This window comes from Bubalus kerabau, chromosome X, assembly GCF_029407905.1.
Source record: "Bubalus kerabau isolate K-KA32 ecotype Philippines breed swamp buffalo chromosome X, PCC_UOA_SB_1v2, whole genome shotgun sequence".
Lineage (NCBI taxonomy): Eukaryota > Metazoa > Chordata > Mammalia > Artiodactyla > Bovidae > Bubalus > Bubalus kerabau.
In genome coordinates this window covers 88,350,037-88,494,215 of record NC_073647.1, presented here as the reverse complement: position 1 = coordinate 88,494,215, position 144,179 = coordinate 88,350,037, and the positions used below count along the sequence as shown (strand labels likewise).

General features: G+C 39.0%; 1 protein-coding gene and 1 pseudogene across 1 annotated transcript; both read right to left on the bottom strand.

Moving 5' to 3' along the window:
* Window positions 1-74,193: 74,193 nt before the first annotated feature.
* Window positions 74,194-123,551, bottom strand: LOC129640090 (ubiquitin-conjugating enzyme E2 variant 1-like; annotated as a pseudogene).
* Window positions 123,552-123,581: 30 nt separating this feature from the next.
* Window positions 123,582-127,528, bottom strand: RTL3 (retrotransposon Gag like 3). Its single transcript, XM_055565332.1, is given in 4 exon segments — window positions 123,582-124,187; window positions 124,189-124,665; window positions 124,954-125,400; window positions 127,508-127,528. Coding segments are annotated over 4 exon segments (1,551 nt in total).
* Window positions 127,529-144,179: the final 16,651 nt, after the last annotated feature.

Sequence of the window (144,179 nt, the reverse complement as noted above, 5' to 3'; positions counted from 1 at the left end):
TGCACATGTGTTAATATACAATATTTGTCTTTCTCTTTCTGACTTACTTCACTCTGTACAATAGGCTCTAGGACCATCCACCTCATTAGGACTGACTCAAATGCCTTCCTTTTTAAAGCTGAGTAACATTCTATTGTATATATGTTCCACAATTTCTGTATCCATTCATCTGTCAGTGGACATCTAGGTTGTTTCCATGTCCTAGGTTTTGTAAAAAGTTTTGTAATGAACATTGGGGTACATGTATCGGTTTCAATTATGGTCTTCTCAGGGTATATGCCCAGTAGTAGGATTGTTGGATCTCCAAAATATAAGAGCAGCTCATGTAGCTCAATACCAGAATAAAAACAACCCAACCAAAAAGCGGGCAGAAGATCTAAACAGACATTTCTCCAAAGAAGACATACAGATGGCAAACAAAAACATAAAAAGATATTCAACATAGCTTATTATTCAGTTCAGTTTGGTGCAGTCGCTCAGTCGTGTCCGACTCTTTGTGACCCCATGAATCAACAGCACACCAGGCCTCCCTGTCCATCACCAACTCCCAGAGTTCACTCAGACTCACGTCCATCGAGTCAGTGATGCCATCCAGCCATCTCATCCCTTCTCGTTCCCTTCTCCTTCCACCCCCAGCCCCTCCCAGCATCAGAGTCTTTTCCAAAGAGTCAGCTCTTCGCATGAGGTGGCCAAAGTACTGGAGTTTCAGCTTTAGCATCATTCCTTCCAAAGAAATCCCAGGGCTGATCTCCTTCAGAATGGACTGGTTGGATCTCCTTGCAGTCCAAGGGACTCTCAAGAGCCTTCTCCATCACCACAGTTCAAAAGCATCAATTCTTTGGCCCTCAGCTTTCTTCACAGTCCAACTCTCACATCCATACATGACCACAGGAAAAACCATAGCCTTGACTAGACAGACTTTTGTTGGCAAAGTAATGTCTCTACTTTTCAATATGCTATCTAGGTTGGCCATAACTTTCCTTCCAAGGAGTAAGCGTCTTTTAATTGCATTGGTGCAGTCACCATCTGCAGTGATTTTGGAGTCCCCCAAAATAAAGTCTGACACTGTGTCCACTGTTTCCCCATCTATTTCCCATGAAGTGATGGGACCAGATGCCATGATCTTCGTTTTCTGAATGTTGGGCTTTAAGCCAACTTTTTCACTCTCCACTTTCACTTTCATCAAGAGGCTTTTTAGTTCCTCTTCACTTTCTGCCAAAAGGGTGGTGTCATCTGCATATCTGAAGTTAATGATATTTCTCCCGGCAATCTTGATTCCAGCTTGTGCTTCATCCAGCCCAGCGTTTCTCATGATGTACTCTGAATAGATGTTAAATAAGCAGGGTGACAATATAGAGCCTTGGCCTACTCCTTTTCCTATTTGGAACCAGTCTGTTGTTCCATGTCCAGTTCTAGCTGTTGCTTCCTGACCTGCATATAGGTTTCTCAAGTGGCAGGTCAGGTGGTCCAGTATTCCCATCTCTTTCAGAATTTTCCACAGTTTATTGTGATCCACACAGTCAAAGGCTTTGGCATAGTCAATAAAGCAGAAATAGATGTTTTTTTTTTTTTTTTACTGGAACTCTCTTGCTTTTTCCATGATCCAGTGGATGTTGGCAATTTGATCTCTAGTTCCTCTGCCTTTTCTCAAACCAGCTTGATCATCTGGATGTTCAAGGTTCACATATTGCTGAAGCCAGGCTTGGAGAATTTTGAGCATTACTTTACTAGCATGTGAGATGAGTGCAATTGTGCAGTAGTTTGAGCATTCTTTGGTGTTGCTTTTCTTTGGGATTGGAATGAAAACTGACCTTTTCCAGTCCCATGGCCACTGCTGAGTTTTCCAAATTTGCTGTCCTATTGAGTGCAGCACTTTCACAGCATCATCTTTCAGAATTTGAAATAGTTCAACTGGAATTCCATCACCTCCACTAGATTTGTTCGTAGTGATGCTTTCTAAGGCCCACTTGACTTCACATTCCAGGATGTCTGGCTCTAGGTGAGTGATCACATCATCGTGATTATCTTGGTCTTGAAGATCTTTTTTTGTACAGTTCTTCTGTATATTCCTGCCACCTCTTCTTAATATCTTCTTTTTCTCTTAGGTCCATACCACGTCTGTCCTTTATCGAGTCCATCTTTGCAGGAAATGTTCCCTTGGTATCTCTAATTTTCTTGAAGAGATCTCTAGTCTTTCCCATTCTGTTGTTTTCCTCTATTTCTTTGCATTGATCACTGAGGAAGGCTTTGTTACCTCTTCTTGGTATTCTTTGAAACTCTGAAATCAGATGCTTATATCTTCCTTTTCTCCTTTGCTTTTTACTTCTCTTCTTTTCACAGGGATTTGTAAGGCCTCCTCAGACAGCCATCTTGCATTTTTGCATTTCTTTTCCATGGGGATGATCTTGATCCCTGTCTCCTGTACAGTGTCACGAACCTCTGTCCATAGTTCATCAGGCATTCTATCTATCAGATCTAGTCCCTTAAGTCTATTTCTCACTTCCACTGTATAATCATAAGGGGTTTGATTTAGGTCATGCCTGAATGGTCTACTGGTTTTCCCTACTTTCTTCAATTTAAGTCTGAATTTGGCAATAAGGAGTTCATGATCTGAGCCACAGTCCACTCCTGGTCTTTTTGTTGTTGTTGTTGTTGTTGACTGTATAGAGCTTCTCCATCTTTGGCTGCAAAGAATATAATCAGTCTGATTTTGGTGTTGGCCATCTGGTGATGTCCATGTGTAGAGTCTTCTCTTGTGTTGTTGGAAGAAGGTGTTTGCTATGACCAGTGCATTTTCTTTGCAAAACTCTATTAGTCTTTGCCCTGCTTCATTCTGTATTCCAAGGCCAAATTTGCCTGTTACTGCAGGTGTTTCTTGACTTCCTACTTTTGCATTCCAGTCCCCTATAATGAAAAAGACATCTTTTTTGGGTGTTAGTTCTAAAAGGTCTTGTAGGTCTTCATAGAACCATTCAATTTCAGCTTCTTCAGCGTTACTGGTTGGGGCATGGGCTTGGATTACTGTGATATTGAATGGTTTGCCTTGGAAATGTAGTTTTTGAGATTGCATCCAAGTACTGCATTTCGGACTCTTTTGTTGACCATGATGGCTACTCCATTTCTTCTAAGGGATTCCTGCCCACAGGAATATAATGGTCATCTCAGTTAAACTCACCCATTCCAGCCCATTTTTGTTCGCTGATTCCTAGAATGTTGATGTTTCACTCTTACCATCTCCTGTTTGACCACTTCCAATTTGCCTTGGGTCTCCAGCACTGCAGGCAGACATTTTACTGTCTGAGCTACCAAGGAAGCCCTCACACTTATTATTAGAGAAATGCAAATCAGAACTATAATCAAGTGTCCTCTCACACCAGTCAGAATGGCTATCATCAAACAGTATACAAACAATAAACGCTGGAGAGGATATTGAGAAAAGGGAGCCATTTTGCACTGTTGATGGGAACTGATACAACCACTATGGAGAACATTATGGAGATTCCTTTAAAAATTAGAAATGGAACTACCACATTTATTTATTTTTAATTAGAGGATAATTATTTTACACTATTGCGATGGTCTCTGCCATACATCAACATGATTCAGCCATAGGTATACATATGTCCCTTCCCTCTAGATCCACCTCCCAACTCACTTCTCGTACCACCCCTTTAGGTTGTCACAGAGAATTGGCTTTGGTTTTCCCGTGTCATATAGCAGACTCCCACTGGCTATATATTTTACATATGGTAATGTATATGTTTCAATGATATTTTCTCAAGTAATCCTAACCTCTCTTTCCCCACTGTGTCCAAAAGTCTGTTCTTTATGTTTGTGTCTCATTTTCTGGCCTGCAAGTAGCATCATCAGTACTATCTTCCTAGATTAACTATAAATGCATTAATATACAATAGGTGTCTTTCTCTTTCTGACTTACTTCACTCTGTATAGTAGGGTCTAGTTTCATCCACTGCATTAGAACTGGCTCAAATGCATTACTCTTTATAGTTGAGTAATATTCCATTGTGTATATCTACCAAAACTTCCTTATCCATTCATCTGTCAATGGGTGTCTAGGTTGTTTCCATGTTCTAGCTATTGTAAATAGTGCTGCAATTAACACTGGGGTACATACATCTTTTTTTTTTTTTTTTAATTATGGTTTTCTCAGGGTATATGCCCAGTAGCAGGATTGCAAGGTCATATGGTAGTTTTACTGCTAGTTTTTAAAGGAATTTTCATACTGTTCTCCATAGTGGCTCTATCAATTTGCATTTCCACCAACAGTACAAGAGGGTTTCCTTTTCTCCACAACCTCTCCAGCATTCACTGTTAGTAGACATTTTAATGATGGCCATTCTAATCTGTGTGAGATCATACCTAATTGTAGTTTAGATTTGCATTTCTCTAATAATGAGTGAAGTCGAGAGTATCTTTTCATGTGTTTATTAGCCATCTGTGTGTCTTCTTTGGAGAAATGTCTGTTTAGGTCTTCTGTCCGCATTTTGATTGGGTTGTTTGTTTTTCTGGTATTGAGCTGCATGAGCAGCTTGTATATTTTGGAGGTTAATCCTTTGTCAGTTATTTCATTTTCTATTATTTTTTCCCATTCTGAGGGTAGTCTTTTCATCTTGCTTAGTTTCCTTTGTTGTGCAAAAGTTTTAAGTTTAATTAGGTCCCATTCTTCCCAGGTGGCACTAGTGGTAAAGAACCTGCCTGCCAATGCAGGAGATGCAAGAGTCGCTGGTTCGATCACTGGGTCAGGAAGATACCCTGGAGGAGGGCATGAAAACCCATGACAGTATTCTTGTCTGGAGAATCCCATGGACAGAGGAGCCTGATGGGCTACAGTCCATAGGGTCACAAAGCGTCAGACATGACTTAAGCGACATAGCACAGCAAGTTCCATTTGTTCGTGTTTGTTTTTATTTCCATTACTCTAGGAGGCGGGTCATAGAGGATCTTGCTGTGATTTATGTCATTCAGTGTTCTGCCTGTGTCTTCCTGTCAGAGTTTTATAGTTTCTGATATTTTAGGTCTTTAATCCAGATTGAGTTTATTTTTGTGTATGGTGTTAGGAAGCTTTCTAATTTCGTTCTTTTACATGTGGCAGGTAGTTTTCCCAGCACCACTTGTTGAAGAGAGTGTCTTTTCTCCATTGTAATTTTTGCCATTGTCAAAAATAAGGTGTCCATAGGTGTGTGGATTTATAGCTGGGTTTTCTATCTCATTCCATTGGTCTATATGTCTGTTTTTGTGGCAGTATCATACTGTCTTCGTAGAAGGCAACGGCACCCCACTCCAGTACTCTTGCTTGGAAAATCCCATGGATGGAAGAGCCTGGTGGACTGCAGTCCATGGGATCGCTAAGAGTTGGACACGACTGAGCGACTTCCCTTTCACTTTTCACTTTCATGCACTGGAGAAGGAAATGGCAACCCACTCCAGTGTTCTTGCCTGGAGAATCCCAGGGACGGGGGAGCTGGTGGCTGCCGTCTATGGGGTCACACAGAGTCGGACACGACTGAAGTGACTTAGCATAGCATAGCATACTGTCTTGATGATGTAGCTTTTAGTATACTGTGACATCAGAAATGAGGATTCCTCCAGCTCCATTCTTCTTTCTCAAGATTGTTTTGGCTATTCAGGGTCATTTGTGTTTCCATACAAATTGTGATATTTTTCTTTTGTTCCAGGTCTGTGGAAAATACCTTTGGTTGTTTCATAAGGATTGCACTGAATCTGTAAATTGCTCTGGGTTCAGTACCGTCCAGTTACTCAGTCGGGTCCGACGCTTTGTGACCCCATGGACTGGAGCATGCCAGCCTTCCCTGTCCATCACCAACTCCCGGAGCCTGCTCAAACTCATGTCCATCTAGTCGGTGATGCCATCCAACCATCTCATCCACTTTCATCCCCTTTTCCTCCTGCCTTCAATCTTTTCCAATATCAGGGTCTTTTCCAGTGACCCGGCTCTTCACATCAGATGGCCAAAGTATTGGAGTTTCAGCTTCAGCATCAGTTCTTGCAAGGAATATTCAGGAATGATTTCCTTTAGGATTGACAGGTTGGATCTCCTTGCAGTCCAAGGGATTCTCAAGAGTATTTTCCAACACCACAGTTCAAAAGCATAAATTCCTTTGTGCTCAGCTTTCTTTATAGTCCAACTCTGGCATCCATACACGACTACTGGAAAAACCATAACTTTGACTAGACTGACCTTTGTCGGCAAAGCAATCTCTCTGCTTTTTAATATGCTGTCTAGGTTTGTCCTAACTTTTCTTCCAAGGAACAAGCATCTTTTAATTTTGTGGCTGCAGTCACCATCTGCAGTGATTTTGGAGCTCAAGAAAATAAAGTCTCTCACTGTTTCCATTGTTTCCCCATCTATTTGCCATGAAGTGATGGGACAGGATGCCATGATCTTCATTTTTTGAATGTTGAGTTTTAAGCCAGCTTTTTCACCTCCTCTTTCACTTTCATCAAGAGGCTCTTTGGTGCTTCTTTGCTTTCTGCCATAAAGGGTGGTGTCATCTGCATACTGAGGTTATTGATATTTCCTCCAGCAATCTTGATTCCAGGCTTGTGTTTCATCCAGCTCGGCATTTCTCATGATGTAATCTGCATATACATTAAATAAGCAGGGTGACAATATACAGACTTGTACTCCTTTCCCAATTTGGAGCCAGTCCATTGTTCCATGTCCAGTTCTAACTTTTGCTTCGTGACCTGCATGCAGATTTTTCAGGAGGCAGGTAAGGTGGTCTGTTATTCCCATCTCTTTAAGAATTTTCCAGCTTGTGATCCGCATAGTCAAAGACTTTGGTGTAGTCAATAAAGCAGAATTAGGTATTTTTCTGGAACTCTCATGCTTTCTCGATGATCCAGCAGATGTTGGCAATTTGGTCTCTGTTTCCTCTGTCTTTTCTATATCCAGCTTGAGAAGTTCAAGGTTCATGTACTGTTGAAGCCTGGCTTGGATAATTTTGAGCATTACTTTGCTAGCATGTGAGATGAGTGCAATTGTGCGGTAGTTTGAGCATTCTTTGGCATTGCCTTTCCTTGGGATTGGAATGAAAACTGACATTTTCCAGTCTTGAGGCCACTGCTGAGTTTTCCAAATTTTCTGGTATATTGAGTGCAGCCCTTTCACAGCATCATCTTTTAGGATTTGAAGTAGCTCAGATGGAATTCCATCACCTTCACTAGCTTTGTTGATAGTGATGCTTCCTAAGGCATCACTTTGGTGCTATAGTCATTTTCACAATATTGATTTTTTCAATCCAAGGACACGGTATATCTCTCCATCCGTTTGTGTCATTTTGGTTTCTTTCATCAGTGTCTGATAGTTTTCTGCACACAGGTCTTTTGTCTCCTAAGGTAAATTTATTCCTAAGTATTTTATTCTTTTGGTTGCAATGGTTAATATTTCCTTAATTTCTCTTTCTGATTTTTCATTGCTAGTGTATAGGCACACTGTTCTCCATAGTGGCTGTACTAGTTTGCATTCCCACCAACAGTGTAAGAGGGTTCCCTTTTCTCCACACCCTCTCCAACATTTACTGCTTGTAGACTTTTGGATAGCAGCCATTCTGACTGGCGTGAGATGGTATCTCATTGTGGTTTTGATTTGCATTTCTCTGATAATGAGTGATGTTGAGCATCTTTTCATGTGTTTGTTAGCCATCTGTATGTCTTCTTTGGAGAAATGTCTATTTAGTTCTTTGGCCCATTTTTTGATTGGTCGGTTTATTTTTCTGGAATTGAGCTGCAGGAGTTGTCTATATTTTTGAAATTAGTTGTTTGTCAGTTGCTTCATTTGCTATTATTTTCTCCCATTCTGAAGGCTGTCTTTTCACCTTGCTTATAGTTTCTTTTATTGTGCAGAAGCTTTAATTTTAATTAGATCCCATTTGTTTATTTTTGCTTTTATTTCCAATATTCCTGGAGGTTGGTCATAGAGGATCCTGCTGTGATGTATGTCGGAGAGTGTTTTGCCTATGTTCTCCTCTAAGAGTTTTATAGTTTCTGGTCTTATGTTTAGATTTTTAATCCATTTTGAGTTTATTTTTGTGTATGGTGTTAGCAAGTGTTCTAGTTTCATTCTTTTACAAGTGGTTGGCCAGATGAATGGATAAGAAAGCCGTGGTAAATATACACAATAGAGTATTACTAAGCAATTAAAAAGAATACAGTTGAATCAGTTCTAATGAGATGGATGAAACTGGAGCCTATTATACAGAGTGAAGTAAGCCAGAAAGAAAAACACCAATACAGTATACTAACGCATATATATGGAATTTAGAAAGATGGTAACGACAACCCTGTATGTGAGACAGCAAAAGAGACACAGATGTATAGAACAGTCTTTTGGACTTTGTGGGGGCGGGGATGATTTGGGAAAATGGCATTAAAACATGTTTAATATCATATAAGAAACGAATCGCCAATCCAGGTTCAATGCAGGATACAGTAAGCTTGGGGCTGGTGCACTGGGATGACCCAGAGGGATGGTATGGGGAGGGAGGTGGGAGGGGGGGTTCAGGATGGGGAACACGTGTACACCCGTGGTGGATGCATGTTAATGTATGGCAAAACCAATACAATATTGTAAAGTAAAAATAAATAAATAAATAAATAGTATTTAAAAAGGTGGATTTAGATGTACTTGGTAACTTTGATACTGTCTTTATTATTACTTTTTAATTAGCTTTTATTGAAGTATAGTTGCTTTACAATGCTTTGTAAGTTTCTACTATACAGCAAAGTGAATCAGCTATCAGTTCAGTTCAGTCACTTAGTCGTGTCAGACTCTTTGCGACCCCATGGACTGCAACACGCCAGGCTTCCATGTCCATCACCAACTCCTGGAGCTTACTTAAATTCATATCCATCAAGTCAGTGATGCCATCCAAAGATCTCATCCTCTGTCATCCCCTTCTGCTTCCACCTCAATCTTTCCCAGCATCAGGTCAGTTCTTCACATCAGGTGGCCAAACTGTTGGAATTTCAGCCTCAACATCAGTCCTTGCAATGAATATTCAGGACTGATTTCCTTTAGGATGGACTAGTTGGATCTCCTTGCAGTCCAAGGGACTCTCAAGAGTCTCCTTCAACACCACATTTCAAAAGCATCAATTCTTCAGTACTCAGCTTTCTTTATAGTCCAACTCTCACATCCATACATGACTACTGGAAAAACCATAGTTTTGACTAGATGGACCTTTGTTGGCAAAGTAATGTCTCTGCTTTTCAATATGCTGTCTAGGTTTGTCATAGCTTTTCTTCCAAGGAGCAAGTGTCTTTTAATTTCATGGCTTCAGTCACCATCTGCAGTGATTTTGGCGCCCCCCCCCCCAAAATAAAATCTCTCACTGTTTCCATTGTTTCCGCATCTATTTACCATGAAGTGATGGAACCAGATGCCATGATCTTAGTTTCCTGAATGCTAAGTTTGAAGCCAACTTTTTCACTCTCCTCTTTCACTTTCATCAAGAGGCTCTTTAGTTCTTCACTTTCCGCCATAAGGGTGGTGGCACCTGCATATCTGAGTTTATTGATATTTCTCCTGGCAATCTTGATTCCAGCTTGTGCTTCATCCAGCCTGGCATTTCACATGATGTACTCTGCATATAAATTAAACAAGCAGGGTGACAATATACAGCCTTGACATACTCCTTTCCCAATTTGGAACCAGTCTGTTGTTCCATGTCCAGTACTAACTGTTGCTTCTTGACCTGCATACAGATTTCTCAGGAGGCAGATAAGATGGTCTGGTATTCTTATATCTTGAAGAATTTTCCACAGTTTGTTGTGATTCACACAGTCAAAGGGTTTGACATAGTCAATAAAGCAGAAGTAGATGTTCTTCTGGAACTCTTTTGCTTTTTCAATGATCCAACGGATATTGGCAATTAGATCTTTGTTTCTTCTGGCTTTTCTAAACCCTGCTTGAACACCTGGAATGTCACCGTTCACATACTGTTGAAGCCTGGCTTGGAGAATTTCATGTATACACATCTCTCTCTCTCTCTCTCTTTTTTTTTTTTTTGATTTCCTTCCCATTTATGTGACAACAGAGCATTGAATACTGTGTTATACAGTAGATTCTCATTCATTTTCCATTTTATACACAACAATGCATATATGTCAAGCCAAATCCCCCAATTTATTCCACCCTTAATTTCTCCCTTGGTAACCATAAGTTTGTTTTCTATGTCTGTGTCTCTATTTCTGCTTTGCAAATAAGGTCATGTATACCATTTTCCTAGATTTCACATATATGTATTCATATATACCTGTTTTTCTCTCTCTTACCTACTTCACTCCATATGACAGACTCTAGGTGCATTCACATCTCTACCAATGAGTCAGTTTTGTTCCTTTTTATGGTTGATTAATATTCCATTGTATATATGTACCACACCTTCTTTATCCATTCCTCTGTTGATGGACATTTAGGTTGCTTCCATGTCCTGGCTATTATTGACATATTGGGGTACACATACCTTTTTGAATTAAGGTTTTCTCTGGATATATGCCCAATAATGGGATTTCTGGGTCGTATGGTAGTTCTACTCTTAGTTTATAAAAGAACTTCCATACTGTTCTCCATAGTTGCTGTACCAACTTATATTCCCACCAACAATGTAAGAGGGCTCCCTTTTCTCCATACCCTCTACAGCATTTAATGTTTGTAGATTTTTAAATGGCAGCCATTCTGACTGGTGTGAGGTGACACCTCATTGCAGTTTTGATTTGCATTTCTCTAGCAATTAGTGGGGAGAAGGCGATGGCACCCTACTCCAGTACTCTTGCCTGGAATATCCCATGGATGGAGGAGCCTGGTAGGCTGCCGTCCATGGGGTCGCTAAGTCGGACATGACTGAGCGACTTCACTTTCACTTTTCACTTTCATGCATTGAAGAAGGAAATGGCAACCCACTCCAGTGTTCTTGCCTGGAGAATCCCAGGGACGGGGGAGCCTGGTGGTCTGCCATCTCTGGGGTCGCACAGAGTTGGACACGACTGAAGCGACTTAGCTTAGCAATTAGTGATGTTGTACATCTTTTCATGTATTTGTTGGCCATCTATATGTGTTTTTTAGAGAAATGCCTATTAAGGTATTTCACTCATTTTTTGACTAGGTTGTTTTCTGATATTGATTTGAATGAACTATGTGTATATTTTGGAGATAAATCCTTTGTCAGTTGCTTAATATTGTCTTTATTTTTTTGCATTGAAAAAAATTTATTATTCTTAAACTTTTTATATTTTATGAGAATATAGTTGATTAACAATTTTATGATAATATCAGGTAGAAAGCAAAGGGACTCAGTCATGCATATACAAGTACCCATTCTCTGCCAAACTTCTCTCCCATCCAGGCTGCTACATGACATTTGGCAGAGCTCCTTGTGCTATAGAGCAGGAAACTGCTGGCTACCCATTTTAAATATAGCAGTGTGTACATTTTGAACTCAAACTCTCTAACTACCTACCCCATATCCTTCTCCCTAGCAAAATTAAGTTCATTTTCTAAATCTGTGAGTCTGTTTCTATTTGGTAAATAAGTTCATTTATATGCATATAAGGAATATCATATAATATTTCTCTTTTTCTGTCTGACTTACTTCACTCAATATGACATTCCATGTTGTCATCCATGTTGCTGTGAATGGCATTACTTCATTCCTTTTAATGGCTGAGTAATATTCCATTGTATATCTCTGTACCATATCCTTTTTATCCATTCATCTCAATGGACATTTAAGTTGCTCCTATGTCTTGGCTATTGTAAACAGTGCTGTAATGAAAACTGGGGGCTGCATATATCTTTTTTGATTATGTTTTTCTCCAAATATGTGCCCCGATGTGAGATTGCAGGGTCATATAGTAGCTCTATTTCTAATTTTTAAAGGAACATTCATACAATTCTCCATAGTGGCTGTACCAATTTACATACCCACTAATAGTATAGGAGGGTTCACTTCTCTTTACATCCTCTCCAACATTTGTTGTTTGTGGATTTCTTGATGATGGCCATTTTAACTGGTGTGAGGTGATGTCTTGCTGTAGTTTTGGTTTGCATTTCTCTAATAATTAGCAATGTTGAATATCTTTTTACATGTTTCTTGCCCATCTGTATGTCTTCTAAGGAGAAATGTATGTTTAGGTCCTCTGATCATTTTTTGATTAAGGTCTTTGTTTTGCTAATCTCAAGCCTCATTAGCTGTTTGCAAATTTTGGAGATTAATCCCTTGTTGGTCACAACATTTGCAAATGTTATCTGACAATCTGTAGGTTATCTTTTCATTTTGTTTATTGTTTATTTTTGTTTTTATTTCCATTATTGTGGGAGATGAAACAGAAAAGATACTGCTCTTATCTATGTCAGAGAGTGTTCTGACTATACTTTCCTCTAGGAATTTTATTTTTATTTATTTTTAAATATAAATTTATTTATTTTAATTGGAGGCTAATTACTTTACAATATTGTATTGGTTTTGCCATACATCAACATGAATCCACCACGGGTGTACATGTGTTCCCCAACCTGAACCCCCCCTCCCACCTCCCTCACCATACCATCCAACTGGGTCATCCCAGTGCACCAGCCCCGAGCATCCTGTATCATGCTTCAAACCTGGGCTGGCAATTCATTTCACATATGATATTATACATGTTTCAATACCATTCTCCCAAATAATCCCACCCTCGCCCTCTCCCACAGAGTCCAAAAGAGAGTTCTATACATCTGTGTCTCTTTTGCTGTCTCGTATACAGGGTTATCATTACCTTCTTTCTAAATTCCATATATATGCGTTAGTATACTGTACTGGTGTTTTTCTTTCTGGCTTACTTCACTCTGTATAATAGGCTTCAGTTTCATCCACCTCATTAGAACTGATTCAAATGTATTCTTTTTAATGGCTGAGTAATACCCATTGCATATATGTACCACAGCTTTCTTATCCATTCGTCTGCTGATGGACATTTAGGTTGCTTCCATGCCCTGGCTATTATAAACAGTGCTGTGATGAACATTGGGGTGCATGTGTCTCTTTCAATTCTGGTTTCCTCGGTGTGTATGCCCAGCAGTGGTATTGCTGGCTTGTAAGGCAGTTCTATTTCCAGTTTTTTAAGGAATCTCCACACTGTTATCCATAGTGGCTGTACTAATTTGCATTCCCACCAACAGTGTAAGAGGGTTCGCTTTCTCCACACTCTCTGTGGCATTTATTGCTTGTAGACTTTTGGATAGCAGCCATTCCAACTGGCGTGAAATGGTACCTCATTGTGGTTTTGATTTGCATTTATCTGATAATGAGTGGTCCACTGGAGAAGGGAATGGCAAACCACTTCAGTATTCTTGCCTTGAGAACCCTATGAACATTATGAAAAGGCAAAATGATAGGATACTGAAAGGGGAACTCCCTGGGTCAGAAGGTGCCCAATATGATACTGGAGATCAGTGTAAAATAATTCCAGAAATAATGAAGGGAGGGACCAAAGCAAAAACAATACCCAGTTGTGGATGCGACTGGTGATAGAAGCAAGGTCCAATGCTGTAAAGAGCAATATTGCATAGCAACTTGGAATGTTAGGTCCATGAATCAAGGCAAATTGGAAGTGGTCAAGCAGGAGATGGCAAGAGTGAACGTTGACATTCTAGGAATCAGCAAACTAAAATGGACTGGAATGGGTGAATGTAACTCAGAGGGCCATTATATCTACTACTGTGGGCAGGAATCCCTTTCCAGAAATGGAGTAGCCATCATGGTCAACAAGAGTCCAAAATGCAGTACTTGGATGCAATCTCAAAAACGACAGAATCATCTCTGTTCCTTTCCAAGGCAAAGCATTCAATATCATGGTAATCCAAGCTTATGCTCCAACCAGTAATGCTGAAGAAGCTGAAGTTGTATGGTTCTATGAAGACCTACAAGACCTTTTAGAACTAACACCCCCAAAAGATGTCCTTTTCATTATAGGAGACTGGAATACAAAAGTAGGAAGTCAAGAAACATCTGGAGTAACAGGCAAATTTGGCCTAGGAGTATGGAATGAAGCAGGGCAAAGGCTAATAGAGTTCTGCCAAGAGAATGCACTAGTCATAGCAAACACCCTCTTCCAACAACACAAGAGAAGACTACACATGGACATCACCAGATGGTCAACACTGAAATCAGATTGATAATATTCTTTGCAGCCAAAGATGGAAAAGCTCTATACAGTCAACAAAAACAAGACCAGGAGCGGACTGTGGCTCAGATCATGAACTCCTTATTGCCAAATTCAGACTTAAATTGAAGAAAGTGGATAAAACCACTAGACCATTCAGGTATGACCTAAATCAAATCCCTTATGATTATACAAAGGAAGTCAGAAATAGATTTAAGGGACTAGATTTGATAGACACAGTGCCTGATGAACTATGGATGGAGGTTCGTGACATTGTACAGGAGACAGGGATCAAGACCATCCCCATGGAAAAGAAATGCAAAAAAGCAAAATGGCTGTCTGAGGAGGCCTTACAAATAGCTGTGAAAAGAAGAGAAGAGAAAAGCAAAGGAGAAAAGGAAAGATATAAGCATCTGAATGCAGAGTTCCAAAGAATAGCAAGGAGTGATAAGAAAGCCTTCTTCAGCGATGAATGCAAAGAAATAGAGGAAAACAACAGAATGGGAAAGACTAGAGATCTCTTCCAGAAAATGAGAGATACCAAGGGAACATTTCATGCAAAGATGGGCTCGATAAAGGATAGAAGTGGTATGGACCTAAGAGAAGTAGAAGATATTAAGAAGAAATGGCAAGAATACACAGAAAAACTATACAAAAAAGAGCTTCACGACCAAGATAATCACGATGGTGTGATCACTTACCTAGAACCAGACAACCTGGAATGTGAAGTCAAGTGGGCTTTAGAAAGCATCACTATGAACAAAGCTGGTGGAGGTGACGGAATTCCAGTTGAGCTATTTCAAATCCTGAAAGATGATCCTGTGAAAGTACTCCACTCAATAAGCCAACAAATTTGGAAGCCTCAGCAGAGGCCACAGGACTGGAGAAGGTCAGTTTTCATTCCAATCCAAGGAAAGGCAATGCCAAAGAATGCTCAAACTACCAGACAATTACACTCATCTCACACACTAGTAAAGTAATGCTCAAAATTCTCCAAGCCAGGCTTCAGCAATACGTGAACCATGAACCTCCTGATGTTCAAGCTGGTTTTAGAAAAGGCAGAGGAACAAGAGATCAAATTGCCAACATCCGCTGGATCATGGAAAAAGCAAGAGAGTTCCAGAAAAACATCTATTTCTGCTTTATTGACTATGCCAAAGCCTTTGACTGTGTGGATCACAATAAACTGTGGAAAATTCTGAAAGAGTTGGGAATACCAGACCATCTGACCTGCCTCTTGAGAAATCTGTATGCAGGTCAGGAAGTAACATTTAGAACTGAACGTGGAAGAATAGACTAGTTTCAAATAGGAAAATGAGTACATCAAGGCTGTATACTGTCACCCTGCTTATTTAACTTATAGCAGAGTACATCATGAGAAACGCTGGACTGGAAGAAGCACAAGCTGGAATCAAGATTGCTGGGAGAAATATCTATAACCTCATATATGCAGATGACACCACGCTTTTGGCAGAAAGTGAAGAGGAACTAAAAAGTCTGTTGATGAAAGTGAAAGAGGAGAGTGAAAACGTTGGCTTAAAGCTCAACATTCAGAAAACTAAGATCATAGCAACTGGTCCCATCACTTCATGAGAAGTAGATGGGGAAACAGTGGAAACAGTGTCAAACTTTATTTTTTGGGGGTCCAAAATCATTGCAGATGGTGATTGCAGCCATGAAATTAAAAGACGCTTACTCCTTGGAAGGAAAGTTATGACCAACCTAGATAGCATATTGAAAAGCAGAGATAATACTTTGCCAACAACGTTCCCTCTAGTCAAGGCTTTGGTTATTCCAGTGGTCATGTATGGATGTGAGAGTTGGACTGTGAAGAAAGCTGAGCGCCGAAGTATTGATGCTTTTGAACTGTGGTGTTGGAGAAGACTCTTGAGGGTCCCTTGGACTGCAAGGATATCCAACCAGTCCATCCTAAAGGAAATCAGTCCTGGGTGTTCATTGAAGAGCTGATGTTGAAGCTGAAACTCCAGTACTTTGGTCACCTCATGCGAAGAGTTGACTCACTGGAAAATACCCTGATTTTGGGAGGGATTGGGGGCCGTAGGAGAATGGGACGACAGAGTTTGCAATGGTTGGATGGCATCACTGACTTGAGGGACATGAGTTTGAATGAACTGCGGGAGTTGGTGATGGACAGGAGGCCTGAGGTGCTGTCATTCATGGTGTTGCAGAGAGTCGGACACGACTGAGGCACTGAACCGAATTGATAATGAGTTATGTTGAGCATCTTTTCATGTGGTTGTTAGCTATCTGTATGTCTTCTTTGGTGAAATGTCTGTTTAGTTCTTTGGCCCATTTTGGTTGGTTTATTTTTCTGGAATTGAGCTGTAGGGGTTGCTTGTATATTTTTGAGATTAATTCTTTGTCAGTTGCTTCATTTGTTATTATTTTCTCCCATTCTGAAGACTGTCTTTTCACCTTGCTTATAGTTTCCTTTGTTGTGCAGAAGCATTTAATTTTAATTAGGTCCCATTTGTTTATTTTTGCTTTTATTTCCAATATTCCGGGAGGTGGGTCATAGAGAATTGTGCTGTGATTCATGTCAGAGAGTGTTTTGCCTGTGTTCTCTAGGAGTTTTATAGTTTCTGGTCTTATGTTTAGATCTTTAATCCATTTTGAGTTTATTTTTGTATATGGTCTTAGAAAGTGTTCCAGTTTCATTCTTTTTCAAGTGGTTGACTAGTTTTCCCAGCAACAATTGTTAAAGAGATTGTCTTTTCTCCCTTGTATAGTCTTGCCTCCTTTGCCAAAGATAAGGTGTCCATAGGTGCGTGGATTTATCTCTGGGATTTCTATTTTTGTTCCATTAATCTATATTTCTGTCTTTGTGCCAGTAGCATACTGTCTTGATGACTGTAGTTTTGTAGTAGAGCCTGAAGTCAGGCAGGCTGATTCCTCCAGTTCCATTCTTCTTTCTCAAGATTGCTTTGGCTATTCGAGGTTTTTTGTATTTCCATACAAACTGTGAAATTATTTGTTCTAGTTCTGTGAAAAATACCGTTGGTAGCTTGATAGGGATTGCATTGAATCTATAAATTGCTTTGGGTAGTATACTCATTTTCACTATTTTGATTCTTCTGATCCATGAACACAGTATAGTTCTCCATCTATTCGTGTCGTCTTTGATTTGTTTCACCAATGTTTTATAGTTTTCTATATATAGGTCTTTCGGAGAAGGCAATGGCACCCCACTCCAGTACACTTGCCTGGAAAATCCCATAGATGGAGGAGCCTGGTGGGCTGCAGTCCATGGGCTCGCTAGGAGTCGGACATGACTGAGCGACTTCACTTTCTCTTTTCACTTTCATGCATTGGAGAAGGAAATGGCAACCCACTCCAGTGTTCTTGCCTGGAGAATCCGAAGGACGGGGGAGCCTGGTGTCCTGCCATCTCTGGGGTCACACAGAGTCAGACATGACTGAAGTGACTTAGCATAGCATAGCATAGCATATATAGGTCTTTAGTTTCTTCAGGTAGATATATTCCTAAGTATTTTATTCTTTTCGTTGCAATGGAGAATGGAATTGTTTCCTTAATTTCTCATTCTATTTTCTCATTATTAGTGTATAGGAATGCAAGGGATTTCTCTGTGTTGATTTTATATCCTGCAACTTTACTATATTCATTGATTAATGCTAGTAATTTTCTGGTGGAGTCTTTAGGGTTTTCTATGTAGAGGATCATGTCATCTGAAAACAGTGAGAGTTTTACCTCTTCTTTTCCAATTTGGATGTCTTTTATTTCTCTTTCTGCTCTGATTGCTGTGGCCAAAACTTCCAAAACTATGTTGAATAGTAGTGGTGAAAGTGGGCACCCTTGTCTTGTTCCTGAATTTAGGAGAAATGCTTTCAATTTTTCACCATTGAGGATAATGTTTCCTGTTGGTTTGTCATATATAGCTTTTATTATGTTGAGGTATGCTCCTTCTATTCCTGCTTTCTGGAGAGTTTTAATCATAAATGGATGTTGAATTTTGTCAAAGGCTCTCTCTGCATCTATTGAGATAATCATATGGCTTTTATTTTTCAATTTGTTAATGTGGTGTATTACACTGATTGATTTGCGGATATTGAAGAATCCTTGTGTCCCTGGATAAAGCCCACTTGGTCATGATGTATGATCTTTTTAATGTGTTGTTGGATTCTGATTGCTAGAATTTTGTTAAGAATTTTTGCATCTATGTTCATCAGTGGTCCTGGCCTGTAGTTTTCCTTTTTTGTGCCATCTTTGTCAGGTTTTGGTATTAGGGTGATGGTGGCCTCATAGAATGAGTTTGGAAGTTTACCTTCCTCTGCAATTTTCTGAAAGAGTTTGAGTAGGATAGATGTTAGCTCTTCTCTATATTTTTGTTAGAATTCAGCTGTGAAGCCGTCTGGACCTGGGCTTTTGTTTGCTGGAAAATTTGTGATTACTGCTTCAATTTCCTTTCTTGTGATAGGTATGTTAAGATTTTCTATTTCTTCCTGGTTCAGTATTGTAAAGTTGTACTTTTCTAAGAATTTGTCCATTTCTTCCACGTTGTCCATTTTATTGGCATATAATTGCTTATAGTAGTCTCTTATGATCCTTTGTATTTCTGTGTTTCTGTTGTGATCTCTCCATTTTGATTTCCAGTTTTGCTGATTTGATTTTTCTCCCTTTGTTTCTTGATGAGGATGGCTAATGGTTTGTCAATTTTATTTATCCTTTCAAAGAACCAGCTTTTGGCTTTGTTGATTTTTGATATGATCTGTTTTGTTTCTTTTGCATTTATTTCTGCCCTAATTTTTAAGATTTCTGTCCTTCTACTAACCCTGGGGTTCTTCATTTCTTCCTTTTCTAGTTGCTTTACATGTAGAGTTAGATTATTTATTTGACTATTTTCTTGTTTCTTGAGGTATGCCTGTATTGCTATGAACCTTCCCCTTAGCACTGCTTTTACAGTGTCCCACAGGTTTGGGGTTGTTGTGTTTTCATTTTTATTCGTTTCTATGTGTATTTTGATTTCTTTTTTGTTTTCTTCTGTGATTTGTTGGTTATTCAGCAGCATGTTGTTCAGCCTCCAAATGTTGGAATTTTTAATACTTTTTGTCCTGTAATTGAGATCTAATCTTACAGCATTGTGGTCAGAAAAGATGACTGAAATGATTTCAATTTTTTTGAATTTACCAAGGCTAGATTTTTGGCCCAGGATGTGATCTATCCTGGAGAAGGTTCCGTGTGCACTTGAGAAGAAGGTGAAATTCATTGTTTTGGGGTGAAATGTCCTATAGATATCAATTAGGTCTAACTGGTCTATTGTATCATTTAAAGTTTGTGTTTCCTTGTTAATTTTCTGTTTAGTTGATCTATCCATAGGTGTGAGTGGGGTATTAAAGACTCTCACTATTATTGTGTTATTGTTAATTTCCCCTTTCATACTTGTTAGCATTTGTCTAACTATTGCAGTGCCCCTATGTTGGATGCATCTATATTTATAATTGTTATATCTTCTTCTTGGATTGATCCTTTGATCATTATGTAGTGTCCTTCTTTGTCTCTTTTCACAGCCTTTGTTTAAAAGTCTATTTTACTGATATGAGTATTGCTACTCCTGCTTTCTTTTCATCTGTATTTGCGTGGAGTATCTTTTTCCAGCCTGTCACTTTTAGTCTGTATGTGTCCCTTGTTTTGAGGTGGGTCTCTTGTAGACAATATGTATAGGGGTCTTGTTTTTGTATCCATTCAGCCAGTCTTTGTCTTTTGGTTGGGGCATTCAACCCATTTCCGTTTAAGGTAATTATTGATAAGTATGATCCCGTTGCCATTTACTTTATTGTTTTGGGTTCGAGTTTATACACCCTTTTTGTGTTTCCTGTCCAAAGAAGATCCTTTAGCATTGTTGGAGATCTAGTTTGGTGGTGCTGAATTCTCTCAGCTTTTGCTTGTCTGTAAAGCTTTTGATTTCTCCTTCATATTTGAATGAGATCCTTGCTGGGTACAGTAATCTGGGCTGTAGCTTATTTTCTTTCATCACTTTAATATGTCTGCCATTCCCTCCTGGCCTGAAGAGTTTCAATTGAAAGATCAGCTGTTATCGTTATGGGAATCCCCTTGTGCGTTATTTGTTGTTTTTCTCTTACTGCTTTTAATATTTGTTCTTTGTGTTTGGTCTTCGTTAATTTGATTAATATGTGTCTTGGGGTGTTTTGCCTTGGGTTTATCCTGTTTGGGACTCTCTGGGTTTCTTAGACTTGGGTGATTATTTCCTTCCCCATTTTAGGGAAATTTTCAACTATTATCTCCTCAAGTATTTTCTCATGGTCTTTCTTTTTGTCTTCTTCTTCTGGGACTATGATTCGAATGTCGGGGCATTTAACATTGTTCCAGAAGTCTCTGAGGTTGTCCTCATTTCTTTTAATTCGTTTTTCTTTTTTCCTCTCTGTTTCATTTATTTCTACCATTCTATCGTCTACCTCACTAATCCTATCTTCTGTCTCCATTATTCTACTATTTGTTCCCTCCAGAATGTTTTTGATCTCATTTATTGCACTATGCATTATATATTAACTCTTTTGTATTTCTTCTAGGTCCTTGTTAAACCTTACTTACATCTTCTCATCCTTGTCTCCAGGCTATTTATCTGTGATTCCATTTTGTTTTCAAGATTTTGGATCATTTTCACTATAATTATTCGGAATTCTTTATCAGGTAGATTCCCTATCTCTCCCTCTTTTGTTTGGTTTGGTGGGCATTTATCTTGTTCCTCTACCTGCTAGGTATTCCTCTGGCTCTTCATCTTGTTTATACTGCTGAGTTTGGGGTGTCCTTTCTGTATTCTGGCAGTTTGTGGATTTCTCTTTATTGTGGAGTTTCCTCGCTGTTGGTGGGGTTGTATGGGTGGCTTGTGAAGGTTTCCTGGTTAGGGAAGCTTGTGTTGGTGTTCTGGTGGGTGGAGCTGGATTTCTTCTCTCTGGAGTGCAATGAAGTGTCCAGTAATGAGTTATGAGATGTCAGTGGGTTTGGTGTGACTTTGGGAAGCCTGTATATTGAACCTCAGGGCTGTGTTCCTGTGTTGCTGGAGAATTTGAGTGGTATGTCTTGCTCTGGAACTTGTTGGCCCTTGGATGGTGCTTATATTCAGTGTAGGTATGGAAGTGTTTGATGAGCTCCTGTGAATTAATGTTCCCTGGAGTCAGGAGTTCTCTGGTGTTCTCAGTATTTGGACTTAAGCCTCCTGCTTCTGGTTTTCAGTCTTATTTTTACAGTAGCCTCAAGACTTCTCCACCATGGAAGGCATCTCTGCAATCCCCTCCTTCCTCAGCCTCTTTTTCATCATCAATGATCACCTCAGAAGATCATCTCTCTCATCTTCATTCTGCAGTTTCTAGAGACCATTGTGGTGCTTCCCAAAGAACAAGAGAGTAGTAGTTTCTCATAATCCCTGTCTTCAGAAATTCACCTGCATTTTGTCCTTTGTGCTCAGTTCAGTTTCACTCCCTCCTAGGATGCTACATGCAGAGGCCTTTCAGCAGGAAGTTCAGATGAGAGCTTCTAGTGAAAACTGACTCTCTCCTCTAGGAATTGTAAACTTCTGGTCTCTTATTTAGTTATTTAATCCATTTTGAGCTCATTTTTGTGTACTGAGTTAAAGAATTATTTAATTGCATTTCTTTTACATGTAGCTGTACAGTTTTCACAGCACTATATTTTGAAGAGATTATCTTTCCAACATTGTATAGTCTTAATTCCTTTGTCATAGATTAATTGACCATAGGTTCATGGATTTATTTCTGGGCTTTTATCCTGTTCCATAGATCTATATTTCAGTTTTTGTGCCAGTACCATATTATTTTAATATTATAGCTTTGTTATTATAGTTTGAAATCAAGGAGGCTGATTCCTTATGCTCTGTTTTTCTTTCTCAAGATTGCTTTGGATATAATGGGTCTTTTGTGTCTCCATACAAATTTGAAAAGTTTTTTTGTTTGTTTTAGTTCTGTGAAAAATGCAATTGGAAATTTGATATGGATTGCATTGAATGTTTAGATTGTCTTGGGTAGCATATTCAGTTTTACAATATTTATTTTTCCAATCACCTAATATGGTATATCTTTCCTTCTATTTGTGTTTACTTTGATTTCTTTCATCAGCATCATATAGCTTTCAGAGAACTGTCTTTTGACTCCTTAAGTAGCTTTAAGCATAGGTATTTTATTCTTTTTAATGTGATGGAAAATGGTACTGTTTCTTGAATTTCTCTTTCTGATCATTAGTTTTTAGTATATAGAAATGCAACAATTTCTGTGTATTATTTTTATATCCTCAGTCAGTTCAGTTCAGTCGCTGATTTGTGTCTGACTCTTTGCGACCCCATGAATCACAGCATGCCAGGCCTCCCTGTCCATCACCAACTCCCGGAGTTCACCCAAACTCATGTCCATCGAGTCAGTGATGCCATCCACCCATCTCATCTTCTATTGTCCCCTTCTCCTCCTGCCCCCAATCCTTCCCAGCATCAGAGCCTTTTCCAATGAGTCAACTCTTCGCATGAGGTAGCCAAAGTATTGGAGTTTCAGCTTCAGCATCAGTCCTTCCAAAGAACACACAGGACAGATCTCCTGTAAAATGGACTGGTTGGATCTCCTTGCAGTCCAAGGGACTCTCAAGAGTCTTCTCCAATACCACAGTTCAAAAGCATCATAGAACTTTACAAAATTCGTTGATGAATTCTAGTAGTTTTCCAAGGGTGTCTTTAGGATCGTCCATGTATAGAATCATGTCATCTGCAAGCAGTGACAGTTTTATTTCTTTTCTAGTTTGTGTGCTTAGTTGCTCAGTTGTGTCTGACTCTTTGCAAACCCATGGACTGCAGCAGGCCAGGTTTCCCTGTCCTTCACCAACTGCTAGAGTTTACTCAAACTCATGTCCATTGAATCAGTGATGCTATCTAACCCTCTTAACCTCTGTTGTCCCCTTTTCTTCCTGCTTTCAATCTTTTTCAGCATCGGGGTCTTTTCCAATGAGTCACTTCTTTGCATCAGGTGGCCAAAGTATTGGAGCTTCAGCATCATTCCTTCCTATGAATATTCAGGACTGATTTCCTTTAGGATGATCAGGTTGGATCTCCTTGCAGTCCAAGTGATTCTCAAGAGTCTTCTCCAACACCACAGTTCAAAAGTGTCAGTTCTTTAGTGCTCAGCTTTCTTTATAGTTCAACTCTCACATCCATACATGACTACTGGAAAAACCATAGCTTTGACTAGATGGACCTTTATTGATAAAGCAATGTTTCTGCTTTTTAATATGCTGTCTAGGTTTGTCATAGCTTTTCTTCCAAGGAGCAAGTGTCTTTTAATTTCATGGCTACAGTCACCATCTGCAGTGATTTTGGAGCCCCCCCAAAAATAAAGTCTGCCAAAGTTTCCACTGTTTCCCCATCTATTTTTGATGAAGTGATGAGACAAGATGCCATGATCTTAGTTTTTTGAATGTTGAGTTTTAAGTCAGCTTTTTCACTCTCTTCTTTCACCTTCATTCAGAGGCTCTTTAGTTCCTCTTTGCTTTCTGCCATAAGGTTGGTGCCATCTGCTTATGTGAGGTTATTGATATTTGTCCCTGCAACCTTGATTCCAACTTTGGTTCTTTGCTTCATCCAACCCAGCATTTCACATGATGTACTCTGCATATAAGTTAAATAAGCAGGGTGAAAATATACAGCTTTGAAATATTCCTTTCCTGATTTGGAACCAGTCTATTGCTCCATGTCCAGGGCTAACTGTTGCTTCTTGATCTGCATACAGATTTTTCAGGAGGAGGTAAGGTGGTCAGTTAGTCCAATCTATTAAGAATTTTCCACAGTTTGTTGTGGTCCGCACAGTCAGAGCATAGTCAGTGAAGCAGAAGTAGATGTTTTCTGGAACTCTCTTGCTTTCTCTATGATCCAATGGATGTTGGCAATTTGATCTCTTTCTTTGCCTTTTCTAAATCCACCCTGAACATCTGAAAGTTTTTTTTTTTGATTTTATTTTATTTTTAAACTTTACAATATTGTATTGGTTTTGCCAAATATCGAAATGAATCCACCACAGGTATACATGTGCTCCCCATCCTGAACCCTCCTCCCTCCTCCTTCCCCATACCATCCCTCTGGGTTATCCCAGTGCACCAGCCCCAAGCATCCAGTATCGTGCATCGAACCTGGACTGTCGACTCGTTTCATACATGATAGTATGCATGTTTCAATGCCATTCTCCCAAATCTTCCCACCCTCTCCCTCTCCCACAGAGTCCATAAGACCGTTCTATACATCAGTGTCTCTTTTGCTGTCTCGTACACAGGGTTATTGTTACCATCTTTCTAAATTCCATATATATGTGTTAGTATACTGTATTGGTGTTTTTCTTTCTGGCTTACTTCACTCTGTATAATAGGCTCCAGTTTCATCCATCTCATTAGAACTGATTCAGATGAATTCTTTTTAATGGCTGAGTAATACTCCATTGTGTATATGTACCATAGCGTTCTTATCCATTCATCTGCTGATGGACATCTAGGTTGCTTCCATGTGCTTGCTACTATAAACAGTGCTGCGATGAACATTGGGATACACGTGTCTCTTTCCCTTCTGGTTTCCTCAGTGTGTATGCCCAGCAGTGGGATTGCTGGGTCATAAGGCAGTTCTATTTCCAGTTTTTTAAGGAATCTCCACACTGTTCTCCATAGTGGCTGTACTAGTTTGCATTCCCACCAACAGTGTAAGAGGGTTCCCTTTTCTCCACACCCTCTCCAGCATTTATTGCTTGTAGACTTTTGGATTGCAGCCATTCTGACTGGTGTGAAATGGTACCTCATAGTGCTTTTGATTTGCATATCTCTGATAATGAGTGATGTTGAGCATCTTTTCATGTGTTTGTTAGCCATCTCTATGTCTTCTTTGGAGAAATGTCTATTTAGTTCTTTGGCCCATTTTTGGATTGGGTCATTTATTTTACTGGAATTGAGCTGTAGGAGTTGCTTGTATATTTTTGAGATTAGTTGTTTGTCAGTTGCTTCATTTGTTATTATTTTCTCCCATTCGGAAGGCTGTCTTTTCACCTTGCTTATAGTTTCCTTTGTTGTGCAGAAGCTTTTAAGTTTAATTAGGTCCCATTTGTTTATTTTTGCTTTTATTTCCAATATTCTGGGAGGTGGGTCATAGAGGATCCTGCTGTGATGTATATCGGAGAGTGTTTTGCCTATGTTCTCCTCTAGGAGTTTAATAGTTTCTGGTCTTACGTTTAGATCTTTAATCCATTTTGAGTTTATTTTTGTGTATGGTGTTAGAAAGTGTTCTAGTTTCATTCTTTTACAAGTGGTTGACCAATTTTCCCAGCACCACTTGTTAAAGAGATTGTCTTTAATCCATTGTATATTCTTGCCTCCTTTGTCAAAGATAAGGTGTCCATAGGTGTGTGGATTTATCTCTGGGCTTTCTATTTTGTACCATTGATCTATGTTTCTATCTTTGTGCCAGTACCATACTGTCTTGATGACTGTGGCTTTTTAGTAGAGCCACCTGAAGTCAGGTAGGTTGATTCCTCCAGTTCCATTCTTCTTTCTCAAGATAGCTTTGGCTATTCGAGGTGTTTTGTATTTCCATACAAATTGTGAAATTATTTGTTCTAGCTCTGTGAAGAATACCGTTGGTAGCTTGATAGGGATTGCATTGAATCTATAAATTGCTTTGGGTAGTATACTCATTTTCACTATATTGATTCTTCCAATCCATGAACATGGTATATTTCTCCATCTATTAGTGTCCTCTTTGATTTCTTTCACCAGTGTTTTATAGTTTTCTATATATAGGTCTTTAGTTCCTTTAGGTAGATATATTCCTAAGTATTTTATTCTTTCCATTGCAATGGTGAATGGAATTGTTTCCTTAATTTCTCTTTCTGGTTTCTCATTATTAGTGTATAGGAATGCAAGGGATTTCTCTGTGTTGATTTTATATCCTGCAACTTTACTATAGTCATTGATTAGTTCTACTAATTTTCTTGTGGAGTCTTTAGGGTTTTCTATGTAGAGGATCATGTCATCTGCAAACAGTGAGAGTTTTACTTCTTCTGTTCCAATTTGGATTCCTTTTATTTCTTTTTCTGCTCTGATTGCTGTGGCCAAAACTTCCAAAACTATGTTGAATAGTAGTGGTGAAAGGGGGCACCCTTGTCTTGTTCCTGACTTTAGAGGAAATGCTTTCAATTTTTCACCATTGAGGATAATGTTTGCTGTGGGTTTGTCATATATAGCTTTTATTATGTTGAGGTATGTTCCTTGTATTCCTGCTTTCTGGAGAGTTTTGATCATAAATGGATGTTGAATTTTGTCAAAGGCTTTCTCTGCATCTATTGAGATAATCATATGGTTTTTATTTTTCAATTTGTTAATGTGGTGTATTACATTGATTGATTTGTGGATATTGAAGAATCCTTGCATCCCTGGGATAAAGCCCACTTGGTCATGGTGTATGATCTTTTTAATGTGTTATTGGATTCTGATTGCTAGAATTTTGTTAAGGATTTTTGCATCTATGTTTATCAGTGATATTGGCCTGTAGTTTTCTTTTTTTGTGGGATCTTTGTCAGGTTTTGGTATTAGGGTGATGGTGGCCTCATAGAATGAGTTTGCAAGTTTACCTTCCTCTGCAATTTTCTGGAAGAATTTGAGCAGGATAGGTATTAGCTCTTCTCTAAATTTTTGGTAGAATTCAGCCGTGAAGCCATCTGGACCTGGGCTTTTGTTTGCTGGAAGATTTTTGATTACAGTTTCAATTTCCGTGCTTGTGATGGGTCTGTTAAGATTTTCTATTTCTTCCTGGTCCAGTTTTGGAAAGTTGTACTTTTCTAAGAATTTGTCCATTTCTTCCACGTTGTCCATTTTATTGGCATATAATTGTTGATAGTAGTCTCTTATGATCCTTTGTATTTCTGTGTTGTCTGTTGTGATCTCTCCATTTTCATTTCTGATTTTATTGATTTGATTTTTCTCCCTTTGTTTCTTGATGAGGATGGCTAATGGTTTGTCACTTTTATTTATCCTTTCAAAGAACTATGTTTTGGCTTTGTTGATTTTTGATATGGTCTGTTTTGTTTCTTTTGCATTTATTTCTGCCCTAATTTTTAAGATTTCTGTCCTTCTACTAACCCTGGGGTTCTTAATCTCTTCCTTTTCTAGTTGCTTTAGGTGTAGAGTTAGGTTATTTATTTGACTTTTTTCTTGTTTCTTGAGGTATGCCTGTATTACTATGAACTTTCCCCTTAGCACTGCTTTTACAGTGTCCCACAGGTTTGGGGTTGTTGTGTTTTCATTTTCATTCATTTCTATGCAAATTTTGATTTATTTTTTGATTTATTCTGTGATTTGTTGGTTATTCAGCAGCGTGTTGTTCAGCCTCCAAATGTTGGAATTTTTAATACTTTTTCTCTTGTAATTGAGATCTAATCTTACTGCATTGTGGTCAGAAAAGATGCTTGGAATGATTTCTATTTTTTTGAATTTACCAAGGCTAGATTTATGGCCCAGGATGTGATCTATCTTAGAGAAGGTTACATGTGTGCTTCAGAAAAAGGTGAAATTCATTGTTTTGGGATGAAATGTCCTATAGATATCAATTAGGTCTAACTGGTCTATTTTATCGTTTAAAGTTTGTGTTTCCTTGTAAATTTTCTGTTTAATTGGTCTATCCATAGGTGTGAGTGGAGTATTAAAGTCTCCCACTATTATTGTGTTATTATTAATTTCCCTTTCATACTTGTTAGCATTTGTCTTACATACTGCGGTGGTCCTGTGTTGGGTGCATATATATTTATAATTGTTATATCTTCTTCTTGGATTGATCCTTTGATCATTATGTAGTGACCGTCTTTGTCTCTTTTCACAGCCTTTGTTTTAAAGTCTATTTTATCTGATATGAGTATTGCTACTCCTGCTTTCTTTTGGTCCCTATTTGCATGGAAAATCTTTTTCCAGCCCTTCACTTTCAGTCTGTATGTGTCCCCTGCTTTGAGGTGGGTCTCTTGTAGACAACATATGTAGGGGTCTTGTTTTTGTATCCATTCAGCCAGTCTGTCTTTTGGTTGGGGCATTCAACCCATTTACGTTTAAGATAATTACTGATAAGTATGATCCCGTTGCCATTTACTTTATTGTTTTGGGTTCAAATTTATACACCGTTTTTGTGTTTCCTGTTAAAAGAATATCCTTTAGTATTTGTTGGAGAGCTGGTTTGGTGGTGCTGAATTCTCTCAGCTTTTGCTTGTCTGTAAAGCTTTTGATTTCTCCTTCATACTTGAATGAGATCCTTGCTGGGTACAATAATCTGGGCTGTAGGTTATTTTCTTTCATCATTTTAAGTATGTCTTGCCATTCCCTCCTGGCTTGAAGAGTTTCTATTGAAAGATCAGCTGTTATCCTTATGGGAATTCCCTTGTGTGTTATTTGTTGTTTTTCCCTTGCTGCTTTTAATATTTGTTCTTTGTGTTTGATCTTTGTTAATTTGATTAATATGTGTCTTGGGGTGTTTCACCTTGGGTTTATCCTGTTTGGGACTCCCTGGGTTTCTTGGACTTGAGTGATTATTTCTTTCCCCATTTTAGGGAAGTTTTCAACTATTATGTCCACAAGTATTTTCTCATGGTCTTTCTTTTTGTCATCTTCTTCTGGGACCCCTATGATTCAAATGTTGTAGCGTTTAATATTGTCCTGGAGGTCTCTGAGATTGTCCTCATTTCTTTTAATTCGTTTTTCTTTTATCCTCTCTGATTCATTTATTTCTACCATTCTATCTTCTAATTCACTAATCCTATCTTCTGCCTTGGTTATTCTACTATTTGTTGCCTCCAGAGTGTTTTTGATATCATTTATTTCATTATTCATTATATATTGACTCTTTTTTATTTCTTCTAGGTCCTTGTTAAACCTTTCTTGCATCTTCTCAATCCTTGTCTCCAGGCTATTTATCTGTGATTCCATTTTGATTTCAAGATTTTGGATCAGTTTCACTATCATTATTTGGAATTCTTTATCAGGTAGATTCCCTATCTCTTCCTCTTTTGTTTGGTTTGATGGGCATTTATCCTGTTCCTTTATCTGCTGGTTATTCCTCTGTCTCTTCATCTTGTTTAAATTGCTGAGTTTGGGGTGTCCTTTCTGTATTCTGGCAGTTTGTGGAGTTCTCTTTATTGTGGCGTTTCCTCACTGTGTGTGGGTTTGTACAGGTGGCTTGTCAAGGTTTCTTGGTTAGGGAAGCTTGTGTCAGTGTTCTGGTGGGTGGAGCTGTATTTCTTCTCTCTGGAGTGCAATGAAGTGTCCAGTAATGAATTATGAGATGTCTATGGTTTTGGGGTGACTTTGGGCAGCCTGTATCTTGAAGCTCAGGGCTATGTTCCTTTGTTGCTGGAGAATTTGTTTGGTATGTCTTGCCCTGGAACTTTTTGGCCTTTGTGTGCTGCTTGGTTTCAGTGTAGGTATGAAGGCGTTTGATGAGCTCCTGTTAATTAATGTTCCCTGGAGTCAGGAGTTCCCTGGAGTCAGGGTTTGGACTTAAGCCTCCTGCTTCGAGTTATCGGTCTTATTTTTACAGTAGTTTCAAAACTTCTCCTTCTATACAGCACCATTGATAAAACATCTACATTAAAAATGAAGTTTCTCTGCCGTGAGGGTCACTCAGAGAGGTTCACAGCGTTACATGGAGAAGAGGGAGGAGGGAGTTAGAGGTGACCCGGATGAGATGAGGTGGAATCAATAGAGGAGAGAGTGGGCTCGCCAGTAATCATTTCCTTATGTGCACTCCACAACTGGACCGCTCAGAGATGTTCATGGAGTTATACAGAGAAGAGAAGAAGGAGGAAGGAGGCAGAGGTGGCCAGGAGGATAAAAGGGGGAAATGAAAAGGAGGGAGACAGATGAAGCCAGTACTCAGTTCCCTAAGTGTTCTCCACCATCTGGAACACACAGAAATTCACAAAGTTGGGTAGAGTAGATAGGGGTTAGGGAGGAGACACAGGCGACCTCTTGGAGAAAAAGGAGAGTCCAAAGGGAGAGAAAGCAGTCAAGCCAGTAATCTCGCTCCCTAGTGAAAAATGGGTACTGAAGATTGGGTTCTTAAAGGTACAAAATTGGTAACAAATTCATAAAAGCAAAAATTAAAAATCTAGAGTAGAGTTTGGAATTTCAAAAATACAGTGTTAAAGAAAAGAAGAAGGACAAGAAAGAGAGAGAGAAAAAAACAAACAAAAACAAAGTCACAAAAATTATAAAGAAAATATAGGTATAAAATTGATAACAAATACCAAAAAGCAAAAGTTAAAAATCTAGAGTAGAGTTTGGAATTTCAAAAATAGAATGTTAAAAAAAAAAGAAGAAAAAGAAAGAGAGCGAAAAAAAACAAAAACAAAAACAAACAAAGTTGCAAAAATTATAAAGAAAATATAGGTACAAAATTGATAACAAATACCAAAAAGTATAAATTAAAAATTTAGAGTTGAGTTTGGAACTTCAGGTATACAATGTTATATAAAAGAAGAAGAGAAAGAAAGAGAGAGAAAAAAAAGTCACAAAAATTATAAAAAGAAAAAAATATATAGGTACAAAATTGATAACAAATACCAAAAAGCTAAAATTAAAAATCTAGAGTAGAGTTTGGAATTTCAAAAATACAATGTTAAAGAAAAGAAGAAAAAAAAAAAGGTCAAAAAATTATAAAAAAAATATATATGAAGTTTGCTTTAAAAAAATAGGGTCTTTTTTTGCAAAGTAATAGTAGGTTATAAAAGTGAAAATTAAAGGAATAATAGAGGACTTAAATTATTTAAAAAATTAAAAAAAGAAAGAAAGAATGATCATTAAAATAGTAAAAATATATCTAGGACTTTCTCTGGTTTTGTTGTCAGTATTGTGGGTTCAGTTCATTTTCGGCTAGTTCCTTGGTCCGACTTATATTTCTCAAGATCTATAGGCCCCTTCCTATGTAGACGGTAATAACCACAGGGTTTTAATCTATTGCCTGGAGCTTCCAAGGCGGTTCCCTCTGTTATAGCTTCTTCTGTTTGCTGGTCTCTTCAGTGTCTGGTTTCTGCCCTGACACAAAGGGGACGGTGGACACTTTTTTTTCTTTTTCGGCTCACTTGTTCAGTCACGCTGTGGGGAGGGAGGGACGCTGCAAACAAATAACATTGGCGTGTGCTCACAGTGCCTCAGCCACACTGGGTCTGCCCCCGCTTACGGCGCCTGTAGCCTCCCTGCCCACACTGCTCAGGCTCTAGGTTGCTCCGCCAGGAACCATCCGTGGCCGGCCCTGGGCTGCTTGCACCTCCCAGGTCCAAGCCGGTCAGGTTCAGCACTCGGGTAGTCCTCAGACGCACATACTCGGTTGGGCCTGCATTTTGTGCCCTTCCCAGGTCCGAGCAGCTCAGGTGATGAGGTGTTTGGCGAGCGCGATTGCTGCGACTTATCACCTCCCTGCTGCTCAGTTATCTAGGTGTACAACCGGCACACCTTCTCAGGCGGATGTTGACCATCCAGACCCCCAAGAAATCTTAGTTAGCAAATAAGCCTGCTTACAGTTTTATAGATCATGTCTCTCTAGGGCTGCGTTTGCCCCCTTCTGGCTCTGGCTGCCTGTCACCGGAGGGGGATAGTCTGCAGCCGGCTATCTCTGTTCAGTCCTTTGTTCCGTGTGTGGGCCTGGTGGTGTCTTAGGTTAGGGCTGGCTTTTCGTGTGGTAGATATCCCACAGTCTGGTTTGCTAGCCCAAGTTATTTCGCTCAGATAGCGCTCGGGGTATTCAGGCCAGATCCTTACTCTAAGCGATGCAGCCTGCTCCGTGCCTCCCTGCCCAGCCCCCGCTTGCTAATAGCGTGTGCAGGCGTCTGTGCTGCTTCTCCGCTGGGGGAGTTACCATAGGGCTCGTAATCTGTGGGTTTTAATTGTTTATTTATTTTTCTTCCCTGTTATGTTGCCCTCTGTGCTTCCAAGGCTCCACACAGATTTGGCAGTGAGAAGGTTTCCTGGTGTTTGGAAACTTCTCTCTTTTTAAGACTCCCTTCCCGGGATGGAACTCCATCCCTCCCTCTTTTGTCTCTTTTTTTGTCTTTTATATTTTTTCCTACCTCCTTTCGAAGACTTGGGTTGCTTTTCTGGGTGCCTGATGTCTTCTGCCGGCATTCAGAAGTTGTTTTGTGGAATTTACTCAGCGTTTAAATGTTCTTTTGATGAATTTGTGGGGGAGAAAGTGTTCTCCCCGTCCTACTCCTCCGCCATCTTAGCTCCTCCCCTTGAACATCTGAAAGTTTTTGGTTCATGTACTGTTGAAGCTTCGCTTGGGTAATTTTGAGCATTATTCTGCTAGTGTGTGAGATGAGTGCAATTGTGCGGTAGTCTGAATGTTCTTTGGCATTGCCTTTCTTTGCGATTGAAGTGAAAACTGATTTTTGCCAGTCCTCTGGCCACTGGTGGGTTTTTCAACTTTGGTGGCTATTGAGTGCAGCATTTTCACAGCATAATCTTTTGGGATTTGAAATAGCTGAGATAAAATGCCATCACCTCCACCTCTTTGTTCATAGTGACGGTTCTTAAGGCCCACTTGAGTTTGCATTCCAGGATGTCTGTCTCTAGGTAAGTGATCACACCACTGTGGTTATCTGGGTCATGAAGGTCTTTTTTCATATAGTTCTGTGTATTCCTGCCACCTCTTCTTGATATCTTCTGCTTCTGTTATGTCCATCCCGTTTCTGTCCTTTATTGTGCCCATTTTTGCATGAAATGCTCCCTTGATATTTCTAATTTTCTTGAAGTCATCTCTAGTCTTTCCCATTCCATTGTTTTCCTCTATTTATTTGCATTGTTCACTTAGGAAGACCTTCTTAATCTTTCCTTGCTATTCTTTGGAACTTTGGATTCAGATGGATATATATTTCCTTTTCTCCTTTTCCTTTCACTTCTCTTCTTTTCACAGCTATTTTTAAGGCCTCCTCAGACAATCAGATTGCCTTTTTTGCACTTATTCTTCTCAGGGATGGTTTTGATCACTTCCTCCTGTACAATGTTATGAACCTTTGTTGATAGTGCTTCAGGCACTCTGTCTATCAGATCTAATCCCTTGAATCTATTTGTCACTTCCACTATATAATTGTAAGGGGTTTGATTTAGATCACACCTGAATGACCTAGTGGTTTTCCCTACTTTCCTGAATTTAAGTCTGAAGTTTGCAATAACAGATTCATGATCTGAGCCATAATCAATTCCCAGTCTTGTTTTTGCTGACTGCATAGAGCTCGTCCATCTTTGGCTGTAAAGAATATAATCAGCAAAAGAGACACTGATGTATACAACAGTCTTTTGGACTCTGTGGGAGAGGGAGAGGGTGGAATGATTTGGGAGAATGGCATTGAAACATGTATAATATCATATATGAAACGAGTCGCCAGTCTAGGTTCAATGCACGATACTGGATGCTTGGGGCTGGTGCACTGGGACAACCCAGAGGGATGGTACAGGGAGGGAGGAGGGAGGAGGGTTCAGGATGGGGAACACGTGTATACCTGTGGTGGATTCATGTTGATATATGGCAAAACCAATACACTATTGTAAAGTTAAAAAATAAAATAAAATAAAAATAAATAAATTTTGCACTAAAAAAAAAAAAAAAGAATATAATCAATCTGATTTTGGTATTGACCATCTGGTAATGTCCATGTATAGAGTCATCTATTGTGTTGTTGGAAGAGGGTGTTTGCTATGACCACTGCAGTCTGTTGGCAAAACTCTGTTAGCCTTTGCCCTTTTTCATTTTGTGCTCCAAAGCCAAACTTTCCTGTTACTCCAAGTATCCCTTGACTTTCTACTTTTGCATTCCAGTCCCCTATTATGAAATGGCATCTTTTTTCGTGCGTTAGTTCTAGAAGGTCATGTAGGTCTTCATAGAACTTTTCGACTTTGGCTTCTTTGGCATTTGCCGGGCCATAGACTTGGATTGCTGTGATATTGCATGGTTTGCCTTGGAAACGAACCAAGATCATTGTCATTTTTGAGATTGCACCCAATTATTCTCGTCTCTAGATATATGATATTTTATTTATTGATTCCTCAGTTGATAGACACTATTTCTAGTTTGTTGAGCTATTATTAATATGGTTATGAATATTTTTATATAAGTGTTTGTGTGGTATACGGTTTCATTTCTTTTAAGTAGATGCCTAGAATTTTAATTAAGTCAAGTGTTATGTGTATATTTAACTTTAAAAAGGTATACATTTAACTTTGAAGAGTGCCAAACATGCAAAAAATATAAAACTAAAGGAGGTAGTATTGATAGATGGCCCTATGAACTCCCTGCATTAAAAAGCCTCAAAATATCTGAAGGGTACAATGTGTGTATCACAGGAAAAATTTAGGAAATATATTGAGCCTATGAAGAATGTAAGCCTACGGCCTTCCCAGGCCTTCCCACTGTTCCAGTGGATAAGACTCTGCACTTCCAAGCAAAGAGACATGAGTTCAATCTCTGGTCAGGGAACTAGGATCCTATATGGTGTGCAGTGAGGGAAAAAACAAAAACAAAAAATAAAACCCCAGAAGGTTAGAATTACAAATTTTAAAAAGTGGTCAGCAGATGAATGGATAAGAAAGCTGTGGTACATATACACAATGGAGTATTAGTCAGCCATTAAAAAGAATACATTTGATTCAGTTCTAATGAGGTGGATGAAACTGGAGCCTATTATACAGAGTGAAGTAAGCCAGAAAGAATAACACCAATACAGTATACTAACGCATATATATGGAATTTAGGAAGATGGTAACGACAACCCTGTATGTGAGACAGCAAAAAAAGACACAGATGTATAGAACAGTCTTTTGGGCTCTGTGGGAGAGGGAGGGGGGGATGATTTGGGAGAATGGCATTAAAACATGTATAATATAATATAAGAAACGAATTGCCAGTCCAGGTTCTGAAAGGTTGTTGTTGAATCACACGAAAACACTGGGATTCTTGGCCCCTGGAGGAGAAGAATTCAATACAGGGCCAGAGACGAGGCTTGATCTCTCAGAGCTTTTGTGTAATAAAGTTTTATTAAAGTATAAAGGAGATAGAGAAAGCCTCTGACATAGGCATCAGAAGGGGACAGAAAGAGTACCCACTTGCTAGTGTTAACAATGAAGTTATATAATCCAAAGAACGTCTGGAGGTTGCAAAGACCTCATCAGACCTACTCCCATAATTTACATTTTAAGATAACACTGTCCTCAGGCAGGATACATCCTTGTAAAGACCAAGTCTACTCCCATAATTTACATTTTAAGATTACAGAATTAGCCAGGTTTAATCCAGAGACTGTCCTCAGGCAGGACACATTATTGTTATATAATCCTAAGGAATGTAGAGAAGGGAAAAAAAAAGTTTGTCCTTTCTTCCTCCTTGAGAATTCCAGACCCCTCTCTCCTTGGGGACCCCTAGACTCCTTATCAATCTGCCTAGGAAATGACTCTCTCATTCCCCCTTTTTCTTTTAGGAGAATTATGTTGCTTAGGAAAAAGGGGCGTCGTTCTCGTTCCATAACTTCTTCCGAGCTGACAAGGGGCGTTTTCCCTAAATTGATGAGGAAACATATTCTCCTAATCCTCATATTGAGGATATCTGATCCAGGGGCCCCAAATAGTAGTTGGAGGAAGCTGCAGCAGTAGCAGGAGTTTGAGCAACCATTTGTAACTTAAAAGCTTTCATGCGGCTAGAAACAAATCCAGTTATACAGTTACAGATGCAGGCAACATAGCCATTAAAATAAGTTAAAATCAAAATTAAAAGTCACATTATGTCCATAGTTAAAGTGCAACGTGTTGCACCAGTCCATTTTAGGGTTGGTAAATGTCATCAGATAAAGAAGAGGCATCACATGTGATTGTTGTCGAAGTTATTCACAGACTTGGAGAAAGTCTTTTACTTGAGGTGGAGATGTCCACCTCCGGAAGCCTTCCACTGATAAAGAGGGGAGTGCTCCACAGACCCAGCAGTTAGACTGATTGTGGAATGCAGCGTAGGAGTGAGCCCAGGACAGGAAGGCATTGTCTTGGGGCTCAAATGGCAGACTCAGGATTTTTGGAGTCAGCAGAAGTAGACTCACATCAGGCCCATCTGCTGCCCTTTGCTTAACTCTAGAGCTCGGGTCAGAGCCACAAGCTCCGCTAACTGAGCACTGGTTCCCTGGGGGAGAGATTTTGCTTCCAAAACATGTTTAGCAGTCACTACAGCGTAACCTGCTTTACGCTTTCCATCCCGAACAAAAGAACTGCCATCTGTAAATATTTCCATGTCAGGATTGTCTAATGGGGTATCCTTTAGATCCTCCTGAGCTGCATAGTTTAAAGTTAGGAATTGAGAACAATCATGATCAGGTGTTTCATTTTCCTTCTCAGGAAGGAAAGCAGCAGGATTTAGATTTCCACAAACTTTAAGCTTAGTTACTGGTCCTTCTAACAACAATGACTGATATTTAAGAAGCCTACTGTCTGTCATCCAAATATTAACCTTAGAATTTAATATTCCACTCACATCATGAGAAGTCAGTAAGGTAAGGTTTCATCCATTAATTATTTTTAAAGCTTCAGGTGCTAATAAAGCCACTGCCCCAATTACTCTTAGGCAGTGGGGCCACCCACGTGAAATTACATCTAATTTTCCGCTTAGATAAGCAATAGGTTGCTGGTGAGGCCCTTGGGGTTGTGTCAAAACTCCCAATGCCACACCTTTTCTTTCAGTGACAAACAAATTAAATTCTGACCCTGTGGGCAAGCTCAGAGCTGGAGCTTGCAGGAGAGCAGTCTGAAGAACCTTAAAAGCCTTTTGAGTTTCTGGAGACCAAACCAGTTTGTCAGTTTGGGCCTGCTGAGTTTCAGCTATAAGTTTATACAAAGGCTGGGCAAGTTCCTCGTAACCCGGAATCCAAATGTGACAGTAACCTGTGATTCCCCAAAATCCTCTCAATTGTCTTAAAGTCATAGGTAGGGGGTGATTTAGTATAGGTTTAATTCTCTCAGGGCCTATGGCCCTAGTCCCTTCTGATATGATTAGGCCCAGATATCTAACTGATTGTTGACAAAGCTGAGCCTTTTCTCTTGATGCCTTGTAACCACAGCCTGCCAGAAATTTTAAGAAATCTTCTGAGGCTCACGAACAAGCTTCCTCTGTCTCAGCACAGAGGAAAATATCATCTATATATTGTAACACCACTGCTTCAGAGCTATTAAAGTTTTGTAGATCCTGTGACAAACTTTGTCCAAATAAGTGAGGACTGTCACGAAATCCCTGGGGCAAAACTGTCCAGGTTAACTGAGAAGCTGGCTGCGTAGGGTCTTCAAAGGCAAATAGAAATTGGCTTTCTTCCACCAAAGGCACTGAATAGAAGGCATCCTTTAAATCAATTACTGAGAAATATTTGGCCCATTCAGGAATTTCAGACAATAGAGTATAAGGATTAGGCACCACGGGGTGTAAAGGAACTACAGCCTCATTTATTATTCGTAAATCTTGAACTAGTCTCCATTTACCATTCGATTTCTTTATACCCAAAATAGGAGTGTTGCAAGGACTGTTACAGGGAATTAATAGTCCCTGCTCCTTTAAATTTTCAATGATGGGCTTTAACCCTTCCTTAACTTCAGGTTTCAGTGTATACTGCTTCTTATGTGGAAATATGTGTGGGTCTTTGAGCTTAATAACTACAGGAATAGCATTTTGTGCTTGACCCACAGATTTTCCATCAGCCCATACTCTAGGATTTACATTTTTTTCAACTAAAGGGAGATAAAGGAAGGGCTCCATATTCATGAAAACAGAGGCATGGACCTTGCTCAGTATATCCCTTCCCAAAAGGGGTGAGGGAGATTCTGGCACGATCAGAAACTCGTGTGAAAACAGCACAGAATCCCAGTTGCAAGATAAAGAATAACTGAAATAATACCTTTTGGCTCATCCAGACAGTCCCATTACGGAAGCGGATCGGGAAGAAAGTGGGCCAGGTGCTTCAGTAAGCACAGAATAAGTTGCCCCAGTATCTAAAAGGAAATTGACGGATTGGCCCCCCACAATTATTAATACCTGGGGTTCCTCAGGTGTTATTAGAATGGGAGCTTGTGTGGGGACCCCCGGGCACCTTCAGTCCTGATTGTCTTGAGAGTCTGACCCCGGAGACCTACACCTCTGGGGGCAGTCTCTCTTCCAGTGTTGCAGACAGGACATGGAGCTGCGGGCGGCTTGGATGCCGGAGGGCAATCCCACTTGAGGTGCCACTCCTTTCCACAGTAATAGCAAGCCCATCCCTTTTCACCTGGGTCCCTCTGGGCATTTTTCTCAGGCTGTTTAAGAACATTTTTCATAGCCATGGCAAAGGCTTCCACCTTTTCCTTTGTCTTTTTTTGCCTCTCTTTCTTTTCCTCATATTCCCTACCATAATAGACTGTCTGAGCCAGTTGTAACAGAGTATCTAAAGACTAATTTGGTCCATATGCCCGTTTTAATAGCTTACAGAGGATATCTTTAAGATCACTTTTCCCACTTCACTTTCAGGATCAATCTCAGTGAATCTGCGAAGGGCTTCTCTCAGTCTATCTAGGAATTTACCAGGAGCTTCCTTCTCCTCCTGTTCTATGTCTGCCAATTTGCCATAGTTTAAAGGCTTAGAATGCACCTGCCTAAGTCCTTCAAGAATACATCTAACAAAATGACTCTGATCCCATCTTCCTTTAGCTGTGTTGTAGTCCCAGTCTGGTTCTACAGTTTGGACCGCCTGATTCCCAGTGGGGAGGGCCGCTATCTCGTTCTCCCTCTTCCCTACTGATTCATTACAAGCCATTCATCTCCATAAGCAACCGCTTTTCCCAAAACTCGAGTCTTTGACTCGGGAGTCAGCGTTTGTCCCAAGATATACATCACATCCTTCCAAGTGAGGTCATAAAGCAGAGTAACACCTTTAAAAGCTCTAATATATTTTTCTGGGTCCTCTAAATAGTCTCCCAGATCCTCCTTGATTCTTTGTATTTCTTGATAAGAGAAAGGCTTATTAACTCTCACAGACTGATTATTTCTCCTGGATGGGTGTTTCATAAAGAGGCAACAGCTTGTGTGGCTGTTCCTCAGTCTCTCTGGCTGCTCTGTGCATATGATCCCAGGGATAGATTGGAGAAACCTGTTTTCCTCTTCTCTTTGTCTCCTGTCCTCCATATCATCTCTTACTTCAATGGTCTGAGTTTCTACTGAAACCAGAGTAGTCTGAGGTCATACTGAGACAGGAGTTGTTTGGACCTCCATGTGGGCAGTTTGAATCTCAGTTTGGAGTCCCAGGTATGGGGGCAAAGTAAGAGGACAGGAGGGAGCTGAAGGTTTCACGCCCAAATCTATGCCCTTAGGACATAAGTCTGGCATATTTCGCAGAGACAAAAAGCGCAACACATATGCTACTTCTACCCATTTCCCTTGTTCCTTACAGAACCGGTCTAATTGTAGAACAGTATTATACTTAAGAGACCCTCCAACTGGCCACCATTCGCCATCCTCCAATGGATACCGTGGCCATGCAGTATCACATAGGAAGACCAGGTGTGTCTTCTTTAAGCCCTGGGGATCAAATCTATCCCAGTTTTTCAGGATACAGTTCAAAGGAGTGAGGCTGGAATTGTTAGCTCCCATCTGTAAGAGAGAAAAAAAGCGACCAGCGCCATTTTTCTACCAGAGGCATCACTCCCTGCTCTAGATGGGGGTGTAGACAGACGTTACACCAAAAGCTTTTCCTTCCTGGTTGGACTTAGTCTGTCCCTTACCAACACAGGCACTGTACTCGTCCCTCCCGGTTCTACCACCGAGATGGGGTGGGGATGTACCAGGGGTAGACTTGATAGCATCCCTACTTGACGTCCAGCTCTTCACCTTTAACCTTGCTTGCCTCTGATGTCACCCGGGGTGAATCAGAGTAACCTTCCAGAATGCCTCCCAAGCTAAGACTGCTGGGGAAAACATTTGTCACCTGAGTGCCTGTGCACGACCCTGAGTATTTCCTGACCACAATAAGACCGACACGAACATAAAACTGAGATGTTCTTTCCAAGCATCGCCACACCAGTATAATAGCCTCCTCTGATCCACTAAGAGCCAATGTTACCAAAGAAAAAACAACCATCGCAGTCCCAATCTGAGTAACCTTTAACCTCAGAGATGTTCTGGGAGCTAGAGCTTCATCTAGCTTCCGAACTTTCGATTCCTAGCGAGGCTAGGCCCTTTCTTGACTACCAATCCAAGTTTGGGACCTAAGCCACAGTACACAGTAACAGTATAGATCACAAGTCCCTTGAAAGTCTATGATCCAATAGATTAGGTTAGTACTTCTAATTCCCAAGGAGTTATGAAATGGTCAAAGAGAACAAAAAGTTTGACCGAGAAAGGAGAGTTCAGTCCACACGCTTTGCCCATATCTGGTCTGTTCCCGAAGGAGACATTGGGTGCCTCTTGGCATTGGCAGATCGGTATAACGCCCTGACAGGTTTCTGCCATAAGCCGTATGAGATCACTGTGGAACCGCAGGGCATGCCATTCATTCACACAAGCACACCGTAAAGTTAGTAAAGCACAGCAGAAAACGTGTTCGCTAAGAGAACAAAGAACTAAAGCTCCAAGCATCCTTACCTTGTCCTGAAGGATCCTGGATGAGCCCCCAAGATGAAAGTTTGTTGTTGAATCACACGAAGACACTGGGATTCTTGGCCCCCAGAGGAGAAGAATTCAATCCAGGGCCAGAGACGAGGCTTGAGTGCTCAGAGCTTTTGTGTAATAAAGTTTTATTGAAGTATAAAGGAGATAGAGAAAGCTTCTGACATAGGCATCAGAAGGGGGCAGAAAGAGTACCCACTTGCTAGTGTTAACAATGAAGTTATATAATCCAAAGAATGTCTGGAGGTTGCAAAGACCTCATCAGACCTACTCCCATAATTTACATTTTAAGATAACACTGTCCTCAGGCAGGATACATCCTTGTAAAGACCAGGTCTACTCCCATAATTTACATTTTAAGATTACAGAATTAGCCAGGTTTAATCCAGAGACTGTCCTCAGGCAGGATACATTATTGTTATATAATCCTAAGGAATGTAGAGAAGGAAAAAAAGTTTATTCTTTCTTCCTCCTTGAGAATTCCAGACCCCTCTCTCCTTGGGGACCCCTAGACTCCTTATCAATCTGCTTAGGAAATGACTCTCTCAGTTTGATGCAGGATACAGGAAGCTTGGGGCTGGTGCACTGGGATGACCCAGAGGGATAGTATGGGGAGGGAGGTGGGAGGGGGGGTCAGTATGGGGAACACGTGTACACCTGTGGCGGATGCATGTTGATGTATGGCAAAACCAATACAATATTGTAAAGTAAAAAAAAAAAAAAATTAAAAAAAAGTGGCACAAAATTAGAAGGTGACTCAGTTTTCCAATAAAAGTGGCAAGAATCTTGTACTTGAGTCACAACAATCTGGACTCTGGGCTATTATCCAGATCTTTAATCTCTATTTTTCTGTTCCTCTTCTGTTACTCCACTCCACAGCTATTCAGTGCCCAAAGAATTTCTGGTACTTTTTTCTGGAGTGGGGACAGAGGGGACTGCTTTTTTATATAACAAGATTAGGGGAATAGGGTAGACCCTATTTGGAGTTCAGAAGAATATTTAATAAAATATCTCATGTTTGTCTTGTTGGACAAATTGGTGAATTTTGCACTACAAGAGAGTACAGATGGGGTAGAGGGGGAGTGTTTATGGCTGATTAAGTAATTAGATCTAAAGAGTTGATTTTAATGAATCTATGTCTACTGAAATGGACCTCTAATGTTGTATTTCAGGAGGATCTGTCCTTGGCCCTATCCTAATTTAACATTTTCATTGTTGACTTAAATGAGGGCACAGATAATGTGATAATGTATACACATATAAGCTCAAAACTGAAAAGTAGAGTTAATAAATATAACGATAGAAACAGGATCTAAAAATTCATCTTCAATATGAATTTTTACCATGCTTGACTAACGTGTATTGTGGGGTAAGGAAGCAACTGAGAGTAGGAGTCAGAGGTTCCTTACCAATTAATCATTATTATTAGTGAATATTTTACATTCAGATAGATAGCTTAAGGTGAACAGCATCAGATTCGTGGCCTCTGGAGGAGAAAATTTTGATTTGGGGCCAGAGACGAGGCTTGATCACTCAGAGAGTTTGTGTAGCAGAGCTTTATTACAGTGAAATAGGGACAGAAAGTTTCTGATATAGACGTCAGGAGGAGGCAGAGAGTTCCCCACTCACTAATTTGGGCGGGGCTTTATATACTTTTTCAATTGGTTACTAACAATAGAAAGATCTTACCAGAGACACTCCCACAACATACATCTTAAGATAACAGGATTAATCAGAAGGTTCCTGTTAATAAGCAGAAACACTTCCTCAAGCAAGATACATTGTTGTTATATAATCATTAGTACAGAGCTTAAGGAAAAACGTACCCTTGAGCAAGATGAGTTGTTTTGTTGTGTAATCATTAGCTCTGCACTTAAAGAAAGTTAGTCTTAAAGATTGTTGTCATAACAATTCAGAGTTTAAGAAAAAGACTTATGTGACTTATCTTATGTGACTAAGTCAAATGGATGTAGAACAAATGTTTGTCTCGTTTCTCCTCCTCTAGAGCCCTGGACTTCTTATTAACCTATCTAAGAATTAGCTCTCTCTGTCTCTTGGCAACAAAATGTGTGTGTGTGTGTGTGTGTGTGTGTGTGTGTGTGTGTGTGTGTATGAGAGAGAGAGAGAGGGGGAGAGAGAGAGAGGGAGTTTCACTAGGTCTGGGTAATTTTACCAGATTGTAATTAATTTCCTAAATTAGAGAGTTATATAAGGTTAACACATGTTATTAGACTTTTTTTAAAATGGATTTCTTTCAGGGAATTGTGCATTGCTCAATGATTTTGGGGAAATAGAAAATATTTTCTCCAAAGCAGTGCCAGATAACGGGACTCTCTTTAACAACAACAATAAAATTCTGGCAATCTGTGTTTCTATTCCATTAATTCCTCAAGGTAAGAGCTTATTATGTTTGAAACATTATGCTGAGAGCTATAGAGAAACAAAACTTTTTCCTCTAAGAACTTCAAGAATGTTGTAGGGAAGATCAAGCATTTTCAAAAATTACTTTATGCTGTATGATGATGGATGATAAGAATCAAATGAGAGGCACTGAAAATATAACAAAAATGCTGGAAGAGGAGGGAGAAAAGTAGTGATGATAAATGATCTGCAAAGTCAGAAAAGGCCTTCTGGTAGAAGGGGGAACTTGGAAAGGCAAGATGGAGGAATAGGAAAGGGAGACCATTTTCTCCCTCATAAAATCATCAAAAGGTCACTTGAATGCTGAGCAACTTCCACAGAACAACTTACGAACACTGGTGGAGGACACCAGGCACCCAGAAAGGCAGTCCATTCTCTTTGAAAGGAGGTAGGACAAAAGATAAAACACAAAAAGAGAGTCAGAAGAGCTAGGGATGGAGACCCGTCCTGGGAAGGGAGTCATGAAGGAGGAGAAGTTTCCAAGCAGCAGAAAACCCTTTTACTGGTGGGTCTGTGGGAATTTTGGAATCTCAGAGGGCAATATAACTGGGAGGAAAAAGAAAAGAAACACAGAATACACGCCTAACCGCAATTCCCAGTGGAGAAGTAGCCCAGATGCTCACGTCCACCACCAGCGAGTGGGCTCTAGACAGGGAGGTATGGGCTGCATGCTTAGGGTAAGAACCAAGCCTGAATGCCCTGAAGACAATCTGAGGGAGCTAACATTAGATAGCAACCCAAACTGTGGGATAGCCAGAGAGAGAGAGAGAAAAAAAAAAAAAAAAAAAAAGAGAGAGAGAGAGAGAGAGAACTTTCCATGAAAGATTCTTAGCTGGCCCTCTCACAGAACAAAGGATTCAACAAATACCAAAGGAGAGCTAACCGGCTGTGTACAGGCCCCTCCCCACCACCAGAGCATGACAGAGCTGGAAGGCAAGGGGCAATCTCGGCCCCAGAGACTGGCATCCTCCACCAAACTGTGAGCAGGCTCCCAGTTGCTAACCATGTCTTCCTAGGATCCTGGATGATTGACATCTGCCAGGAGGGGAACAGCCTGAGATCAGCTCCCCAAAGGAGACACACAGCACACCTGAGATGGTGCTCTCACGGCACACCTGGGAAACTGAGTGATGGGGACTGGGGAGGTGATTAAGATGCACAGCCCACCTGGGACAGTGCACTTGCCAAGTACCTGGTCACATGAACTACTCGGACCTGGGAAGAATGCAAAACACATGCCCAACGGAGTCTGTGCCTTTGCAGAGTACCTGAGAACCTGAACCTAAGCAGCTTAGATATAGGCCTCTTAATGAAAGTGAAAGAGGAGAGTGAAAAAGTTGGCTTAAAGCTCAACTTTCAGAAAACTAAGATCATGGCATCTGGTCCAATCACTTCATGGGAAATAGATGGGGAAACAGTGGACACAGTGTCAGACTTTATTTTGGGGGGCTCCAAAATCACTGCAGATGGTGACTGCAGCCATGACATTAAAAGACGCTTACTCCTTGGAAGGAAAGTTATGAGCAACCTAGATAGCATATTCAAAAGGAGAGACATTACTTTGCCAACAAAGGTCTGTCTAGTCAAGGCTATGGTTTTTCCAGTGGTCATGTATGGATGTGAGAGTTGGACTGTGAAGAAAGCTGAGCACCGAAGAATTGATGCTTTTGAACTGTGGTGTTGGAGAAGACTCTTGAGAGTCCCTTGGACTGCAAGGAGATCCAACCAGTCCATTTTAAAGGATATCTGTCCTGTGTGTTCTTTGGAAGGACTGATGCTGAAGCTGAAACTCCAATACTTTGGCTACCTCATGCGAAGATTTGACTCATTGGAAAAGACTCTGATGCTGAGAAGGATTGGGGGCAGGAGGAGAAGGGGACGATGGAGGATGAGATGGGTGGATGACATCACTGACTCGATGGACATGAGTTTGGGTGGACTCCGGGAGTTGGTGATGGACAGGGAGGCCTGGCGTGCTGCGATTCATGGGGTCGCAAAGAGTCGGACACGACTGGATGCCATGATCTTAGTTTTCTGAATGTTGAGCTTTAAGCCAACTTTTTCACTCTCCTCTTTCACTTTCGTCAAGGGGCTCTTTAGTTCTTCTTCACTTTCTGCCATAAGGGTGGTGTCATCTGCATATTTGAGGTTATTGATATTTATCCTGAAATCTCGATTCCAGCTTGTGCTTCTTCCAGCCCAGCGTTAGCCTTGACATACTCCTTTTCCTATTTGGAACCAGTCTGTTGTTCCATGTCCAGTTCTTAGCAGAATAGATGCACCATATTCAACTTAGCTGATCACATTTCAAATTGCTTTTGATAAAAGTTAAACTTGCATATTTTTGCTTTGGTGTGATTGCCAGTGACTTGATTATATATTTTTCTCAGGTGACATGTGACTCAACTGTTGCATGTATTCACTCATGTAGAAGTCTTTGAAGTGGTATTCCTGGCCCAGATTAAGGAAGATTACTGTTTACAGGATACTGAATAGCAGTTGTCTGATTCAATTTCCTGTTTTAACCCATTCTCTCTGAGTATTATTAACTTCGGAATCCTCTTTCTGTTGTGCAAAGGCATAAGATGTTATGGCTTGACTAACATCTCAAATTTTTTTATTAGGGAGAAACTTCTGTTTTTTGTTTGTTTTATTTTTATTTTTGTCATAAAGAAAAGGAATCTAACCTCGCCTCAAAAGTGAACAAGGGAATGAATGGGAAGAAAGAAATATAAATATGGTCAATGAAAAGTATATCAGACATGACTGGGCCAGGATTGCCTATTGTGATCTAACTCCTTTTGAACAAAATGAGAAGTAAGGGATTTTTTTTTTTTTAATTTCTTGGGCACATATTTGTAATCATTTTAATTTTTATTTTTTAACCTTCCTATCTTTCAATATTTCATATTGTTCATAGTGCCCTCATCTTTATTACACTTGTATGGTCTTCCTTGGTGGCATAGATGATAAAGAATCTGTCTGCAATGCAGGAGACCTAGGTTTGGGTTTGATCCTTGGGTTGGGAAGATCCCCTGGAGGAGGAAATGGCTACCCACTCGAGTATTCTTGCCTGGATAATTCCATGGACAGAGGAGCCTGGCGGGCTGCAGTCCATGGGGTCACAAGAGTCAGACACAACTGAGTAACTAACACTTTCACTTTCTTCTTTAGAGTCCATGTTTTTTCATCTGTCTGTGCCCACTACCTAACATATTAATATTACTTTTCACATAAAGGCACATTGTACATGTTTGCTGATTTATATTGCACTGAAATCCTCTTTCCCATCCTCAGTACCAATGGAATTTATAAAATCAGTTAGAGTATTTTTTTTTTTTCAAGGTAAAACTTGTGCTGTAACATAGATCTTTACTGCTTTCACTCAAATTAGATACTGATAGAATTTTGTGCACTGTTGTAGACTGAACACACAGAGAGAGATGTTTTAGGAAAGGAAAACCTTTTGAGCTACTTTTAAATCAAATCACAAGAGTTGTCACCAGAGCTATGAAATGCTTCTGAAACACCACTAAATGGAATGTCAGGTACTGTGATATTTAGGGAGCTTGTGAAGTAGCTTGAGTTATACAAGTAAGAGAAGCTTTTGGAGACTCTGATCATATTCCTTATCTGGTGCTTGCTGTTTACTAATAGGGCTGGCCTTGTTCTTGGGAGCTATAAAAGGAGCAACAACAATGGGACTGGAATTTAAAAAATTTGTAAGCAAATTAGACTCAGCACCTAGATAGTGTGCTACAGAAAGATAACATGGTTGCTGGAGCCTGAAGAGGCTTTAGTGGCTGGGAAGCAGCTTTGCAGAGATCACGGCAGAGATGGAGGCAGGAGCAGGGTAGTCACCAGCTCCCCCAGTTCCTAGTGTGGAGCAAGGACTGGAGGAGAGGAGAGACTAGGGCCAGAGCTTGGCAGTGGTGGGGTTGGCCCGAGGGCAGCTAGTGGCAGCAGAGAGACCAGCTAGTGGCAGCAGAGAGGCCAGGGTGCCCTCCGCTCATGGGAGTCTTTGAAAATCGCTCCAGCCTCTCCTAGACCCCCTTCTCAGTCACTCAAGCAGTGCCTTTGCCTGACTGGGACACATGTTGACCTACACAAGATGGCTAATGAAGGTTTACATGCTCAAAAAGGACCAGCAGTGGGAAAACCAGGGCATGACATCCAGCCATGTGGAGCAGCTGAAGGGCATGTCTCTGCTAGTTAGGGCTTGACAAAAGGTGGTCCACTGGAAAAGGGAATGGCAAACCACTTCAGTATTTTTGCCTTGGGAACCCCATGAGCAGTATGAAAAGGCAAAAAGACATGACACTGAAAGATGAGCCTTCCCTTCCCCTACAGGTTGCTGGGTGTCCAATATACTACTGTGGAAGAGTGAAGAAATAGCTGCAGAAAGAATGAAGAGGCTGAGCCAAAGTGGAAATAACAGGCAGTTGTGGATGTCTCTGGTGGTAAACGTAAAATCCAATGCTGTAAAGAACAATATTGCATAGGAACCTGGAGTTTTAGGTTCATAAATTGGATGTAGTCAAACAGATCGCAAGAGTGAACATCAAACATGAACACCAGTGAACAGGAAGGGACGAATATAATTCAGATGAACATTATATCCACTACTGTGGGCTAGAATCCCTTAGAAGGATTGGAGTAGTCCTCATAGTCAACAAAAGAGTCCAGGATGCAGTATTTGGTTGCAGTCTCAAAAATGACAGGATGATCTCAGTTCATTTCTACGACAAACATTGAGTATCACAGTAATCCAAGTCTATGACCCAATCACTAATGTTGAAGAAGATAAAAGTTCTATGAATACCTATAAGACCTGCAAGAACTAAGACACAAAAAAGATGTATTTTTCATCATAGGAGCTGGAATGCAAAAGTAGGAAGTCAAGAGATACCTGGAGTAACAGGCAAGTTTGGCCTTGGAGTACACAATGAGGCAAGGCAAAGGCTAACAGACTTTTGCCAGAGAACACACTAGTCATCATCTTTATCTTTTCAGTTCAGTTCAGATGATGCTGTTAAAGTGCTGGACTCAATATGCCAGCAAATTTGGAAAACTCAGCAGTGGCCATAGGACTGGAAAAGGTCAGTTTTCATTTCAGTCCCAAAGAAAGGCAGTGCCAAGAATGTTAAAAGTACCACACAATTGCACTCATCTCACATGCTAGCAAAGCAATGCTCAAAATTCCTCAAGTGAAGCTTTAACAGTGCATGAACTGAGAAGTTCCAGATGTTCAAGCTGGATTTAGGAAAGGCAGAGGAACCAGACATCAAATTGCCAACATCCACTGGATCATCAAAAAAGCAAGAGAATTCCCAAAAAAATCTGCTTCTGCTTTATTGACTACATCAAAGCCTTTGACTGTATGGATCACAACAAACTGTGGAAAATTCTTCAAGAGATGGGAATACCAGACCACCTTACCTGCCTCTTGAGAAATCTGTATGCAGGTCAAGAAGCAAGAGTTAGAAATGGACATGGAACAACAGACTGGTTCCAAATAGGGAAAGGAGTACGTTAAGGCTGTATATTGTCACCCTGCTTATTTAACTTATATGAAGAGTACATCATACGAAATGCCACGCTGGATGAAGCAAAAGCTGGAATCAAGATTGCCAGGAGAAAGATCAATAACCTCAGATATGCAGATGATACCACCCTTATGGCAGAAAGCAAAGAGGAACTAAAGAGCCTCTTGATGGATGCAAAAGAGGAGCGTGAAAAAGTTGGCTTAAAACTCAATATTTAAAAAACTAAGTTCATGGGTTCCAGTCCCATCATTTCATGGCAAATAGATGGCAAACAATGGAAACATTGACAGACTGACTTTTCTTGGGCTCCAAAATCACTGCTGGTGGTAACTTCAGCCATGATTAAAAGACACTTGCTCCTTGTAAGAAAATCTATGACAAACCTAGACAGCATATTAAAAAGCAGAGACATTACTTTGACGACAAAAGTCCATCTAGCCAGAGCTATGATTTTTCTAGTAGTCATGTATGAATGTGAGAGTTGGACTATAAAGATAGGTGAGCATCAAAAAACTGATGCTTTTAACCTCATGATGGAGAAGACTCTTGAGAATCCCTTGGACTGCAAGGAGATCAATCCAGTCAATCTTAAATGAAACCAGTCCTGATTATTTATTGCAAGGACTGATGTTGAAGCTGAAACTCCAATAGTTTTGCCACCTGATGCCAAGAGTTGACTCATTGGAAAAGACCTGATGCTGGGAAAGATTGAATGCAGGAGGAGAAGGGGATGAGAAAGGATAAGGTGGTTGGATGGCATCATCGACTCAATGGACATGAGTTGGAACAAGCTCTGGGAGTTGGTGATGAACAGGGAAGCCTGGCATGCTGCAGTCCACGGGGTCTCAAAGAGTTGGACATGACTGAGTGACAGAACTTAACAGTAGTCATAGCAAATAACTTTTCCAGCAACACAAGAGACGACTCTACACAGGAACATCACCAGATGGTCAACAACAAAATCAGATTGATTATATTCTTTGCAGCTGAATATCGAGACTCTCTATACAGTGAACAAAAACAAGACCTGGAACTGACAGTGGCTCAGATCATCAGCTCCATATTGCAAAATTCAGGTTCAAATTGAAGAAAGTAGGGAAACATCTAGGCCATTCAGGTATGACCTAAATCAAATCCTGTATAGTTATACAGTGGAAATGACAAATAGATTCAAGGGTTAGATCTGATAGACAGAATGCCTGAAGAACTATGGATGGAGCTTCATAACATTGTACAGGAGGTGGTGACCAAAACCATCCCCAAGAAAAAGGGATGTAAGAAAGCAAAGTGAGTATCTGAGGAGGCCTTACAAATAGATGAGAAAAGAGGAGAAGTGAATGGAAAAGGAGAAAAGGAAAGATATGCCCAAATGAATGCAGAGTTTCAGAGAATAACAAGGAGAGATAAGAAAACCTTCTTAAATGAACAATGCAAAGGAATAGAGGAAAATGATAGAATGGAAAAGACTAGCAATCTCTTTAAGAAAATTAGAGATACCAAGGGAATATTTCATGCAAAGATGGAGAAAATAGGGGGCAAAAATGGCAAGGACCTAACCGAAGCAGAAGATATTAAGAAGAGGTGGCAAGAATACACAGAAGAACTGGGAAGAACTGTACAAAAAAGATCTCAATGGCCCAGATAACCACGGTGTTGTGGTTACTCAGAGCCAGACATCCTAGAGTGTGAAGTCAAGTGGGCCTTAGGAAGCATTACTACAAACCAAGCTGGTGGAGGTGATGGAATTCCAGCTGAGCTATTTCAAACCCTAAAAGATGACACTGAAAGTGCTGCACTCAATAGCCAGCATCTGCTGGATCATAGAAAAAGCAAAGGAATTCCCCCAAAACATCAACTTCTGCTTCATTGACTACACTAAAACCTTTGATTGCATGGATCACAACAAACTGTGGAAAATTCTCAAAGAGATTGGAATATCAGACCTGTCTCTTACCTGTCTCTTGAGAAACCTATATGCAGGACAAGAAGCAACAGTTAGAACTGTACATGGAACAACAGACTGGTTCAAAACTGGGAAAGGAATATGTCAAGTTTGTATGATGTCACCCTGTTTATTTAACTTATATGCAGAGTACATCATACAAAATAATGGGCTGGGTGACTCACAAGCTGGAATAAAGATTGTTGGGAGAAATAACAACCTCAGATATGCATGTGATACCACTTTAATTAATTCAAGGTTGCATAGAGTTAGAAGGTGGAGTAGAAGGACATGCGCGCATCTTCTCGTATGAGAACTTCAAAATTGCAACTAACTGCTGAACAACCATTGACAGGAGAATGCTGGATCCCACCAGAAAAAGATACCCCATGTCCAAGGGCAAAGGAGAAGCCCCAACAAAGCAGAAGGGGGGAAATTGCATTTAGAATCTAACTCCATACCACCAGAGACACTTGGAGGGCTGAAACAAAACCCTGTGTGCACCAGGACACAGAGACCCTGCAAGAGACTGAGCCAGACCTGTTTTTGGGTGTTTGAGTGTCTCCTGAAGAGGTGTGGGTCAGCTGTGACCTGATGCAGGGACAGGGGTTCTGGCTGTAGCAGACCTGGGAGACATGGTATGTGAGCCCCACCATAGAGACACCAAGCAGACAACCCACAAACTGAAGAACAATTATATCAAGGAAGTTCTCATACTGTTGCAAAAGTTCTAAGGCCCACACAAGATTTCCCAACCTGGAGATCCAGCAAAGGGACTGAGAACCCCAGGGGAATTTGAAGGCCAGTGGAATTGGATAACACAACTTCCACAGGACTAGGGAAACAGACTCTTGGAGGGCACAAAAAAAACCTTGTGTGCACCAGAACCCAGGAGAAAGGAGCAGTGACCCCATCAGATACTGATCCAGACTTGCCTGTCAGTGTCCAGGAGTATCCAGCAGAGGCGTGGGTCGACAGTGGCCTGGAGAGGGATCAGTGGCACTGAATACAACAGTCCTGGCACAAGTCCTTTTGAAGGAGGTTTCCATTACAGCCAATACCCCTACCATAGTTTGCCTCAGGCTAACAACAGGGAGGGAACACAGCCCTGCCCACCAGAGCAAGACATAGATTCCCCCACTGTCAGTCCCTCCCATCAGGAAGCTTCAAGAACCCTCTTATACTTATCCATCAAAGGGCAGAAAGAATGGAAACCACAATTACAGAAAACTAACCAAATTGATCACTTGGATCACAGCCTTGCCATGTAGAGCCACCCAAGATGAACAGATCATGGTGGAGAGTTCTGACAAAAAGTGGTCCACTGGAAAAGGGAATGGCAAACCACTTCAGTATTCTTGCCTTGAGAGCCTATGAACAGTATGAAAAGGCAAAAGGATATGACACTGAAAGATGAACTCCTCAGGTTGGTAGGTGCCCAATAAGGTATTGGAGAACAGTGGAGAAATAGCTCAATATAGAATGAAGAGGCTGAGCCAAAGCAAAAACAACACCAAGTGTTGGATATGATGGTGATGGAAGTAAAATCCAATGCTGTAAAGAACAATATTGTGTAGGAACCTGGAATGTCAGGTCCATGAATCAAGGCAAATTGGAAGTGGTCAAACAGGAGATAGCAAGAGTGAACATCGACATTTTAGGAATCAGTGAACCAAAATGGACCAGAATGGGTGATTTTAATTCAGATGACCATTATATCTACTAGTGTGGGCAAGAATCCCTTAGAAGAAATGGCATAGCCCTCATAGTCAACAAAAGAGTCCAAAATGCAGTACCTGAGTGCAGTCTCAAAAATTACAGAATTATCTCTGTTCCTTTCCAAGGCAAACCATGCAATATCACAGCAACCCAAGTCTATGCTTCAACCACTAATGCCAGAGAAGCTGACATTGAACAGTTCTATGACGACCAACAAGACCTTCTAAAACTAACACCAAGAAAGATGTCCTTTTCATTATAGGGGACTGGAATGCAAAAGTAGGAAGTCAAGAAATACCTGGAGTAATAGACAAGTTTGACCTCTAAATACAAAATGAAGCAGGGCAAAGCTAACAGAGTTTTGCCAAGAGAATGCATTGGTCATAGCAAATACCCTCTTCCAACAACACAAGAGACGACTCTACACATGGACATCACCAGGTAGTCAATACTGAAATCAGATTGATTATATTCTTTGCAGCTAAAGATGGAGAAAGTCTATATAGCCAGCAAAAACAAGATGAGGATCTGACTGTGGCTCAGATCACGAACTACTTATTGAAAAATTTAGAATTAAATTGAAGAAAGTGGGGAAAACCACTAGACCATGCAGGTATGACCTAAATCAAATCCCTTACAATTATACAGTAGAAGTGACAAACAGATTCAAGGGATTATTCTGACAGAGTGCCTGAAGAACTATGGATGGAGGTTTATAACATTGTACAAGAGGCAGTGATCAAAACCATCCCCAAGAAGAAGAAAAGCAAAAAGGCAAAATGATGGTCTGAGGAGGCCTTACAAATACTTGAGAAAACAAGAGATGCTAACAGCAAAGGAGAAAAGGAAAGACATATCCATCTGAAAGCAGAGTTCCAAATTATAGGAAGGAGAGGTAAGAAAGCCTTCCTAAGTGACTAATGCAAAGAATCTGTGCAATGGTGTGAATCAGGTGTTGTGTTACTGTTGACTTCCCTTTTAAAAGCTGTTAGCATTTATCTTATATATTGTGTGTGTGTGCACGCTCAACTCATTTGGTCGTGTCTGACTCTTTGTGACCCTATGCACTGTAGCCCGCCAAACTCCTCTGTCCATGGGGATTCTCCAGGCAAGAATACTGGAGTAGGTTGCCATGCCCTCTTCCATGTTATCTTCCCGACTCAGGGATCCAACTCATGTCTCTATGTCTCCTGCATTGGCAGCAGGTTTTTTGTCTTTTCTTTTCTTTTACCACTAGCACCACCTGGAAAGACCATGTTATATATTGAGGCACTTCTATTTGCTGCACTGTATTTATAATTGTTACATCTTCTTCCTGAATTGATCCTTTGATCATTATGTAATGTCCTTCCTTGTATCTTGTAATGGTCTTTGCTTTAAAATCTATTTTATCTGATATGAGTATTACTACTCCCACTTTCTTTTGAATTCCTTTTGCTTAGAATAATTTTTTACATCCTTTCACTTTCAGTCTGTGTGTGTCCCTAGGTCTGAATTGTTTCTCTTGTAGACAGTGTAAAGAGTGATCTTGTTTTTGTATCTATTCAGCCAGGTTGCATCTTTTGGTTGGAGTATTTAGTCTATTTACATTTAAGGTAATTATTGATATGTATGATCCTATGCCTGGTGGACATGACTGAAGTGACTTAGCATGCATGCATGATCCTATAACATTTACTTTATTGTTTTGGTTTTGTTTCTGTAGGTCTTTTCCTTTCCTCTTGTGCTTCTTATCTAGAGAAGTACCTTTAGCGTTTGTTGTAAATCTGGTTTGGTGGTGTTGAATTCTCTTAACTTTTGTTTATTTGTAAAGTTTTTGATTACTCCATCAAATCTGAATGATATACTTGTTGAGTAATCTTGGTTGTAGGTTTTGTCCTTTAATATACTTTAAGTATGGAGAAGGCAATGGCATCCCACTCCAGTACTCTTGCCTGGAAAATCCCATGGACAGAGGAGCCTGGTAGGCTGCAGTCCATGGGGTCGCTAAGAGTCGGACATGACCGAGCGACTTCACTTTCATTTTTCACTTGCATGCTTTGGAGAAGGAAATGGCAACCCACTCCAGTGTTCTTGCCTGGAGAATCCCAGGGACGGGGGAGCCTGGTGGGCTGCCGTCTACAGGGTTGCACAGAGTCAGACACGACTGAAGCAACTTAGCAGCAGTAGCAGCAGCATACTTTAAGTGTATCCTGCCACTCCATTCTGGCCTGCAAAGTTGCTGTTGAAAGGCCAAATGTGGCATTATGAGGATCCCCTTATACCTTATTTGTTCATTTTCCCTGGCTGCTTTTAATATTTTTGTTTAATTTTCATTAGTTTGATTATTAGGTGTCTTGTGCTTCTATTTGGGTTTATTGTGTATAAGAATCTCTGGGCTTCCTGGACTTGGGAATCTATTTCCTTTCCCATGTTAAGGAAGTTTTTGACTATAATCACCTCAAATATTTTCTCATACCTTTTCTTTTTTCTTTCCTCTTCTGGGACCTCTATAATTTGAATGTTGGTGTGCTCAATATTCTCTCAGAGGTCTCTGAGACTGTCATCATTTTTTTCATTCTTTTTTCTTTATTGCTCTCTGCTTCAGTTCTCTTCCAGCTCAGTTATCTCTTCTCTGCCTCAGTTATTCTTTTTTTTTTTTTTTACCATTAAAAAAATTTTATTGGGGTATAGTTGATTTACAATGTGTTAGTTTCAAGTATACAGTAAACTGAATCAGTTATACATACACTTTGGGATCCTCTTCTCTTATAGACTACTACAGAGCACTGAATTTCCTGTGCTATACAGGTCTTTATTAGTTATCTATTTTATACTTTGTGGTGTGTATGTATCAATTCCGATCTTCCAATTTATCCCTCCCCAAATCTTTCCCACTTCTAGGCATACAGTTCAGTGGTAATAACTATGTTCATAACATTGACCAATTATCACCACCATCCATCCCCATCAACTCTTTCACCTTGTAAAAGTGAAACAATACCCATTAAATACTTCTTCACTTCCTCATTCCCAGCTCCTGACAATCAGCAGGATTATTCTTCTAAGAATATATCCAGACAACCTATGTTTTCACCAATTCATCAAAAAGAAAACTGGATGATTGTGTTAATAGTATAATTAAAACCTCAAATATTAAAAATATTATGGTACTCCATCTAGAAATCCTCAACACTGGTGTCAATATATGACAAACCTAATTTTAGTTTTTTGTAATGTAGCTGGAAAGAGGTACATACAGCTAGATGTCAACTGATGCTCATTCACTTTCACATCCCTAAACCTTTCTGTACCCTCTTGTTTTTACTCAGACCCACCTATTTTTATTTGCTTTAAAACATTTTACTGCAATCTTTCTAATAAAGATCACCTAATTGATTTTGGTCCCCAAACTTCTAATCAGCCCATCCCCTCTGCACTGGAGTTTGACAGCTGCTCACACAGGTTCATGCAGGAAACATGTGAAGTTCCAAGGATCTGACCAACACCAGGTAGGACATCCTCTGCATCAGCAAAATCCTAAAACACAGTACCAGGCAGAAGGCATGCTGCTCTCCACTTCTTGTCACAGCCTGTTGCTGAAGTGGCAGGAACCACCACCTGGACATCCCAGCCACCCCTAAAGTGCTTCTCCAAGAGAATTCTAAACCTTAGGCCTTCAGTCACCAGGTTAGCCTGGAATCTCTGTGAAGGGGTACTGCCCTGGCTGGGCTTCCAAAGCTCTCAGGCCTTCTTTTAAAAATAACACACCGGTGGACGTTTTAACTCCCTCGTGGTGCCTCGGACCCTCCTTCGAGAATCAGGAGCCTGCACGCGGTAGCTGTGCAAAGACGGCGCAGGCGGCAGCCTCCCCCTGGTTTGGCGAAGGTTCCGCAGCAGACTACTGGGGAACCGCCAGAGAACCATTTCTAATCTCCCCGTGTTCGCCGAACCTGCCTCAGTTATTCTGCTATTGGTTCCCTCTAGTGTATTTTTAAAATCTGTTATTATGCTGTTCATTGATGATTGTCTATTCTTTCTTTCTTCTAGGTCCTTGTTAAACATTCTTGTATCTTATCAATCCATGCCTCAGTTCTATTTTTCTGTCCCTGTATTTTATTTTCAAGGTTTTGGATAAAATTTACTGTCATTATTCTGAATTCTTTTTCCGATAGATTGTCTACTTCCTCTTCATTTCTTTGGTCTTGTGCATTTTATCATATTCCTTAATCTGCTACATGTTTCTGTGTTTTAATTAATTTAATTTGCTATGATTGATGGTCTCCTTCCTGCAGGTTACAAGGTCATAGTTCCTTTTATTTGTTAATTCAGCCCCCTAGTGTGTGGGGATGGATCAGTGCCTTGTGAAGGTTTCCTGGTTGGGAGAACTGGTGCCTGTGTTCTGGTTGGTGGAGTTGAGTCTTGTTTTTCTGAAGGTTAGTGTCAAATCCAGTAGTACGTTTTGGGGCATCTGTGGGCTTGGTATGGCTTTGCTATCTGCTAACTGTCAGGTTTGTGTTCTTGTTTTGCTGATGGTTTGATGTGAGATGTCTGGCACTGGAGTTTGCAGCCCTTTAAGTGGACTCTAGTCAGTGTTGTGATGGTGGCCTTTGGGAGAGTTCTTGCCAATTAATGTTCCATTGGGTCTACAGTTCTCTGGTGGTCCAATGTTCTTATCTTGGGTCTCCCACCTCAGAGGTTCAGCACTTGTAGCACTTAGTGCTGAACCGTAGCACCAAGACTCCTCGAGCTACACAGCACAGAAGAGAAAAAGAAGAAAAGAAATAGAGGAAAGATTAAAAAAGGAAGTCAAAAAAGCACACAAACAATGAAAGAATGGACAGACAAAACCCCAAGACAAATGTTATAAACAAACATTCCGCAGATAAGAACACCCAGAGAAACTCACACACTCACAAAGAGAAAAGAGAAAAAATGAATAAAAATAGGAAGCATAAATGAAGAGAGGAATCAAGCCAATAAATAAACCCATATAAGAAAATGAATACTAAAAATGACTAGAGAGTTCAGTCGCTCAGTCGTGTCTGACTCTTTGTGACCCCATGGACTGCAGTATGCCAGGCTTCCCTGTCCTTCACCAAAACTCCCAGAGCTTGCTCAAACTCATGTCCATCGAGTCGGTGATGCCATCCAACCACCTTATCCTCTGTCATCCCCTTTTCCTCTTGCCTTCAATCTTTCCCAGAATCAGGGTCTTTTCCAATGAGTCAGCTCTTTGCATCAGGTGGCCAAAATATTGCAGTTTCAACATCAGTCCTTGCAATGAATATTCAGGACTGATTTCCTTTAGGATGGACTGGTTGGATCTCCTTGCAGTCCAAGGGACTCTCAAGAGTCTTCTCCAACACCACAGTTCAAAAGCATCAATTCTTTGGCACTCAGCTTTCTTTACGATCCAACTCTCACATCCATACATGACTACTGGAAAAGCCATAGCTTTGACTAGATGGACCTTTGCTGGCCATGTAATGCCAATTTAATATGTTGTCTAGAGTGGTCATTGCCTTTCTTCAATAAAAAATATGGAAAAAATGGAATTTAACTAAAGAGTATTGTAAAAAGAAAAAGTAGAATAAAATATTTATTGAAAAATAAAATCTTTTAAAAATGAAAAAGTAAGTTAAAAATACAAAACAAAGGAATAATAAAAAATAACAATATGACAATATATAAAAGAAAAATGACTATATATATATATATATATATAAGAATTTGGTAGTAAGAAGAAATTCCCTCCTGTGTCCTTCATTGTCCTTGCCACACTGCACCAGCCAATCTGATTACTCATGAAGTCCTCCAGTGTTTCTAGGAAGGTCTCTGAAGCTGCGTGGACACTATGGGGAGGCTGAGACTCAAATCTGGCCTTATTCCAGCTTGTACTTTCTTTCAAAGTCCACAGTTGCCCCATAGTGCACTGTCTCAGGCTAATTTCCGGGATTTAATCCATTGTATCTGCTGCTGCAGGACTCAATTCCTTTCCACTTCTTTGGTCACACAGTGCCTGGTGCTCAACTTTTGTTTTATCCCACCTCTGTCTGTAGGGTGCCCTCCAGTCTTATCCCACCTCTGTCTGTAGGGTGCCCTCCAGTCTAGACAAGAGGAGGTGAAAGTAGCAGCTTATTAGGGCTCACTTGCTTAGTTAGGTTATGGAGATGAAAGGGTATGGTAGACACATTTGGGTGATGTGGGAGTGCCCACACTAGCTAAGTCCTGCAGGAAGTTGCTACAGTTTGAGTTGGGTGGTGTGCTTTCCCAGGTCGTGGGTCCCTGGGCAGAGCTAAAATGCACAAGGTCCCAAGAAGGTGTGGGCAGTGACATGTACCCACTCACAACTTGGTGACAGCTGTGACCCCTGGGCTTGGGACTTCAGTGTCCTCCTGTCCTTCAGCTCTGGTACCAATGTCCACCATGGTGGTAGCCAAGTGGCCCACATTACTGCTTTCTGGGATCACAAACTACACTCACCAGTAGTCCCATCTCTGGCACTCGTGCTGGCTTGGGTGTATCTTCCTTGGGAGTTACAGTCCACAGCTACAGCTCATTCCATTTATGGCACTGGTGAATGTGAGGTCCTAAAGGAGCACAGAGTTTGAGGGTCCAAGTGGCAATGGTCTCTTGCCTCTCTGGTGAGCCCATGCTTTTCTCTGAGCTCCCTCAGCAGTGTTGTACTAGCCCCCACAGAGTATTTTCATGTCAGCTAACCCTGGTCCTCTCCCTGGAGTCTGATCTCCAAAGCCTGAGCCTCAGCACCCAGCCCCCACTCACCACTGCAGGCTGCAAAGAAACAGTGTCTCGGCTGGAAAGTATTGGTTGGCAATGATCCTTCCATTTCACCTTCTGAGCACCTGTTGCTGAATTCCCCTCAGAGGTTCCGAAGCTCCTCCAGTCCACACCTGAGAGGGGGTTTCCGAGTGTGAAAAAACTTTTCCTCCTTCATGGCTCCCTCCCTGAGGCACAAGTCCCTGCCCTGAAATCCTTTGTCTCTTTATTTTCTTATATCTTTTGTCCTACCTCATTCAGAGGAGATTGACTTGTCTTTTTGGCAGTCTGGATTCTCCTGCCAGCATTCAGAAGGTGTTCTGTAAGAACTGTTTCACATGTAGATGATTTGTGGGGAGGAGGGTGATTTCCTCCTCTTACTCCTCTGCCATCTTGGAAGTCCTCATCTTCCTCTTATTTTTGAAAGTTTGATGATGATGTCTTGCTGTGTTACTTTGTGTTTATTTTACTTAGAGTTTGTAAAGTTTCCTGGGGTTCTATATTCATGCCTTTTCTCAAATTTGAGAATTTTTGTTATTATTTCCTCAAATAATTGGTGTTCCTCTTTCTGTTCACCTTTTTCTCAGAGTCTTATAAAACACGTATTAGTCTCCCTAATTGTTTGCACAAATACCTCAGGCTCTGGTCACTTTTTTTTTCTGTCCTCTAAATAAAATAATTTCAAATATTTATATTATTAATGAGTTTATTGATTCTTTCTTTATTTTGCTTGCTCAAATCTATTTAACCTGTCTAGTAAAATTCTAAATTTAGTTATTACAATTTTAGCCCCAACATTTCTCTTTTTTTTTGCCTGATTTTTATCTATATCTTCATTGATTTTTTTTTTGGTTTGTATACAGTTTTTCAAATTTCCTTTAGCCCTTTGTGTTTTATCTATTTGAGCTATCAAGATAGTTTTCAGTATAAAGTATACTTCAAACGATGGTGTGATCACTCACCTAGAGCCAGACTTCCTGGAATGTGAAGTCAAGTGGGCCTTAGAAAGCATGACTACGAACAAAGTTAGTGGAGGTGATGGAATTCCAGCTGAGCTATTTCAAATCCTGAAAGATGATGCTGTGAAAGTGCTGCACTCAATATGCCAGCAAATTTGAAAAACTCAGCAGTGGCCACAGGACTGGAAAAGGTCAGTTTTCACTCCAATCCCAAAGAAAGGCAATGCCAAAGAATGTTAAGACTACCACACATTGCACTCATCTCACACGCTAGCAAAGTAATGCTCAAAATTCTCCAAGCCAGGCTTCAACAATACGTGAACCGTGAACTTCCAGATGTTCAAGCTGGTTTTAGAAAAGGCAGAGGAACCAGAGATCAAATTGCCAACATCTGCTGGATCATCGAAAAAGCAAGAGAGTTCCAGAAAAACATCTATTTCTGCTTTATTGACTATACCAAAGACTTTGACTGTGTGGATCACAATAAACTGTGGAAAATTCTGAAAGAGATGGGAATACCAGACCACCTGATCTGTCTCTTGAGAAACCTGTATGCAGGTGAGGAAGCAACAGTTAGAACTGGACATGGAACAACAGACTGGTTCCAAATAGGAAAAGGATTACGTCAAGGCTGTGTATTGTCACCCTGCTTATTTGACTTATATGCAGAGTACATCATGAGAAACTCTGGGCTGGAAGAAGCACGAGCTGGAATCAAGATTGCCGGGAGAAATCTTAATAACCTCAGATATGCAGATGACATCACCTTTATGGCAGAAAGTGAAGAGGAACTAAAAAGCCTCTTGATGAAAGTGAAAGAGGCGAGTGAAAAAGTTGGCTTAAAGCTCAACATTTAGAAAACAAAGATCATGGCATCTGGTCCCATCACTTCATCAAAAATAGATGGGGAAACAGTGGAAAGTGTCAAACTTTATTTGTTGGGGCTCCAAAATCACTGCAGATGGTGATTGCAGCCATGAAATTAAAAGATGCTTACTCCTTGGAAGGAAAGTTATGAGCAATCCAGATAGCATATTAAAAAGCAGAGACATTACTTTGGCAACAAAGGTCCGTCTAGTCAAGGCTATGGTTTTTCCAGTGGTCATGTATGGATTTGAGAGTTGGACTGTGAAGAAAGCTGAGTGCTGAAGAATTGATGCTTTTGAACTGTGGTGTTGGAGAAGACTGTTGAGAGTCCCTTGGACTGCAAGGAGATCCAACCAGTCCATCCTAAAGGAGATAAGTCCTGGGTGTTCATGGGAAGGACTGATGCTGAAGCTGAAACTCCAGTACTTTGGCCACCTCATGGGAAGAGTTGATTCATTGGCAAAGTGCTGGGAGGGAGGGATGTGCTGATGCTGGGAGGGATTGGGGGCAGGAGGAGAAGGGGACAAAAGAGGATGAGATGGCCAGATGGCATCACTGACTCGATAGACATGAGTTTGGGTTAACTCTGGGAGTTGGTGATGGACAGGGAGGCCTGGCGTGCTGTGATTCATGGGGTTGCAAAGAGTCGGACACGACTGAGTGACTGAAGTAATCTAATACTTTAAAATTTGTCTAATAAGTCATAATCCTGTGTTTTTTTTTAGTTGTGGTTGCTTCACTTTAGTTTCTTCTTTTAAATGGGTGTGTTTTATTGTTAATTTTGTTTTTTTTTTAATTTTTTATTTAAAAAATAATTTATTTTAATTGGAGGCTAATTACTTTACAATATTTTATTGGTTTTGCCATACATCAACATGAATCCACGACGGGTGTACAAGTGTTCCCCATTTGAACGCCCCTCCCACCTCCCTCCCCATACCATCCCTCTGGGTCATCCCAATGCACCAGCCCCAAGCATCCTGTATCCTGCATGGAACCTGGACTGGTGATTCATTTATTATATGATATTATATATGTTTCAATGCCATTCTCCCAAATCATCCCCCCCCCCCCACAAAGTCCAAAAGACTGTTCTATACATCTGTGTCTCTTTTGCTGTCTCGCATACAGGGCTATCATTACCATCTTTCTAAATTCCGTATATATGTGTTGGTATACTGTATTGGAGTTTTTTTTTTTTTTTTCCTGGCTTACTTCACTCTATATAATAGGCTACAGTTTCATCCAGCTCATAATTTTATAAAAAAGATTTTTTATAGGTTTTGTTGTCATTACTGCTGAAAATTCGACTTTTAAAAACACAGCCATCTCCCCTAGTGTTTGCATGCTGGCAGGGGGTTAAGTAAGTTTTTCATTAATTGACTCATCCTTGGTTCTGAGTTTTGTAATCAGCCTGAGGGAAAAGCTAAAATCCTCTAAAGTCTTTTTGGAACATGCATTATGCTTTGTCCTCTTTGTGGTTTTTCCCATTTTCCATTATACACAGGCACTTTTATATTCCTATAATTTGCTGAAGACTTACCCCAAATGTACCCTGGGGCCTTTGATGATCTATTTTATGTCTACACCCATAATGTCTTTTCCCTGACATCTGCGGTGATCTCTGCAGCTTTCCTCGGCAATTTATTCACTAGTTAGCCCAGCCTAAAATCTAAGGCAGAAGAGAAAACAATTCTTCAAACAACTTCCAATAGGTTAGAATATTATATGTAACTCAACCCAGCTCGCTACGATTTCATGGAGGAATTGGATGGATACCTTTTTATATATAACATAGTAGTACAACTCATCAACTCTTGTCCCAGGTATCTAAGTATCTTAGTCTTTATGCAGTACATTCCTCCTTCAGTCTCTGTGAGGATTTGGTTTCAGGACACCCATAGATAGCAAAACCTGTGGATGCTCAAATTTCTTATATAAAATAGCATATTATTTGCATATAATGTATGCAATTGTTTTCTAAACTTAAATCATCTCTAGATTACTGTAATAGCTAATACAATGTAAATACTCTGTAAATAGTTATAGATATAATGTAAATGCTATGCAAATATTTGCCTACATGTGACAACTTCAAGCTTTGTTTTTTGGAATTTTTGTGAATATTTTCAATTTATGACTGGTTAATTTGTGGATGTAGAATCTGTGGACATGAAAGGCTGATTGCTTGCAAGAAGTCTGTGCTGCTCTGGCTACCTGAGATTTGAATAATACTACTCTTTCCCTTGCCTGATATTTCAGGTAGGCAAACAAAACCGTCATTTACACATCACTTAGCCAGCGTAGAATATTGCAGATTGGGTCTGCTATGCTCCTCTTAGGTTGAGGTGAAAAATTGGGAACTGGGCTACCACCTCCTCCAGATGAAGACTTTGCTGTGAAGATGAGGTAGTAGGCAAGGGCAAACAAAAGTGCTACAAAATTTCCTATGATTTTGATTGTGGCTTTTTCTTGATTGGCCATATGCTTGGTTGCTGTAAACATTTTGCTGTTTTCAGTGTTCTTATAAGGTGGTGTTAGCCATTTTTTTTTATTACTTTTTATTGGTTCTATGGGGAAACAAGATGAAGTCTGTAATTTGTTGATATTAATATCATCAATTTTTCCAGGTTTATTGAAATATAACTGATATGTAATATTGTGTAAGTTTAAGGTGTACAGTGTGATGATTTGATACATGTAAATATTGTAAAATGTTAACTACAATATAGTTAACTCATCCATCACCTTGTATAATTACCATTTTTTATTATGCTAAGTACATTTAAGATATATTCTCATAGTAACTTTCAAGTGTACAATACAATATTGTCAACTATAGTCAACATGTACATTAGTAACTTGAAATTCATTCATCTTATAGCTGAAAGTTTGTACTCTTTGAAAAATATTTCCCTATTTGTTCCACCTCTATCTCCTGGTAACTATCAATGTACTCTGTTAAAATGAGTTCCGTGTTTCTAGATATCAATTATAAGTGAAAACATATAGGGATGGCTATGGAGGTGCTGGCTGCATGGGTCAGTCTTCAGGGAAAGGGCTGGGGTTGAATGCCTTGAAGACTCTCTGAGGGGGCTAATGTGACACAGCACAGACAGGAAAGGGGGAAACCCTGGAACTATGAGAAACAAAAGATCACTCGCTCAGGAAACCTCTAACACTGCACTCTAACTCCTAGTGTGCTCACAGAACAAAGGACTGTGCCTTAGCAAATACCAAAGCCGGGCGAGCCTGCTGCTGTCTATGGTTCCAGAGGCGGAGAAGCAGGTGTACGACTGCCAGAGGTGGAAGGCAAGGGGCCTCTACAATCTTGACTCCAGAGACTGCATCTGCCATCAAGCTGTGAGGCTTCCAGTTACTACTCATGTCTTCCTGAGATCCTGGACACTTGGATCTTCCAGGAGTGTCACAGCCTGATACCAGCTCCCCTGCGGAAGCACATGTCCCTCCTGGGACTGTGCCCTTACAGCTCAGCTGGGAGCCCGAATGACTTGGCTCTGTCAAGAGTCTTATGGGAGGTGCATGCCCACCTTGGGCTGTGGTGACCCCTGTGTGGTCTAGCTGCAGTGAGTGATCCTGACACACACACCAGTAATGTTTGCAGTGTCCTTCCCTCTCCACAGCACAGTTGAGCAAGTGAGCCTGAATAAGTGCCCACTTTTGCCCCCTCATGTCAGGGCAGAGATCAGACACTGAAGACAGATTTGCAAGCAGAGGCAACTACCCTCCAAAAAAAAAAAAAAAAAAAAAAAAAAAAAGCAGAAGTGTGACGAAAGCAAAGAAGGATGAACCACTTTAGAAATGGCAGGTGCAGGAGATTAAAACCCTGCTGTTAAACTGAGACTGTGCACTTTAGGGGAAACTGTAGAATTTGAGAGCAAGTACAAGTCAGAACAACAGAAGATCTGAGACTGAACTGAAACCAACCACTCTGATCACAACAGTTCCAAAGACCTTCCTAGATATACTGGAGGACTTTCTCAGTGGGCAATTTGACAGGAGCAGGAAAATGGAGGAACCACATGAACACTCCTCTCAAAACCACTGTGTATATAGTTCCCACCTCCTATAATATTTTAAAATTTTTTATTAGTTTTAATTTTCATTTTATTAGTTTTTAGACTTGCAAAATATTTATTCTGATTTTTTAATCTTTCTTTCCTTTCTTCCCCCAACTTTTTTCTTGTTTTCCCCTAATACTGTCCTAACAAGGTTTTTATTACTTTTCTATTTTCCAGTTGAGTTCAGTTCAGTCACTCAGTCGTGTCCAACTCTTTGTGACTCCAGGGACTGCAGCATGCCAGGCTTCCCTGTCCAACACCAGCTCCTGGAGCTTGCTCAGACTTATGTCCATCGAGTTGGTGACGCCATCCAACCATCTAATCCTCTGACTTCCAGCTTTTTTATTTCATTCCCCTATGATTAAAAGGACACCTTTTTTGGGTGTTAGTTCTAGAAGGTCTTGTAGGTCTTCATAGAACTGTTTCTATTTTTATAGCCTACTTTTTCCTTTCTTGAAAAAAACACCTTATTTTCTAAATAAATTGCATATTTTTTTTGTTTTTGTGTTCAATATTTTGTTTTTTATTGTATTTTGGGGAATCTAATTTTTATTTTAGTTTTTGGTTTTCAATATCCATTTTTCACTTAGTGATTTGATTATTAACTTGATTGCTCTCTTCTCTTTTTACTCTCCCTTTTCTCCTTGTCACCTATTTCTCCTTTCTCTCTTTTCTGTTCTCTATATAACTCTGGGAATCTCTTTGGGTATTCCTGGCTGTGGAGAGTTGCTTCATCATAAACCTAGGGAATTTGTCTTCTGTGTTGTATGGCTTGAGTTTTGTTGCTACTGTAAGAGATTGGAACTGAAACCCAGAGGCAGGAGACTCAACTTCAGGACATTGGATGATCAGAGAACTCCTGACACCAGGGAACATTAATAGAGGAGAGCCCACCCAAAAGCCTCCATACCTACACTGAGACTGAGCTCAACTCAAGAACCAGCAAGTTTTGTGCAGGACATCTCACTCCAATCTTCCAACAAAACAGGAACACAACACTTCACAATATGACTGGCTGCCCAAAGACATATCAAACCCATCAGTTCAGGTCAGTTCAGTTCAGTTGCTCAATCGTGTCTGAATCTTTGTGACCCCATGAACTGCAGCACGCCAGGCCTCCCTGTCCATCACCAACTCCTGGAGCTCACCCAAACTCATGTACATTGAGTCAGTGATGCCATACAACCATCTCATCCTCTGTTGTCCCCTTCTCCTCCTGCCTTCAATCTTTTCCAGCATCAGGGTCTTTTCAAATGAGACAGCTCTTTACATCAGGTGGCCAAGGTATTGGAGCTTCAGCTTCAACATCAGTCCTTCCGATGAAAACCCAGGACTGATCTCCTTTAGGATAGACTGGTTGGATCTCCTTGCAGTCCAAGGGACTCTCAACAGTCTTCTCTAACACCACAGTTTAAAAGCATCAATTCTTCTGTGCTCAGCTTTCTCTATAGTGCATTTTTCACATCCATACATGACTACTGAAAAAACCATAGCCTTGACTAGATGGACCTTTGTTGACAAAGTAACATCTCTGCTTTTTAATATGCTGTCTAGGTTGCTCATAACTTTCCTTCCAAGGAGTAAGCGTCTTTTAATTTTATGTCTGCAATAACCATCTGCAGTGATTTTGGAGCCCCCAAAATAAAGTCAGCCACAGTTTCCCCATCTATTTTTGATGAAATGATGGGACCAGATGCTATGATCTTAGTTTTCTGAATGTTGAGCTTTAAGCCAACTTTTTCACTCTCCTCTTTCACTTTCGTCAAGAGGCTCTTTAGTTCTTCTTCACTTCATGCCATAAGGGTGATGTCATCTGCATATCTGAGCTTATTGATATTTCTCCTGGCAATCTTGATTCCAGCTTGTATTTCCTCCAGCCCAGCGTTTCTCATGGTGTACTCTGCATATAAGTTAAATAAGCAGGGTGACAATATACAGCCTTGGCCTACTCCTTTTCCTATTTGGAACCAGTCTGTTGTTCCATGTCCAGTTCTATCTGTTGCTTCCTGACCTGTGTACAGGTTTCTCAAGAGGCAAGTAAGGTGGTAGACAACTGAAAACTTACTACTGGACACTGCACAGCCCTCCAGGAAGACAAGATTCAGCTCCATCCACCAGGACACATGCACAAGTCCCTCCAGCCAGGAAACCTCCACTAAGCACTAGTCCAACACCACCCAGAGAGAGCAGACTCCACAATTGAGAGGAACTAGAGTTCACTCCAGCTTGCATAAAGGGGACCTCAAACACAACAAACTAAACAAAATGAAAATACAGAGAAATATCCAGCAGGTGATGGAATATAGTAAAAACCCACCAGACCAAACAAAAGAGGAGATAGGGAGTCTACCTGAATAAGAATTCAGAATACTAATAGTAAAGATAATCCAAAAGCTTGAAAACAAAATGGAGGCTTGAATAAATTGATTGGAGGCATGGACTGAGGGAATGCAAGAAATGCATAACAAGGACTGAGAAGATATAAAGAATAGTCAATCAGCAATGAGGAACACAGTAATTGAGACTGAAACCACTCTGGAGGGAACCAACTGTAGAGTAACTGAGGCAGAAGAAAGGATATGTGAGCCAGAAGATAGAATGGTGGAATTAACTGAAACAAAGCAGAATAAACAAAAAGAAATGAGACCTCTGGGAAAATGTTAAGCACCTTAACATTCTAATCATAGGTACACCAGAAGAAGAAGACAAAAGGAAAGGGCATGATAAAATATTTGAGGAGATAATAGTCAAAAACTTCCCTAAAACAGGGAAGGAAACAGCCACTCAAGTCCATGAAGGGCTGAGAATCCCATAGAGGATAAACCCAAAGAGAAACACACCAAGACACATATTAATCAACTAACAAAAATTAAACACAAAGAACAAATATGAAAGGCAGCAAGGGGAAAACAACAAATAACATACAAGGGGATCCCCATAAGGATAACAGCTGATCTTTCAATAGAAACTCTTCAGGGCAGAAGGGAATGGTAGGATATACTTAAAGTGACGAAAGGGAAAAGCCTTCAATCAAGAATACTCTACCCATCAAGGATTTCATTCAGATTTGAAGGAGAAATCAAATGCTTTACAGATAAGCTAAAGCTTAGAGAATTCAACACCACCAAACCAGCTCTTCAACAGATGGTAAATAAAAACAAACTCAAAACAATAAAGTAAATGGTAAGTGGATCATACTTTTCAATGATTACCATAAATGTAAATGGGTTAAATGCTCCAACCAATAGAAAGAGACTGGTTGAATGGATATAGAAGCAAGATCCCCATATATGTTGTCTATAAGAGACCCACTTAAAACCTAGGGACACATACAGACTGAAAGTGAGGGGCCGGAAAAAGATATTTCATGCAAACTGAAGCCAAAAGAAAGGGGGATGGTGATACTCATATCAGATAAAAGAGACTTTAAATACAGAATGTTATAAGATACAAAGAAGGACACTACATAATGATCAAACAATCAATCTAAGAAGGCAAAATAAGTAATATATATGCACCCAACATAGGAGCACCTCAATACATAAGGCAAATGCTAACAACTATTGAAGGGGAAATCAACAGTAATACAATAATAATGGGAGACTTTAATACCCCACTCAAACAAATGAACAGATCATACAGAGAGAAAATTAATAAGGAAACACAAGCTTTAATGATACATTGAGCCAGCTGGACCTAATTGATATCTACAGAGAATTTCATTCAAAAACAAAGGGTTTCACCTTTTTCTCATGCACGCACAGAACATTCTCCAGAATATATCACATTTTATGGTACAAATCAAGCCTGGGTAAATTTTAAAATATTGAAATAATTTCAAGCAGCTTTTCTGATCACAATGCTGTAAGATTACAGATCAACTACAGGAAAAAACCTATAAAAAACACAAATACATGAAGGGTAAACAACATGCTTCTGAACAACAAACAGATCACTGAAGAAGTAAAAAAGGAAATCAAAGTATGCCTGGAAACAAATTACAATGAAAACACAGCAACCCAAAGCCTATGGGATGCAATAAAAGCAATCCTAAAGAGGATAGTTCATACCAATACAAGCCTACCTTAATAAACTATGCTATGCTATGCTAAGTTGCTTCAGTCGTGTCCGACTCTGTGCGACCCCATAGACGGCAGCCCACCAGGCTCTGCCGTCCCTGGGAGTCTCCAGGCAAGAATACTGGAGTGGGTTGCCATTTCCTTCTTCAGTGCATGATAGTGAAAAGTGAAAGTGAAGTCACTCAGTTGTGTCCGACCCTCAGCGACCCCATGGACTGCAGCCTTCCAGGCTCTTCTGTCCATGGGATTTTCCAGGCAAGAGTACTGGAGTGGGGTGCCATTGCCTTCTCCGTAAGAAACTAAGAGAAATCAAATAAACAACCTAATCTAACATATAAAGCAACAAGAAGAGCAGAAAAATCCCCAAAGTTAGTAGAAGGAAAGAAATTATAAAGATCAGAAGAGAAATAAATGAAATAGAAATGAAGGAGACTATAGCAAAGATCAGGAAAACTAAAAGCTAGTTCTTTAGAAGATAAAAAAAAAAATGACAAAATGTTAGCCAGACTCAAGAAAAAAAAAACAAAAAAGGAGAAGCATCTTATCAATAAAATTAGAAATAAAAAAGTGAAGTAACAACAGACAACACAGAAATACAAAATATCATAAGAGACTACTATGAGAAGCTCTATGCCAATAAAAAGGACAACTTGGAAGAAATCGACAAATTGTTAGAAAAGTGTAACCTTCCAAAATGGAACCAGGAAGAAATAGGAAATATGAACCAACCAATCACAAGCATGGAAATTGAAGCTGTAATAAAAATTTTTCCAACAGACAAAAGTCCAGGACCAGAAGGCTTCACAGGTGAATTCTACCAAAAATTTACAGAAGAGCTAATGCCTCTCCTACTCAAACTCTTCCAGAAAATTGCAGAGGAAGGACAGCTCCCAAACTCATTCTACGAGGCCACCATCACACTGATACCAAAACCAGACACAGATGCCACAAAAAAAGAAAGAAAGAAAGAAAGAAAATTGCAAGCCAAATATCATTGACAAACATAGAAACATAGATGCAAAAATGTTCAACAAAATTCTAGCAAACAAAATCCAACAACATTTTAGAAAGGTCATATATCATAATCAAGTGGGCTTTATTCCAGGGATGCAAGGATGCTTCAACATATGCAAATCAATCAATGTGATACAGCATATCAAAAAATTGAAAGATAAAAACCATATGATAATTTCAACAGATTGAGAGAAAATCTTTGACAAAATTCAACACACATTTATGATAAAACCTCTCCAGAAAGCAAACACAGAAGGAACATACCTCAACATAATAAAGGCCATATATAACAGACAGACGGAAAATATTATCTTCAACAGCAAAAAACTGAAAGCATTCCCTTTAAGATCAGAAACAAGACAAGGGTGCCCATTCTCACCATTATTATTCAAAATAGTTTTGGAAATGTTACCACAGAAATCAGAGAAGAAAAAAAAGTAGAAGGAATCCAGATTGTAAAAGAAGTAAAACTCTCACTGTTTGCAGATGACATGATTCTCTACATAGAAAACCCTAAAGATACCACAAGAAAATTAATAGAGCTAATCAATGAATATAGTAAAGTCACAGGATATAAAATTAACACATAGAAATCCTTTACATTCCTATACACTAACAATGAAAGATCATAAAGAGAAATTAAGGAAAAAAGTCCTCTCATGACTGTGAAAAATGAATAAAATGCTTAAGAATAAACCTACCTAAAGAGGCAAAAGACTTGTGTGCAGAAAACTATGACACAGATGAAAGAAATCAGACAACACAGATGGAGCAATATACCATGTTCAGGAATGGAAAAATCAATATTGTGAAAATGACTATACTACCCAAAGCAATTTATAGATTCAATGCAATCCTTATCAAACTGCCAATGGTATTTTTCACAGAACTAGAACAAATAATTTCTCAATTTGTATGGAAACACAAAAGACCCTGAATAGCCAAAGCAATCTTGAGAAAGAAGAATGAAACAGGAGAAATCAACTTTCCTGGCTTCAGCCTATACGACATACAGCCTACACTATACTGAATAGCCGAATACTGTCCTGCACTCAATATACCAGCAAATTTGGAAAACTCAGCAGTGGCCACAGGACTGGAAAAGGTCAGTTTTTATTCCAATCCCAAAGAAAGGCAATGTCAAAGAATGCCCAAACTACTGCACAATTACACTCATCTCACACGCTAGTAAAGTAATGCTCAAAATTCTCCAAGCCAAGCTTCAGCAATATGTGAACCGTGAATTTCCAGATGTTCAAGCTGGTTTTAGAAAAGGCAGAGGAACCAGAGATCAAATTGCCAACATCCGCTGGATCAAAAAAGCAAGAGATCTCCAGAAAAACAACTATTTCTACTTTATTGATTATGCCAAAGCCTTTGACTGTGTGGATCACAATAAACTGGAAAATTCTGAAAGAGATGGGAAAACCAGACCACCTGACCTGCCTCCTGAGAAACCTGCATGAAGGTCAGGAAGCAACAGTTAGAACTGGACATGGGACAACAGACTGGTTCCAAATAGGAAAAGGAGTATGTCAAGACTGTATATTGTCACCCTGCTTATTTAATTTATATGCAGACTACATTATGAGAAATTCTGGGCTGGAAGAAGCACAAGCTGGAATCAAGATTGCCGGGAGAAATATCAATAAGCTCAGATATGCAGATGACACCACCCTTATGGCAGAAAGTGAAGAGGAACTAAAAAGCCTCTTGATGAAAGAGGAGAGTGAAAAAGTTGGCTTAAAGCTCAACATTCAGAAAACGAAGATCATGGCATCTGGTCCCATCACTTCATCAAAAATGGATGGAGAAACATTGGACAGTGTCAGACTTTATTCATTTTTGACTCCAAAATCACCGCAGATGGTGATTGTAGCCATGAAATTAAAAGATGCTTACTCCTTGGATGGAAAGTTATGAGCAACCTAGATAGCATATTCAAAAGCAGAGACATTACTTTGCCAACAAAGGTCCATCTAGTCAAGGCTATGGTTTTTCCAGTGGTCATGTATGGCTGTGAGAGTTGGACTGTTAAGAAAGCTGAGTGCTGAAGAATTGATGCTTTTGAACTGTGGTGTTGGAGAAGACTCTTGAGAGTCCCTTGGAGTGCAAGGAGATCCAACCAGTCCATCCTAAAGGAGATCAGTCCCGGGTGTTCATTGGAAGGACTGATGCTGAAGCTGAAACTCCAGTATTTTGGCCACCTCATGCGAAGAGTTGACATCAGGGTCTTGGATGATGCTGGGAGTGATTGGGGGCAGGAGGAGAAGGGGACGACAGAGGATGAGATGGCTGGATGGCATCACCAACTCGACGGGCATGAGTTTGGGTAAACTCGGGGAGTTGTTGATGGACAGGGAGGCCTGGCATGCTGCGATTCATGGAGTCTCAGAGTCAGACACGAATGAGTGACTGAACTGAACTGAACTGATATACAAATACACAATACTGAATAGCTGAATAACCAAAGCATTCTTGAGAAAGAATGACACAGGAGGAATCAGCTTTCCTGACTTCAGTCTATACTATATACAGCCTGAGTTCAATTCAGATCAGTTCAGTTCAGTCCCTCAGTCGTGTCTGACTCTTTGCAACCCCATGAATCACAGCACGTCAGGCCTCCCTGTCGATCACCAACTCCCGGAGTTCACCCATACCCATGTCCATTGAATTGGTGATGCCATCCAGCCATCTCATCCTCTGTCATCCCCTTCTCCTCCTGGCCCCAGTCGTCCCAGCATCAGTCTTTTCCAATGAGTCAACTCTTCACGTGAGGTGGCCAAAGTATTGGAGTTTCAGCTTTACCATCAGTCCTTCCAATGAACACCCGGGACTGATCTCCTTTAGAATGGACTGGTTGGATCTCCTTGCACTCCAAGGGACTCTTAACAGTCTTCTCCAACACCACAGTTCAAAAGCATCAATTCTTCAGCACTCAGCTTTCTTCACAGTCCAACTCTCACATCCATACATGACCACTGGAAAAACCATAGCCTTGACTAGATGGACCTTTGTTGGCAAAGTCATGTCTCTGCTTTTTAATATGCTATCTAGATTGCTCATAACTTTCCTTCCAAGAAGTAAGTGTCTTTTAATTTCATGGCTACAATCACCATCTGCAGTGATTTTGAAGCCCCCCAAAATAAAGTCTGACACCGTTTCCAGTGTTTCCCCATCTATTTTTGATGAAGTAATGGGGCCAGATGCTATGATCTTAGTTTTCTGAACGTTGAGCTTTAAGCCAACTTTTTCACTTGCTTCTTTCACTTTCATCAAGAGGCTTTTTAGTTCCTCTTCACTTTCTGCCATAAGGGTGGTGTCATTTGCATATCTGAGCTTATTGAGATTTCTCCCGGCAATCTTGATTCCAGCTCGTGCTTCTTCCAGCCCAGTGTTTCTCATGATGTACTCTGCATATAAGTTAAATATGCAGGGTGACAATATACAGCCTTGATGTACTCCTTTTCCTATTTGGAACCAGTCTGTTGTTCCATGTCCAGTTCTAACTGTTCCTTCTTGACCTGCATACAGGTTTCTCAAGAGGCAGGTCAGATCTATACTATGGTATAACCATCAAGACAGTATGGTACTTGCACAAAAATAGAAATATAGATCAATGAAACAATAAATAAAGCCTGGAGATAAATCCATACACCTATGGACAGCTATCTTTAACAAATGAGGTAAAGTATATAATAGAGAAAAGGCAGTCTCTTCAACAAGTGGTGCTGAGAAAACTGGTCAACCATGTGTAAAAGAATGAAACTAGAACACACAATTGCCTTTGAATGAGAACTTTCTTTCCAGTATTTTGAGGTCTACAAGGCATATCATTAAAAATTATGATTGTGGAAAATAAAGACAGTTTAAATATAACTGAGGGGTGAGGCTGTGGTTTTTCTTTTTGATTAGTTGCTGTAACATTATCCTTCAGGTGGCTGCGGAGTTATTATATTTTCTTTAGACATCACTGAAGTCTTAAAAGTGAAAGTGTTAGTCACTCAATCATGTCCAATTCTTTGCAACCCCATGAACTGTAGACCACCAGGCTCTTCTGTCCATGGAATTCTGCAGGCAAGAATACTGGACTGGGTTGCCATTCCCTTTTCCAGGGGATCTTCCCAACCCAGGGATCAAACCTGGGTCTCCTGCATTGCAGGCAGATTCTTCACCATCTGAGCCACCAGGGAAGCCCCTTTAAGCTCTTTGACATCAATAAAGCTTTTGCAAGACCACTTTGATGCAAAAGGAATTCTGCCATTTGCTAGCACCAAGGTGGTTCTTTGACTCACCACTCCATTAGAACTATTAATTACATTCATACTATTTTTGTTACAAATCTTACAAAAGAGAGTGATTCTGGATATTTGGGTCCACGTTCTGTTTTAAGGCTATATTTCCATTTTTTCATAAACAGTTACTATCCCTTTCCATCTTCTGTCATATGTTCATCATTTTCTAGACCACAGCTAACTGTGAAGTCTCCTCTTTCTTTCTGGCCTTCTTCAGGTTCTTCTAACAGTCAAAAATTACAAGGGACTTTGGCACAGGGGGGAAGGGAGGGCACTAGCAGAGTCAACTTAAACAAGCCATTATATCCAGCTTTTAGTCCTCACAACTTTTCAACTCCTAGATATGCCCCTTTACAGAGATTCAAAATCCTGAATCTTGAAGCTAATGGGTGGAGGAGGGAAGATTAAAATACAAGCTTCTTATCTGCAATGCTCACAAATGTCTGCTATTTGCAGAGATTCCTCAATTCCTGGAGGGATTCCCTGATAGCTCAGATGGTAAAAAGTCTGCCTGAAGTGCTGGAGACCCAGGTTCGATCCCTGGGTCGGGAAGATCCCCTGGAGAAGGAAATGGCAACCCACTCCAGTATTTTGCCTGGGAAATTCCATGGATGGAGAAATCTGACAAGCTACAGTCCATGGGGTCACAAAGAGTCAGACATGACTGAGCGACTTCATTTCACTCGGTTCTTGGAGGAATTTCTTAAAAGCAAAGTGTACAAAGTGAATTGCTGTACATTGAGTCTTTCAGTAGTGTCACCACATTTTTTCTTGCTACTTCATCATAAGGATACTCTTAAGTAGAAAAAGCTTTTGGTTTTCCTTAAATGCATAGCAATGAAGAATATAATTTGGGATCATTGCCATGATTCATGCTAAAGTGTCCATAGTTTTACTCACTATTTGCATCAGTACAAATCCAACACATTGAAAAAGGCAAATGACATATTAGTATTATTATGAAATTAGCTGGACTCCCTGAATATGTCTTAAGTATCACCAGGGGTCCACGAACCACACTTTGAGAACCACTGACTGAGCAGTCACCTAAAGACATGCATGAATTTCAACTATATTCCACAAGATGGTGCTATTATAATGCATATCAGTAATTAAATGTTGCATCAAGATTAATTTAAAAAATTTGGTTGGTTTCATAACCCAGCGTATAATGTATATACTGAGAAAGTTTACTTAGTGGGCTCTTGGTAGCACCAGTCTACCTTTTTATCTGAACCCTCACTTCCAGTGCATAACCTTGTTCCCTGAATACTGCTTTGTCCATGGTTCCTCCCATATAAACCCTTTCCTTAGGGACATACAACACTTCATGTTAATTTGGATGGTGATAAGTTGGCAATCATGCACTCTCAAAGCTATATCAAATTTAATGCTATTATTAAGAACACTGTATGCTTTAAAATAGTATTTTCATCCTTTATAATTCTCATGCCTCTAGATTATAAGCATACAAATTTAATGTCCCCACCAGAATTTTGATATGGCTTTTTGGTAAGGGAAACATTGCTCTCTGGGCTTCCTTAGCAGCTCAGTGGTAAAGAGTCTGCCTGCCGATGTAGGAGATGCAGGTTTGACCCCTTAGTCAAGAAGATTCCCTGGAGAAGGAAATGGCAGCCCATTCCAGTATTCTTGCCTGGGAAATTCCATGGACAGAGGAGCCTGGTGGTCTACAGTCCATGGGGTTGCAAAAGAGTCAGACATGACTTAGCTACAACAATGTTGCTCTCTTTAATAATTATGTCCTATCATTTTCATATACCCCACTAGCCAGGAAGCTTTTGCCAGGCTTTATTTTGTATTCTATACTATAAAACAATAGGGTCCATTTCATTTTTTAGATATAAAATTATAATATTTAGTATGATATTTATTTTCAAATCATCTGCCACCCGCACTACCCTCAGTGCTTTGACATTTTTAAAGAGGTTCTACTGTCTGCAATTTCTCTGTTAAACATTTATTCATTCACTTCTTAAAGACCTTTCTTTGGAGTTCTTTATTAAATGGTGAATTACTTTTTCTCCTTGGAAGAAAAGCTATGACAAACCTAGACAGCATATTAAAAGGCAGAGACATTACTTTGGCAACAAAGTTCTATATAGTCAAAGCTATGGTTTTTCCAGTGGTCATGTACCAATGTGAGAGTTGGACCATAAAGAAGGCTGAGTGCCAAAGAATTTATGCTTTTGAACTGTGGTGCTACAGAACTCTCTGGAGTCCCTTGGACTGCAAGAATATCAAACTAGTCAGTTCTAAAGGAAATCAACCCTGAATTTTCATTGGAAGGACTGATGCTGAAACTGAAGCTCCAATACTTAGCCACCTGATGCGAAGAGCCAGGTCACTGGAAAAGACCCTGATGCTGGGAAAGATTAAAGGTAGGAGGAGAAGGGGATGACAGAGGATGAGATAGTGGATGGGATATCCAACTCAACGGACATTGCTATGCTATGCTAAGTCACTTCAGTCATGTCCGACTCTGTATGACCCCATAGTCGGCAGCCCACCAGGCTCCCCCGTCCCTGGGATTCTCCAGGCAAGAACACTGGAGTGGGTTGCCATTTCCTTCTTCAATGCATGAAAGTGAAAAGTGAAAGTGAAGTCGCTCAGTCGTGTCCGACGCTCAGTGACCCCATGGACTGCAGCCTTCCAGGCTCTTCCGTCCATGGGATTTTCCAGGCAAGAGTACTGGAGTGGGGTGCCATTGCCTACTCTGCAACAGACATTAGTTTGAGCAAACTCCGGGTGATGGTGAAGGACAGGAAAGCCTGGCATGCTGCAGTCCATGGGGTTGCATAGAGTTGGACAATGCTGAGTGACTGAACAGCAACAACAACAACCCAAGGAAAAGACATGTGTTAAGCTGGTGGTTTAATGTACGTCCTGTGGATTCTTGGGTCTCATAACAATGATCTAGAAAGCCCGAAAATGTTTTGTTTGCAGTTTTAAAATTGTGTAAATTTTAGTTGAACAAAACCCTCAAATACAGGTGTTATTTAACTTTTGATAATTTTGATTAATTTTGTAATATGAATTAAATAAAATTGTATTTTATAGATTAATGTTAATAAAATACACTTTTTTAAAAAAAATTCTTTATTGGAAGAGGCTCAGCATACAATTTGTTTGGTAATAAGATTCTTCTGAGAATCATTGCCATCAGCTCTTAGTTACATTACTCCCATACATTTCTCTAAACCTAATTGTGTTCTTCATATTTTCTCATCTGAAATCATTATCCTATCATTCCTCTCTTCAAACTCCTTCATACTTTCTTAGATATGTTTTACCAGGCATTCATTTACTCCCTTATATCCTGTCTGATAGGGACTCCAAGAGCTCCTCTTTTACTCAGTCCTCTCAGTAACCTGATTTCCTCAAGATCCCAACATTTTGGCCTTCTGTCCACAGTGCTGCTTCCTCAGGATCTTTCCATGTACCACCTGTTCTGATAGCTGGGGACTAAGTTTAACTAAGGAGAATATAGTGTTGCTGGAAGAGGCTGAGGACGTGCAATTCTGACTACAACTTAATAAACAGGGCTGGATATACTTAGATGCTACCAACCCAACACCGTGCTGCCTAAAGTTTGCTCAGAGGTAACAGCTTGAGGACATGGCAGTGTAATCCAGAGGGAGGAACATTGTGATGATCTTAATTCCTTAAGTCTGTTTTCCTCCAGCTTCCTTTTAGACCCAAACTCTACACACAGCTTTGGGCAGGTCACTTTCCTCTCTGAGTTTCCTCATCATGGTGTACAGAATTAAAAAAAAAAAAAAAGGAACAAGAAAACTAGAGTCAAATAGCCTAGAGTCAAGTTAGATTGGTTGTGTTATCTTGAGCTCTAACACCCTATGATTATGTGCTGAAAACATAAAGCAATACCCAGGAGTACTGGGACTGAAGATAGGCCCTGAGGTTGAGAATAGATCAGTTCCAGGAGAGGGAGAGAAAACTTGAATAGAATTCACTAGATGCTATACAGTGAGATGACAATACATATAGAGGAGTAGAGGCCTGGGAATGGTGATGAACTAGAGCACACTCAAACCTTTCTTGTTGCAGTGTTGTTCTGCCCAAATTATTATCATCCAGGCCCTTGCAATGTCTCATTTGATGTCTCATTGTTATCTGCCCTGCCTTCTACCACTCAGCTCTATAATTCCTTTGGTACATGACCTTAAGACACAATTCCCCAAAGTGCAACCTCTTTCATGTCAGTCCCTTTCTTTAAAAATATCAGCCAGTGATTTCCCATTGCTCATAGAATAAAATATAAACTATTCTTGCCTTCAAGGTCCCTCTTGATCTGTCCTCAACTGGTTTCCAAGTCTTTCTTACTCCTCTCCTGCAGGTACTCAAGGTACAGGTCACCCTGGATTCCTGTTTCTTCCAACATGTAATGCTTATACCCACCTTAGTGAAAAATCCTATCCATACTCCATGGTCCATCTCAAATGAAACTGTGTCTCTCAACCCTCCTGTACATGTTTGGAGTGCTCTGATGATTACTTTGCCAACAAAGGTCCGTCTAGTCAAGGCTATGGTTTTTCCTGTGGTCATGTATGGATGTGAGAGTTGGACTGTGAAGAAGGCTGAGTGCCGAAGAATTGATGCTTTTGAACTGTGGTGTTGGAGAAGACTCTTGAGAGTCCCTTGTATTGCAAGGAGATCCAACCAGTCCATTCTGAAGGAGGATTTCTTTGGAAGGACTGATGCTAAAGCTGAAACTCCAGTAATTTGGCCACCTCATGCGAAGAGTTGACTCATTGGAATATACTCTGATGCTGGGAGGGATTGGGGGCAGGAGGAGAAGGGGACGACAGAGGATGAGATGGCTGGATGGCATCACTGACTCGATGGACATGAGTCTGAGTGAACTCCGGGAGTTGGTGATGGACAGGGAGGCCTGGTGTGCTGTGATTCATGGGGTCGCAGAGTCGGACACAACTGAGCGACTGAACTGAACTGAACTGATGGTACCTTTCATAGGTACTTCCCACATTTTACCTTGTGTGTGGTTTTTGGTGTTACATTTCCCTTTCTTAGATGTAAGTTCCCAGAGGGTAGAGACTCAATGTCATTTCATCTGTATCTATTTCTTTCATCTAAGCCCCACAATTGTGCCTAGTATGTTTCTGTGTATATTGAGCCTCAATAAACATTTATTGAAACAAATTTAATATATTAAAAATTGTTCTCCAACTCAATACTTATTGCTCTGTTTAAGTAATAAAAAAGGTTTTTAGCTATAAGACTTTTAGGGAACTATTCTGGCAGAGCATTTTGGTGGTTATCCTAGTACTATTTTCCAGATTTAACTTGACTTTGAACCCTATTGAAGTCAACAAATCTCTTAATATATTGTGCACAGCTAACAGAAAGTATATGACTGACTAGTGAGTTACAATAATGAATACTGAGATTAGAATGAGGGCAGTACATGTTATGATATACTTTCAACTGCTTTATATACTGTGACCTTTTTTCTTTCTACTCTAGGAGTCTAAAACATACACAAAGCAAACCTGAGTATCTGAAACTGCCATTGTTCTAGGAATTCATGTTACACTCTCCCTTTCACCAATATCCCAAGGAAAAGGCAGTACAAATTATCTCTAACCTTCCACTTCAAAGCAGATTAAATAACCTTCACTTGGGACTGGTTGATGGTATTTCCTAAAATGGAAAGGTGTAAATTGCATCTGTAGTCATTGTGGGGCACCATTATTTTTTAAAAATTATTCATTTTGATATTTGGCAAAACTAATACAGTTATGTAAAGTTTAAAAATAAAATAAAATAAAAAATATTTATTTTAATTGGAGATTAATTACTTTACAATGTTGTGGTGGTTTTTGCCATACGTTGACATGAATCAGCCATGGGTGTACATGTGTCCCCCTGTCCTGAACCCCCCTCCCACCTCCCTCCCCATCCCATCCCTCTGGATGTCCCAGTGCACTGGCTTTGATTGCCCTGTTAATGCATCAAACTTGGACTGGTCATCTATTTCACACATGGTAATATACATATTTCAATGCTATTCTCTCAAATCATCCCACCCTTGCCTTCTCCCACAGAGTCCAAATGTCTGTTCTTTATATTTGTGTCTCTTTTGCTGTATCTGCCTATAGGATTATGGTTATCATCTTTCTAAATTCCATATATATACATTAATATACTGTATTGGTGTTTTCCTTTCAGACTTATTTCACTCTGTATAATAGGCTCCAGTTTCATCCATCTCATTAGAACTGACTCAAATGTTCTTTTAAATAGCTGAGTAACATTCCATTGTGTGTATGTACCACAACTTTCTTACCCATTCATCTGCTAATGGACATCTAGGTTGCTTCCATGTCCTAGCTATTGTAAACAGTGCTGCAATGAACATTGAGGTACACGTGTCTCTTTCAGTTCTGGTTTGTGGGGCAATATTGTTTACTTAATGCAGAATTCTGCTATATATTCTGATGCCCAAGGCATTGTGGAGTAAGAAAAATTAAATGAAAGTACTTAGAATTGAGTATCTACTATAGGAACTTAATTTTTAATCCTGTTAAAGGCAGGGATTTTTGCAGATGGGAAAGCTGAAAATAAATTGGAGAAGCACTAATTTAATACTCTGAAATAAAGTGAGATACGTTTGTGAAAAATATTTTATTATTAATGGTAAATACAGGGAGAAAACAAACATTTGCCAAACTTAAAAATAGAAGAGATTAAATTTTATTCTTGTGCCAGAAATTCATCTTAGATATAGATTTTGATAGTATACAAAAATGAAAGGCTATAAAAAATCAAAAGTATTCATTTACTTTTTGAGAACTGCTACTTAATGAGAAGGAAATGACTACCCACCCCAGTATTCTTGCCTGGAGAATCTCATGGACAGAGAAGCCTGGTGGGCTGCATTCCATGGGGCTGCAAAGAGTTGGACATGACTGAGTGACTAACAGACACTTGATTTGTATCATTTTATAGTATAATTTTATCAAAATGTGTCTTTCAACAGGAATTATTCATGCATTTACTGCTTTTATAATTCCAGATCAAATTTAGCACACTTTGTTGTTCAGTTGCTAAGTTGTGTTTACTTCTTTGTGAACCCATGGACTTCAGCAAACAAGGCTTCTGTATCTCCCAGAGTTTCCTCAAATTCATGTCCATTGAGTTAGTGATGCTTTCTAACCATTTCATCCTGTTTCACCCATTCTCTTTCTGCCTTTAAACTTTTCCAGCATAAGGATCTTATACAATGAGTTGGCTATTTGCATTAAGTGGCCAAAGCTTTACCTTCAGTATTAGTCCTTCCATTGAATATTCAGTGTTGATTTCCTTTAGGATTTACTGGTTTGATTTCCTTGTATTCCAAGGGACTCTCAAGAGTGAAGACTCCGGCACAATGATTCAAAAGCATCAAATATGCAGTGCTCAGTATTCTTTATGGTCCAACTCTCACATCTGTACAAGACTACTGGAAAAACCATAGCTTCGATTATATGGACTTTTGTGAGAAAAGTGCTGTCTTTGCTTTTTAATATTCTGTCTAGGTTTGTCTTAGCTTTCCTTCCAAGGAGCAAATGTCTCTTAATTTCATGGCTGCAGTCATGATCTGCAGTGATTTTGGAGCCCAAGAAAATAAAATCTGTACTGCTTCCACTTTTCACCCTTCTGTTTGTCATGAAGTGATAGGACCAGATGTCACGATCTTAGTTTTTTGAATGTTGATTTTTAAGCCAACTTTTTCACTCTCCTCTTTCACTTTCATCAAGAAACTATTTAGTTCCTCTTCACTTTCTGTTGTTAGAGTAGTATCATCTACATATGTGAGGTTGTTGATATTTCTCCTGGAAACCTTGATTCCGGCTTGAGATTCATTCAGCCCGGCACTTCCCATGATGTATTCTGCATAGAAGTTAGATAAACAGGCTGACAATATATACAGATTTATATTCCTTTCCCAATTTTAACCAGTCAGTTGTTTCATGTAATATTCTAATGGTTACTTCTTGACCCACACACAGGTTTCTCAGGAGATAGATAAGGTGGTCTGGTATACCCATCTCTTTAAGTACGTTCCATAGTTTGTTGTGATTCACAGAGTTAAAGGGACTTCCTTGGTGGCTCAGACAGTAAAGCGTCTGCCTACAGTGCAGGAGACCTGGGTTCGATCCCTGGGTTGGGAAGGTCCTCTGGAGAAGGAAATGGCAACCCACTCCAGTACTCTTGCCTGGAGAATGCCGTGGACAGAGGAGCCTTGTAGGCTACAGTCTGTGGGGTCGCAAAGAGTCAGACACGACTGAGTGACTTCACTTCTTTTCACTTCCACAGAGTTGAAGGCTTTAGGGTAGTCAATGAAGCAGAAGTAGATGTTTTTCTGGAACTCCCTTGATTTACCTATGATCCAAAGAAGATTGGCAATTTGATCTCTTGTTCCTCTGCCTTTTGTAAACTCTTGTACATCCTGAAGTTCTCAGTTCACGTACTGCTGTAGCCTAGTTTGAAGGATTTTGAGCTTGACCTTAATAGATTGCAAAATGAGCACAATTGTCTGGTAGTCTGAACATTCTTTGGCATTGTCCTTCTTTGAAATTTGAATGAAAACTGACTTTTCCCAGTCTTGTGGCCCCTGCTGAGTTTTCCAAATTTGGTGACATATTGAGTACAGCACTTTGGCAGCATAATCTTTTAGGATTTTAAATAGTTCAGCTGGAATTCTGTCACCTCTACCAGCTTTCTTTTTAATAATGCTTGCTAAGGCCCACTTGACTTCACATTCCAGGATGTCTGGCTCTAGGTGAGTGACTATTATTATGTTTATACCAGTGATTAAGACCTTTACTTTGTGTAGTTTTTGGTGTATTCTTGCCACCTCTTCTTAATATCTTCTGCTTCTGTTACGTCCATACCATTTCTGTCCTTTATTATGCCCATCTTTGCATGAAATGTTCCCTTAGTATCTCTAGTTTTCTTGAAGAGATGTCTAGTCTTAACCATTCTGTTTTTTCCTTTATTTCTTCACATTGATCACTGAAGAAGGCTTTCTTATCTCTCCTTGCTATTCTTTGGAACTTTTATTCAGATGGGTATATCTTTTCTTGGCTCCTTTGTTTTAGTTTCTCTTCTTTTCTCAGCTATTTGCAAGGCCTTCTCAGACAACCATTTTGCTTTTATTTTTCTTGGAGATGGTCTTGATCACTGCCTCCTGTACAATGTCACGAACTTCCATCCATTGTTCTTCAGGTACTCTGTCTATCATCTTTAATCCCTTGAATTTTTTTGTTGCTTCCACTGTATAATCATAAGGGATTTGATTTAGATCATACTTGGATAGTGTAGTGGTTTTTCCCTACTTTCTTCAATTTAAGTCTGAATTTGTCAATAAGGAGCTCATGATCTAAGCCACATTCATCTCCTGGTCTTGTTTTTGCTGACTGTATAGAGTTTCTCCATCTTTGGCTGCAAAGAATATAATCAATCTGATTTTGATATTGCCCATCTGGTGATGTGCATGTGTAGAGTCTTCTCTTGTGTTGTTGGAAGAGGGTGTTTGCTATGACCAATGTATTCTCTTGACAAAACTCTGTTAGCCTTTGCCTTGTTTCATTTTGTACTCCAAGGCCAAACTTGCCTGTCACTCCAGGTATCTCTTGACTTCCTCCTTTTGTATTCCAATCCCCTATAATGAAAAGGACACCTTTTTTAGTGTTAGTTCTAGAAGGTCTTATAAGTCTTCATAGAACTGGTCAGTTTCAGATTCCTTGGTATCAGTTGTTGGGACATAGACTTGGGTTACTGTGATGTTGAAAGGTTTACCTTGGAAACGAACTAAGATCATTCTTTAATTTTTGAGACTGCTTCCAAGTACTGCATTTCAGACTCTTCTGTTGACTATGAGGGCTACTCCATTTCTTCTAGGGGATTTTTGTCCATAGTAGTAGATAAATTTTCCTCCAAATTAAAATCACCTATTCCCATCCATTTTACTTCACCTGTTCCTAAGATGTTGATGTTCATGCTTGCCATCTCCTGCTTGACCATGTCCAATTTACCTTGATTCATGGACCTAACATTCCAGATTCCTACGTAATATTGTTCTTTACAGCATTATACTTTATTTTCACCACCAGACATATCCACAACTGAACATCTTTACTACTTTGTCCCAGCCACCTCATTCTTTATGGAGCTGGTAGTAACTGCCCTCTGCTCTTCTCTAGTAATATATTGGACACTTTCCAACCTGGGGGCTCATCTTCTGGTGTCATATTTTTTGCCTTTTCATACCTTTCATGAGGTTCTCAAGGCAAGAATACTGGAGTGGTTTGCCATCCCCTTCGCCAGTGGCCATAACTTGGGTGGCCCCACATGGCATGGCTCATAGCTTCACTGAGTTATGCAAGCCTCTTGACCATGACAAGGCTGTGATCCACGAAGGGGTTAGCACAATTAACTATGTTTAAAATGTAAGCAAGGTAACATTGCTGAAAATGGCAGAGTAAGGTCCTCTGAAAATTCTTTACTCCATAAAATCAATGGAGAACACTAATTTTTAAAAAGTCAGAATCAGCTTTTTCAGAACTCTTGAAATTAATAAAAATTTTGAAGCAATTAGGAAAGTCAAGAGACTCGAGGAAAAAAACAGCTGAATCACAGTAAGAATAGTGTTTATTGTCATTAATTGCCATATTCCCCCCCTCTACTTCCACCTCTATAGTATTCTTGAACTCGAAGACATCTAACTTATGGTAAAAACTATCAGCCTGGTGGCCACTAGGGGTGGAAGAATGGGAAGCAAATTCTTTCAAAGCTTCCTCCCCAGATAGTTTTCACTATTTGACTTCTCTGGTGGTTTGCTGGTAGGCTTTCCTTGCTAAGTTGTCTTTATTTGACTTGACTCAGAGTTTGTCCAGTGGAAAAGACTTTTTCCCTCAGAGACATTTGTCAGAAACAGTCAAAGGCAATAATTTAACTTCACAGGTGCCTGAGATGGTGCATAACAAATTGCACAAATATTAGACTAACTAAAAATCTTAAAATGAATAGCTGTAAAATGAGATGTCCACAGGGGTTTTGAAAAGCTTTAAAGTATCCCCGAGGATTTGGAAACCACAAGCATGCATTGGGCTGTGTGCATTCACAGAATGGGGTGCATGCTCAGAAAAGACTCGAGAAGGTATTAACTTGATACTTATGACTTCTGTAGAGGCTCTGAGGAAGCAGAAATTGAAATAGGCCATAACACATATACCCAAATAACCTCCAGACAAAGGCTGAGAGATGTAACAGATCCAGGTGTTTGAAAATCTTTGTCCAATCATTAGCTGACCTATATATTAACAGAGCAGAGGCTTCAGTGAACACATGGCTAATGGTTTGTCAATTTTATTTATCCTTTCAAAGAACCAGCTCTTAGCTTTGTTGATTTTTGCTATGGTCTCTTTTGTTTCTTTTGCATTTTAGAAATTAGAATCCAACAACACATTAAAAAGATCATACACCATGACCAAGTGGGCTTTATCCCAGGGATGCAAGGATTCTTCAATATCCACAAATCAATAAATGTAATACACCACATTAACAAATTGAAAAATAAAAGCCATATGGTTATCTCAATAGATGTAGAGAAAGCCTTTGACAAATTTGAACATCCATTTATGATAAAAAAAAACAACTCTCCAGAAAGCAGGAATAGAAGGAATATACCTCAACATAATAAAAACTATATATGACAAACCCACAGCAAACATTATCCTCAATGGTGAAAAATGGAAAGCATTTCCCCTAAAGTCAGGAATAAGACAAGGGTGCCCACTTTCACCAATACTATTCAACATAGTTTTGGAAGTTTTGGACACAGCAATCAGAGCAGAAAAAGAAATAAAAGGAATCCAAATTGGAAAAGAAGAAGTAAAACTCTCACTGCAGATGACATATCCTCTACATAGAAAACCCTAAAGACTCTGCCAGAAAATTACTAGAACTAATCAATGACTATAGTAAAGTTGCAGGATATAAAATCAACACACAGAAATCCCTTGCATTCCTATACACTAATAATGAGAAAATAGAAAGAGAAATTAAGGAAACAATTCCATTTACCATTGCAACAAAAAGAATAAAATACTTAGGAGTATATCTACCTAAAGAAACTAAAGAACTATATATAGAAAACTATAAAACACTGGTGAAAGAAATCAAAGAGGACGCTAATAGATGGAGAAATATACCATGTTCATGGATCAGAAGAATCAATATAGTGAAAATGAGTATACTACCCAAAGCAATCTATAGATTCAATGCAATCCCTATCAAGCTACCAATGGTATTTGTCACAGAGCTAGAACAAATAATTTCACAATTTGTATGGAAATACAAAAAACCTCGAATAGCCAAAGCAATCTTGAGAAAGAAGAATGGAACTGGAGGAAGCAACCTGCCTGACTTCAGGCTCTACTATAAAGCTACAGTCATCAAGACAGCATGGTACTGGCACAAAGACAGAAATATAGATCAATGGAACAAAATAGAAAGCCCAGAGATAAATCCACGCACATATGGACACCTTATCTTTGACAAAGGAGGCAAGAATATACAATGGATTAAAGACAATTTCTTTAACAAGTAGTGCTCGGAAAACTGGTCAACCATTTGTAAAAGAATGAAACTAGAACACTTTCTAACACCATACACAAAAATAAACTCAAAATGGATTAAAGATCTAAACGTAAGACCAGAAACTATTAAACTCCTAGAGGAGAACATAGGCAAAACACTCTCCGACATAAATCACAGCAGGATCCTCTATGACCCACCTCCCAGAATATTGGAAATAAAAGCAAAAATAAACAAATGAGACCTAATTAAACTTAAAAGCTTCTGCACAACAAAGGAAACTATAAGGAAGGTGAAAAGACAGCCTTCAGAATGGGAGAAAATAATAGCAAATGAAGCAACTGACAAACAACTAATCTCAAAAATATACAAGCAACTCCTACAGCTCAATTCCAGAAAAATAAACGACCCAATCAAAAAACAGCCCAAAGAACTAAACAGACATTTCTCCAAAGAAGACATACAGATGGCTAACAAACACATGAAAAGATGCTCAACATCACTCATTATCAGAGAAATGCAAATCAAAACCACAATGAGGTACCATTTCATGCCAGTCAAAATGGCTGTGATCCAAAAGTCTACAAGCAATAAGTGCTGGAAAGGATGTGGAGAAAAGGGAACCCTCTTACATTGTTGGTAGGAATGCAAACTAGTACAGCTACTATGGAGAAGAGTGTGGAGATTCCTTAAAACCTGGAAATAGAACTGCCTTATGATCCAGCAATCCCACTGCTGGGCATACACACTGAGGAAACCAGGATTGAAAGAGACACTTGTACCCCAATGTTCATCGCAGGACTGTTTATAATAGCCAGGACATGGAAGCAACTTAGATGTCCATCAGCAGATGAATGGATAAGAGATGTGTGGTACATATACACAATGGAGTATTACTCAGGCATTAAAAAGAATACGTTTGAATCAGTTCTAATGAGGTGGATGAAACTGGAGCCTATTATACAGAATGAAGTAAGCCAGAAAGTAAAACACCAATACAGTATACTAATGCATATATATGGAATTTAGAAAGATGGTAACGATAACCCTGTATGTGAGACAGGAAAAGAGACACAGATATATAGAACAGTCTTTTGGACTCTGTGGGAGAATGAGAGGGTGGCATGATTTGGGAGAATGGCTTGAAACATGTATAATATCATATATGAAACGAATCTCCAGTCCAAGTTCGATGCATGATACTAGTGTCTTGGGGCTGGTGCACTGGAATGACCCAGAGGGATGGTAGGGGGAGGGAGGAGGGAGGGGTGTTCGGGATGGGGAACACATGTATACCTGTGGCAGGTTCATCTTGATGTATGGAAAAACCAATACAATATTGTAAAGTAATTAACCTCCAATTAAAATAAAAAATTTCTATTAAAAAATTAAAAAAAGACATAGAATACAGACTTTACAAAATTAGTTTCAAAACATAAGTAAATAAACAACAAAAAATGAAAAAAACAATCAACTCTGGAGGACAGAATGGAAAAAATGGGGGAAATAATAGAGTTTTATAGAAGCAAGGTTTTTGCATACTATCGAATTAAGTTGGTATCAATTTGAACTAGATTTTTATAATATATAAAATATCATTCCTAGGGTTATTGCTGAGACAAAAAATAGAAAAAATATAGTAAAAGAACAATAAGGGAATTAAACTAATACTGTAGAAAATATCTATTTAACACAAAAGAAAAATGGAATGGAGGAGCTGAGGGGAAAATAAAGCATATAAAGCTCAAAATTGCAGACATAAATCCTAGCTTATTAATAACAAAAGTAAATGTAAATACATTAAAATTGCAATTAAAATGCTGAGATAGGCAGAATGGATTAAAAATATCACCCAACTGTATGCTGTCAAAAGAAAAAAAAAATTCAGATTTAAATAATAAATATATTAAAAATAAAATGATGAAAAATATACTAAATAGTATATATTAAAATAATAACCAATTGTGAGCTGGAGTGGCTATACTGGTATCAGACAAAATACATTTCAAGACAAGAATTGTTATAAGAGACTAAAAAGGTACATTTCACAATGATAAAAAGTGAATCCATCAACAAGAAGTAAGAATTATAAGCATATATGAACCTAACAAAAAATCCTAAAAGAAAAATAAAGCAAATAAAACTGAAAGGAGAAATAGACAATTCAATAATAATAATTGAAGACTTCAGTACCTCACTTTTAATAATAGATCAAAGATGGCTCAGCAGTAAAGAATCCACATACAATGCAGGAGATGCAGAAGGTGCAGGTTTGATTCCTGGACCAGGAAGACCCCATGGAGAAGGGCATGGTGACCCACTTCAGCATTCTTGCTTGGAAAATTTCATGGACAGTGGAGCCTGGAGGGTTACAATCCATAGGGTCAGTAAAAGTTGGACCCTAATGAAGTGAATGAGCACACAAGCATAAAATGAGCACACAACTTGGCATAAAATCAACAACAACAAAAAAATAAGACTTGAATAACATTATAAATCAGCTAGTCTTAACAGATATATATCCAATAACAGCAAAATACAAATTCTTCTCAGGTGACAAGGAGCAGTCTCCAGAACAGATCATATGTTAAACCATGAAATGTCTCAATATATTTAAGAAGATTAAAATCACATAAAGTATATTTTCCAACCATATCGAATTAAATTAGGAAAAAAAAAAGAAATCAATCACAGGAGGAAATATGGGAAATTCACAGGTAAGTGAAAATTAAACAACAGACTCAAATAATCAATGGATCAAATAATAAATCACATGAAATTACAAACTACTTTGAGAAGAATAAAAATGAATAAACAACATACCAGAAATTATAGGATGCAGCAAAAGCAGCTCCTCAGAGGGACAATTTTAACTGTAAATGTCTACATTTAAAGAGAAGAAAGATTACCAGTCAATAACCTAAATTTCTACCTGAAGAAACTAGAAAAGTAAGAGCAGACTAAGCCCCAAACAAATATTAATTAACAAAATTAATGAGACTACAGTGGGAAAAATGAAATGGAGAACAGAAAAACAACAGAGAAAGTCAACAAAATCAAATATTGGTTCTCTGGAAAGACGAAATTTACAAACTATTGCCTATACTGGCATAGCAAAAAAAGAACGTAGGCTCAAATTACTAAAATCATGTGAAAGAGAGACCATTACTATTCAACTTATAGAAATAAAAAGAGTATAAGGGAATACTATGAACAGTTATTGGAGAAGGAAATGGCAACCCACTCCAGTATTCTTGCCTGGAGAATCCAAGGGATGGAGGAGCCTGGTGGGCTGCTGTCTATGGGGTCTCACATGGTTGGACACATCTGAAGTGACTTAGCAGCAGCAACAGCAGCAACATGAACAGTTACACACCAATAAATTATATTACAGACAAAATGGAAAAATTCCTAGAAAGACACAAAAACTACTGACTCTTAATCAAGAAGAAATAGAAAATCTGCCTAGACATATCACAAGTAAACAGATTCAATTAGTCAAAAGTAGACTTCCTACAAAGAAAAGCCCAAGACCAATTGACCTGTAAATTCTACCAAATTTTAAACAGTAATTAACTCCAATTCTTCATAAATCCTTCAAAAAATAGAAGAGTAAAGAATACTTTCCAATTCAGTCCATGAAACCAGTTAATGTATCCTGTTATCTAAATCTTACAATGACGTCACAAGAAACTATAATCCAATGTCCTTTGTGAATATACATGTAAAAATCCCCAACACAACACTAACAGATGGAATTCAACAACACATAAATAAGATCACACACTATAACCAAGTGAGATTAATTCTAGGAATGCGAAGTTGGTTCACCTTCTGAATATCAATCAATGTAGTACACCATACTCATAGAATAGACAGCAAAAACATCTTGATCATCTCACTAAATGTCAAAAAAATCACCTGAAAATAATCCAACACTCTTTTGTGATAAAATTTTTCAAGAACTTAAGAAGATAAGGCAACTCTCTCAACATGATAAAGGGCATCTATGTAAAATTCACAGATAACATCATATTTAATGATGAAAGACTGAATGTTTTTTTCCTAAGATGAGGAACAAGATAAAAATGTCTTTTGTCACCATTTCTATTTAACATTGCACTGGAAGTTCTTGCCAAGGTAATTAAGCAAGAAAAAAATTATGTCATCCAGACTGGAGAGGAAAAAATACAACTGTCTCTAGTTGCATGTGACATGATCTTTTATATAGAAAACCCTAAAGAATTGACTAAAAAAACTATTAAAGCTAATGAGTGAGTTGATAAAGGTTGCAGGATATAAGACTGATATGCAAAAATCAATTGTATGTATATAATTTTTCATTTTAGCAATGAACACTCCAAAAATAAAATTAAGGGAATAACCTCATCTATGATAGTATTTAAAAGAATAAAATACCTATGAATAAATTTAATGGAATAAGTGTAATGCATGTGCACCAAAACTACAAAATTACTAAACAAAATTAAAGAAGGCCTGAATAAATGAAAGCTATCCATGTTCAAAGATTTGGAAGACAATATTGTTAAGATGGTAATATTTCCAAAATTGATGTATAGGTTCATTTCAATCCTTATTAAGTTTCTAGCCTGGCATCTTTGCAGAAATTAAAAAGCTGATTTAAAAACTTATATGGAAATGTAAGGGACCAAGAATAGCCAAAACCATCTTAAACAAGGAGAACAAAGATAAAAGAGTCAAACTTCCATATTCCAAAAATTATAAAGAAAGCTACTGCAAAGAAGACTATGTAGTATGGGCATAAGAGTAAACAAGATTAATGAAAACAAATTGAGAGTCAAGATAAATTCTTGTATTTATGGTCAATTAATATTCAATAAACAAGCTATGACAATTGAATGAAGGAAAGAACAGTCTTTTAAATTAATGGTAAAGGGTTAATTGGCTATTGAAATGCAAAGCACTCCTACTTCATACTGTATACAAAATTTAACTCAAAATGCATCAAAGATTTATATGTAAGAGCCAAATTTATAAAACTCTGAGAAAAAAACCTAGAGGCTCATCTTTGTGACTTTGTATTTAACAATGAATTCTTTGTGATGACGCCAAAAGCACAAACAACAGAAGGAATAATAAATAAACTTAACATTCGGTTCAATTCAGTTCAGTCGCTCAGTCTTGTCTGACTCTGCAACCCCATGAATCACAGCGTGCCAGGCCTCCCTGTTCATCACCAACTCCCGGAGTACATTCAAACTCATGTCCCTCGAGTTGGTGATGCCATCCAACAATCTCATCCTCTGACGTCCTCTTCTCCTCCTGCCCCCAATCCCTCCCAGCATCAGAGTCTTTTCAAATAAGTCAACTCTTCACATGAGGTGGCCAAAGTACTGGAGTTTCAGCTTTAGCATCATTCCTTCCAAAGAAATACCAGGGCTGATCTCCTTCCGAATGGACTGGTTGGATCTCCATGCAGTCCAAGGGACTCTCAAGAGTCTTCTCCAACACCATAGTTCAAAAGCATCAATTCTTCGGCGCTCAGCTTTCTTCACAGTCCAACTCTCACATCCATACATGACCACTGGAAAAACCATAGCCTTGACTAGACGGACCTTTGTTGGCAAAGTAATGTCTCTGCTTTTGAATATGCTATCTAGGTTGGTCATAACTTTCCTTCCAAGGAGTAAGCGTCTTTTAATTTCATGGCTGCAGTCACCATCTGCAGTGATTTTGGAGCCCAGAAAAATAAAGTCTGACACTGTTTCCACTGTTTCCCCATCTATTTCCCATGAAGTGATGGGACCGGATGCCATGATCTTCGTTTTCTGAGTGTTGAGCTTTAAGCCAACTTTTTCACTCTCCTCTTTCACTTTCATCAAGAGGCTCTTTAATTCCTCTTCACTTTCTGCCATAAGGGTGGTGTCATCTGCATATCTGAGGTTATTGATATTTCTCCCAGCAATCTTGATTCCAGCTTGTGCTTCTTCCAGCCCAGCGTTTCTCATGATGTACTCGCATATAAGTTAAATAAGCAGGGTGACAATATACAGCCTTGACGGACTCCTTTCCCTATTTGGAACCAGTCTGTTGTTCCATGGCCAGTTCTAACTGTTGCTTCCTCACCTGCATACAGGTTTCTCAAGAGGCAGATCAGGTGGTCTGGTATTCCCATCTCTTTCAGAATTTTCCACAGTTTATTGTGATCCACACAGTCAAAGGCTTTGGCATATAGATGTTTTCCTGGAACTTTCTTGCTTTTTTGATGGTTAGTGAGTTTCTTTTTGGATTGATGTAAATGTTCTGCATTTAGGTAGTGGTAATAGTTGCTTAGTATTATGAATATACTAAAAATAACTGAACTGTATAATTTAAAATGAATTTTATGGTGTACAAATTATGTCTCAATTATAAAATAGAAAAATATGAACATTTAGCACATTATCTCAAGAACAATTAAAGCAATCACAAATTACATTGAAATTTAGCTTTCTGGAAGTCCTAAATGTTTGTTATTTTGTATTAATTTATGCTATAGTTTCATTATGGTTCATTTTTCAAAAAATAATTCATTATTTTACTAATCATATTTTAAAAATTTAATAATAATTTCCATGTAATGTGTAAATAATTTCATAGATAGTGATATAGACATAACAATTTGACCCTCTAAAGTTTGTACCATCAAAGATAAAATTTTTATGTTTATTATTAACTTTGTATATTTTCATAGTGTAGTTTAAATAGGAAGTACCCTTCAAAAACATTTGCATTTTTACCAGTTTTAGAATTCCTGGTTGTTTTCATAAAGGTAATTTGTTTAAGATATTAAAAGTTATGTATTTCAATTTTAATTTTCTTATTTTACAATTTTTAGAGTGTACTTTCATTAGGATATACCTTTCTACAAAAACCAATCATAACTTTTAGTGCTTACTTCTTTTTTCATAACTTTCAATATGCAATTTAAATATTTGTATATATGTCAGTGCTACTTTCTCAATTCACCTCACCCTCTCATTCCTCCATGTCCATAAGTCCATCCTCTACCTCTGTGTCTTTATTCCTGCCCTGCAAATAAGTTCATCAATACCATTTTTTCTAGATTCCATGTATATGTGTTAATATATGATATTTATTTTTCTCTTTCTGACTTCTTTAACTCTGTATGACAGGCTCCAGTTTCATCCACATCACTACAAGTGGGTAAAGCTATTATATTCCAAAGAAAACAATAACTGTAAAAATATTTGTTATTAATATAATTTCTCTAATATAACTTCATTATGTGTACTTCAAGGAAAGGCATTCCAGTGTTTACTGGCATTGGAATTCCTAATGATTATAACATAATTATCAAAGTTTAAGATGTAAACAATAATATATTCAGTTGTTACACTAGTCCTCCAAAAGTTGTCACTACCCAGGTAAATTTTATTATTCCTTATTTAATTTAGATTTCATTTTCAATACAAGCTAGACAAATGTTTTCTTGGCTTTATCATTCCTATTCATTTTAGTATATTTCTGAGAAATAAATGCTTTGTCCCAGAAATTTTACTGCTAAGGGTTTATCATAAAAATAAGTTCACCCACATGTACAAACATAACAAGGATACACAAGGATAGGTTTTGAGCATTCATTGCAATGCCATTTCTAACAGCCAAAAAAAAGAAAAAAAAATCAAATAACACCAGAAAAATAAAACAAAATTAAATGAATACATAGCTCCAAGAAAGGGAAATTGTTTAAATGATATGTTTTTATGTAGCCATATTAAAAATACATCATTTTTACATATGTGTATAATATCAAATAAAATATGGCAAATTTAAGTGATAAAAGCAACATAAACTGGTGTACCTTATTTTCCTTAAACAATATTATGTATACATTTTATATATTAAAACTGCATGATTCAAAGTAAATATCCATGAGTTCATACTGATTTAAGTAAATAACTGATCTAACTCTGTACTGATTTAAGTAAATAATTGTATAAATACATACATATATACATACATAAATACATAATGAGAAAGAGGAGACAGGTTTTCCTTATGGAAAAATTCCAATTAACAAGTGTAGAAGGAAAGAGAAAAAATAATTTCCATTAAGCAATCACCATAATAATTCACAATTACTGCAGACAGTATCCCCCAATGGATGCCAAAGTTAGCAGGCAAAATTTGGAGTCTCCCCCTAAATATCTGTGAATAACAAAGGATGAAATAGTAACTTTACAGTGAAGAAACCCAGAAGATAATACCTTAACCATATGATGAGAGTTAAAGAAAGTGAAAGTGAAGTCACTCAGTCATGTCCGACTCTTTGTGACCCCATGGACTGTAGCCTATCAGGCTCCTCCGTCTATGGGATTTTCCAGGCAAGAGTGCTGGAGTGGATTGCCATTTCCTTCTCCAGGGGATCTTCCCGACCCAGGAAATGAACCCCAGTCTCCCACATTACAGGCAGAATTGATGCTTTTGAACTGTGGTGTTGGAGAAAACTCTTGAGAGTCCTTTGGACTGCAAGGAGATCCAACCAGTCCATCCTAAAGGAAATCAATCCTGAATATTCATTGGAAGGACTGATGCTGAAGGAGAAGGGGACCACAGAGGATGAGATGGTTGGATGGCATCATTGACTCAATGGACCTGAGTTTGAGTAAACTCTGGGAGTTGATGCTGCACAGGGAGGCCTGGTGTGCTACAGTCCATGTAGTCACAAGGAGTCAGACACGACTGAGCGACTGAAGTGAACTGCACTGAGGATCTGATTGCAGAACTTCCATGGGACTGGAGGAAACAGAGACTCCACTGTTGGAAGGAAACACACAAACTCTTGTGTGCACCAGGACCCAGGGAAAAGAAACAGACTCCATGGGAGACTGAATCAAGCCTATCTGCTAGTATTATTTAAGAGTCTCCTGCAGAGGTGAGGGATGTTTGTTGCTTACCACAGGGATGAGGGAACTCTCAGCAGCAGTTCTGGGAAGTATCCACTGGTGTGAGCCCCCTTGGAAGTTACCATTAGCCCTATCATACAGCCTGTAGATTCCAAGTCTTGGTTGCCTCAGGCTAAACAACTAGCAGGAAGAGATCAAAGACCCACCGGTCAGCAAAAAGATTAAAGTTTTACTCATTATGGTCCTGCCCACCAGGGCAAGACCCAATTCTACCCACCACCAGTACCTCTCATCAGGAAGCTTACACAACCTCTTAGACAACATCATCCACCAGAGAGTAAGAAAGAAGAACTACATTCTTGGAGATTCCAGAATGAAAATCACAATCACAGAAAATTAATCACAATAAAAAGGCAGAAAATTATGTCTCAGATGAAGGAACAAGATAAAAACCCAGAAAAACAGCCAAATGACCTGGGGATAGGCAACTTTCCAGGAAAAAAAAAAAAAACTCAGAATAAAAATAGCGAAGATGATCCAGTATCTCATGAAAAGAATTAAAGCAAAGGTTGAGAAGAGGCAAGAAATGTTTAACAAAGACCTAGAAGATTTAAAGAACAAAGAGAGATGAACAGTATAATAACTGAAGTGAAAAATGCACTAGAAGGAATCAATAGTGGAAAACCTGGACAGAAGAATGGATACATGATCTGGAAAACAAAGTAGTGGGCATCACTGCCATGGAACAGAATAAGGAAAAAAGAATGAAAAGAAATGAAGAGAGCTTAGGAGACCTCTGGGACAGCATTAAATGTACCAACATTCACATTATAGGGTGGTCTCAGAAGGAGAAAGAATCCTAAAATATTTGAAGAGATAATAGCTGAAAACTTCTCTAATATGGGAAAGGAAGCAGTCAACCACATCCAGGAGGTGCAGAGAGCCCCAGACAAGATAAACCGAGCAGGAAAACTCCAAGATGTATAGAAATCAAATTGACAAAAATTAAAGACAGATTAAATATTGAAAGCGACAAGAGAAAAATGACAAATACAATGTAAGGGAACTTTCATAAGTTTATCAGCTGATTTCTCAGCAGAAACTGTACAAGCCAGAACTGAGTGGCACAATATATTTATAGTGATGAAAGGGAAGAACCTACAGCTGAGAATACTTTACCCAGTGAGGCTCTCATTCACATTTGATTGAGAAATCAAAAACTTTACTGAATAGCTAAAGCTAAGAGTGAATGTCAACATTCTAGGAATCAGTGAACTCAAATGGACTGGAATGGGTGAATTTAACTCAGATGGCCATTATATCTACTACTTCAGACAGGAATCCCTCAGAAGAAATGGAGTAGCCATCATGATCAACAAAGGAGTCCATAATGCAATCAGATCAGATCAGTCACTCAGTTGTGTCCGACTCTTTGCCACCCCATGAATCACAGCACAGCAGGCCGGCCTGTCCATCACCAACTCCCGGAGTTCACACAGACTCACGTCCATCGAGTCAGTGATGCCATCCAGCCATCTCATCCTCTGTCGTCCTCTTCTCCTCCTGCCCCCAATCCCTCTCAGCATCAGAGACTTTTCCAATGAGTCAACTCTTCACATGAGGTGGCCAAAGTACTGGAGTTTCAGCTTTAGCATCAGTCCTTCCAAGGAAATCCCAGAGTTGATCTCCTTTAGAATGGACTGGTTGGATCTCCTTGCAGTCCTAGGGACTCTCAAGAGACTTCTCCAACACCACAGTCCAAAAGCATCAATTCTTCGGCGCTCAGCCTTCTTGACAGTCCAACTCTCACATCCATATATGACCACAGGAAAAACCATAGCCTTGACTAGACGAACCTTTGTTGGCAAAGTAATGTCTCTGCTTTTGAACATGCTATTTATGTTGGTCATAACTTTCCTTCCAAGGAGTAAGTGTGTTTTAATTTCATGGCTGCAGTCACCATCTGCAGTGATTTTGGAGCCCAGAAAAATAAAGTCTGAGACTGTTTCCACTGTTTCCCCATCTATTTCCCATGAAGTGATGGGACCGGATGCCATGATCTTCGTTTTCTGAATGTTGAGCTTTAAGCCAACTTTTTCACTCTCCACTTTCACTTTCATCAAGAGGCTTTTTAGTTCCTCTCCACTTTCTGCCATAAGGCTGGTGTCATCTGCATATCTGAGCTTATTGATATTTCTCCTGGCAATCTTGATTCCAGCTTGTGTTTCTTCCAGTCCAGTGTTTCTCATGATGTACTATGCATATAAGTTAAATAAGCAGGGTGACAATATACAGCCTTGACGGACTCCTTTTCCTATTTGGAACCAGTCTGTGGTTCCATGTCCAGTTCTAACTGTTGCTTCCTGACCTGCATACAAATTTCTCAAGAGGCAGATCAGGTGGTCTGGTATTCCCATCTCTTTCAGAATTTTCCACAGTTTATTGTGATCCACACAGTCAAAGGCTTTGGCATAATCAATAAAGCAGAAATAGATGTTTTTCTGGAACTCTCTTGCTTTTTCTATGATCCAGGGGATGTTGGCAATTTGATCTCTGGTTCCTCTGCCCTTTCTAAAACCAGCTTGAGCATCAGGAAGTTCATGGTTCACATATTGCTGAAGCCTGGCTTGGAGAATTTTGAGCATTACTTTACTAGCATGTGAGATGAGTGCAATTGTGCGGTAGTTTGAGCATTCTTTGACATTGCCTTTCTTTGGGATTGGAATGAAAACTGACCTTTTCCAGTCCTGTGGCCACTGCTGAGTTTTCCAAATTTGCTGTCCTATTGAGTGCAGCATGTTCACAGCATCATCTTTCAGGATTTGGAATAGCTCAACAGGAATGCCATCACCTCCACTAGCTTTGTTCGTAGTGATGCTTTCTAAGGCCCACTTGACTTCCCATTCCAGGGTGTCTGGCTCTAGGTCAGTGATCACACCATCGTGATTATCTGGGCCGTGAAGATCTTTTGTGTACAGTTCTTCTGTGTATTCTTGCCATCTCTTCTTAATATCTTCTGCTTCTCTTAGGTCCATACCATTTCTGTCCTTTATCGAGCTCATCTTTGCATGAAATGTTTCTTTGGTATCTCTGATTTTCTTGAAGACATCCCTAGTCTTTCCCATTCTGTTGTTTTCCTCTATTTCTTTGCATTGATCGCTGAAGAAGGCTTTCTTATGTCTTCTTGCTATTCTTTGGAACTTTATATTCAGATCTTTATATCTTTCCTTTTCTCCTTTGCTTTTCACTTCTCTTCTTTTCACAGCTATTTGTAGGGCCTCCCCAGACAGCCATTTTGCTTTTTTGTATTTCTTTTCTATGGGAATGGTCTTGATCCCTGTCTCCATTTGGATACAATCTCAAAAATGACAGAATGATCTCTGTTCATTTCCAAGGCAAACCATTAAATATCACGGTAATTCAAGTCTATGCTCTGACCAGTAATGCTGAAGAAGCTGAAGTTGAATGGTTCTATGAAGGCCTACAAGACCTTTTAGAACTAACACCCAAAAAAGATGTCCTTTTCATTATAGGGGACTGGAATGCAAAAGTAGGAAGTCAAGAAACACTTGGAGTAACAGGCAAATTTGGCCTTGGGATATAGAATGAAGCAGGGCAAAGACTAATAGAGTTTTGCCAAGAAAATGTACTGGTCATAGCAAACACCCTCTTCCAACAACACTAGCGAAGACTCTACACATGGATATCACCATATGGTCAACACCGAAATTAGATTGATTATGTTCTTTACAGGCAAAGATGGAGAAGCTCTATACACTCAACAAAAACAAGACTGGGAGCTGACTGTGGCTCAGATCATGAACTTCTTATTACCAAATTCAGACTTAAATTGAAGAAAGTAGGGAAAACCACTAGACCATTCAGGTATGACCTAAATCAAATCCCTTATGATTATACAGTGGAAGTGAGAAATAGATTTAAGGGCCTAGATCTGATAGATAGAGTGCCTGATGAACTATGGAATGAGGTTCGTGACATTGTACAGGAGACAGGGATCAAGACCATCCCCATGAAAAAAACAATGCAAAAAAGCAAAATGGCTGTCTGGGGAGGCCTTACAAATAGCTGTGAAAAGAAGAGAAGTGAAAAGCAAAGGAAAAAAGGAAAGATATAAGCATCTGAATGCAGAGTTCCAGAGAATAGCAAGAAGAGAAAAGAAAGCTTTCCTCAGTGATTGATGCAAAGAAATAGAGGAAAACAACAGAATGGGAAAGACTAGAGATCTCTTCAAGAAAATTAGAGATACCAAAGGAACATTTCCTGAAAACATGGACTCGATAAAGGACAGAAATGGTATGGGCCTAACAGAAGCAGAAGATATTAAGAAGAGTGGCAAGAATACACAGAAGAACTGTACAAGAAAGATCTTCATGACCCAAATAATCACGATGATGTGATCACTGACCTAGAGCCAGACATCTTGGAATGTGAAGTAAAGTGGGCCTTAGGAAGAATCCCTACAAACAAAGCTAGTGGAGGTGATGGAATTCCAGTTGAGTTATTTCAAATCCTGAAAGATGATGCTGTGAACGTGCTGCACTCAATATGCCAGCAAATTTGGAAAACCCAGCAGTGGCCACAGGACTGGAAAAGGTCAGTTTTCATTCCAATCCCAAAGAAAGGCAATGCCAAAGAATGCTCAAACTACTGCACAGTTACTCTCATCTCACATGGTAGTAAAGTAATGCTCAAAATTCTCCAAGCCAGGCTTCAGCAATACATGAACCATGAACTTCCTGATGTTCAAGCTGGTTTTAGAAAAGGCAGAAGAAGCAGAGATCAAATTGCCAACATCCGCTGGATCATAGAAAAAGCAAGGGAGTTCCAGAAAAACATCTATTTCTGCTTTATTGATTATGCCAAAGCCTTTGACTGTGTGGATCACAATAAACTGTGGAAAATTCTGAAAGAGATGGGAATACCAGACCACCTGACCTGCCTCTTGAGAAATCTGTATGCAGGTCAAGAAGCAACAGTGAGAACTGGACATGGAACCACAGACTTGTTCCAAATAGGAAAAGGAGTCCGTCAAGGCTGTATATTGTCACCCTGCTTATTTAACTTATATGCATAGCACATCATGAGAAACACTGGACTGGAAGAAGCACAAGCTGGAATCAAGATTTCAGGATAAATATCAATAACCTCAGATATGCAGATGACACCAGCCTTATGGCAGAAAGTGGAGAGGAACTAAAAAGCCTCTTGATGAAAGTGAAAGTGGAGAGTGAAAAAGTTGGCTTAAAGATCAACATTCAGAAAACAAAGATCATGGTATCTGGTCCCATCACTTCATGGGAAATAGATGGGGAATCAGTGGAAACAGTGGCTGACTTTATTTTCTGGGGCTCCAAAATCACTGCAGATGGTGACTGCAGCCATGAAATTAAAAGATGCTTACTCCTTGGAAGGAAATTTATGACCAACCTTGATAGCATATTCAAAAGTAGAGACATTACTTTGCCAACAAAGGTCCGTCTAGTCGAGGCTATTGTTTTTCCTGTGGTCATGTATGGATGTGAGAGTTGAATGTGAAGAAGGCTGAGCGCCGAAGAATTGATGCTTTTGAACTGTGGCATTGGAGAAGACTCTTGAGAGTCCCTTGGCCTGCAAGGAGATCCAACCAGTCCATTCTGAAGGAGATCAGCCCTGGGATTTCTTTGGAAGGACTGATGCTAAAGCTGAAACTCCAGTACTTTGGCCACCTCATGCAAAGAGTTGGCTCAGTTGAAAAGACTCTGATGCTGGGAGGGATTGGGGGCAGAAGGAGAAGGGGACAACAGAGGATGAGATGGCTGGATGGCATCACTGACTCGATGGACGTGAGTCTGAGTGATCTCCGCAAGTTGGTGATGGACAGCGAGGCGTGGCGTGCTGCGATTCATGGGGTTGCAGAGTCAGACAAGACTGAGCGACTGAACTGAAGTGAAGAGCGTTCAGCATCGCCAGTCATCTTTGCGACAAATGCCAGAAGAACTCCTCTAGGCGGTAAATAGACTAGCAACATTAAAAAAAAAAAAAAAAAAAAAAAAAAGCAAAAGAAAACAAAACAAAAACAAAAAACAAACAAAAAAAAACCCTTGTACAGATATAGATTGTTATATCAAATCTCATGGGAGCATCAAACCCAACTACAATAGATACATACATACAAAAGAAAAAGCAACCCAAACATGAGGCTAAAGATGAAATCAAACCAGTAGAGGAGAGAACAAAAGAGCAAGGGCAGAAAAAAGACCTACAAAATTAAATTCAAAACAATGAAGAAAATGGCAATAAGAATAAACATACTGATGATTACATTAAAGGTAAATTGATTAAATGGTATCAACCAAAAGCTGGGTGGTTACAAAATCAAGATTCATATATAAGCTGTCTACAAGATACCCACCTCAGACCTATGGACCCATACAGGTTGAAAGTGATGAGATGGAAAAAGATGCTATATGTGAATGGAAATAAAAAGACAGCTGCAGTTGCAATACTCATATCAGATAAGACAGATATAAAATAAAGACCATTAAAAGAGAAGAAGGACAGTACATAATGATCATGGGATCAGTCCAAGAAGAAGATATAATAATTGTAAATATTGATGCACTCAACATAGGATCACCTCAATATACAAGGAAAATACACTGATCAGTTCTATGAAGACCTACAAAATCTTCTAGAACTGACATCATAAAATATGTCCTTTTCATCATAGGGAACTGGAATGCAAGAATAGGAAGTCAAGAGATACCTGGAGGAACAGGCAAGTTTGGCCTTGGAGTACAAAATGAAGCAGGGCAAAGGTTAATATAGTTTTTTCATGAGAACACATTGGTCATAGCAATCACCCTTTTCCAGCAACACTAGGGATGACTACATATGGACATCACAAGATGGTCAGTACAAAAATCAGATTGATTATATTCTTTGCAGCTGAAGATGGATAAGCTCTATACAGTCAGCAAAAACAAGACTGGGACCTGACTGTGGCTCAGATAATGAGCTCCTTATTGCAAAATTCAGGTGTACATTGAAGAAAGTAGGGAAAACCACTACACTATCCAGGTATGACCTAAATAAAATCCTTGATGATTCTATAGTGGAAGTGACAAATAGATTCAAGGGGTTAGATCTGATAGACAAAGTGCCTAAAAAACCATTTTGGACGGAGGTCGGTGATGTTGTACAGGATGCAGTGGCCAAAATCATGCTAAAGATAAAAAAAAAAAAATATCAGCAGGCAAAGTGGTTGTGTGGAGAGGCTTTACAAATAGCTGAGGGAAGAAGAGAAGCAAAAGGAATGGAGAAAGGGTAAAAGACTCGGCTGAATGCAGAGTTCCAGAGAATAAGAAGGTCTTCTTTAATGAACAATGAAACAAAATAGAGAAATAGAATGGGGAAGACTAGAGATCTCTTCAAGAAAACTGGAGCTATCAGGGGAATATTTCATGAAAGAATGGGCATAATAAAGGACCTAAAAGAAGTAGAAGAGATTAAGAAGAGGTGACAAGCACACACAGTACTGTACAAAAAAGATCTTAATGACCTGGATAACCATGATGGTATGATCATTCACCTAGAGTCAGACATCCTGGAGTATGAAGTCAAGTGGGTCTCAGGAAGCATTACTACAAAAAAAGCTAGTGGAGGTGATTGAATTCCAGCTGAGCAATTTAAAATCTAAAAGATGGTGCTGTTAAAGTGCTGCATCAATATGTCAGCAAATATGGAAAACTCAGCAGTGGCCACAAGACTGGAAAAAGTCAGCTTTCATTCCAATCTCAAAGAAGGGCATTGCCAAAGAATGTACGGACTACCATACAATTTTACTCATTTCACATGCCAGAAAAATTATGGTCAAAATCCTTCAAGCTAGGCTTCAGCAGTAAGTGAACCAAGAACTCCGAGATGTACAAGCTGGATTTACAAAAGGCTAGATATCAAATTGCCAGCATTCATTGAATCATAAAGAAATAAAGGGAATTCCAGAAAAAAAAAAATCTACTTCTGCTTCATTGACTATGTTTCATTGACACCGCCTTTGATGGTGTGTATCACAACAATCTGTGGAACATTCTTAAAGAGATTGAAATACCAGACCACCTTACCTGTTTCCTAAGAAACTTATATGCAGGTCAAAAAACAACAGTTAGAACCAAACATGGAACAATGGATTGGCATAAAATTGGGAAAGGAGTATGAAAATCTCTATATTTTCACTCTGCTTTGTTCTCCAGTCCCCAAGTCATGTCCGCCTGTTTGCTACTCATAAACTGCAGCATGTCAGACTTCCCTGTCTTTCACTATCTCCCTGAGTTTGCTCAAACACATGTTCATTGAGTCAGTGATGTTATTTAACCATCTCATCCTCTGTCACCCCTCTCTCCTCTTACTCTCAATCTTTCTCAGTAACAGGGTCTTTTACAATGGGTTGGCTGTTTGCATCAGGTGGCCAAAGTATTGGAACTTCAGCTTCAACATCAGTCCTTCCAATGAATATTTAGGGTTGATTTCCTTTAGGATTGTCTGTTTTAATCTTCTTGCTGTCTAAGGGAATCTCTAGAGTCTTCTCCAGCATCACAGTTTGAAAGCATCAATTCTTTGGTGCTCAGCCTTCTTTATGGTCCAATTCTCACATCCATACAGGGCTAATGGAAAAACCATAGCTTTGACAATATGGACCTTTGTTGGCAATGGCAAAGGAGAAAAAGAAAGATATAACCAACTGGATACACAGTTGCAGAGAAGACGAGAGATAAGAAAGACTAATTTAGTGAACAATGCAAAGAAATAGAGGAAAACAACATAATGGTTAAGACTAGAGATCTCTTAAAGAAAATTAGAGATACCAAGGGAATATTTCCTGCAAAGATGGGCACAAGAAAGGACAGAAATGGCAAGGATTTAACAGATTCAGAAGAGATTAAGAAGAGGTGGCAGGACTACACAGAAGAACTGTACAAAATAGGTCTTAAAGGGCTGGATAACCATGTTTGTGTAGTCACTCACCTAGAGCCAGATATCCTGGAGTGTGAAGTCAAATGAGACTTGGGAAGCTTTACTACGGAAAAAAGCTACTGGAGGTGATGGAATTCCAGCTGAGCTATTTGCCATCACTTCCTGGCAAACAGATGGGGAAAAAGTGTAAACAGTGACATACTTTATTTTCATGGGCTCCAAAATCACTGTGGATGGTGACTGCAGTCATGAAATTAAAAGACTCCTTCCCCTTGGAATGAAAGCTATGACAAAGCTAGACAGTGTATTAAAAAGCAGAGACATCACTTTACTGACAAAGGTCCGTATAGTCAAAGCTATTGTTTTTCCAGTAGTCATGTATGGATGTGAGAGTTGGACCATAAACAAGTCTGAGCACTGAAGAATTGATGTTTTTGAATTGTGGTGCTGGAGAAGACTCTTGAGCATCCCTTGGACTGAAAGGAGATCAAACCAGTCAATCCTAAAGGAAATCAGTCCTGAATATTCATTCGAAGGACTGATGCTGAAGCTTCAATAATTTGGTCACCTGATACGAAGACTGGGCTCATTGGAAATGATCCTGATTCTGGGCAAGACTGAAGGCTAAAGGAGAAGGGGCGGCAGAGGATGAGATAGTTAGATATCATCACTGATTCAATGAATATGATTTTGGGTAAATGGCTGGAGATAGTGTAGAATAGTGGAACCTGACATGCTGCAATATCTTGGGTTGCAAAAAATCGACCATAACTTAATGACTGAACAACATCAACAACAACAGTCACAAAAGAAGATACCAACAGTATGTGCTATGAGATTAGTAATAAACTGCAAGTAAAAACTATAGAAAACACGAACAAGTGGAGGCTAAGTAACATGCTACTATGGATCACTGGACAATGTCAAGGTGGAAATAAAAATATACTTAAAGACAAATGAAAATAAAGCACTATGAACTAAAACTTATGGGACAGCAAAAGTAGTTCTAAAAGTGAAGTTTATAGCAATACAGTCTTATCTCAGGAAACAAAAATCTCAAGAGGACTTTTGCATCTATGTTCATCTATTTTTGCATCTATAGGATATTGGCCTATAATTTTCTTTTGTGGTATCTTTGTACAGTGACAGGTTTTGTTATGAAGGTGATAGAGACCTCATAAAATGAGTTTGAGAGTTTCCATTCCAAACTTTTGGAACAGTTTTAGAAGGATAGGTGTTATCTCTTCTCTAAAATTTTGATAAAATCACCCTGTGAAGCCATCAGGCCCTGGACTTTTGTTTGTTGGGAAGTTTTTAATCATGATTTCAATTTTAGTGCTTGTGATTGCTCTGTTCATAGTTTGTACTAAACCTTTTTCCAAGTTGTCCATTTTATTGGCATGTATTTACTTGGAGTAGTCGCTTATGATCCTTTGTATTTCTGTGGTATCAGTTGTAGGTTCTCCTTCTTCATTTCTGATTTTATTGATTTTAGCCTTCTCCTTTTTTTCCTTGATGAGTGCCTCTAAAAGTTCATCAATTTTGTTCATTTTTTCAAAGAACCAGCTTTCAGTTTCTTTGATCTTTTTTGTTGTTTTCTTTTTATTTCATTTATTTCTGCTCTGACCTTTGTGATTTCTTTCCTTTTACTATCTTTAGGTTTTATTTCTTCTTCTTTCTCTAGTCATTTTAAGTTTAAGGTTAGGTTGTTTACTTGGTGAGGGGTGGGCTTCCCTGGTGGTTCAGGTGGTTAAGAATCTGCCTGCAATGCAGGAGACCAGGGTTCAATCACTGGGTCAGGAAGATTCCCTGGAGAAGGCAATGGCAACCCACTCCAGTATTCTTGCCTGGAGAATCCATCTGAATCCAATAATATATTAAAAAGATTATACACCACTATCAAGTGAGATTAATCCCAGGGATGTAAGGATTTTTCAATATCCACAAGTCAATCAGTGTGATACACCACATCAACAAATTGAACAAACGAACTCAAATAGTCATTCTATTAGATGGAGGAAAACTTTTGACAAAATCAGCACCCATTTATGATTAAAATTTTCCAGAAAGTGGGCATATAGGGAACATAACTTTAACATAATAAGGCCATATATAACAAACCTATAGCAAACATCATACTCAATGGTGGAAAGCGGAAAACATTTCCTCTAAGATCAGGCACAAGACAAGGATGTTCACTCTTGTCACTTTTATTTAACAGATTTTTGAAAGTCCTAGCTATGGCAATCAGAGAATAAAAAAAGTAAATGCAATTCAAATTGGAAAAGAGGAAATTAAACTGTCACTGTTTGCACATGACATAATACTATACATAAAAAACCCTAAAGATTGGAAAACTACTAGAGCTCATCAATGAATTTGTTAAATTGCAGGTTACAAAATTAATACACAGAACTCTGCTGCATTTCTAGATGGTAACAAAGAAAGTTAAAAAGCAGAAATTAAGGAAAATGTCCTATTTCCATTTGCAACAAAAATAATTAAACACCTAGGAAAAAAAATCTAACTAAGGAGATAAAATCACTGCAGATGGTGACTGCAGCCATGAAATTAAAAGACGCTTACTCCTTGGAAGGAAAGTTATGCCCAACCTAGATAGCATATTCAAAAGTAGAGACATTACTTTGCCAACAAAGGTCCGTCTAGTCAAGGCTATGGTTTTCCCAGTGGTCATGTATGAATGTGAGAGTTGGACTGTGAAGAAGGCCGAGCACCGAAGAATTGATGCTTTTGAACTGTGGTGTTGGAGAAGACTCTTGAGAGTCCCTTGGCCTGCAAGGAGATCCAACCAGTCCATTCTAAAGGAGATCAACCCTGGGTGTTCTTTGGAAGGACTGATGCTAAAGCTGAAACTCCAGTACTTTGGCCACCTCACGCGAAGAGTTGACTCATTGGAAAAGACTCTGATGCTGGGAGGGATTGGGGGCAGGAGGACAAGGGGACGTCAGAGAATGAGATGGCTGGATGGCATCACTGACTCGATGGACGTGAGTCTGAGTGAACTCCGGGAGCTGGTGATGGACAGGGAGGCCTGGTGTGCTGTGATTCATGGGGTCACAAAGAGTCAGATATGACTGAGTGACTGAACTGAACTGAACTGAAGGAGATAAAAGACCTGTACTCTGAAAATATAAGAAACGTGTGAAAGAAATTAAATAGTTCACAAACAGAACTGGATGAGAAAGATATATATATATATATATATATATATATATATATAATATACCATGTTCATGGATTGAAAAAGTCAATATTGTCAAAGTGACTATGATGCACAAGGCAATATATCAATTCAATGTGATATCTATCAAATTATCAATGACATTTTTCACAGAACTAGAAGAAAAAAAATCTCAAAATTTGTATGAAGATGCAAAAGACACCAAATAGTCAAAGCAATCCTGTGAAAAAAAGGGTTGTAGGAATAAGGATCACTTACTTCAGGCTATACTACAAAGCTATAGTCATCAAAACAGTATAATACTTCCACAAAAACATGAATATAGATCAATGGAACAGGATAAATAGCACAGAAGTAAACCCATATGCTTTTGGTCAATTGTTATTGTGTTATTGTTCAGTCGCCAAGTCCTGTCTGACTCTTTGTGACCCCATGGGCTGCAGCATGCCAGGCCTCCCTGTGTTTCACCATCTCCAGTAGTTTGCCCAAGTTCATGTCCATTGAAATGGTGATGCCATCCAACCATGTCGTCCCCTTCTCCTACTGCATTCAGTCTTTCCCAGAATCAGGATCTTTTCCAATGAGTTGGCTGTTTACATCAGGTGGCCCAAGTATTGGAGCTTCAACTTCAGCATCAGTCCTTCCAATGACCACCCAGTACTGATCTCCTTTAGGATGGACTGGTTGGATCTCCTTGCAGTCCAAGGGACTCTCAAGAGTGTTTCCCAGCATCACAGTTCAAAAGCATCAATTCTTCAGTGCTTTGCCTTCTTTATGGTCCAACTTTCACATCCATAGATAGCTACTGGATAAACTACAGCCTTGGAGAAGTAAATGGCAACCAACTCCAGTATTCTTGCCTGGAGAATCCCATGGATGGAGGAGCCTGGTGGGCTGCAGTCCACGGGGTTGCAAAGAGTCAGACACGACTGAGCGACTTCACTTTCACTTCATTTTGACTATATACTAATGCATATATATATATGGAATTTATAAAGATGGTAATGATAACCCTGTATGTGAGACAGCAAAAGAGACAGATGTATAGAACAGTCTTTTGGACTCTGTGGGAGAGGGAGAGGGTGGGATGATTTGGGAGAATGGCATTGAAACATGTGTAATATCATATATGAAATGAATCGCCAGCCCAAGTTCAATGCATGATACTGGTAGCTTGGGGCTGGTGTACTGGGACGACCCAGAGGGATGGTATGGGGAGGGAGGAGGGAAGCAGGTTCGGGATGGGGAACATGTGTATACCTGTGGTGGATTCATGTTGATGTATGGCAAAACCAATACAATATTGTAAAGTAAAAAAAAAAAAATAAAGAAAGCATAAATTTATATTAAAAAATAAAACAAAATATTAAATGGCAAAAATAAATAAATTTAAATTAAAAAAATAAAAATAGTTTAAAAGGTAAAAAAAAAAAAATAAAATAAAACTTAGCCTAATCCCTATAGATTCATCCAAGTTATTGCCTTTTTCAATAGCTCATTCCTTTTTATTGCTGACTGGTATACCATAGTATGGGTGTACCACAGTGTGTTTAACCATTCACATGATGAAGAGCATGTAGTCTGTTTTCATCCTTTGGTTATTACAAATAAGGATGTTGTGAATATACGTTTCCATTTTTCTGTAATTGCCCAAGAATGTAATTGCTGGATTGTAAGATAAGTGTGCTTGTTCAATTTTCTGGAAAACTATTTTCCAAGATGGCTGCATAATTCTGCCTTTCCAATATCAATGTACAAATGATCTAGTTTCTCTGTATCTTTGAAGCATTTGATGTTGTCATTTCCTCTTTGCCATTCTGATGGATGTGGTTTTAATTTAATTTTGCTTGTGACTGAACAAATATCTGTATATCCTCTTTATTTTTTGTTTATGTCTTTTGCCTATTTTTTAATTGTGTTTTTTTTTTATATATTGTAATTAGTTTGCCAGATATGCCTTTTGCAAATATTGGAGCGGCCAAAAAGTTTATTCGGATTTTTCCATACGATCTTACAAACTTTTTGCCAACTCAATACTTTCTCCAAGTCTATACTGGTCTTTCCATCCTCTTACCATGAGCTTTCACAGAGGAAATGTTTTAAATTTTGATGAGATCCAATTTGTCAAGTTTTCCTTTTATATACTGTGCTTTTGCTTTCAACTCTAAGAATTATTTGCCTGGCCCCATACCCTGGAAATTTTCTCTTACAAATTTTTCTAAAAGTTTTATTGTTGTATGTGTTGTATTTAAATCTATGATTCGTTTTGAAATATATTTTTTAAAGGTTTGCTTTTCTACCTTCATATACGTCCAACTGCTCCAGCACCAATTTATCTGTCCAAAATTTCCAATTTTGTCAAAAATTAATTGGGCATATTTGTATAGGTCTCTTTCTGGGTCCAATTTTTGTGTGTTGATCTTATATCTTGTGACCTTGCTGAACTCACTTGTTAGTGCTGGAAATGTTCCATAGGTTCTCTGGGGCTTTCTTTGTAGACAATCATGTCTGCAACTTAAGGCAGTTTTATTTTTTCTCTTCCAAGTTGCATATTTTTAATTTATTTCCCTTGCCTTATTGCAGTGGCTAGAACTTCCAGTATTATGTCAAATAAGAGTGATGAAAGTGGATGTCCTCTACTTCTTCTTGATCTTAGAAGAAAAGCATTCAGCCTTTTACCATTAAGTATTATGTCACCTGGTAAAGAATCCACCTGCAATGCAGGCGACCCCTGTTCAATTCCTGGGTTGGGAAGATTCTCTGGAGAAGGGACAGGCTTCCCACTTAGGTATTCTTGGGCTTTCCTGGTGGCTCAGATCATAAAGAATCCACCTGCAATGCACGAGTCCTGAGTTGATCCCTGGGTTGGGAAGATCCCTTGGAGGAGGGCATGGTGTTCTTGCCTGGATATCTCCATGGACAGAAGAGCCTAACTGGTTACAGTCCATGTGGTCCCAAAGAGTTGGACATGACTGAGCAACTAAGTATTCACAGCACATTACATCACCTGTAGGGTTTCTTTTTTATTTTTTACTTTTCTGTAGAGTGAATGGAATAAAGATATTCTTTATTAATTTGAGGAAATTTTTGTCTATTCCTAATTTTCTGAAAATTTTTATCATGAATAGGTGTCACATATGTGAAGTAAAATTTTCTAAAAGTCCCATAAAAATTTTAAAGTAATATTAAGTTTAGTATAGTATATCCAAAGTATTATTGTTTTGGTATATGCTGCTCCTGCTGCTGTTTAGTCACTAAGTCATGTCTGACTCTTTGTGACCCCATGAACTATAGCTTGCCAGGCTCCTCTGTCTATGGGATTTCTGAAACAAGACTATTGCAGTTGGTTGCTATTTCCTTCTCCATTTTTGGTATATAATCAATATAAAATTATTAATGAGATATTTTACCTCCTTTGTGTACTCAACATTAGAAATCTGGTTTATATTTTACACTCACAGAACATCTTAATTCAGACTAGCCAGTTGTGGCTAGTTGCTAATATATTGGACAGCATGGGTCTAAAATGATAAAATCTCAAAATGGAAGCAGTTCAACATATTGTAACCACAGAATTTGAGTTGATCTATTTTGTTTTTCTCTCTTCAGTCTTTATTAAGATCCCATGGTGAGCAGGATGGCATAGTTCATCTGAACACTGTGAGTTCTCAAGCCAAATGAGTAGTACAGTATAACAATTTTTATGCTTTTTAAAAATTAAAAAAAATTAACTATTTATGCTTTTCATTTTTTCCTTTTTTAAAAAAATTATTTTATTTTATTTTTTAACTTTACAATATTGTATTGGTTTTGCCATATATCAACTTGAATCTGCCACAGGTATACACGTGTTCCCCATCCTGAACCCTCCTCCCTCCCCATACCATCCCTCTGGGTCGTCCCAGTGCACCAGCCCCAAGCATCCAGTATTGTTCACCAAGCTTTAAAACTATACTTTTTTTTTTTTAAAGTATAGTTGAACATGTAGATTTTATTAGTCTGCTATAAGGGAATCAATAAATATAGAAATTATAGCCATATTTTATCCAATTTAGTCACTAGTATAGCTAGAGCTCCTGGATTAAGTATATGAGCATAAACTAAAATTGTAGGATATTAGTGGAGTGGGTGGGATGACAAAATCTAAAATTATAAGCCTCTCAGCAAACAGCTGTATAATTTGGGATAAATCCCTTGACCTTCTCAGTCCTCAGTTAACCCATATGGAAAATAAAGGTCTTAAGGACCCTTCCAATTCTAAGACTATAACAAAGTTCTTTGATCAAACTTCTTTGATCATGCATTCTATCAATAAATATATTTGAGGACTCTAATATGTGCCAGGCACCTGCATATAGACAAACATTATTATTTACTATTTCTTTATTGGAGCTAGGTCACAAAGATTCGGACACAACTGAGCAACTGAACTGAACTGAACTGATACTCTAGTGAGAGAGAGATAGAATTAAACAAATAATTACAAAACTAAGTTCAGTGATGAAACTGCTACAGGGTGAAAAATTCAAAGTCATTTAACCTACTGGGCAGAGGGAGGAGATCAGGAAAAGATTTCCTGACATTTAAGCAGAACATATTAGCTTTTTATCCCATTGTTAATTTATGCTGAAAGCTAAAATGTCAGCATAAATTTAAACATATTAAAAGTGATATTCTCACTGCCTGTAAAGTAAACATGGTACTCAAAGACAGAAGACTTTTCTCTTTGTGGACAGAAAGTATATAATGTTAATAATGGTAAAATTATTCTGAGAAAAGTAACCAGAATGTTTGTTGTCAGGTTTTGAAATATGGCATGTAACAGTCAAAGGCACTGGGTTTTTTTTTTTTTAATCTGGAGATGGATTGGGTTTTGGTGGAATGATAGAAAGGTAAGCTTATTAAGATAGATGAAATGTTGTCACAGGGCAATGGCAACAATTTTGTTCTGTGTGATCCCAAGGAGGAAACTATAGAAAGAAACATATCAGAACAATCTAAGAATAGTCAAAGGGGTTCATAGTTAGGGTACAGAGATTGGGGGAACTGAAGGAGATTAAAATTCGAACAAGTGTTCTGAATTTGATTATCTTCATAGTTCCTTTGAACTTTGAAATTCCAGTAAATTCAATATCATTTAGGGAGATGAAAAACCAATGAAATCCATTAGATTGCTTTCTTTAATTTTGAAAGTGGAACATTGACAAAATTTGGACATTGAGTAGGAAAAAACCTAGGAGGTAGAATTTTAAAAGTCAATAACTCAGAGAAAGCCTGGAAACTATCTAAAAACTCAGGATACATAAGGCTAGAGATCAAAAATACCAAGAACTTGGAAAAATGCAAACAACCACAGCATAACTACCTGGTCAAATCAAAGAGGCGATTGCAGGGAGAGAAAGCATTTCTTAAACACTGGAAAGAAGGTCCTAATTTGGAGAACAGGGAAGCACACAAATTGTAGGGCTTGAGGGGTAAGGAATTTCCGGGAATCCAGAATGGGATAGGAGTGTGACCAGGGAGACTTCCAGATGAGGCAGAGAATTTAGAGGTTTGGGGATCTGTTTCAGAGTGGGACAGATGGGTGTATGTCTCTGTCCTTCATTTTATCGTTCTAATTTTTACTGTTTTACCACTCCTCAGTCCTGGCATCTCCCCAGTGAAGTATCTCTCTTTCATTTTCAAAGTATATTATTATTTTTACACTTATTTTAAGAAAACTTCATTTCATTTTCTAAAGTTAAGTAACAGAGAAATTGGTTAAACCTTTGTCCACTACTCTTCAAAAATCTTGAATTATTAAAGGTAGTTTTGACTTGTGTGTTGATTCTTGATTGAATTTTCCCCCTTTTAAGTCAATAGCACTTGATATAAAAAAAGGTTCTGTTTTTAGTGCTACTGCCAGGCTGTGCTTATAGTTGATGGGTTTAAGAATGGGGAAGGCAGATAATCAAAGATCTCTGTTTCTCTGGTCTATTTACAGCTGTGGTGTCCATTGCCTTCATAGTTCCTAAAATGCGAAGGTTGTCTAGGAAATCAGAGTATCTGCTTTGGTGTGATAGTAGGGATAAAAAGGTGTTTGAAGAAGAACACCAAGAAACCCTTTGCTTGACTGAAATGAAAAGAGTGGATTGTCAGGTGAATACTTTAAGGACCTGTAATAGTCTTAATGAAGATTTATTGCAAACCTAAGAGGAATCATTCTTGACTCCTTCCCCGCACCCAGCTCCCTCCTTAGTGGCACCCTGGATCTGAGTTGCTTCTTTATTTAAGACTTCATATGAACCATCAACCTTTATAATTAATAGTTAATGAAAAAATTAAAGAAGCTAGTATCAACAAATATTATCAAAAATCTATTAGAGGAATATCTTACGTACTCATTTCATAAAATGTCAAGATGATGGATATCAATAATTAAGTTTTAAGTAGACATCAACATTCAAAAAACTAAGATCATGGCATCAGGACCCATCACTTCATGGCAAATAGATGGGGAAACAAAGGAAACAGTGACAGACTTTGTTTTCTTGGGCTCCAAAATCACTGCAGATGGTGACTGCAGCCATGAAATTAAATGAGGTTTGCTGCTTGGAAGAAAAGCTATGACCAACCTAGATAGCATATTAAAAAGCAGAGACATTACTTAGGCAACAAATGTCCATATAGTCAAAGCTATGGTTTTTCTAGTAGTCATGTATGGATGTGAGTTGGACCTTAAAGAAAGCTGAGCACTGAAGAATTGATATTTTTAACTGTGCTGTTGGAGGAGACTCTTGAGAGTCCCTTGGACTATAAGGAGTTGAAACCAGTTAATCCTAAAGGAAATCAATCCTGAATATTCATTGGAAGGACTGATGCTGAAACTGAAGCTCCAATACTTTGGCAACCTGATGCAAAGAGCTGACTCATTGGAAAAGACCCTGATACTGGGAAAGATTGAAGGCAGGAGGAGAAGGGGATGACAGAGGATGAGGTGGTTGGATGGCATCACCGACTCAATGGACCTGAGTTTGTGCAAGCTTCAGGAGATGGTGGACAGGGAAGCCTGGCGTGCTACAGTCCGTGGGGTTGCAAAGAGTCAGACACGACTGAGTGACTGATCAACAACAACAGACATTCTCTAATTCATTTATCAAATCTCTTCCTGGCATGCCTGGTATTTCACTGATAAATGGCTCACCCAGATGTTGGCAGCTTGTAGTATATTAGAGAGTAAGTCCCATCATTTGAGATTTCCCTACTTGATTTGTTTTTTAGTAATTCATTCTTAAAAGAAAATAATGAGCAACTAGTATTGGGCTTGTTACTGCCAGTCTTGGGCACTTGTAGGCCCTCCAGGTCAAAGGGAGGCCATTGTATACTATCCAGCTGATGACAAGAAGGGATGAAAGCTATTCTGTGCTTTCTAGCTGTTTCAAGAGGCAGAAATTTGTAATTTTTTTTTGAAGCCTTAGAATATCAGCCCTGGTGAAGTGAGGAAACATACTTCTCAGTAAGTATAAAATGACCTAATTCAAATTTGGCATCATTGTACTTAAGATGAATTAAAACAATTTCTTTATTGCCATCTCTCAATTAAGAAATGGTATTTTCCCCTGCCTTCCAATTATAAAAAATAATCTCATATTTGGATGATAATTTATAAATTCTAAGATATTCTCACTTTTTTTGGCCTTATTTGGTATTCTCAACAGCCCCATGAGGGAGGTCTAAATCATCATTTTGTAAATGGGGAAATAGATTTGGAGAGATTAAGGAAATTGATTGAGATTTCACAGTTGTAAAAAGACAAAGCTGAAGTTTATTAAAACCCAAGTATATTGGCTAAAAACCTAGTGTTCTTTTGAGGTATTGATCTTCTTCTCTGTCAAGGGCAAAGAAACTCTGAAACTGAAATAGTCAAGTCACACAATAAGTAAATGTCAAAGCTAGCATACTCAAATTTTTAAATTTAACTCAAGATAAGGACTTGAGCATTGGCAGTTTATCAAGGAGATGAGAAGCAGGAGTAAGGGAGCAGGGAGTACAAGACAGTATATCTAAGAATCTTTCTAAAAAAAAATAAACTTTGAATTCATTGATTTTTTTTTCTATTATTTTTCTGTACTTTGTTTCATTAGTTTCTGCTCTAAATGTCATTATTTCCTTCCTTTTGCCTTATTTGAGTTTAGTTTGTGGAGTTTTTTTGTTTGTTTCTTAAGGTAGAAGGTTGAGTTACTGATTTGAGATCTTTCTTCTTTTTCTTCCATTAAAGATTATTACTAGATATTGAATATAGTTCCTTATGCTATATAATAGGTCCTTGTTAGCTTTCTTCTTTATTAAAATCTGTCCTCATGATGATAAATTTCCTTCCACTGGTTTTTCTGCATCCCATAAGTTTTATTATGTTTTCCTTTTCATTTATCTCAAAGGGTTTTCTCATTTCCTTTGTGATTTCTTCTTCTAACCATTGGTTATTTAGCAATGTGTTTAATTTTCACATACTTATGAATTTCTCTAATATTCTTCTGTTATTGATTTCTAGTTTTATTCCATTAAGAGAACAAACTTTGTAAGATTTCAATCCTTTTAAATTTGTTGATGGCTACTTTATGGCCTAGCATATGGCCCATTCTGAAGAATATTCCATGTTCGCTTGAAATAAACATATTCTACTGTGGTTGGAATCAGTGTTCCAGAAGTCTAGATGTGATATCTAGTGGTTTATAGTGTTGGGTAGTATGTTTTTATTTGCAGTTTTTAACAGTGTTTTCTCTTTTACTTGAAAAAACCAGTAAACAGGAAACAAGTTGATAAAACTTTAAAAAGGCAGGAAACTACTAGCCAAAGCAACATATAAAATGAAAATGAAAAAATATTTCCAACTTGAGTTCATATATTAAAATTCTTTTTCTTTTAAAATATAGTTCTTGTGAAAAATAGTGTTTAATAAATTATAAACATTAAGAATAATTCTGCTTAACTTCTTATTCAATTAATTAATCATATTTATTGAATATAGTTAAATTGACACCATATACATTAGTAAAATATAAAGGAAAAATACATTAAAGCAGAAAACAGAAGATATGCATTTTAGATCTGGCTCTGTCACTAACTTGTTCTATGGCCTCCATGGAGAATCTGACTTCTCTGGACAGCAGTATCTGTATCAGTAAATATGGACTATTCCAGCTCTAGAATTCTATCTATAGGTCTGAAAAAGCATGAGGTTTGAGACTGAGAATTGAGTTTCTTTTAGAACTTCACCAGTTTCTCCAAGTAACTTTTTCCTCTCTAGGACTTGGTTATTGGATCTATAAAATAGGTATAATAATATACACCTTGCTAGGTATTTGTTAAGTTTAAATGAGATTTCATAGGTAAAGTAGCTAGCACAGAGTGTGGTGAACAATAGATGATTGCTTGTTAAATGTTTACTTTTCATTATGAGTAATAGAAAAAATAGTAGTGATAATAGTGATAGTTGCTGTGCATGTCTGTACTCTTTTAAATGATAATCAGAGTTTTCACATCTCATAGAGAGGAAAAGTATTAATTCTTATGTAATTTTGGTAATTTTTATAGGCTAGAAAGTGCGAGGTAATAGTGGAAACTTTCTAGAATACAAAATACAAAAGAAAGTTTCAAGCTGGTGTACCTTTTAATTTTTAATTTATTCTTTGTGCAAAACTATATCCCTTTGGAGTTAGGCAGCTTTTAGAGCAATGATAACACTCTAACTTATATCTGGGCTTACAGTCTTGATATTTATTGTCTCATTTCATTCTAATTCAGTATCTGATACATAGTAGAAGTTAATCATAGAGTTTATTGAATAACTAAATTCCTCTTGCAATATTTTACTAAGTAAGGCAGCAAAGATAACTTCATCATAATCTTTCCTATGAAGCAACTGAGCCTCAAAAGAGAGGCTAATTAACTTACCCAGTGCCACAGGGCAAGTTATAAATTAAATCTGATATTTAGATATCCTGACTACTCCTTGCTTCTCACTTAACCTCATCATATGTGCAAATTAAAGTTTCTTAGCCCTTGCCTGTCTATACATTCTCCATATATAAAACAATATATTTATTGTTTTAAAAAGGCTTTCACAAAGTTATTATATTAGTGTGAAGACTATTTCTGATCTGCCTTTCTTTTCCATATGGAAAGGCAGTGAGGAAAAAGGCTTATTATTGCAAGCTATTAATGATTAATTATGTGTGAGTATTTGGTTATTTAGATTTCCAACAGGTTAGCAGAAAGAAAAAAGTCCAGAAAGAGAGGAGAGCTGGAGAGAAGACAGAGAGTAATAGAAGGTGGCCGGGACTGCCAATTTCTGGTGCTTTCCATGTCAGGCTTCTTGTTTTCTACATTTTATTTTAGCTTAATTATTTCAAAACTTTTGGAGCATAATAACATTTCCCACTAAATATTGTTAATTCTTAAGTGTTATTTTATTTTGCCTTGTGCCTAATTGATCTCTCCTTCATTGCTACAAATACATGTTCAATTTTACAACGGGAGGCAGAGTTGTAAAAGTAGAAGTTGAAATATGGAAATTCCCTTCAGTATTCACCTTTTTAGTGCCTTTAATGATATTGGCTTTCAACGTTATTTTCTTCCAATAATCAGAAGAGTTTCTCTAGTAATGCAGCTGGTTCACTTGTTGTCTATTATGTGGTATCTGTGGTATAACTGACAGGAAAAAAGCAATATGAAAAGGCTAAGAAAAACAGTGAGCTCAGCTGTAGAGTTTCAGACATTCTGTTCCGTGTGGTTGTAAAATTTCATGCTTTCTTTTTCTCATGTGAATTCTGTTACCAGATATCCTGTACACATATGACTATCCTGTGTTTCTGTCCCATATCCTATTTTTCTGTCCCATATCCCATTTTTATCTGTATCAGAAGATATAATGGTCCTCCCATTTGAGCCAAGACACTTCGTACTTGACTACCATTGGCATGTGTTACTTCTCCCCTCTCCAACTAACCTAGTTAGAACACATCCCATATTCTCCAAACTAAAAACACTTCATCAAACTTTCTCACATATTAGAATCACTGTGAAGCAGATAATACGTGAAATGAGAGTCTTGTTAGTCATATTAAATGATGCTAGCAATTGTTTCCTAAGTTTGACCTTTTAACTTTCAATTATTTTTTACTTAGAAATCATATAAATTGGAAATGGAGTGATAGCAGTCGCCTGAGTTTTAATTTAACTTTCTTTTGGTGTGGGCATAAATATTAACCTTGTTCTGACTTGTTTTCTTTAGGTTGAGCTAAGTAGATGAAGAAAAAAGCTCAGACCAATTATATTATAATTTAGTTGATATGCCCTGGGAAGGAAGTGGCATTTTAAATAATATAATATTCTGGTAAATAGAGTGCTGGTACATATGACAAGAATTATTATTACTATTTCAAATACTTTAATTATAATAATACCAAAAATTACTTAATGAAATATTTATATTAAACATAACTGAATCTTGCTTTTTGACAATATAGAGTGCCCGGCATGTAGAAAATATTTACTAGAGGTGTGTAAAATTGAAATTAAATTAGACCTGTGTTTTCATACAATGAAGGGGTCTTTGGGGTCATTATTACAAACATAAGTTACTCTAATACCATTTATTTATACAGCATTTTCAACTTTTTAATGCTTTTTAAATTTTTTCTCCTTCATCACATGGTAAACCTCTCATGTTATACTTTATACGCACTGTCCATAGTACCTAGCTCAGTCCAGGCCACGTATTTGAGTTTTAACTACGGGGTTAGAACTGTGGCTTCTGGTGAAAAGAACGCTGGATATGGAGTCAGGAGATCCAGATAGCAGTAAGTTATCTCGATTAAGTATCTTTCCTTTCTCTGAGCCTCCTCAATGCTTTCATTTGTAAAATTTAGGAAATAGACTTCTTAAGTCTTTTACAACTCAGAAATTCTGTGATTCTATGATTAGATAATGGATCTTTTTCCTGAAACAAAGAATTGTACTGTAGTCAAATAAACCTCTAAAGCCAGATAGAAAAATATAGAGTCCAAGTAAGTTGACAAACCATCTCAGTTTTCCCAGAACTGTTTCTAGTTTTAACATGGCAAGTCCTGTGTCCCATGTATCCTCTCAGTCCTGATAGCCTCAGGTATTTTGGCAAATGGTGTTTTTCCTTTATAGTGGCTTTAAGCATTTTTGTCTTGAATTCTACATTGATAGATAGTGCTTGATTTTGGTGGTAGAGATAAGCAATTAAGTGAGAAAAAAAATAAGAAGAGCCCATGATATATAAATGAGCACCCCTCTCTGGTTAGTGGTAATTCAATGTCACTGAATCAATCACTTTGGAGAACTTCTCTGTACAGGGCACTGTATTAGGCTATGCTGTCAAATGTAGGCATGTAGAAGATTTCATCTCTGTGACCCAGGCTATCTGTGTGTGTGTTGGAGGGGTAGGATGGGGGTTATAGGAGATACACCTAAAAAATGTCTCCATATACCTCAAGACGGTATATGATGATTAAATGTGTTAAACTATTCAGGGAAGGAAGCAGAGGCCAGTGAGAACTAGACAAGGTAGAATTTAAGGTTTCAGAGGATTTGGATTAGTTATGAAAATGGCTATTCAGACAATCTAAGGGGTGGTACACACACTGCTATATAGTGCACAGGTCCTACAGGTAAATAACTGTTCATCTGGGTACAATGTCCATGAAAAAATACCATTAGTTCAAAAAAGGAAGTTCTCCTAGAGATACAAAAGGGAAGTTTGTGATGATGAGGAGTTTGGGGTGAGATCAAGGGAACTGGGGAAACAGAACTACTATGAAATGGTCTCTACAATTTTTCTTCCGAGTTTTCCTCTACTTTTTAGGATTATTTAACTTAGGTCTCTGCTGCCACAATCTTGTTTGTTTCTCACCACTGCATTATGGATATTCACATGCAATAGAGGAAAGGGCACAGGCTTCAAAAGCCAAAGAGGCCTCTACCAACTTACTAGCTTTGTGACTTTGGATGAATGAAGTAGCTTTGCTGGAGCACTGTTTGCTCATTGATGAAACAGGAGCAAACATACCTACTTCACTGGGTTGTTCTAGAATTAAGGAAATAATTAATGTGCATAACATGCCAGACATTGTAGCTGGAAGATATTACAGGCTCAATGAATGGTAAATTCCTCACCTATCTCCTTCTAGGGTTCAGTTCAGTTCAGTTGCTCAGTCATGTCCGACTCTTTGCGGCCCCATGAATCACAGCACGCCAGGCCTCCTTGTCCATCACCAACTCCTGGAGTTCACTCAGATTCACGTCCATCGAGTCGGTGATGCCATCCAGCCATCTCATCCTCTGTCATCCCCTTTTCCTCCTGCCCCCAATCCCTCCCAGCATCAGAGTCTTTTCCAATGAGTCAACTCTTTGCATGAGGTGGCCAAAGTACTAGAGTTCCAGCTTTAGCATCATTCCTTCTAGGGTTATGATCATATATTTGTTTACTTGTCTAAGTAAGAGGCAAAATCTCCTTCAAATGGCCTCAGAAAGACTCACAAAGGAGTGTTCGAAATACAGAGGAAACATATTCTTTATATTTGTGGAAATCCCTGGAGACCTGGAGATTCAACCCCCTCTACCCACACTCCCAACCCTGTAGTTCATCTGCTTGTGTGATTTAAGTTGGGACATTAGCCCCTCTCAAGTCCATAAGAACACAAGTTACTTTCCTTGACTTGACTCTGTGTGTCATGCAAGCAGCCTGTCTAGCAGAGCAGATATACTTGGCTACTAATGATCTGCAAGGGTTGAAAGCTGATTCCTTCCACTCTGCTCCTGTGCACCAACAAAAACACATTAATAGGTGTAAACTCTAGGGCAAATTTCCCTGCTGCAGGGAATAAGATCTTGTCACTTTACCAGGAAATCTTGGTTACTGAGGGATCTCATTATCTTCTCCAGGGCCTTTCTTTGTTTGGTTAATTTATGAAGTCCAAGAAGTGTGCTTTCAAAGCTGCTCAATGTCTCTGTCAGCATGCCCTTAATTTTGTAGGAATTCACCCTTCCTCTCACCCCTGCTCTCAGCAGCTCCTAACTCTCCTCTGAATCCTTTTCAACCTACTTCTAATTTTCCCAAACCGTCTTCTAAACTTTCCCTCTATCCTCTCTCTAATTCCTCCATTTCTCATTCAGTCTACCTCCACTCCAACCAGTCCTCTGCTCTCTCCATCCTCCTGTACCCCATCACTCACTGACATGTCACTACTCCTGGAATATTCAAGCTTTGAGACTTTTCAATTCCCTCCCTCCCTTCCTACTTTCCTCTCTCCCTCCTAATTTACTTGTGTCTTATTCATTCACTCAGCTAAACCAAGAAATAATTAAAACACTAGTAGAATTTGCACAAGTTTATTGGTTTTTTAAAAAATCACTTGCAAATTTATTTTCTTTATTGAAAATATGTTGCAATTGTTGTGATAAAGAAAATCTTGATAAGGAAAAAATCAAGTCAATATAACAACTACATTTTTAGATGTTAGTTTCTATTATCTATTCTCATGCATATTGTTAGAATAAATTGTAATTAAAACAGGCTCACATTAATGTAGGGTTCAAAGAAGGGGTCATGAAGGATTGGTGAAAAAAATGCAACTCAAAGTTATCAGGTTCAGTTCACAATCCAAGAGGCAGGGTTGTTGTACAGGTAGCCTTAGTTCATTGCCAGAGATTCAGTGGAAGATTCTGGGAGCGGCAAATGCTGATGACAGCTGAGGTTACAGAAGATAGGTTTCTTGGAGTAGTCTCTAGGACAAAGAATCTACCCAGCAATTATTTCATCATGATGTCTTCTATTCCACCTGTGCCTGAAGCAACTGTAGTGACAATAACAGGATGGAAAAGATATAGTGTGGGTACTCTACTCGATGTTAGGATCATGTGTTTCAAGTGGATTCCAAGAATCAGAGGGTACCTTGGTGCATGAATAATGTCAAACTGGAGCTCTTCAACATGGTTTCCAATTTTAACTTCAACAGGTGGTGTTTCCTTGGTTATAGGTCCATTAATCAATGTATGGCCATCTACAGTTTCCAGCATCAGAGAAAAGATGTTACTGCGAATGGGCAGCTTCTCTTGAAGAACCACAGAATGGTCAATGCTGTTTCTGTAGGAGCCTGAATCCACTGTAGCTTGCTCAAAGGGCTGTCGGTTTCCCGGTCGAATTTCAATGGTAAACCATAGTGTATGAAATATGGATACTGGAAGTGAGGGGGATGCATATTTGTAGATTGGCCCGCCTGGGTTCCCCCTTACCACAGGGCCTCGATGTTTCCCACCTGCTGGGCATGATGAGGCTTGACAGGGCAGTCTCTGGTGAAATGACCAGGATGTCCACAGTAGAGGCACAAGTGGCCTTCATGGCAGTGGGCTCGATCAGCTTCATTGAGATATTGGTGACAACTTGAAGCCTGCGCTGGCTGGTTTTCAGCTGGTAAACTCTTGAGTCCAGCTCTCTCCTCAGAGGGACTTGCATCTTGTGGACTTGGATCAGGTTTACCACTTAGCTTCTCTTCTAGGGAGATGTATTGGGTGATCAGATCAGACAGATTGCTAGCTGGGCTTGTGTGAGACAGTTCACTTCAGATAGAACTGGCAAGCCCTTCCTGAAATTGGATGCAGAGAATGCTTTCACCCAAATTTTGTTCTTGAATAATGAGGTGGACGTGGGTTGCATACTGGTGGACATGGTCTTCTTGTTGGCAGAGCTTAGGGATGTGGTGGTTGGCATCTTCCATGTTTTCTGGATTGTCAAAAGTATCCTGAAGCACTTGCATGAAACTTTCAAATTGCTCCAGCAGGGGGCTTTGGATATCTACTAACAGCTGGAACCACTAACAGCTGGAACAACTTTTCTTCTTTACCTAAGAAGTAGTTGCCAACAAAGCTTACCAGAGCTGCTTTGGTGGGATACAAGCACCCTCTGACTCTCATGGAACTCTTCAATTGAACCAGAAACTCAGGAATCTTCTGGGTATCCCTACTGAAGGCTAAAGAATATTCTAGGAGGAAAGCTTCATCCTTTAACTCATTGGAAGGCTGTGGAAACTCTGAAGCTGTTGTTGTTTCAGCAGCTGTTAGACTGTCCAGGGACTCCTTGGATGTTATGAGTCCTAGGAATTCCTGGGCATGTTTAGGATCCTGGAGCTCCTGGGGAGCAGGAAACTCAAACAATTCCATGTGTCTAGAGGTATCTTGGCATTTTGGTGCCTCCTTTAGCTCCTGGGCATTTGAGGGGTGCCAGAGCTCTAATTTCTGGGGCTCCTGGCCTGCTGGGGCATTCTGGGTATCTGGGGACTTCTGATCCTCCTTGAATTCTGGAGGTTTATGGTCCTCCTGCGGAGAAGGCAATGGCACCCCACTCCAGTACTCTTGCCTGGAAAATCCCATGGATGGGGGAGCCTGGCAGGCTGCAGTCCATGGGGTCGCTAAGAGTCGGACATGACCGAGCGACTTCACTTTCACTTTTCACTTGCATGCATTGGAGAAGGAAATGGCAACCCACTTCAGTGTTCTTGCCTGGAGAATCCCAGGGACGGGGGAGCCTGGTGGGCTGCCGTCTATGGGGTCGCGCAGAGTCGGACACGACTGAAGCAACTTAGCAGCAGAATGGTCCTCCTGGGCCATTGGGAGCTTCTGAGGCTCCTTGGCCTCCAAGGGCTTTCGGGATCTCCAGGCTCCTGAAAGTTTGTAGATTATTGGAGGTGCTTGGGGATCTTGGGTTGCTGGGGGCTCCAGGGACCCTGGAGATGCTAGGGGCTCCAAGGACTTTTTGGGCTCCTGGAATGCTGAGGTCTCCCAGGTTTGGAGGTCCTGAGACTCTCTGGGCTTTGGGACTCCTCGACATCTTGGGGCTCTTGGGGTTCCAAGACTGCTAGAAAATCCAGGGGGCTCTGGGGGTCTCTGGGTCTCCTGGAGTGGTTCATCCTCCTTGGCTGCTTGGGGCTTCTGGAGTTCTCAAATGAGGGACTGCAAGGCAGCATTTTCCTCCATCAGCTGCTGCACTTGAGCCTGCAGAATTTCATTCTCTGATTTCAGAGCAATATAGGATGCTGCTAAGTCCTCTATTATCTTTTAAGGAAATGAGGTTGGTTTGGCAGTTTGCTGCTGAGAGAGTAGGTGAGTGCTTGTGAGGTCTTTCTAAAAGCTCCTCATAGGCAGATATCAGGCTCTGTGAGCTTTCCAGAAAATGGGGATCTGTGTCCCACCAAAATTGATTAACAAGCCTCCAGAGCTCAGAAAAGGGATATATTAGATACACTGTGAAAAGAGTGTGATCTGAGGATCAGAAACTGTGGAAAGCACTCATTCGAAATAAATAATAAGAAAAGTTGCCTGATGGTGCTGGATTTCTTTTACTATAGGCTTATATTCATGAGCTGGGTCATATATGCTAGCTCTGACCTCATGACATCTTAAGACAACATCTGATCAAGACTGTGTATTTATTTTGCATTCTTCTTTTGAAACTGAGCATTATAATAGAAGCAATTTCCCCATATTCTTTCCTGTTTTATATAGTATTTAATTTATAATGTCTACTTTAATTTCCCAATGTAACACTTGGACTTTAACAGCTGCTTTGAATGACTAAATCAAATGTTTGAACAATGTGGGGATTTTAAGTTATGTGTGGGCCAACCCAAGAGATATTTTTGGGTGGCTGGGGTAAGAGGTAGGGGGGAGCTTTCTGACGTCTCAGAAATCATACCACATAAGTAAACACACAAGATTAGTCTCAGGAGAAAAACAAGCAAAATTTTACTAAATATACATATGTTCAGCAGACACATGTGCATTATTTATAAAATACCTCAAAATAGTTAGGAAAATAATCTTTATAAATGTACATTACCATACAGAGACTTAGTCCAAGAGCTCCACTGTCTGCATACCTGTCACAGGGAAGGGAAGCATGTGAATGAATGGCTGTGGAGGCTTGTCTTTTCTGCATACACTGAACTCAAACAAACATACCCACTCCAAGAACACATTCCAGCTCTCCTCTGTAACATAGCTATTTTGAGTGTGGAAGAATTTATTTATTTATTTTGACAGTACCTCTCAGTTTAGAGCCACAAGGAAAGTAGGATGCTGAGCTGATGTGAGGCAGCCTCATGTACTCAGTCCTTGGTTACTTTAATAAATATTTGGCCAGGAAACTGGGAGCAATGCCACTGCCCTTGTGAAAAGTTGCAAACATTTCTGAATGACCACAGTAGTTTTGGAGTTTATTTTTTATATCTGTCTCATATAACCTCCCATCACTCTGTCCACACTGGGCTGTTTGTTGAATTCTTACTCAGAGAGCAGCCTGCAACACCTTAGTTCCCCCCCCCCTCCTGCCCCCCACTTACTCTGTTCCTAGTGTCCCTCCCTGCAATGTTTTCTTGGGAATTTTACCATGGACAGACCTGGACAAGGTATAATAGGGTAAGATTTTGTGGGAGGCCAACTTTATTGAAGGATACTTGTAACAGTCTTGCAAGGTCCTTGGCTTGCTCTGAATGTCTTGGCCCAGGGTTCTCATCTTTCCCTGAACCATTCAGGTGCTCTAGCAAGCACCCAGGTATCCCACTAACGGCTGGCCTCTTGAGAAATGACCTTGCTCAAGATCTCACTTTCTCTTCTTGTGACAAATCATAGTCATGCCCTGGGCATGCACCTTGTGGCCATTTTTAGGTAAGTCTCATTTTTTGTCCTAGTAAGGAGTGGGTTTGGGGACTGTCTTTGGCCAAATCAAATCATACATCTGGTTATTCATTGCCCCAAGTCTCCTTTAAAAATGGTAAGTTTTTTTTTGTTGTTGTTAAGATTGCATTTTTTTAAAATTTTTTTTATTTTTTTTTACTTTACAATATTGTATTGGATTTGCCATACATGTTGATAAAGTTTTACATTAATCAACATAATGGGATAAACCCTGGTGATGGAATATTCCCAAGTCATTGCAAATTGATGGACTGAACTAGCTGAACCGGAATGGAGAGGCTTTGAAAAGAAAAGTAAAACCTTTTGCAAATCGAGTGATTGTCTTTCCTTTTTATGTTTTAGTCTTTGTTAACAAAACACATAAAAATACTACCATCATCAGGAAATAATGTGTTCTAGTTATGTGAATTTTTCAGATAACTGAGGTCTTTCCTTTGAAAATCCAAAACACACAGTTGATACTTACCTTGTGTGTGTGCTCAGTCATGTCCAACTCTTTGAGGTCCCATGGACTCCAGGCTCCTCTGTCCATGGGATTTCCCAGGCAAGAATACTGGAGCAGGTTGACGTTTCATACTCCAGGGGATCTTCCTGACCCAGGGATTGAACCTTCCTGCGTCTTTCATGTCTCCTGCATTAGGAGGCGGGTTCTTTACCACTAGAGCTACTTTAGAAGCCCTGTTTACCTTACTAATTAAAAAAGCTGAGAAATATTTATAGCATGCATTATACTTCTTTCTTCATTCTTAAGTAGATTATTTTGAGTGTAATTTAATTTTTAATGGTTTGGGCTCCTACTTATATGAAACAGCTCCTTTACTGTGTTTAACACCATGTTGCTTCCTGAAAGTTATCGAGAAGTATAAAGCTGTCAGTCTTCAAATTAAATATCTCAAAATTGTTATACTTTCCAATTTCTTGTAATTTTTTTTTCACTTTGTATTTTTTCTACTCTTTTGCTATCAGACTGTCAGATAGCCCTTTCACACTGTTATCTAAATGGCTGTTCATACTTGTTCAGTCCCCCAGTCATGTCTGACTCTTTGCGACCCCATGGACTGCAACACACCAGGCCTTTCTGTCCCTCACCATCTCCTAAAGACTGCCCAAGTTCATGTCCATTGCATCAGTGGTGCCATCCAGCCATCTCATCCTCTGATGCCTCTTCTTCTGCCCTCAATATTTCCCGGCATCAGGGACATTTCCAATGAGTCAGATGTTTGAATCGGATGACCAAAATGCTGGAGCTTCAGCTTCAGCATCAGTCATTCCAATGAGTGTTCAGGGTTGAGTTCCCTTAAAATTGACTGGTTTGATCTCCTAGCTGTCCAAGGGAGTCTCAGGAGTCTTCTCCAGCACCACAGTTCGAAGGCATCAATTCTTTGGTGCTCTGTCTTCTTTACAATCCAGCTCTGACAACAGTTCATGACCGCTGGGAAGACCATAGCCTTGATTATATGGACCTTTGTCGACAGAGTAATGTCTCTGCTTTTCAACACACTGTCTAGGTGTGTCATAGCCTTTCTACCAAGAAGCAGTTGTCTTCTGATTTCATGCCTGCAGTCACCAGCCACAGTGATTTTAGAGCCCAAGAAAAGGAAATCTGTCACTACTTCCACCTTTTCCCCTTCTATTTGCCATGAACTAATGGGGCCAGATGCCATGATCTTAGTTTATATATATATATATATATATATATATATATTTAGTTTTAAGCTGGCTCTTTCACTCTCCTCCTTCACCTCCATCTAGTGGCTCTTTACCTGTCTCTACTAAGTATAGGTAAATTTGGCAAATTATTTAGTCCTTCTAAAATTTAGTGTAAAACTCATCTTATAAAATTGTAAAATGGAGTTATTACTTGCATTTAACTTTATAGAGCTTCTTGGACATGACTGAGCGACTGAACATGGGCTTCCCAGATGGTGCTGGCAGTAAAGAACTCACCTGCAAATGCAGGAGATGTAAAAGATGCAATATTCGATCCCTGGGTCAGGAAGATACCTTGGAGGAGGAAATGGCAACCCATTCCAGTATTCTTGCCTGGAGAATCCCATGGACAGAGCAGCCTGGCAGGCTATAATCCATGGGGTTACACAGAGTTAGCCATGACTGAAGTGACTGAGCACAGCATTATATAGTTGTTGCAAAGATTTAATGAAATAATTCATTTAAAAGACTTATCACAGTGTCTAGCAGCTGGTAACCACCAATGAAGGTTAACTATAATGATGATGATGATGATGAGGAGGAGGATTAGAAAATGTAGCTAGAGAGATAAATTTGCTAGAGTTGTGTAAGGGATGAATAGGGTCTCTCATATGAAGAAATTTACAGAGCGTGTGTTTTGCATCATTAACTTTATACCACTCAGGAGCTTTTCTTTTCTTCTTGACTGGGTTATGGATGATGCAGTTTACCAAATAGCACTCTAGAATAAGAATTGGAGTCACCTAAGCATGAAGATGAGATGATTAACAAAGGGATTGTGGAACAGTCCAGATAGATGTCTAAAAAGTCCATAGACTAAAGCACAGAACAGTGCCTTGCTTATAGCCATATTTATTCAGTGGGTAAATCCAAGGACCTCTCCCCTACTCCTGCTAAAGAACAAAGACCAAATTCAAAGTCCTTAAGTACAAGTTTCAAACTGTCTAAACAGAGAATTATTCTGAGTGGGAAAAAGAACTATGCTGACTTTTTGTCAGAATGCCTAAAGTAATTTTAATATCCTAAAATGGATATTTATTAATATCCTATGCTATGCTATGCTAAGTCACTTCAGTCGTGTCCGACTCTGTGTGACCCCATAGACAGCAGCCCACCAGGCTCCCCCGTCCCTGGGATTCTCCAGGCAAGAACACTGGAGTGGGTTGCCATTTCCTTCTCCAATGCATGCAAGTGAAAAGTGAAAGTGAAGTCGCTCAGTCGTGTCTGACTCTCAGCGACCCCATGGACTGCAGCCTACCAGGCTCCTCTGTCCATGGGATTTTCCAGGCAAGAGTACTGGAGTGGGATGCCATTGTCTTCTCCATCAATATCTTATGTTAATCCTAAAGTAATTAATATCCTAATATCCTAGTCAAGTAAGAATAAGAAAGCAAAAACATCCAAACTCTCATCTTGTTTCCCCTATACTTTAATCTTCTTATGCTCACAACATGATGGAATTTATGGAGATTTAGGATAGTTATGAAAACATTTTAAGTAAATTAGTTTCTTTTTTTTTTTCTAAACTGGGCAAATGAACTTCTAGGGGAAAAGGAAGAAAAATATGTTCATTTAACAGATATAAAGACTGCACAGTTCTAGTTAATGCATATATATGGGATTTAGAAAGATGGTAATGATGATCCTATATGTAAGGCAGCAAAAGAGACACAGGTGTAAAGAACAGATTTTTGGATTATGTCGGAAAAGGCAAGGGTGGGATGATTTGAGAGAATAGCACTGAAACATGTATAGTACTATATGTAAAATAGATCGCCTGTGCAAATTCAGTGCATGAAGGAGGGCACTCAACCAAGAGGGATAGGGTGGGGAGAGAGGTGGGAGGGGAGCTCAAGGTGCCGGGGGGGGTGGTGCGGACACATGTACACCTGTGACTGATTCATGTCGATGTATGGCAAAACCTACCACAATATTGTACTTATCCTCCAATTAAAATAAATTAATTTTGAAAAAAGACTGCACAGTTAAGTTCAGTTATGTTAATACATTGCATATATTAATTGTTAACTTAGGGAGAAAGAGAAGGGAAAGTTTAAATGAGATGAAATTCTACTTTGTACATCACACTACAAATTATAGTTTTATTTTATTGGCGATATACAATATGAAACATTTTAGATTTCTGCCAGGATCTTCCTTCTCAAAGCTGGCTAGGCTACATCTTCAAGTAACGCATGCTCCTGCCCTTTCTGTCCCTCCTTCCTGCCTGGAAAAGAGTCAACAGGACATATTATCCCACAGGCCTCTGGCACAATACCAAGCTACCCCTTGGGGAAGTATCACCCCGTTGTCTGTTTTGTTCAATATATTATTCCTATGGTTGTGTTAGAGGCTTGCAGCACTTTAAACTTAACTCACAATGTGCTTTGTACAAGTCAAACCTTTTGTTACCAACACTATATGGCATCAGGGCAACAGGAATTCTCAATTACTTTAGAAGTTGGAAAGCTTTCCAAGAATTTTTCCTACTCATGTAACTGAGATACAAAGCATATAGTAATGAAATATAGTACAACTCTGAAGGTGTCAAAGTTTGTCACCCCTTTGTCCCCTTTTATGATATTTGCCATCTTCTCATTTTATTTCTTGTCCCATGCATACTTAGGTGGCCTTTCCCTTTGATCAGCTATCATTTTGGGAAAATGAATCCCTACAGAGTTCTAAAAGGAACTTTCTTGGAGCATTTTCATAGGGTATTCTGAAAGGCCACATTCTGTTCAAGATCCTCCTGTTAGGAGAGACATTCTGAGACAGAGATACCATTTTGACATCCTTTAGATCACACTACTCTGGTGGCCCTATATATTTTATTCCTTATAAGTTTGGCCCAGTATGGCTTCTAGCATTAGTAAATTTGATTAATGATCTCAATGCCCTGGTTTCATTTAATCCTGGTGATGTGCTGATCAGGCTGCCCTAGCTAAGGGTTGAAGCAACTACCATCACAGCCTAAGAGTGGGATAGGGAGCTTTTGCTATAACCTTACTCCAAGGGATATTCTTCTTGCAGGGATCTGGCCTTCTCCTTTACTTCCTAGAGGCCTACTCTCTGGGATTTGTCAATGTTGGTTCACTCAGAAAGGAGACTAAGTCCAAGTTTATGGGAACAACATAGCAGAAAAGACAGAGCTAGGGGTAGAAGGGAAGAGGAGGGGAGTGAAGAAGGAAAGATCATAGAAAATCTAGAAAGATGCTTTAAAAAAGTATATGTACATTTTGGTCAATTAAAGAGAAAATTTAATTTTATAGTTTAAAATTTAAAAATCATATGTTAGTTATTTGACTTTTTTCTTGTTTCTTGAGGTATGCCTATATTGCTGTGAAATTTACCCTTAGCACTGCTTTTACAGTGTCCCACAGGTTTTGGGTTGTTGTGTTTTCATTTTCATTCGTTTCTATGCATATTTTAATTTCTTTTTTTTGATTTCTTCTGTGATTTGTTGGTTATTCAGCAGCGTGTTGTTCAGCCTCCATATGTTGGAATTTTTAATAGTTTTTCTCCTGTAATTGACATCTAATCTTACTGCATTGTGGTCAGAAAAGATGCTTGGAATGATTTCAATTATTTGAATTTACCAAGGCTAGATTTATGGCCCAGGATGTGATGATCTATCCTGGAGAAGGTTCGTGTGCTCTTGAGAAAAAGGTGAAATTCATTGTTTTGGGGTGAAATGACCTATAGATGTCAATTAGGTCTAACTGGTCCATTGTGTCATTTAAAGTTTGTTTCCTTGTTAATTTTCTGTTTAGTTGATCTATCTGTAGGTGTGAGTGGGGTATTAAAGTCTCCCACTATTATTGTGTTATTGTTAATTTCCCCTTTCATATTTGTTAGCATATGTCTTACATATTCCGGTGCTCCTATGTTGGGTGCATATATAATTATAATTGTTATATCTTCTTCTTGGATTGATCCTTTGAGCATTATGTAGTGTTCTTCTTTGTCTATTTTCACAGCCTTTGTTTTATTTTTTATTTTTTTTAGTCTATTTTATCTGATATGAGTATTGCTACTCATGCTTTCTTTTCAACTCTATTTGCGTGGAATATCTTTTTCCAGCCCCTCACTTTCAGTCTGTATGTGTCCCCTGTTTTGAGGTGGGTTTCTTGTAAATAACATATGTAGGGGTCTTGTTTTTGTATCCATTCAGCCAGTCTTTGTCTTTTGGTTGGGGCATTCAACCCATCTACATTTAAGGTAATTATTGATAAGTATGATCCCATTACCATTTACTTTATTGTTTTGGGTTCCAGTTTATACACCCTTTTTGTGTTTCCTGTCTAGAGAATATCCTTTAGCATTTGTTGGAGAGCTGGTTTGGTGGTGCTGAATTCTCTCAGCTTTTGCTTGTCTGTAAAGCTTTTGATTTTCCTTCATATTTGAATGAGATCCTTGCTGGGTACAGTAATCTGGGCTGTAAGTTACTTTCTTTCATCACTCTAAGTATGTCTTGCCATTCCCTCCTGGCCTGAAGTGTTTCTATGGAAAGATCAGCTGTTATCCTTATGGGAATCCCTTTGTGTGTTATTTGTTGTTTTTCCCTTGCTGCTTTTAATATTTGTTCTTTGTGTTTGATCTTTGTTAATTTGATTAATATGTGTCTTGGGGTGTGTAAATCTGTATGTAGGTCAGGAAGCAACAGTTAGAACTAGACAGGGAGCAACAGAATGGTTCCAAATAGGAAAAGGAGTACATCAAGGCTGTATATTGTCACCTTGCTTATTTAACTTCTATGCAGAGTACATCATGAGAAACACTTGACTGGAAGAAACACAAGCTGGAATCAAGACTTCTGGGAGAAATATCAATAACCTCAGATATGCAGATGACACCAGTCTTATGGCAGAAAGTGAAGAGGAACTAAAAAGCCTCTTGATGAAGGTGAAAATAGAGAGTGAAAAAGTTGGCTTAAAGCTCAACATTCAGAAAACGAAGATCATGGCATCTGGTCCCATCACTTCATGGGAAATAGATGGGGAAACAGTGAAAACAGTGTCAGACTTTATTTTTCTGGGCTCCAAAATCACTGCAGATGGTGACTGCAGCCATGAAATTAAAAGACGCTTACTCCTTGGAAGGAAAGTTATGCCCAACCTAGATAGCATATTCAAAAGCAGAGACATTACTTTCCAACAAAGATCCGTCTAGTCAAGGCTATGGTTTTTCCTGTGGTCATGTATGGATGTGAGAGTTGGACTGTGAACAAGGTTGAGCGCCGAAGAATTGGTGCTTTTGAACTGTGGTTTTGGAGAAGACTCTTGAGAGTCCCTTGGACTGCAAGGAGATCCAACCAGTCCATTCTGAAGGAGATCAGCCCTGGGATTTCTTTGGAAGGAATGATGCTAAAGCTGAAACTCCAGTACTTTGGCCACCTGATATGAAGAGTTGACTCATTGGAAAAGACTCTGATGCTGGGAGGGATTGGGGGCAGGAGAAGAAGGGGACAACAGAGGATGAAATGGCTGGATGGCATCACTGACTCGATGGACGTGAGTCTGAGTGAACTCTGGGAGTTGGTGATGGACAGGGAGGTCTCAAAGAGTCAGACACGACTGAGCAGCTAAACTGTGAACTGTGAACTGTGTGGGGTGTTTCACCTTGAATTTATCCTCTTTGGGACTCTCTGGGTTTCTTGGACTTGGGTGATTATTTCCTTCCCCATTTTAGGGAAGTTTTCAGCTCTTATCTCCTCAAGTATTTTCTCATGGTGTTTCCTTTTGTCTTCTTCTTCTGGGACTTCTATGATTCGAATGTTGGGGCGTTTAATATTGTCCTGGAGATCTCTGAGATTGTCCTCATTTCTTTTAATTAGTTTTTATTTTTTCCTCTCTTATTCATTTATTTCTACCATTCTATCTTCTACTTCACTAATCCAATCTTTTGCCTCCGTTATTCTACTATTTGTTTCCTTCAGAGAGTTTTTGATATCATTTATTGCATTATTCATTATATATTAACCCGTTTTTAAAATTTCTTCTAGGTCCCTTTAAAAAATTTCTTGCACCTTCTCAATCCTTGTCTCCAGGCTATTTATCTGTGATTTCATTTTGATTTCAAGATTTTGGATCATTCTTACTATCATTATTCAGAATTCTTTATCAGGGAGATAACTAACTCTACATCTAAAGCAACTGGAAAAGGAAGAAATGAAGAAACCCAGCGTTAGTAGAAGGAAAGAAATTGTAAAAATTAGGGCAGAAATAAATGCAAAAGAAACAAAAAAGACCATAGCAAAAATCAACAAAACCAAAAGCTGGTTCTTTGAAAGGATAAATAAAATAGACAAGCCATTAGCCAGACTCATCAAGAAACAAAGGGAGAAAAATCAAATCAATAAAATTAGAAATGAAAATGGAGAGATCACAACAGACAACACAGAAATACAAAAGATCATAAGAAACTACTATCAGCAATTATATGCTAATAAAATGGACAATGTGGAAGAAATGGACAAAATCTTAGAAAAGTACAACATTCCAAAACTGAACCAGGAAGAAATAGAAAATCTTAACAGAGCCATCACAAGCAAGGAAATCAAAACTGTAATCAGAAATCTTCCAGCAAACAAAAGCCCAGGTCCAGATGGCTACACAGCTGAATTATACCAAAAATTTAGAGAAGAGCTAACACCTATCCTAATCAAACTCTTCCAGAGAATTGCAGAGGAAGGTAAACTTCTAAACTCATTCTATGAGGCCACCATCACCCTAATACCAAAACCTGACAAAGATCCCACAAAAAAAGAAAACTACAGGTCAATATCACTAATGAACATAGATGCAAAAAACCTTAAAAAAATTCTAGCAATCAGAATCCAACAACACATTAAAAAGATCATACACCATGACCAAGTAGGCTTTATCCCAGGGATGCAAGGATTCTTCAATATCTGCAAATCAATCAATGTAATACACCACATTAACAAATTGAAAAATAAAAACCATATGATTATCTCAATAGATGCAGAGAAAGCCTTTGACAAAATTCAACATCCATTTATGATAAAAACCCTCCAGAAAGCAGGAATAGAAGGAACATACCTCAACATAAAAAAAAACCTATATATGACAAACCCACAGCGAACATTATCCTCAATGGTGAAAAATTGAAAGCATTTCCCCTAAAGTCAGGAACAAGATAAGAGTGCCCATTCTCACCACTACTATTCAACATACTTTTGGTAGTTTTGGCCACAGCAATCAGAGCAGAAAAAGAAATAAAAGGAATCCAAATTGGAAAAGAAGAAATAAAACTCTCACTGTTTGCAGATGACATGATCCTCTACATAGAAAACCCTAAAGACTCCACCAGAAAATTACTAGAGCTAATCAATGAATACAGAAAACTTGCAGGATATACAATCAGCACACAGAAATCCCTTGCATTTCTATACACTAACAATGAGAAAAAAGAAAGAGAAATTAAGGAAAGAATTTCATTCAACATTGCAAAAAAAAAAAATAAAATAAAATACTTAGGAATACATCTACCTAAAGAAACTAAAGACCTATATATAGAAAACTTTAAAACACTGCTAAAAGAAATCAAAGAGGACACTAATAGATGAAAAAATATACCATGTTCATGGATTGGAAGAATCATTATAGTGCAAATGAGTATACTACCCAAAGCAATCTATAGATTCAATGCAATCCCTATCAAGCTACCAACGGTATTTTTCACAGAGCTAGAACAAATAATTTCACAATTTGTATGGAAATACAAAAAAACCTTGAATAGCTAAAGCAATCTTGAGAAAGGAGAATGGAATTGGAGGAATCAACCTGCCTGACTTCAGGCTCTACTACAAAGCCACAGTCATCAAGACAGTATGGTCCTGGCACAAAGACAGAAATATAGACCAATGGAACAAAATAGAAAGCCCAGAGGTAAGTCCATGCACCTATGGACACCTTATCTTTGACAAAGGAGGCAAGAATATACAATGGATTAAAGACAATCTCTTTAACAAGTGGTGCTGGGAAAACTGGCCAACCATTTGTAAAAGAGTGAAACTAGGATGCTTTCTAACACCATACACAAAAATAAACTCAAAATGGATTAAAGATCTAAACCTAAGACCAGAAATTATTAAACTCTTAGAGGAGAACATAGGCAAAACACTCTCTGACATAAACCACAGCAGGATCCTCTATGACCCACCTCCCAGAATATTGGAAATAAAAGCAAAAATAAACAAATGGGACCTAATTAAAATTAAAAGCTTCTGCACAACTAAGGAAACTATAAGCAAAGTGAAAACATAGCCTTCAAAATTGGATAAAATAATAGCAAGTGAAGCAACGGGCAAAGAACTAATCTCAAAAATATACAAGCAACTCCTGCAGCTCAATTCCAGAATAAAAGACCTAATCAAAAAGTGGGCCAAAAAACTAAACAGACATTTCTCCAAAGAAAACATACAGTTGGCTGACAAACACATGAAAAGATGCTCAACGTCACTCATTATCAGAGAAATGCAAATCAAAACCACTATGAGGTACCATTTCATGCCAGTCAAGATGGCTGCTATCCAAAAGTCTACAAGCAATAAATGCTGGAGAGGGTGTGGAGAAAAGGGAACTCTCTTACACTATTGGTGGGAATGCAAACTAGTACAGCCACTATGGAGAACAGTGTGAAGATTCCTTAAAAAACTGGAAATAGAACTGCCTTATGACCCAGCAATCCCTCTGCTGGTCATACACACTGAGGAAACCAGAATCAAAAGAGACATGTGTACCCCCAGTGTTCATCACAGCACTGTTTATAATAGCCAGGACATGGAAGCAACCTAGATGTCCATCAGCAGACAAATGGATAAGAGATCTGTGGTACATATATGCAATGGATTATTACTCAGCCATAAAAAAGAATACATTTTAATCAGTTCTAATGAGGTAGATGAAACTGAAGCCTATTACACAAAGTGAAGTAAGCCAGAAAGAGAAACACCAATACAGTACACTAACATATATATGGAATTTAGAAAGAAGTTAACAATAACCTTGTATGCAAGACAGCAAAAGAGACACAGATGTATAGAACAGTCTTTTGGACACTGTGGAAGAGGGCGAGGGATTGATGATATGGGAAAATGGCATTGAAACATGTAAAATATCATATGTGAAAAGAATCGCCAGTCTAGGTTTGATGCATGATACAGGGTGCTCGGGGCTGGTACACTGGGATGACCCAGAGGGATGAGATGGGGAGCGAGGTGGGAGGGGGGTTCAGGATGGGGAACACATGTACACTCATGGAGGATTCAAGTCAATGTATGGCAAAACCAATAGAATATTGTAAAGTAAAATAAATAAATAAATAAAAACTAAAAATTAAATAAAAAATAAAATGGAGAAGCAACAAGGAAAAAAAAGGGAGGGGATATATGTATACCTATGTCTGATTCATGTCGAGGTTTGACAGAAAACATCAAAATTCTGTAAAGCAATTTTCCTTCAATAAAATATATATTTGTTAGTTTTTAAAAAAATGGTAAGACTGAGATTATAGAGACTTATTTTCTTGGAGATTATTTGCTTTTGTAAGTTTTATTAATTGAACAGGAATTACATTAGCAATTTGAAAAGAAAGTTAATGTTGTTTTAAAAACAATCAGAGATAGTTGAAGAAGAACAATACTTAATGATAAGGGGGCTAATTCACCAAATAGACATGAAAATATTAAGTGTGTTTGCATCCAATAATAGAGCATCTAAGTACATAAAGGAAAATATGATAGAACTGAAAGAAAAAATGCACAGGATAGTTAGAGATTTCATACTCTTCTGTTAGTAATAAATGTAGTAAATAGGCAGAAAATTAGCAATGACAGATCTAATCAACACTATTCACTGGGGAGATAGAAAAAATGGCAGAAGAGTAAGACAAGAAGAGCATCTTCCTTCCCACAAATACATCAAAACTTCATCAGAATTTGGAACGACTCCTACAAGAGAACTTCTTAATGACAGCAGAAGTACCCAAAGTTCCACAAAGGGAAGCCAATCTCCTTTGAACGAGGTAAGGCAAAAGATAAAGACATTAAAAGAGACAAAGGATTTCAGGACAGGGATTGTGCCCCAAAAGAGGGAGTCATGAAGGAGGAAAAGTTTCCACACACTAGGAAACCCAATAACCAGGGGGAAGGGCAGGGGAGAGATTCAGAACCCCAGAGTGAGTGCAACAGTAGGGGCTCAGAAGGCACAAGAGAGAAAACTCACTACAGAAATCGCTGCCGAATATCACTTCTCAGTCAAGAAGCAGCTTGCAAGTATCCACCCAGAGCAGAGAGTGGGGGAAGGGTGCCAAGGTTTGGGCACAGATCCCAGGGAAATATTGAGGGTGGGTGGGGGTGGGAGTGACTGCCTTGAGACTACTCTGAGAGGGTTACTTCAACACAGCTGTGGAATTAGATGTGACTGCCACTGTCAAGGCTGGGGAAAGTGCCTGAGGCAGCCAACAAAAAAAAGTACTAATGCAAACATTACTTTACCAACAAAGGTCCATCTAGTCAAAACTATGATTTTTCCAGTAGTCATGTATGGATGTGAGAATTGCACTAGAAAGAAAGCTGAGCACTGAGGAACTGATGCTTTTGAACTGTGGTGTTAGAGAAGACTCTTAAGAGTCCCTTGGACTTCAAGGCGATCCAACCAGTCAATCCTAAAGGAAATCAGTCCTGAATATTCATTGGAAGGACCGATGTTGAAGCTGAAACTCCAATACTTTGGCCACCTGATGTGAAGAAGCGACTCATTGGAAAAGACCCTGATACTGGGAATGATTGATGGCGAGAGGTGAAGGGGACGGCAGATGGTTGGATGGCATCACCGACATGATGGACTTGAGTTTGAGTAGGCTCTAGGAGTTGGTGATGGACAGGGAGGCCTGATGTGCTGCAGCCAATGGGGTCACAAAAAGTCTGACACGATTGAGTGACTGAACTGAACTGAATGCAATCCCAACCCCAGAGGTGGCAGCTACTACCAGGCTATGAACAGACACAGGTTAGTGCTGACACCTTGCTTGGAGCTTCATTAGCTTGAAGCTTCCTAAGGATCCACGACCTGGGGCCAATTTCGCTGGGAGAGCTCTCCCCTCATCTCAGACCAAAGCAATATCCAAACAGGCTTCTATTGCCACAGGCTCTTCCCAGTTCATCACAGATGTGGCTGCCATAACCTCCACTATCTCCAGCCTGAGCAAGCAAATGAGCCCTAATAAAACTTGGCCTAACCCCCTCATGTCTGGGTGGGGAACAGACTGGATATTAGGCACAACTGTGAATTTTAGGAGAAAGTACAAGCTGGAGTAAGTCCAGATCTGAGACTAAGCTGATACCACACTATCTACAATAGGTCCAGAGACCTTTGTAGAAATACTGGAAGAGTTTTATGTGAATTTTGCTAGGTATTCTGGGCTGTTGAGTGTTGCCTTCACCAAGAGTCATATTATAAGTTTTTCTTCTGTCCTGTGTGGCTTGTGAGGCCTTAGTGCTACAGTAGGAGTCAGGCCTGAACCCCTGAGGTGGGAGACATAAGCCCAAGACTTTGATCTACCAGAGAACTGCCAACCCCAGGGAATGTTAATAGGCAAGAGCCCTCCCAAAGGCCTCCAACTCAACACTAAGTCCAAGCCCCACTCAAAGGCCAGCAAGCTCTAATACCCAGACACACCATGCCAATCCTTCAGCAAAACTGGAAAATAATCCTGCCTATTAGCAGATATGCTGCCCAAAGCCATACCAAGCCCATAGACACCCCAAAACACACTATTGGAAATGGTACTGCCTTTCAGAGAGACAAGATCCAGCTCCAACCACCAGAACAGAGGCACACATAGTTCCCCCCAACCAGGAATCCTTCACAAGGCACTGATTCAACCCCACCCACAGGGGCAGACTCCCCAATTAAGAGGAAATATGACCTTCCAAACTGCAGAATGGAGACCCCAAACATAGTAAAGTAAACAAATGAAAACGAGAGAAATATGCAGCAGTGAGGGAACATGGTGAAAACCCATAAGACCAAACAAAGGAGGAGGAAATAGATAGTCAACCTGAAAAGTAATTCAGAATAATGAGAGTAAACATGATCCAAAATTTCAAAACAAAATGGAAGCATGGATAAATAGACTACAGACATGGATCAAGAACACATGGATGCAATAACTGAGATTAAACATATCCTGGAGGAAAGCAACAATAGAGTAAATGAGGCAGAAGAATTGATAAGTGAGCTGGAAGATAGAATGGAAGAAATAACTGAAGCAGAGCAAAATAAAGAAAAAAAAATTTTAATGAGGCTAGGCTTATAAACTTCTGGGACAACATTAAGCACCCCAACATTTGAATCATAGGTGTTTCAGAAGAAGAAGACAAAAGGAAAGGACATGAGAAAAATTTGAGGAGATTATAGTTGAAAATTTCCATAAAATGAGAAAGGAAATATAGCCACCCAAGTCTAGGCAGCCCAGAGAGTCCCATACAGGATATATACAAGGCAAAACATGCAAAGACACATATTATTCACACTAACAAAAATTAAACACAAAGGACAAATATTAAAAGCAGCAATGGAAAAGCAACAAATAACATACAAGGAGGTCCCCATTAGGCTAACAGCTGATCTTTCAACAAAAACTCTGCAGGCCAGAAAGGAAAGGGCAGCTATACTTAAAGAGATGGAAGGAAAAGACCTACAACCAAGATTACTCTATCCAGCAAGGATCTCATTCAGCTTCAAAGGAAAAATCAAAAGCTTTACAGACAAGCAAAAGCCAAGGGAATTCAGCACCACCAAGCCGTTCTTCAACAAATGCTAAAAAAAAAAAAAAAAACAAAAAAAAAACACTTCTCTAAACAGGAAACACAGAAAAGGCCTTTAAAAACAAGCCCCAAACAATAAAGTAAGTGGTAACAGGATCATACTTGTCAATAATTACCTTATATGTCCATGGGTAAAATGCTTCAACCACAAGACATAGACTGGCCTATTGGATAAAAAAACAAGATTCCTATAATATGCTGTCTACAAGGGACCCACCTCAAGTCCAGGGATAAGTACAGACTGAAAGTGAGGGGTTGGAAAAATACAATCCATGAAAAAGAAAATCAAAAGAAAGTGAGATTAGCAATACTCATATCAGATAAAATAGATTTTAAAATAAAGACCATTAAAATAAAGATCAAGAAGAACAAGTAACAATTATAAATATATATATATGCAGCCAACATAGGAGCACCTTAATACATAAGGCAAATGCTAAAAGTTATTAAAGGTGAAATCAACAATATCAAACTAGTAGTAGGGGACTTTAATGCCCAGCTTACACCAATAAACAGTTCATTCAGACAATTAATAGGAAAACACAAGCTTTAAATGATACATCAGACTAGTTGAACCAAATTAATATCCAGGGTATTTCATCCAAAAAAAGAAAATAGATTTCATTTTTTTCCAAGTGCACATGGAAATTTCTCCAGGATAGACCATACCCTGGGCCAAAAATCAAACCTTGGTAAAGTGTTTTTTTTTTTTTTTTTTTTTTTTTTAATTTAAATAATTTCAAACATCTTTTCTGATCAAAAGGGCTGTAAAATTAGATACCACCTACAGGAGAAAAAACAATAGAAAACATATGAATGATAAAAAATAATGTGTTTCTGAATAACCAACAGATCACTGAAGAAATAAAAAAAGGAAATCAAAATATGCCTAGAAACAAATGACAATGAAAACACCATACCTCAAAACCTGTGGGATGCAGTAAAAAGAGGGAAGTTTATAGCAAGACAAGCCTACCTCAGGAAACAAGAGAGACATCAAATATACAGCCTAACCTTACACCTAAAGCAAACAGAAAAAGAAGAACAAAAGACCTCAAAGATAGTAGAAGAAAAGAAGTCATAAATATCAGAGCAGAAATAAATGAAAAATAGATGAAAGAAACAATAGCAAAGAATCAATAAAACTAAATGCTGGTTCTTTGAGAAGATAAACAGAAGTGATAAACCATTATCCACACTCATCAACAAAAAGAAGGGAGAAGACTCAAGTCAATAAAATTAGAAATGAAAAAGGAGAAGTTACAACAGACAACATATAAATACAAAGGATCATAAGAGATTACCATTAGCAACTATATGTCAATAAAATGGACAACTTGGAAGAAGTAGACAAATTCTTAGAAAAGTGTAACTAACCTTCAAAAATTGAACCAGGAAGAAATAGAAAATATTAACAGACCAATCACAAGCATGGAAAATCAAAACTGTAATAAAAAATATTTGAGCAAACAAAAGTCTGGGGCCAGATGGCTTCACAGGTAAATTCTACCAAAATTTTACAGAAGAACTAACATCTATCCAGCTGAAACTCTTACATAAAATTGCAGAGGAAGGAAAACTACCAAATTCATTCTACAAGGCCACCATCACCTTGATAACAAAAACAGACAAAGATGCCACAGAAAAAGAAAATTAAAGGCCAATATCACTAAGAAACATAGATGCAAATGTCCTCAAAAAATTCTCGCAGGCAGAATCCAACAATGCATTAAAAGGTCACATCAAGTGGGCTTTATCCCAGGGATGCAAGGATTCTTTAATATATGCAAATCAATCAATGTGATACACCATATTAATAAATAATAAGGTAAAACCATATGATCATCTCAATAGATGCAGAGAAAGCCTTTGACAAAATTCATCACCCATGTATGATAAAAACGCTCTAGAAAGTAGGCATAAAAGGAGTATGCCTCAATATAAAAGGCCATACAAGGCATTAATTCCTGAGAGAACAAGATCTCAGAGGAGTAGGGGGATGTGGAGTACATCTCTCTTCACAGATACATCAAGAATACACTTTCAGACACAGAAATACATGCAGAACACCAGCTGAGAGTGGACAGGAGGACCTGATCAGTGGAAAAGAATATATAGTACCACACAAAACTCAATAGGATGAAGGAACTAGGAGGGAAAACAGGAGTGTTAGTAGGACTAGACCTGCCCTCGGTGGATAGGGGAACTGAAGCAAGGGTCCGATCCCCACAGTAGGACAATTGTCTGAGTCAGAGGAGAAACATTTAAGGCTGAGAGTGAAACAGCTGATCTGTGGCAGCCTAAATGGAATGAGAATCAGACAGTCCTTGCTGCAGCCATACATATGCCAGGCAGGAATGCGGGTCTCCTAGAAGGGGCAATGGCTGGGAGCTAGAGTTTAGGGATTGTGGAGCTATCCCAGGGCTAGAGCTGCTGTTGACTGTGGAGAGACAGATAGAGGGGATGTGAGGGAGGAGATCATCGTGGGAAATGCCTGTGGAGGAAAGCCAGGCAAGCCATGGAAGCAAGGCATTACTGCTGAGTCATGCATAGGGGGTGGAGCCAACACCATAGC